At 48.1% G+C, this 138425-nt stretch overlaps 2 protein-coding genes across 17 annotated transcripts; both read right to left on the bottom strand.

Annotated features, from left to right (window-relative positions):
• Positions 1-29386: 29386 nt before the first annotated feature.
• KCNQ2 (potassium voltage-gated channel subfamily Q member 2) lies at positions 29387-107671 on the bottom strand. Of its 15 annotated transcripts, none has more exons than XM_030009246.1 (18): positions 107281-107671; positions 82610-82700; positions 81212-81338; positions 79868-80043; positions 78571-78696; positions 76121-76231; positions 75328-75423; positions 74519-74613; positions 71060-71089; positions 66472-66540; positions 64470-64499; positions 58751-58804; positions 51221-51444; positions 50671-50779; positions 50005-50136; positions 47046-47153; positions 41119-41242; positions 29387-40396 (listed from the first exon to the last, which is right to left on the bottom strand). In XM_030009246.1, exons 1-18 carry the CDS (start codon positions 107574-107576, stop codon positions 39677-39679), a joined length of 2718 nt encoding a protein of 905 aa, XP_029865106.1. In that variant the 5' UTR covers positions 107577-107671; the 3' UTR covers positions 29387-39676. The 15 variants fall into 15 exon arrangements, 13 of the variants coding, with proteins under 13 accessions (XP_029865106.1, XP_029865108.1, XP_029865113.1 ...); XM_030009248.1 differs by having other exon boundaries at positions 51221-51408; XM_030009253.1 differs by lacking the exon at positions 47046-47153.
• A 14410-nt stretch (positions 107672-122081) lies between these two features.
• On the bottom strand, positions 122082-136668 carry EEF1A2 (eukaryotic translation elongation factor 1 alpha 2). Of its 2 annotated transcripts, none has more exons than XM_030009128.2 (8): positions 136515-136668; positions 134837-135059; positions 130900-131079; positions 129520-129816; positions 125175-125325; positions 123476-123732; positions 123155-123389; positions 122082-122429 (listed from the first exon to the last, which is right to left on the bottom strand). In XM_030009128.2, exons 2-8 carry the CDS (start codon positions 134978-134980, stop codon positions 122302-122304), a joined length of 1392 nt encoding a protein of 463 aa, XP_029864988.1. In that variant the 5' UTR covers positions 134981-135059; positions 136515-136668; the 3' UTR covers positions 122082-122301. The 2 variants fall into 2 exon arrangements, with proteins under 2 accessions (XP_029864988.1, XP_040978479.1); XM_041122545.1 differs by lacking the exon at positions 136515-136668 and adding an exon at positions 135411-135429.
• Between the last annotated feature and the right edge of the window lie 1757 nt (positions 136669-138425).

Here is a 138425-nt window from a genome sequence, read left to right as displayed (position 1 = left end):
TGCATTGGCATAACATTTTCTGCAGGATAAGACTTGAAAGCCAGCACAGGAAATAGGTTAAATAAACATAACTTTACTGTCATAAGAAATTACAGGTTTGCATTTTCCCTAAAGATTTTTTTATTTTTAAGCAGGCAGTAGAAACTCTTTAAAGCCTCACTTTAAAACCCTGTATATTTATATACACACACACACACCATTTATATATATGTATATATATATATACACAAAATATATTTTATATATAAATATATAGACTAATAAATATAAACCCCACATATATACTTTATATATCTTTTTTTTATTATTATTTTCACTCACTGAGAGGAACACCAGAGCTTGAGCAGTGAGGAACAGTGAGAGGAAACTTCAAAAGGTACCAAATGGGATAGGGGACAAACAAAGTGGAACCAAGCTTCAAAGCCTAGTCCACCTCTTCCAAGGAGGTCTCTCAGCAGTTCAAGAAGACAACACAACTCCTGCTTTTGTTTGTGCGAATCAGCTTGCAGATACTTGCAAAGCCCAATCTGACTGGAACACTTTTGGATCATCCCAGACTGGTTTCCTGTTAGAAGTGAATGACATGAGGTCTTCAAGAGCTGTGTAAAATTTGTTTCTTGTACACTAGATGAATGATTCCTATTTAGTGCTGGTTATACATTCCTACAATGGCCATGGTAAAGCTGAGCTGCCCAGTACCAAGAGAACATCTGATGTCCAGAAACTGTCTTAGGAGATAAAAAATATGAACAGGCAATTACAAGTGATGCTTTGTTACAGTCTGAGTCAAGTGAAACCCAGCAAACAGCTATGTGTGCTTCCAGCCCACGGTGAAATATGTTATCCCGTATAATTAGCTCGTCTGTGGACTCAGTGCATGCATCTAGCCAGATGAAACAACTTCTCAGTTTAATCCAGTGCCACCGTTTGCGGTCATCTTACAGATGATCTACGTACCTTAGGGATGAGTTCTGCTGCACCCAACGGTTTGCTCCAAGGACTGCTCAAACTAGCAAGCCAGCCCTCCTCTACAGCATTTGCAGGCAGCGACCTGCTACGACCATGTGTAAGAGCACCATCTGGTGACTCTTCCCACAACAGGAGTATCTCTTCTTGCAACCTGTGTGCAGTGAGTGGAAGTGGAGCCTCCAGAACCAAATGCTGCTTGCAGTTCTGCACCATCCATCTGGCCAGGCAGGAACAGGGGATTCCCTGACTGATTCCTCCTGGTGCAGCTGAAAGCAGAGCCTTTTAAAAAGTGGAAAGTCCCGTACGTATAAAACTAACCAAACCACTGCTACTACCTGCCTCAGTTTGTATCAAGAGTCTTATCACATTCACCACCCCTCTTAGGTTCATCTCCTGGCTGCCGTGTCTTTTCCACAGCCATGAGTATCCAGGACAAAGTTCCCTCTCTAACAGTGCCAGCAATAGATGCTCCTTGCTGCATGAACTCTAGCACTTTCTTTTTCCCCCCTTTGTCCTTTCAGGTGTTTGTTGCATTATTTACTGGATGCCATGGCGAACACTGGGGTTTGTCATTTCCCTTCTGCTCCCTTCTCCAGGAGCTTGAAGATGCATTTTACTTATTTTGCCTGCTCTGAAAATATGGGCTTTTTTGGGTTCTGTCCATGAAGACCCTTGCAGGCTTCACTATTGCATGAAAAGAAAAATGAAGCGAGTTGGTTTTGAGCAGAACTCTGGGGCATTTTTATGTGCCTGTTCAGGAGCTTTGACTCCTACCAGCTCTGCATGAGCAGGACTATAAGCAGATGGTTTCAGCAGAGCTGATCTTGCCTTAGGGTAGGTGAATGGACTAAACAATCTTCCATGTCTGGAAGTTCATGTCTTCCTCTCCATTTGAGGATTGCAGCCCACACACCAAGTGCTTTCCAGGATTTTCTTTCAAATGTAGACAACATAAGCCCCCTCCTCCCTGAGCATCTTCCCACCCAACCACTCAGTCTGTCTCCACAGCCTCCTCTCCGGAGCGGGGAGGCTCCTCCATCCCTTTCAGTCACCATACATCCCATTGGATACAAGGTGGCACCATTTCAGCCCGATCACAGGGAAAAGGGCTTCGAACAAAACCTGTCAGTTACAGAGAATAAGCCCTGTTATCATGCCTAGCCTTTCTCTGCGGTGAATACACATCATTGCACACTAATTGAACCTCAGAGATAAAAAACCAGGCTTAACACTCAACAAGAAAGCATAAACACTTGCTAGGAAATCATGGCATCATGGTGGAGCAATTGCTTACTCACCTTGATGAATAAGTCAGCTATGAGCCATTGATCCAAGTGAAACCTTTGCCCCAAAACTGTGCTGACCAAAAGGGCAAACTCAGGATAAGAGTGCAGGAATTCTTGACTTCTAGCCTTATAGAGACATGCTTTGGAAAGCACCCCAGTGTAACACATATTTTGGGGGAAGAAAGACAAGGAAAAAGGTGACCTGTGCTGTGTTATGCTAACATTTCAGTTCTTTCCAGAAGCCTGGGATGCTCTGATAGCTTTAAGGAGACTTCTTGAAAATTGTTAAATCTGTCTGAGATCTGTCAGGGTTGCTTTTTTGGCACTGGAAGCCATTTTACCCACCCAGTTTATTTGGCACGGGTGCAAAATAGAGACAAACTCATTGCTTTGTTCTTTTCTTCCCTAACAGAAGTATCAACAATTTATTTAGATAAAGTTGGATGAGGTAACCCATGCCAGCCCTCACTTAGGAAATGTTATTGAACAAACCGATAGAAGTATAAGGGGCCATTCATCAGCCTCATGCTTGCTATGAGGCATTAGGTTTTATTTTTGCTGGAGTCTTGGCTTTAAATCATGCTTCCATTATCTGTTTGCTGTGATTTAGCAAGGAAAAAAAAACTTCAAAGACCAGTCCAAATACTCAGGAGGACCGGGGCAGCAATAGCTAAAACTAGGTCCTAAAACAAGCCAACCACACTTGTGGCTAATCTGCTTTGACATTCCAGCACAAACGGTACTTGGGAATTTGCAAAACATCGAACAGTTTAACCCACAGTTTGTCAGAGTCCAGGCCTTAAATTTCAATCAGTTACCAGCAATAGATTAAAACTGGCTCTGATGGATTGGTTGATCTGTTCCACAAGCTCAGCACTAAAAACAGCAGGTGATGGATGGAAACTGATTCATCTGCTCCCTTCCCCATGAAATTTAAAATTGTGACCAAGAACAGACTCCGAAAAGAACATTTTTCGGCTTTCAACAAAGGTCATCTGCTCTCTCCACATAGAAGAGAAAAATGTTTTATCCAGATACTTTTAAATACAACGTGCTCTGAGCTAGAAGTACTCAGACAGGACAGGGATGGTGGGATGCGCACATGGAGACCAGCAATGTGTGGTTTCTCACCTGACAGCTGTATGACCAACCTACTCGACTTTTGCAGCATAATGCAAATTTCAAATCTAACACTTAAACAAATAATAATGAAAATAATTAGCAGAAATACTTGACAGCCTCTGCCTGAATAAACCCATATCCACACTTAGTCTGGAGTGGATTTAAAGTCTTGAGAAATGTGGGACCTTCCTCATAAGAGGATCATCTCTGCACAGGATCTGCTTCAGAGCAGAGTTTGAGGGTAACTCTCCACCTCTTTAAAGAGGAAACAGGAGACTGGAAAGGCTTTAGCAAGAAGGAATTCATTGAACCTATGCAAACTGTGAGGTCTGTGTTAATAGTGTTAACAAAGCTTCATACTCTTATAGAGATGTGCATGGAGGAAATGAGTTTTTCAGGGTTATTAAGCATAATACCTGGTTGGTTGGGATTATTGTGCAGCAGCGAACTGCGATTCTGTACATTGTGAGTATTTGTGCAGAAAGCCTGGAGCATTTCAGAGGGAGGACCGCACTCAGATTTGAGCTGTTTGCTCAGGCTGAGCAGAAGAGGATTCCTAATTCCTCCTCCTGTCGTGTCCCAGTGAAGTGGTGCGTTGGCTCAGTCTGCAGCAGATGAACTTGCTGAGGCCGGAGGGTCAGCACAGCAGGGAGATAACGTTGCCCTGCAGGAATAGGCGATTTTACATAGTTCATCAGCCATTCCCTCACATGCAACAACAGTGTAGCAATGAGGTGCTTCCACCCTTTCCTCTCCTTTAAAATACTGTATTTTTATTCCAGGAACTGCCTCACTTCTAACCTCATAAAAGAAGTTTCAGCTCAAGCTGTGAGAAGAAGCATCTTCCCAGAAAGTATTGGGAACAATCACCCCAGGAGGGGACCATATATACTTTAAATCGACTGTTAGACTGGAGGACCTACTACTGACCATCCACATGACAATGCTGTTAGGTGAAATGTTTCAGGATGACTCTCAATATTAAGGCATGGCTTTCTAAGTAAGCACTGAAGTCTGGACAGGTCTTCTCATGTACGTGTTTTGACTGAAATTTAACTGGAATTTTGGTTTGCTTGATGTAAGCCTTCTGTACGTACACTACATTGCTGTGATTGCATCTTGTCACAGACACAGAGAAATCAGGAGCAGCTGTGCTGAGATCCTGAGGGTGCTCCTCCAGCCCTGCCCCAGGAGCTGCCAAGGCATTGCAGTGGGGTTTTTACTATCACTCCATGCAGCCATGCTGAGCATGGGGCTCAAGGAAGAGCACAGACAGGCAAATTGCAGTAACACACAGCCTACGGGCTAGGAGAAAGCCTCGCTTATAGCAGGGAGAGGTTTCCCCAGCACCCATACAGTTTCAGAGAACATCCATGAAATATCCAGGCTGCTAATTCCTCAATGGCTGCATCTCATCAGGGTGGCAAACATCAGCCTGCTTTTCAGCAGCACCATCAAAGGAATAAAGTTGGGAGCATCATTCAGCCCAGACAGCCTGCTGCACACTCTGAGTGTGTTTACTGCATGGATAATGACTCCTTGTCAGGACTAATTCTGTAATGGGAGTGACAACCATTTAGGGGCTGAGTGGTGTCATTAGACGTGGCTTGCATGCTCTCCAAACTACTTTTGCTTGCAATTTATGCCATGTTGTCTTTCAAGCCGTGCAGGAGTGGAGGAGGGAGTGCAGTGTGTTATCTATTTCCAAATCTTTCTAACAGTGTTTGGGCTGTGGCAAGTTACTGCAGGCTTAAGGATTCACTTGGGGAGGCATGGAGAAGAGAAGCATGTGCATGAGGAGTGAGGAAGCAACCCCAAATCTGCTCTTCGTTACAATGTGCAGGTCCCTGCTCTGCCCTATGTTCCTCTGAGCATCTGCACATGTCAATGAACAGGCAACTGCTCTCGGTGGGCAGTGAGCTCTTTTTCTGCACAGCAACACTTAACAATTTCTCGCACACCCAGAGGACTGCTGGATCCCTATTTTCATGTCACTCTTGTGTTACTTTTTTAGACCTAACAGTACAAATTTGTCCAGGGTTTCCCTCCTGGAATTGCAGAGGAGAGCACTGTTAAGCTCATTGCAAATATACTTCTTGACTGACAGCTTAAAAAAATTTATATTCTGAAGTACGTTGTCCCCTGGTCACCTATTCATCACTTTTATCATTATTCACCTTGGAAAATAAAGGTTGTGGTAGTTCTCAGATACTCAGGTCTTAGTGGTTGGCAAGATTTTTTCTTAACAAGAGCTTGACTTTGATCAAGGGCAAATAAAATAGGGAAGCAGAGCAAGCTACTGTTCTAGCTGGAACATTTGCAGTTTTAATTTTTTGGGGTCCGATCTCTGGCTCTCACCCTGAAGCAGCACACAAGCGTGGGGTTTGCTGGAACAACTGTCTTTCCATGTCATCTGGACCAGCACAAGCCTTGTACTTGTCATCTTGTCAGTAGGATAACAAGGTTTGCTCTTCCTTTGGACAGAAAGAAACCAGCTTAATGGGAGAAGTGGAAAGTGTAAAACCCAACGAAACCCTGAAGCAGCATGAGCAGGACCCCCTTGGCTTTGTTTCAAGCAATGCTCCCCACAGGTCAGCATCGCCTTCTCTAATGCTGCTGCATGACCAGCAAAAATCCACTTGGTCACAGCAGTCGGAAAGTTGGCTGTGTCCTGACCGCAGGTGTCAGACGGCATCAATGTCCGATTGAGTCTTTCCCATCTATTGGGCAGCTAATTTGTTATGACAACAAATGAAGATGTTTTCTGCTCTTCCCCATGGTTAGCCATTCCTTAAAATAACTTTTTTTTCAACCGTCATGCTGAAAAATGGCTAAAATTAGTTGAAATGACTGAATTGATTTGGGGAAGATGGTTAATCACATTTAATTGTATGACACATTTGAGCCTTGGTGCAGTGATATGGTCTTATGAATCATGTTCCCACGGGATATGAAGGAGGTGCACCAGTTTTATATAACAACATGCATTTGGACAAAAATTCCACCACGTACTTTACCTGGCTAGCTCTACAGATCCCTGCAAACACTGTACCTGCTGATTTTTGTATATTTTCAGGGGATATTTGGATTCATTTGAACATACAATTAGCAGGGCTGATGTCAACTGGAGCTATTCTTAGCAGAGGGCAGGCAGGCTAGGATTTTAAATAAATACACGTTAGACAGAATTCATGTCAATCAAATATTTCAACTCAAGTCTTGGAAAAAAACATAAAAGGCAGCAGCAGATTATTATTTTTTTTAGTTGTCAGATGAAAGTTAGAGTTGTACAGTGCTGAAGCTAAAGGGTGGAAGAGAGAGCTGCTAGGCTATCTCAGCAGCCCCACGATTTCTCTCAGCAGTAATAATTTATGGTGCTGACATGCTGTGGACTGAAACCTGAGGGCAAGTAAGCCCTGCAAGGGCAAGGATGTGTCTGAGGGATGTGAAGTGTGAGGTCCACATTACTGTGAGTGCCGACAAGTGTGATGGATGGGCAAGAAGTTCAAGTAAGTGCAGTGCTGGATCCCGAAAGCTGTCTCGACTGTGGGAAGAAGAATTGCCCAGGTGCTGAAAGAAGAAACACCCAGGGTGCCGCAGGGAGTGAAACCCTTTATTTGTGTTGCTGGAGCCATGCCAAAAGACTGTGTTTAGGATCTGCATGTCAGAGACACTGCGTTGTCCAATTTCTTTTCTGTCTCCTGGATGGTGATTGATTTACTGACCTTGAGTCTAACCCCTCGCCTTGTGAGCAGCGTGCAACCTTCCCTGTTCCCCCACTCTTCGTCCAGGCTCTTACCTTTAAGATATCTTTTCATACATAATCCAGGAATCTCATTTTAATTCAGTAGAAAATTACAGTTTTATGCTACTGCATAATGTAACAGGGGCTGAGGGAGGTGGTAAGTCTATTGCAGGGTACTTGGGAACATGCAGGTGAGGGAGAAACACCTCCATTTATTTATGTCTCAAGAGCTAAAAAACAGGGCTTACCTGTCCTAGACACTGTGAAAACACGTAGGGAAAAAGCCTCCTGTGTAAAATAAACCTCCTGCCACTTCTGGGGGCAGAGGGGGCTCAGCCAGCCCAAAGGGTTTTCTTCCAGCCCTGCCGTGAGCCCCGGGGAGGGATGGCATCTTGCTGCACCCCTGCTTTGGGCAGAGATGGTGTTTTGGAAAAGAGGGCTGTGGATTTCCCTAGGGAAAAGGGAAGCAGGTAGGAATAAAACTGGCCTCTGCATCTCAATGCAGAGCCCTGAAACAGCAGGTCATTAAAAATAGCTGTCGCCCTTGTTCTACCTATGGACCAGGATGGGCTGAGCATCAAAGGGAGGTTGGCCCCATCCAGATGTACTCTTTGGGCTCTCTCTGCTGAAAGGCTGGGTCCTCTTACCCCCCAGAACACAGCCTTTTGCCTGTTTGGTCTTAATCACTTTGCAAGCTCATTTTCTCTCGCCTGGCTGCCCTCCCCCCTCTTCCCTTCCCTTTCTTTTTTTTTCCATCTTTCTGGACATTTGCCCCCTTCTCTCATCTCCCCTTTCCTCTCCCCATCTCATATTGTCCTTCCTTTCATTTCCTGTTCACTCTAAATCCTTTCTGATGTCTGAGCTTTTGTTCTGCTCCCTCCTCACCCCTGCTGGGACCTACGCTGCCATTTCTGTTTACACGCATGTCTATACAAATTCTCTGTCTGACAAAGCGTAGAAAAATGCCCCTCCGAGACCCGTTTTCCTTTTGCAGAACAGACTGTCCTTTATGCCAAAATAATGACTCAGCACTGCCGGGGGAGAAGGGCCGTATTTACTCCTCAAGTGAAAGAGGGATGCAGATGAGCCACCCAGGCTTTGGACTGAATCCGTGCCTAGAAGATGATCTGATGCTAGCAAACAAAAACAACAGCAAGGCAGGGAGATGAGAAAGAGGAGAAATGAACCACAACATAAAATGAACTTTTAGCTTCATTTCCCTCTGCCTGGATGGACCAGAGGCCAGACAACAAGCAGCCCCTCTATTGCTCTTGCCCACCACGTGCATGCAGAGAAGTTCCTAGGGGTTGGCCCATTCCCTTTGTGTAACTGGAAGCATAATCCCATTATAAAAAGAAATTGGGGCATTTTGAGATTTCAGCCAAGTGTTCCTGAATGGTCACTTGTCACTTTCACTTTAGCATCCTTTATCAATCACTTTATGCCATGGCATTTTACCTTGAAGACAACCAAGCTGCATCTTTCAACATTGCCCACTTGAACTGGCTGCCAGTTTCTCTCTGACTCACAGCATTTTATTTTAAGCAAAAGGAGTCATGTAATATTTATCCTTTTTTTGGAAAATAGAAATTGAAGGCAAAATGTAACACTTTTGCATTTCTTTTCCACCCCCAAGGCTCTGAACTGCCCCCTTCACTCTCATTGGGATGAGAGAGCAGCTCAGGAGTGACCAGCAGTGGTAGGTGCAGCCTCACGTTTCAGAAATTGGGATTTCTTTGTGGGCGTGGGAGTCTCCCCCGATGATGCTTCTGGTGACACAAAAGCCCTCTCACCTTCTGCCTGTCCCCACGAATTCACACTGCACATCTCTGTGTCCCCACATGCCTTGCTGGCTCTGCTGGGCTTCCCCAGCATCAGTTCTGGAGACAGGTAATGGCACATTTTCTCCATGGATTTCTTCTCTTATGCTAAAAGAAGTAGCAGAACCCCCTGTTGTTGTGAATTTGAAAATCACAAAACCGTCTACTCATTATCTTTTGTGATGCTTCTGTGCTCTTGGCATCCTTTAAAGACAGATTGCCCTAATCTGTCACCAGTGGGAGAAGAGGAAAAGCCCTACTAGAGTTCTTGGTAGCCCTGTATGGGGATATACTGGGAACAAGCTGATTTTACCCACACAAGATAATAATAAGCCCGTGGGAGGAGGCGATTAGTGGAACAGATTCAAAAGGCACCCTGCTGAGTCTAATCTGTCTGTTGTCATTCTGCTGCTGCTGTTAGGTCTAAACAGCCAGGGAGTGAGCTGGCCACGAATTTCTGTGGGGTTTATGTCAATCTTCCGACTTTTCATTTTAGTAGTGTGTTTTTTTATTTATTTAAGGTATAGCGTTGGGCCTGGCTTGGGTTGTGGATAATCTCCTCTTAGAGCTTTTTGATCCATTTTCCAAAAAGATTATTTTAATCTCTTCCTCCCCCCCAGCCCGTCTCGCCACACCAAAAGATAATTATTTATCCTCTTGGCTCACCTCGCTTTCACGAGGCCACCGTTTAATACTGGCCAGATGCTAGGAGCAGAGAAGTCGGGGTCAGGTTTTGTGCAAGGGATGCAATATGGCACAATAGCAACGATTTGAGACAGCAGGACAAAAGGACTAAATCCCTACTTAAGTAAACTATTGCAAACCGCAGTTTTCTTGCTTGTCTGTACCCTGAGCCAGGCAGAGGCCAGGCTGACCCTGGCACGGTTCTGAGCAGTGCCTCGGGTGCTCTGGTTTGCTCTGACAAGTTGTTCTGCCAAGCAAGCAGAGAGCAAGCAAACGGGCGAAGCCTTCAGCCAGAGCCAGGCAGGTCCACAGCACCCAACATTGCCTCCACTCCCTGAATTTTGCCTGCAAAAAGAGGCAGCAGCTAAGACCTTCCCCCTCTTCAGCTGCTCAATTTTAACAGCACTGAGTTTGTTCTGGAAGGAATGATCATATTCATATTCAAAAGCCCTAAGCGGACCCAAAATGCGAGTCAGTGTTATTTCCTTCAAAGGCTGCTCTAAAGCCATGCACTGGAAGTGGCTGGGTTTGGTGTTCAAGATGATGATTAGGGTGAACGTCACCAATCTCAGGCCACGGAGACCCAGAAAGTATGTACAGGCTGATAAAGGGAATTGGAAATCCCATCAAAAATATGATTCAGAATATTTTCTTTTCCCTTTCTCCTCCTCCTGCTTTTGTCTTTAGCAATCCTCCTCTTCCTACTCACCCGGTCCCAGAGGGTAATTTGTCTCTTCATGGCTTGTGGAGGCTACATGAAAAGCTTCAATTAGAGAAGAAAGGTTCTGGCCCTGTATTTGCAGCACTTCCATTTCTTGGTTTTGCTGAACCTTCATGGAGATTACACACTAATCTTAATTAGGAAGTGGAAGAGGAAAAGAGGGGCTCTTTAGCCTGCATTATTCAACTTTGATCTGACTCATTCCCTTTCATTCTAGAAGAAAAACATTTCAAAGACATCCAGGAGCCTTAGTCTAATGGCATTGACCAGAGGAACTGTCAGTCTTGCTGGAGAAGAGAAAAATGCACCAATATTGGCAGTTTCTCATAGAGTGTATTAATGCCCTTCTTAGCAGCTACCGCTGATTAGACATATTTTTAAATTTATGGTCATATGCTTTTCCTTGGGTGGTTCTCATTTAAGAGTCTATAATGCATCTCATCTTATATTTTGGTTAGCTTTTTAGCCAGTGAAAGAGAAAGATGCATGGTCTCTTACTTTAGGTTTCAAAGGCAGTTATTAAACACACTTAAATATGCTGAATATTTTTAAGAAACCTCAGGCACTTTATCCTCAAAAAGGAGTAGGGACTCTACATCTAACCTTCCTTCCTTCCGGTGCAGCATTGACATATTGAGTGGATTTATTTACAAGGTGGTCTGAGCTAGACTGTCTCATCCTGCTCATTAATATTTGTTTAACAAGTATCACAAACACTACTAGCTTGTGAGGGTTTTTTTGGAAAGGGTTTTTTTTGCCATCTTTCCCGGAGGGTGATGTTTGCATTAGACACGTAAATGTCGTCATGGGAGATAGCAGCGCCTTGCTTGGTACCCCTGGAGATGTCACCTTCTGTAAAGGAAATGCACATAATAGAAGAGGTCATCACATCTACATTGAGTTAAGTTGTACTACATATCTTCACAGCCTGTCATTATTTTGGTTTTAAGAGTAAATGGTATGACGGAAACGTACTGGTGGATGTCTCTGGTTTTGGTGCTTACACTCATGCCTCACTGCTTTAGTTGTCATACTGATGCCCTCCTCTCCAGGCTGTGTAGAGCCTTCAGCAATAATACATTATTAACATCCTCTTTCTGGGCACCAGCAATCAAACATTCATAGACTCATACAAAGTTTTTCAGTTCAGATTACTTCTTTCTCCTTTTTTGCTAACGGGAGTTGTCAATACAAAGCGCACGCTGAGCTGGGAATTGCCTCAGCGTGGAATTTCACCATGAAGTTACTGTCAGAGAAGGGGGAGGTTTGGTGAAGTTTCGGTTCACTTAGTCAAAACTAAATACCTATTTACTGCAAAGTGGAAAATCCAGGTTTTGCTAATATGTGAAATACGGACCTTCCTCTGAGGTTTAATAATTAAAACAAACAAACAACCCCCACCCCCACAGAACACACTCTTGTTGTGTTCTTCTTGTTGAGCAGCCCAGATGATAGTTTCTCACTGGGATCTCCCACTACCTTGATTTAAAATAATAATTTAAAAAAAAAAAAGTGTACGGGATTTTCAAAAGCAGGCAAGCCTTCCCAGAAAAAGCTCCCATTCAGTGCAAACAATTCCTCTTGATTTCTATAGAGGAAGACCTGGGGCAACTCTAAGCATGTGTGAAATTCTTCATCCTGTCTCCAGGAAAGAAAAAAGTTTTACAGTTGGCTAAACTTCCCCAGTCCCTCAGCTGTCTTCCTCCTTTCACAGGAGATTCACAAACGTCTCCTCCCTTCAAATGTCCGAGCTGGTTTTTGGTAAATAGCCCAAGCTGTCGTGGCAACGATCTCTGTCTGCAGACTTCCCAGATTGTCCTTTGAAAGGGCCATGGGAAATGGGGCAGGGGAAGAGAAGCCACTTTGCCCCCTCGCTGCCCTTCTTAATTACAAGTAATTCAGCATTGTAATTATGATCACATGTAACAAGCAGATTAGAGTGAGGAAACCAGCTTCCCAGGCTGTCCAAAATGTGGAAGATCTCATAACTCCAACCCTAAATTTTCTATCCTGGCAAAAACGGCCCAACAACACCCTTCAGGGACAGGTTAGTACCAATTTCTGATCTAGAGTTGCTCGGGCAGTTACAGAGGCTGGGAAAGAGGCCAGCAACAGCCATCTGAAGGGTTAGCTGAGGCTCCTATTTATAGGACTGTTCTGGTAGCAAATGAAACGTGAACCCTGCCTGGTGGGGGCTGAGGGCAGAGAGTGCCCAGAAGGGGCTATGCAAAAGTCGGAGCCCCCCAGGACTTTGTCAGAGAGACCTAAGCTGAGCAGTGTCACCTCCCACCCCTTCAGCGCCTGCTGAGCGATGCTATATTATCAGCGCTGCGTCCGTGTGTATGAATAAAATATCACATGAATACATTCATTCTACCTGTAGAGCTTGATCTGATTTGTCTGACATCCCGAGAAACCAGTCAGCTATGTATAATAAAGAGCTTCCATTGGTGCTTCAAAGGACCTAGGTTACATGAATCCATTATCTCTTTCAAAAGTAGCCTGAGATTTGACTTTCTTTCTTTTTTTATTTTAACAAGACCCAACAAGAGGAGAGAGAGGGAGAATCCTCAGATTGTGCTGAATTTTAGATTAGTTCCTGTAATACAGGAAAATTAAATACATTTCTAACTATAGCAGGAGTGGTTTTATATTTAGAAAAGGGCAGCAGTGAGTGATTCTAAATGCAGCCCAGCTGAAGATGGACAATTTGGCAATAAATAGATTTCCCAGTTGTAACGAGGAGGAAATAATTGGTAAGGGGAAGTGTTTATCCTTACAGGGTTGCCTCCAGAAAGGAGAACCTGCGTGTTCCCACACACAGCACTGTCACGCTGGAGCCCACCAGTGGAGCAGCAGCGCCTGGGAAAAGTCCGCAGCACATTCAGGAACACGAACTGCTCCAAATTTAGGGTGGCGTGGGGAAGAGACAAACCCACGATGAAGAAAGAGGAATACTTTCTCTATTTCACTTCCCAACATACATATAGCTCAAGGCAGGTCGCTCCCATTTCTGGAAGGACTCTAGAGCTCACTCCTGAATTTAACTTCAATGCAACATTTGGGGGAAGGAGCCCTGCTCATCCTAACAGTGACAGACGCTGTGCATCCAGTGGTGCTCCTTGCTCCAAGAATTGAGCAAGTTTCTACCTTTTATTTTAATGAGATGTTTTTTTCCCCCTACTGAATGAGGCACATCCAAGCCAAGTTTGTATCTGACTCTGTAATTCAGCTCCTTCCTTCCTATCCCTTCAGGATAGGATGCTTTCCCTCTCCTCTGCCTCCCTAAATGCCTCATTAGCTTCTCATTCTATTTTGCTGTCTTAGCTGGTTTCCAGTTTTCTTGACATATCATTTTGATCACCTCAACTGCTCCAACCCCTCTCTGTCACGGCTGACATAGGTAGGGCCAGATCATCAAAGGGATACGAATCAGCATAATTCCAGTGAAAATGATGAAATTCAGGTGCTTTTTCACGATCTGTGGATGTGCCTGAAAGATCTTGCGAGAGCCAAATGAGGTTTTCATACACCTTTGTGCGTGTTAGAGTGACTCAGAGCCTGTGGAGGTGGGAATAGCGGTTGGGCACAAATAACATTTTACTTTTTCTTTGTTTTTTTTTCTTAAGATGAAAGAATGAACCCAAATCCTTTTTCATATTTTTTCCCCTCACATTATAACTCCCCTTCCCATAATGATTTTTCCTCCAAGGTGTCAACAGGGGCACCCTTCCCTACAAAATACCAATCAAGAGGATTCCAGTTAATTGTTTCATGCAAACCCTTATAAGCTAAATGAGGCAATCCACTGAATGTTTTTTTCCTTCCCTTTTGCTTTTTCTTCTTATGGGTTGGTCAGTACTTAGGGATGGTGTTGATAAGCTAATAGCCGATTAGGACTCTAATCACGTGCCATCTGGAATGAAAGGAAAATGCCAGGGAGAAGTGAAATCCAGATTTAATATTTCTGAAGGAGAAAGCTGCTGCAGTGCTCAAAGCGTGCGATGGCAGGGCTGTCCCAGCGATAGGGATGGGGACAAGGACGGGGACAGTCCCTTTGCTGTTTTCGGTCGAGGCAGATCCCGCTTCCCCTCCCGATGGGCTCCGGCTGCACGCACAGGGAAGGCAGAGCGGGTTTTGCTGCATGAAACTCTTGCCGCTTCTCTTTGAAGCGTTCAGTGAATATAATCTTGTTTTTCCAGACTCTTATCTACCTCGTATAAACTAAGGATTGGCAAACAGTTCAGCCGTGCTTGGGAAGGTGTGAGAAGAAGATTAATACGTCTGTCTTCCTTTCAGCCCTAAGATGGGTCCTGCCTCACTTTTCCGAGACAGGTTTGGGGTCTTTGTGCTACAAAACACTTCTTGACTCAGTGAATGACTCTAACCCGTGAGCATCTGAAAGTCTGACCTCCACCAGCTCATCACAGGCTTCCTTTGGGCCAACTTGAATGGTGAGGACTCAAGCGCCATGCCTTGAATGCAATTAGCACACCCCGTCCTCCTTCCCGTTGCTTGCAGTGACTGAGGTGTAAGCAGGCATCTCAGAAGTACGGCCCAAATCCAGAAAGTAACTTCTCAGCGAGGCTCTGCTGTCTCTGACCTGGGGCTCAACAGAAAACCTCTACTATTACAGCGTGTAACCCCAGGTTATAAAGATAGCATGCCAAAAAAAAGACATTGTCTGGACAAAGTCCTGTGAGCTCCTTTCTCAGGGCACAGAGCAAACCACAGTTCAGTGATTTGGTCCTCTTGGAGAAAAGCTGCAGCCTCCCCTCTCCCAGAGGGATGTGCCCAGCTAAAACACTGCAACCAGGTGGTCCTTACCTCTAAGAGGAGAGAAAGCTGCTCTGGGTCAGGGCAGAGTGCAACAAGGCAGGTACCTTGCCCTTGGACCTGTTTACAAGGTGGAGATGATCTTTACTTTTTCATGGTCTAAGACATTGTAAAAATGGCTGTGAATTTAAAAAAAAAAAAAAAAAATCTGCTTTTTTGGTTTTTTCAGCATGTGTTTAAGGAAAGATGTTCGAGGTGGTGGCAGCAGGCAGGTATCTGAAGTGGGGCACTGCAGGTGGGAGAGATGGAGATGCACCAACTGCAGCTGGAGCCTGGTGATAGTGGAGCCCAGTTTGGGGAGCTGCTGTTGATGGGAGCTGTCGGTGACCAGATGCTTGATCAGGGAGATCAGCATCGTTCCTCCAAATAGAGGGAGGAACGGGCACAAAGACCTGGGAGCCGTCGTGAGCTGCCTGCCTGCGACAGATAACTGTTCTGCTAGGTTGCTCCGCGTGACCAGACGAGGCTTAAAGGATAAGAATAGAGGCTTTTTATTCAGGTAACTTAATGCACATTCAGAAACAGAGAAAGCCGTGATCTCAGGTCTCAATGCAGGCAGGTTTTCCTTTCTGTAAACTTGAATTTTAATGGGTGAAGGAGGGAATTTGTGCTTTTTTTTTTCTCTTTTTTTTTTTTTTTTTTGGTGAGATTTCTGTATTTTCCACTCAAATAACTATTTGGTATTTGGACAGCTTATCCAAGCAACTCTGCTGCCTACTTCCTCTGTCTTCTCCCACCCAGAACATCTCAGCGTCTCACAGCCTGAAAGGTGGATGGAGAAAAGCTGCTGTTTTCATTTTACAGGGAACTGAGGGACAGAGAAGCAAAGTGATTGATCAAGATTAATCTGTGGCAGAGTTCCCAACCCCGAATCCTACCTCGTGGGTTTTTCCCGCTCTGTATGCCTTTAGTAAGAACAGATTTGGTCCTAGAAACCAGGCTACATTCATGCTCAATGCAGCATGAAATCCTCCAGTCTATACTACATCTCTGGAGATTTGGGTTGCTTGTATGCAAGATCTGGCTTTCAGTTCTGGCTCCTGATTTTAATTTCCTATCATCGCATACAGGTGCTTGGCTCGGGAGCCTGCATTGCTGCTGGTCCTGAATGCTAATTCCAACTAAGCTGTACAGAAGAGCTATTGTAAATGTGATAAGGAAGCACTGGAAGCTAGTGTCAGAGTCTCAGCTGATTGTACAATGATACTGCTCCCTTGTTTAAGTGGAAAATTAGCTGGAAAAAATAATTAAAATATGGTAGACATTTTCTTCAGGCTCTTCTGTGGGCTGATGTTTCTTGATGCATTCAAATAAGGTCTGTATTCCCTACGCCCTTGTAATACAGAGCAACTGTCTGTCAAAAAAATACGTGACTATCTGCTATCTATTCTCTGTTCTATTGTAATTAAGGCACCAGGAATGTTTACGGGATTTGGGCCCTTGCATTTAATGAGTGCTGGACTTGTGCCTCTGTTTTAATCAAGTGTGGGACTGGTTATTATTAACGTAGGACTTTGGATGCACATGGCTGCTTATGGAGTTAATGAAGATGGATTCCCTTCCCAGAATAGATTACAAGCCCAGGTCCTGCAACCACTGATTCTGAGGTGTTCTTGGTGAGTAAATTATTGCAGACAATCACGAAGTGCTGCAAGGTGACAGAACTCTGAAGACCAGCAAGAACTGCCCCTGCTGCAGAAGCTCTTATGGTGGGAAGTAGGAGACCAGTGGGATTTTCCTGCTTTGGATTAAAGTTGGTCTGGAGCCTAGAAGACAAAAGACAGCAAGAGATGAGTCCTGGGCAGCACAAATCATTTTGAACTCTGATGAGCCGATTTGTTCCAGGCAACAGGGTAGTGAGGTCTTGACACTTTACTGTGCACACTCCCCATCCATCACACCCACCAGCGTGTCTGTGTCCTGAGACACAAACACAGTCCCTCGTTTGTCACCGTCTTTCTTCTTGTGTCCCTTCTGCCCTTCATCTGCCCTAAGGCATAAAATGTATGGATCTGTACCTCCATGTGTCTCCAACTGCAAAATAAAGATAGTGCTAGTTCTTGCTTACTTAGACAGTTTTCAGGGAAATCACATCTATTATGTATCCATCCATCTTTTTGCACCGTGGTGCACGATGTCAGTTAGGGGTTCTTGGATGCAGAATAATACAAATACTAACCGAGTGAGAAAAATATGGGACAATAGGACAATGTGAAGGGCAGGGATAAAACCCACGAGGTCAGGGATTTAAGGCCATGGCTGGCATGATCAAGTGTTGGCAATAGTCCTGCTTCAAGCTGGACGTTGGATTAGAGACTTCCAGAAGCCCTTTCCAGCCAAGACTGCTATAATTCGGTGATTACTAATAAAATTAGCACACTCTGAATTTCACTAGTTTTAAAACAGAGCATTTAGGTGAATAGAACTATGTCTCCTGAGATTCATGCCTGAATTGCATTGGAAGAAATATCCTTGGTGTTTAATCTGTTGTAAGGCAGCTCTGCAGCCTGACACCTGAAGGTACTGTTTAAACTGTCTGAAAAGACTGGATAGATAGATGGATAGATGCATGGATGGATGTAAGGATGCACCAGAAAGCTCACAAGGGACGAGCTCATAGATGGAGGTTAGACAGCCTCCTCTCTTAATTTAAAAATTAAGTCTGGGATTCTGAGTTAACAGAAGGGGTTGCAATATTGCATTTTAGGCTGAGAAACCAGGATCTAAGACACCTGAGACATTTTCAGACTCTTTTGGTAAGCTGTACTGCTGTGGATACTGCGTCAATCCCAGTAGCCGGTGCCTGCAGAGCTGAAATGTCAGTGCATTGGTGACATTTGGACATTTTAGGGCTAGATATTATCAAGGTAATTTTTTTTGTTCATCAGAAGTTTTTCTCTTCTACCCACAGGGGATGAATTTTGGCTTTTGACTCACTTCCTTGGGATTCCCACTGAGACCAGATCTGTCAGCTGTAATGCTGCAAAAGGACTTGAATTCAATCACTCTTGGTGTGACAAAATAACAGTATGCTCATTATCGTAGTCTGAAATCACACCATATTGTGGTTCTCAGGATAGTAGAAGTATCTCCTTCCCTTAGCTGTCTGGCTGAATTACATTATTTGTGTCCAGATGCTATCATACTGGATTGAATCGTGCTGTTGCAAAAAGCGCTAAATTAAACCTCCCAAACCACTGCTGACTGCCCGCAGACTGTCTCCTACTGCCATATTCAATGCTTATCACCCTGTAAAAGGGAATAGCATCTTTTCCCACAATCCTGACACCTGACAAAACTGCATTCATTTTTGCATTATTTGCCTTATCTTATGTTGTGTAGAGAGGAAAAGGGAAGGACAGAGGGGAGACCGCTGATTTGTTTCCATAATCCTAGCCTCCACATCAGCACGGACTGGTCCAGGGTGCCAGCTAATATGATCACGTTAGATTGACTTAATGAGAGAAGCTTAAGCAAATACATTTCACCGTCCGAAGGGATAAAAGCATGTATAAGGTTTTCTACTCTGCTCATCTGGTGAGCTTAAACTTGTCATGCCATAACTTGATTTCATTTGATTATGTGCTTATGTGATTTGACAGAAAAACTGAAAAGGGAGAGCATATGTGTCTATGCAGTTTAGATAAAATAACCGAGTGCTGTCTCTATTTTGATAAGAACAGCCACCACTGGGTCATTAGCAGACAGTCGACTTTGTGTCTACCCTTCTGCTGCTCGGCTGCAGGTTTCCCCCGCCGACCCCTCAGGCTGCCCAGGGAGGCTGTGAAGTCTCCATCCTTGGAGATGTTCGAAAATTGATTGCAAATGGGTCTGAGGAACCTGGTCTGACTTCAAAGCTAGGTCAAACGTCGTAGTCCTCCCTGCTTGCGGAGCGGGGCTGGAGCAGGAGGCACCCAGAGGTTTCCTCCAGCTTCAGCGACTCCGCGTGGTGTCACATGGGGAAATGAGCTGTGTTTTCCTCGGGAAAAACACTCATTTCAGCATTTCAGTGGTTACACAGACAGGGCCCATATGAATTACTATGTCAGGAAAAGTTACCAAAGCATGAAATTCCTTCTTCACCCTGAGTAGATTGGAATTGATTCATTTTCATGAGAAATGTGCTCATGTGCTTGGCACTAAATCCTTTCACTTCTTTTTTACTCCGCACTGAACACCCACATGGCAAAATTTGGGGTTTTTTCCAGTTTTTTTTTTGATGTGAGTTTCTGTGCAGATTTGTAGTAACAGAGGGACCTGGTAGCTACAATGAGTTATTGCAGTAAACGCCCTTACAAAAGAGCGTGACGAAATACCCTTTAACTTCCAGCTTGCAAATCTGTCATCATACTATGAGCCATCATGGTAGGCTATGTGCAATCAAATCCTTATTTTCACTTATAAACTGGATTCTGCTTTCAAGCAAATGCTGATGTATATAAATCTGGAGATAGGCTGTCCCTTTGAAGACTTCACATTCCAGGATATTTCCACACTGAACTATGTGTGACGACTCATTTTTCTGGCTTTAACCTAAACTTCCAAAACTGATGAGAGTTTTCTGCATAAATGTATTTCTATTACCTGGTAGTAGCACCCACCCTCCCTAACATGTCACTAATTTGATTAGAATTCCAATTTTAAAAAAAATGTTGGAAGAACCTGATACGAAGAAGACCCAGTATGTCATCTTCCATTTCTGCTTTATTCTCATGTTGTTCTGTTTTCAGGCAAAGGAGGCTATGTCTCTTTGATCATCTACACTACATCTCATTCTTACTGCCGGATAGAATGCTTGGTAAAAGCTAATTCACGCTGAATGACTAGCTGTTCTTACATGCCTTTGAGAAAACAAAATGGTTTGATTACATCTCCCAAGCCACAAAACCAGGAAGAAAAAAAAAAAAAAGAGATTAGGAATACGGAGCGTGCCAGAAATGGTCCTTTTCCCCAGCCACTGGTTTATGAAGACTGGCTTTTTCTTGTTGGGATGAAACTTGGCAGCGCCGAAGAGGGCGGCATCATCCTTCCACTGAGGTGTTTTGAGAACTGCACATCCTGGGGATATGGGCAAAGCTCCCAGGGACCACCTGGTGTCTCAAATGCACCTGTAAAATTACAGACTATATAGCTGCAGAGGGGGCGGCAATAGAGTTAAGGAAATGCAAACTCATTTCAAATGCAAATACCAAGGCAACAGTTTGCATTAAAAATTAGCAGCTCTGAATGTCAGGGAAAGAGTTTTACAGGCTTCATCTGCCTCATTTCAGGCAAGGTGGCCAAATGTGGGCAGGCTGCTATTTCCAGAAATCTGGGCTGGGAAGGGAAAAGTTGTCTGGAAAGGGGCTGTGATCGTTTCCGCGGGAGCAGTGACCTGGGGGGAGCTCTGACCTCCCATGAGAGACCTTTGCGGGGAGCTGGGAGGACAGGGGGTCCCAAAGGAGGATTGCAACAGCAGAAGTGGATGAAGGATGGTTCAAGCTTATGGAGACAGTAAAAGGATGATTTGAGAACTGGCTTACAGGCTTGCTGAAAAGCAGTAGCAGAAGAGATGTCTGGCAGTGCCGGAAGGCTGTGGTTTGAAAAACAGGAGGATAAACACCAGGGATGGGCCAGGATTCACACTGCGTTGGAAGAGGAAGGTTCAAGGGTCTTGTCTCAGCTCGTGACCTGATACTTCTCCCTCATGTGCTGTAAAATCTCTTCTGCTCGCAATTTTTTTGCAATGGGATTTCAGGTTAAAAAGAAAAATAAATACAGCTTTCAAATGAAACAGAAGCTGATGTTATCTCAACAGTTTCAGCCATCACTTGCCAAGTTCTGCTCTGGCACAAACGGGTCTCTTCCATCTGGTGTGTATTTCCAGCTTCTAAATTGAAGTTCTATCCATGTGATCCATTTTCTGTAACAGAAAACTTCATGAGCCATTTCTAGCAGCTCCCTCTGTCTCTCTGTCTCTCTGTTTCTTGGCTGTGCAGGAGATAATGGGTTTTCTTCTGCCAGCATGGGCCATCACCATAGGCTGCTGCATAGCGGCTGCACTGAGCAAATGGGCTGGGACCCCCCCAGGAGGTCCCCAGGTGCCGCTTTAAGAAATACAACCCCAAGTGGAACAGCATCTCCAGCACACAGAGAAACTATGAGATGTAAGATGCTTGGTTCCTCCAAGACACCGTGCTCAGATCTGGAGAATGGGATTTAAACTTTTCAAAAATGCTACCTGATTTCTGTTTCTTTTAGTTTTGTACCTTGGCTACCATTACAGTTAATAATAGCTGTAACTGTGGTTATTGCATACATTTTTACCCACACACATTTCTTTACAGAAAGGCAAACTTTCACAGAGCTCTTCTTTAAAAAGACATTTTCTATTGAGGAAAGACTGGAGACACTGGATAACATTTTCTTTAAATTGTCCAATTAAAAACAAAGTGTCCAAGAGCTAATAACCAAAGCAGATGTTAGCTCAAAATCTAAACCAATTATTTTTAAAATCTGCTCTTGATGGACTTATGCTAATGCACTATTTTATTATCATGAGAAATTGTAGCTTGTGCTGTGGTTTAACAGTCTAATTACAGAGATAACACTTGTTTTGTGTGCCCACGATAAGCGCAGACTTTTAATTCACTCAGCAAATAGTAGCATGACAGAGATCAGGCAGGGCTCTGCATCGGCAGCTCTACAGAGGACACGAAACTGGAGCTCTCAACATCTGAAGAAGCTATCAGAGTTTCTCTGTGTCTCGCCTACATGGGGAATTAATGAGAGTGGCTCCAGCAAAGTATTTCTTTCAGTGGTTGTCCCTGTGTAGACCCCAAGGAAAGCTTGCTTGACTGTGCATACAGCTGGTGGCTGAGGGTGCTAGGACTAACAGATATTTAGGATATTAATTTATTTTCTATGCCCCCCTTTACGGCTTCAGAGAGGGAAATACACTGGAGGTGGTATCCTTCAGAGGTGAAGAGCAGGCTGTGAACAGCGATGCTGTTTTGTTGGCTTTTGATTTCTGAACAGGGAACTCATTAAATGCTTTTAAAAATCCTTGCAAGAAAGCAGCTTCTTGTAACAACCCCCAGCCAAGGGGAAAATCTCTGTGCCTAGGAGGGAGAGGTCATGAGTCAGTTTGGAGCTTTCTTCGCAAGCCCTCTGGCTGTCTGCCCACCTGTCCGTGAAAAAAAAAAAGCTTGTGTTTTTTTTTTTTTCTTCTATTTTGCTATCATTACTAAAGATACTTTAGCCAAAGGCAAGAGAACAGAACCTCTTTTTTCCTCTATAGACTTTTTTTTTTTTTTTGCTTAGCACAAATAAAGCCTTGCACAAAAATGAAAACTAGAGTGCAAAGACTCATGATAACAAGAATTTCCAGAAATCGGATACCAGTCTCATCAGCCACCACATCTATGAGATGCCTGGAAATTTCTCTGACTACACATTAATACAACATCCATAACCAGAAAGGTTTTAAGACTTTTTTTTCAAAACCGTGTGAACAAAAGTCTGTGCGTTGCCTTCAGTAGACGCTGGCTGTATCAGATGCCTTCATTGTAGGAGCCCACAAACTGTGTTTACGCTCAGTCGTGGTCACTAGATCACCAGCCCATGCACGTGTTTTGTGCTGCCCTCCATATACTGCTATCTATGAAGGATGTACCTGGTTTACTTGGTGGGATGTGAGCAGTGCTTGGGAGCATCTTTGTTGCTGTCCCACAGGCCACATCCAGCATTGGAGAGCGTGTCCCTGGGTAAAACCCAGCTGTGTGGCTCCTGAGAAGGGTGCTGGGCATCCCACACGATGTGGATTAGAGGAACGGATCTGGGCAGGGGCAATGGGGAACCTCGTCAGCTCTTATAAATGCGAGCAGCTCCAATGGTGGTGGACCCCAGCAGACAACTCAGAACCATGTTCAGACAAAACCAGTGACGTGAACTCTTTGTCCAAAGGGCTGAACAGGACGAAGAAAACACTGCATGCCCTCTGGAATAACTCTTCAGATTATGGAGGCAAGTTCTGCTGCTTGTGTTGCCCTCCTGCCTATATCAGCTGCCCTGTATTTCTTCCCCGGAGCACCCGGAGAAAATTGCCAGGCCATATTCAACATATTTTTCAAGTGACTCCAACCATTAAATAAATGTGAAGGTCATGGGGCTGTTTTCTCCCCTCCTTTTTTGAAAATCCATTTTTATATAAATCGATATCTGTGAAGATTGAAGGAGAAAACAGACTTGGGAAGCAAACCTTATCTGCTTGGAAGCAGGGCAAGAACATGCCGCTCCCCAGCAGTGTTTTATTAACAAGCAGGATTTATCATCGCAGGCCAAGGCTGGCTTCTCTTTCATTCTTCAGATGGCTCCTTCCTTTCAGTGCCTCTCATTTCTTCCCAGTACAGCAAGAGGGTGAGTGGTGAATAAAGCTCAGCACCTGGCACATCCATTCCCCTACATTTCAAAGGAATTTTCTCCTTGCATGGCACAAGACTGTGCTTTCATCCCACCAGCTTGAACAGGCAGTTTCTGGTTACTGGAAATCTTGGAAATGAAAGGAATGGGAAAGGTTCTTGCTTTCTTCCCCCCCCCCCCCCCCCCCCTTACCTGGTATGATTGAAGTGCCATTTTGAGATTCAGCCAGTTTGATCAAAATTCCCATTTTGCAGGCAATGTGGTGAAGAGCCTATTTAAGATTTACTCTTAACCCCCCCCCCCCCCCAACGTGGCAGATAAAATTCCCAAATGCCGCTGAACTTTGCGTTAGTGATCCAGTGCTTGGTTATTTTTCCTCCCTTCTCCAAGAAAAGCCTCAGGTGCTGGGCAGCAGTAGGAGCCTTCCCCATGTCCCTGTGCTTCGGTGTGAGTGCACAGGGTGCTCTGCCATCGGAGGAGGCAGTCTGAGATGCTGTGGGGAAATGGGATTGCTGAAGAGCTCATATTTCTGCAGAACCAGTGGTATTTAGTCCCACCTTCCAAAACTCCAATCCGTTAAAACAGCTCCTCTTGCGTTTCGGATAAAACCACCTTGCCCACTTCGTACCCTAGAAACCTGCAGAAATTTGATTTGCAAAAAACTACCTCTATTCCTCTCTCAGCCATCCCATTTCTATATCAAACATCCTATCAATATCCATCACATAGCATGTCCTTCAAAGACCAGCTTCAGCCTCCCAACCCTCTCTCCATTAGGAAGAGATGAAGTAAATCAGCTCTCCGACTGGTCCCGAAAGCCTCCACACTGTAGTGGAAGATGAATTGCACCATTGCCTTTTATGACTAATGCAGAGTAATCATACTAAGACTTTATGAAGTGCCATACATCTTCAAAGAGCTGTATGTCCATTAGCTAAATAGCACTGCTCAACACAGGAAAGCAAGCACTAATGCAAGATGGGGGAAAATAGTACGCATTTTCCTCCATCTGAAATACAAATGAATCTATGTGGGAGCTTCATTCCTTTTTCACAGGACAGTGTCACAGGTCTTTCGATACAGAGGAGATGAGCACAGCCCCTGTAACCTGCAGGACACAATGCAAGCGAGAGAAGGCAGGACCAGATTACCACCACTGCATTAATAAATATCCCAAATTAACCAAGGGATGCACTATCCACTCTGGAAATAAAGCTCCTGCACCCTCTGCTGGGGAGAGGGCCGTGGCTGCACAGCCTGGCACGTCGATGCTGTCCTGGTCAGACACTGCCCTTTCCCAGAAGATTCATCTCAAAATGCTTATTTTACCAGGGAAATACTAGCAGGGACGTGACTGAGCTTCCCTCGCAGAGTCTGCGTACCCCAGACCTGAGCCCTTGCTCAGGTACCCCCTCCCTGGAGGGGTGCACCCCCCAATTCACTGCTGGATGTGCCGCTGTACCTACGGGAGCTGCAGTGTGATCAAAGGCATCGAGGCACCCACAGCAAAACGAGGTGTGAAACTCAGCTGGGGGACATGAGACAGCATCTTCCCCCACCCCAACCTTTCCTGCCCTGCTGAATGAGAAAGCCTGCAGACCCCAGATGAGAAGGAAGCTTTGAATAATATATTCGATGCTATCAATAAATCATGGAGTAAAACCAAAATGTTTTTCTTCTCCTACCACCCTCAGCTTGAAGGGTAAGAGGCCAGGAGATATTAGTAATTGAGTCTTTGGTAGTTGCCCACCTGGCAGCTTTGCACGCTTCACAGAATACCCCATTCTTTACAAGAATACGTGTTTTGCCCCATTTAGGAAACCAGTCTCACTGAATCCCTTTATTTTTGCCACCAATGCTGTTTCCACTCTACAAACAGCAAGGGTGAGACATCCTAAGGGAGACCTAAAACCGGGGAAGACCCCAAACTTTGCCTGTGCTCTTCCCTTATGTAGGAGAAATGAAATCCAGATGCTTTGCACTGCTGGACGGGGTTTGTGGGCACAGCCCAGGCGTGTGCCTTATTCTGGGAGCGATCTCCTGCTTCTCCCCAGAGCAAACAGCTCAGAGGGAGACAGTTATAAGGGGTGCTTCCCTGGGGCTCCCCAGAAACTTCACTGTGATTGTCCAATTGGTGCTTAACTAAATTTACCGAGCAGGTAGGTGGTTTTCTGGACTCTGAAGGACCCAGAAGTTCAGCTGGAAAAGGGAACAAGCTGGTCTGCTCCCATGTAGGGGATGCTCTGCAGCAGCAGGCGGGTTTCCGACGTGTTCGCTCTGCCATCTAGGGTCCAGGCTCCATGGTGGGCTGCACGCCTCCGGTAAGCGTGTTTTCCTCGCGAAGAGGAGCTCTGACTTTTCTGCAGGATGGACCGGAGTGGAAATTTCAGCTCCGAGCCCTTCTGGAGGGAGTTCATGCAACGCACGCAATGCATACGTGCACCGATGTGCTGCTCGGGGATGAGTTAATGCAGGTGGTTTTGAAGCGGTGTCACTGCCTGGATCTTTGGGAGAGGGAGATCTGGAGGTATCGCCACCTCCTTCCGTCATGTCACTACTGAGCAGGAGCTGTTTTGTCTGAGATTACTTTTTTATTTACTATTTTGAACCCTTTCCACCCAAGGAAAATGTGCCTTCACGTGTTTGCTCCAGTGAAGCCCCATTTGTGCATAGCAGGGAGCTGGGATTACAGTGCGCACCAGCTCTCCCAGTTAATCTATCATGCCTCGGTGTGTGCTGCCGTTTGGTTTAACCACTTAATTAAAACTGTCTTAATTGACGTATATTCACTGGCTCCTTCATGCTCTGATTTCAGTAAAAGCTTCAGCTGAGTCAGGAGAAGGCAAAGAATAAAACCACATTTTAGCATTTGCCTTTTAAAGAAGAAATCGGGACCTGAAAAGGCATGGAGGCTGCGTTTGTATCTTAGTGCAGAGAACCAGCCCCAAACCTACGCACTGCTTTTGTGATTAAAAAGGGATTGAGCAGAAAGCTACAAAAATTAAAGAAATGCCAGATCAACAAAACCCCCACATCAGAGGTGACCAGTAGCAGAGGGAGAAAAAGAAACAGCAAGGATTTCTACTCATTTTTGGTACTAGAAAGTTGGAGTGATAAATTGTGTCAGTGCATCTAAAACATTTGTTCAATAAATCATCAGGAAATGTGTAATTGATAGGTCTGGTTGTGGGGGAGTACGTGGGACTGACTCAACTGAAAGCTGAAGTGGAAAGAGGAGCTCGGGGGCATTTGTTTGTTTTATTTAGCATCTAAGTTCAATGGTTTAAAGAGTAATCTTACTGGCTTTTCAGTTGTATCCAAAAAACTCCTCTCTCCATCACTGACTTGCCTCCTATTAACAGTCCTTCAAGGGCAAGGAGATAAAAACTTTGCTCATGAATTTCGTGTGAAAAATCTCATGTTCCCTTATTTACCAAATTCCTTATCCGTGCCAAATTACATAATCTTTTAAGGTGTGTCCCATGCCCTCTTCCTCTTCCTTCCACTTCATTTTATGTCTTTCTGTTTAGCTATGTATTATTAACTTCCTTGCATAAAAAGAGAGCGACCACCTTGCTGAAAAAAGTTTCTCTTTCCTGAAAGATACTTTATGCCCAAAACCACCATTAGGCTATTATTGATGGAAACAGGAGAAAGCTGCCAAGAACATAATAAGGGTAAATGATACCCAGAGCGGTGCTGGAGTAGCATTAAATGGATCGGAGAGATTCCATTCACAGTTCTGCCACTGAGTTATTGCACAGTTTCAGAAAGGAAAAAGGTTTCTGCCCACCCAGGGCTGGGAACCCAAATGCTGGAGTCAGATGTTAATGGGATCAAAAGCTGGAGCTGGCTTTTCACCTTGGACTGAGAAGCTCCAGGTGTCTTAAATGGGGTGCCCAAAAGTTGGACTGAGATTTTACAACCTGAGTCTTCCTCAGGTTGTTACAACCTACAAAGTTACAACCTTCCTTGTAACGACTCCTGCTTACCCCTCCAGTGAATAAGGAAGAAATGTTTCTTTAATTTTCAAGGATAGTATATGGTTTAATTAGCCAGCAAACAAGGCACAGAAATACCCAGACTGGGATTCTGCTTAGGAACAAAGCTTGGCAGAGTTTTTGGCAATGAGTTCACCCTGCAGAAGTTCATACCCTGTCGCTGCATATACAATCCCAAATAACCGTGCTTATTTGGGAAAACAACTTTTACTTAACTTCTTAAACCAGCTGCTTTTGCCTAGTTAGAGTCAGTGGGCTGTAAACTTGCATGGGGGTGTCCCTGAGTTACCGCACTGTCCTTGTGTTATCGCACCTCCTCAGGACCCAGTTCCCGGCATCCTCATAGACCATGCGGTAAAAAGCACGGAGGGTAAAATATCCCTGCCCAGCAAATTTTAATAAAAATCATTTTCCCTTGGGGAGCTTTAGCCGTGAGAAGACCAGGTAGATACGTTCCTATGATAGCCAGGGCAACTGCAATCCTAAGGAATTTGGATGCTTCGTATTCCTATGAATTTCTCCTACGGCTCCAGCGTTTACTTTAGCTCCACAAAAAGGGGCATTTACCACTGCAAAGAAAAGGGTCCTCCTGATTTTTCCTCTGGACCAGACTGTCAGGGCACTGGAGGCCAACTGCCAAGGAAAAAGCAATGCCTCCTCCTGCATGCTCTCCCCCGTTGGCTTGGTGAACGTGTGAGCAAGGACTCCAGGTCGGCTGGGCAGCTCGGCTCTGCTCTGGCACAGCAGGTACCACGTCTGGCCCCACCAGCATCCCTGTCTGGGGTGGGCTGGGGGGCAGCTGCAGGACAGCGTTTGGGTGCAGCACACACCAACGCACGAGCCTGTTCAGATGACGGGGGAACGTGATTTAGCAAGCTGAGAATTTTCCTGCTTATCCCACTGGTGTGAACCGTAATGAGATAAAATATAACGATGTTATTTAAGTACACCTTAATGTGCTGTATCCATTGGGAAATGCTCGCACCTGGCCGCCTTTAATAGCTTTGGGGAGGACGGGAGCTGCTGAAGGCTTGGAGCCAAATCATCTGGTACAACCAGGGGGCTGCTGTGCCTGAAGCAAACTGTTTATTCTGCCAAGCCTCTTTCACTGCCTTGTCCAAATGACTGGCAGGCTTTTTAAAATCCACGCACTGGTTCATCTAGATTCTTCTACTTCATCTTTCTGGAAAAAATAGCAGTGTGGAGGGAGGGATTTTACTTTTTCTTTTTCTCTTGCAAAATGGAACTGCTGTTCCATCAGCCAACCTCGCTATGGAAAATACTGTCAGTCCATCCACTTCGCTCCTAGAGAGCTCTCCAAAATCCAGCATGTGTTTTCTTAATTTAGGACTGATGCCTGGTAAGCCAGATAACTCATGGGACAGATAAAGGTCCCTTTCCAGTGCCATTCCTTGGCTCTGAGCCCACTTTGATGACATCAGCCTCAATTTTTAGCACGGTGATAAGGAGCTGGCACGGGGCACGAAGAGCTTCGGTAACCAGCCTTTATCTGTCAGGATGCGGCTGATGTCTAACCTTAAGAAAATCAATATTGTTAAAGGACTCTGAAGGGACAGTGTCCTCATAACTGAGGGCACTTGAGATTTCTGAGCTTGATTTTATACATCAGAAAGAAAAATGTTGTCTAACGTTAGAAATAAGAAAAAGGGAGGTGTGAAGATTTAATGCCAGGAAGGGTCAGGCCCTCAGTCACCATCTCGCTCCTTTTCATCAGCCATTAAATATGTCGCCAAAATACCAAGAAATCACCAGAAACAAACAAACGCAGTGAATAGAAGAAGTGCAAAGAAAAATAAATGTGTATTTCATCTCATGAAGGTTAAATCTCTGGTATTTTTACTGAATTTTACTGAAATTTACTGAATGCAAATTTTCCATTCTGATGCTTTGAGGCTTAAATTAATGATTGTGATTATTTAATTTTCCTCCATTTCCCTTCCGATTGCAACCGTCGCTGTTGTTTTTAATAGCACACATATACAGTTTTGCAGCTGCCACAGTCATTCATGTGAAGGTACACGCTGTATCACGCTCAACGCTTCGGTGTAAAAGTCTGGGCTATGTTGCTCTTCTGCAGTGCTAATGTAAAACCATCTGTGACTGTGTCGTTCAGCTTCTAGCTATTCCCTTAGAAAACTACAGGTCATTCCCTTGGCATCTGTCCCTATAAAATGTACATTGCACAAAGTCATGATTGAAATGTACAGAGGAAATCACACATTCACCAAAAAAAAAAAAAAAAAAAATTCCAATTGCTATTTTACAAGAGAAAGTGTGTACCGTTCAATACATACAAAATGTTTTAAAATTGTACATAAGTACCAAAGGCATTATGAGAGATTCTTTGGAGATGAAACGAAAGTGCAAAAAAGCCAAGGCAACAGAGCAAATTAAAGGAAGCAAAGCAGCAGCTGTCTTTCCTTTCCAAAGGACAACCAAACTTTCATGCTCAACTGAGCCCCAGATTTTTACGAGCGGGAGGCGAGGGCGTGCAGCACCTGCACTCGCGCCAAGAAAGAACGGCCTGTCCCAGTGTGAAATTCACCTCTTAGCTCACCGTCAGGACAAATGCGTGAACCATTTTTAGCCTAGTTAAGGCCTAATGAGCCAGATGCTGTTATAAACCGCGAGAGCTTCAAGGTATCTCAGGGAAATGGCAATATACTCCAGCAACGGATGTACCCTTTGCTTAGAAACATACTTGGGACTGAAGTGGCTCTTACAGCTCATAACTTTAGACCTAGAGATGAATTTCAGGCCAATGCAAAAATCTGATTGCTATTTTTTCAATGGCACCCAGCAGTATTTAACTGGAAAAGTTAGCTCTTCATGCCTTTATTTAGATTAAACACTAAAGGGTAAGTTCTACCCAATATAGATCCTATATGTGTGAAAATATGGGCAAAATTAAATCCTAGAGGATGATTCATTTGATGAGGTTGGTGAAATCCCTGTATAGGGGCAACTGGAGTCTGTGGGCTGACCTGCTTGGAGAATCGGATTTATTGATTATAACTTTGTCATTTCTTTCGTAACTCTAAGATCAAAAAATGGGCGTTTGATGACTCTTTTCTTAAATGTCTCTTAACTAGGGGCTTTTTTAAGTACATAGGCAAAGGCAAGAGCAGGACGCAGAGGGCAGCAGGCTCCTCTGCCCAGGCAGTAGCCCATACTGGGGCGATGCCAGGTTTGTGGGAGACCGTGGCACTGCCCATCAGCCAGCACCGCTGCCGTCACAGTCACCCTGTCACAGCACGTAACGCCTTTGCCCTTGGCTCTCCGATGGCGTAGGACAACTGTTTGGCCACACGTCCCAGGAATGGGCTTTTTGGTTTGGACTTGGAATACATTTTTTTGTTTGCTTGAAAGGAAGCCAAAGAAATTCTCATTTAAAGCAACTGCATCACTCTGCTGCATGGCCTGTGCTGCCTTCAGAAGTGGGATTTCTCCTTGGGATGGCAGTTACACATCAATCCCCTTTGCGAATCTTCCTTTTTGATAGAAATACATTATTTAAATAGTCTTTTGTTTTGGTTTTACCCACTCTCCCACCTCCAAAAAAAGAACATTTTTTTCCCCTGTGCATCTCAGATGCAGCTTTATCTGTTTTAATGTGTGTGCCTGTGTTTGTATACACATGCACATACAGCAATAAGTATATGCATGTACGCAAACAACATGCATATGATTTTGCAGCCAAAGTTGTGTTGTCCTTTTATCTTGCAGGTTATGACAAAGATAAACTGTGAACTTCATTCAATCTGTACAGAATTTACAGTTCCGATGAATAGCAATGAAGAATATATAGAAATAGAGTAGTAAAGTATTTTCGGGCTGTGTGTGTTTGGTTTGTTCAGGTAATTTTTAAGTAACATTGCAGAGGCAATCTCTTATTTTAGCTTCCTGGTAAAATCTGTTTAAAGAAGCATTCAAATGCAGTGTATTTCTTAACAAAACAGGATCTTCATTTTTCTCTTTTCCCAGTTCAGTCACATCCCAGTCTAGGCAGGTAACACTTCGTTTGGTGTCTGTTCAATGCACATACGCTTATTACATGTAGTGATACCTCTCAGCATTTGGCATGTAATGTGCAATCTGTGTGCAGTATATGTGGATAGTGTGCCAAAGTGACACTAAGCAAGATAAATTTCATAAATACGTCTATACTGGAGAAACAGGAATATAGTTTTAGTGTATGGAGCATTCCTGTATAAGAACAGTGGCACCCACCTATACGAATTACTGATAAAAGAATAAAACATTTATAAGAATAATTTATTGAATCTCCTAAAGCATTTGATATACCACACAGCAACTGCAACTATGGTTAAAATCTGCTCTTGATTTAAAATAACAAAATCTCTGTCATTTATCAGCTATATCTTGTTTTGCCTCAGTGTTCCTGAAAGTCTCATATTCTCTATCCCGTGTGTGAATTTTTTGAGAAAAAGTGAAGAAACTTCAAATTTTAGGGTTTGGGTTCGGGTGATGGGGAAGAGTAACCAACACAGAAGGGTCCGCAGCCTGCCTGCTGACAAAAGCACGGTGTATCTTCAGCTCCGGGGAAGATGCTGGACCAGTGTGAATAACCAGGCAGGATAGAAAAGACCTGTCACCAGCTTTGATGACTTCTCCTCGGGTCATCAGCAAGGCTGAACATGGTGTCTACAGAGATGCTAAAGGACTGAGCCTTCTATATCAACATCTGTAATAAATCCCTTTCATGAGCATCACTGCATATGTGAAACACTGGGTCATGGCCACTGTGTTGGTCAGGTTCAAGAGATTACCGTGAAACGCTGCTTCTACTTCTAATGGGAGGTGCCTATGGCATGCTAAAATAAGGAGGTATTTTCTCATCTTGGCTTGCAAGGCTTGTGCCGACCTTTTCTTGTGTGGAGTGGGAAGGAGAGAGCATCTCCCCAGGTCCACAGTCATCAGCATCAAATGGAGCTGAAATTCCAGGGGAGGCTTCACCAGCAGCATGACATTCAGCCTTGGTTTTGGGCCAGAACCATCCAAACTGGAGATTTTGGCATGGCTTCTACCTGAAACCATTAACCCTGCCCTAAAATTATAGGCATAGCTGCAGGTGAAATCTAGCCTGAGCTTGGGCACTGAGTTTTGGAAAACTTTGCAGTCAGCTCAAGTTTCTCAGGACTAGACAAAGAGATGCTGCTTGAACAATTCCTCTGCGGCTGTATTTACAGGAATTAGGGGAGGGCAAGATGCTTCCAGGTTCCCTGGCAGCTTTGGAAATAGCACAGCTTGGACCAGCTGCTTCCCGTTTCTCCCCATTACCGAGCTGGAGCCTGGCATGTAAAACCACATGTGTTGACCGCTGAAGGGGACTGGGGTCTTGAAAGCAGCTCTTGCTTCAGGGAGCAAAAGCATCAACGCTGTTAGAGTCTGTAAGCTCTTTTCTGAGATGTTCAGCTTGACAAGAAAATCTGAACTGAACCCTCATCCCTGTTTCACTGCAATCAGCTAAAGCCAAGGGGACAAACCCTTACAGGGTGCTGTACAGAGGGGCAAAACAGCCTCCATCCCTGCGCTGAAAGGCTCCGGCAGTACAAACCAGGGATGTGTTGAGGCCACAGTGGCTCAATGAGGAAGCAAATAAATTGCCAATAAAAAGGAAAACTGTCATGCTAACAAAACATGAAGGCTCCCTGATGCATCTAGTGATGCCAGGCCAAAAGGAAGTCTCAGAGCAGAGTTCTCGCATTACATCTTCACTTGTACATAGTCTGGACAAGGAAAGTGAGGGTGTGGGAGCAGGTCAAACTAGAGTATGGCAGCAGCGTGAAGAGACACAAGAGACTGCAAACACCAGCAAGGTGGGCAAACCTTGAAGTCCTCATGACAGTCTGGTATTACAGCAGGGAGAACTGTGGCAAAACGTTTATGGACATATGAAGGTAGCTCAGCACCTCTCCGTAAAGAGATTAAGAGATGCTTCCACAAGGAATGGATATGGCACAGCTGCAGGGTCCCCGGGACCCCTCAAGGGCTGTAGCAGGGTGGATGAAATTTCCAAAGAGGGGTTTCCAAAGTTTGGGAGTCACATTCCCCCCTGCCCCTCGGGCTGGGCTGCGGGCACAAACGCACATGCACACCAGAGCTGGATGCAGGCGAGAGAACCCTATGGGAATTAAAACAGATATATGGCAATTCCCACACATGTGGGTTCAAATGGCATCTCCTAAATGAAGACCCAGCCTCCATCCTTGGCACTGCCTGCCTTGATCTGCCTGCTCCTCCAAACCCTCAGAAAGGGGTATCTGGGATGCTCTTCTCCAGGGGCATCTGGATGGAAAGGAGGTTGTTACACACAGCCAACACAACTTGTATTTTTTCCTCCCCACGTATATGTTTCAAGGAACCACAGGTACAAACTTCATTTTTTTACCCCTTAGTTAAAGTGGAGTTTGTGCATGCTGTATCAGAGGGATGGAGCAATGATCAGTCACAGCATGAAAGACACTTGGTATATCAGTGTTACCTACAGAAGCACCGCAGCACCCTACGTGATGGGTCACTGGGAGGATGGCCTCTCCCCAAAATGATGCTTTTGGCAATGTTACCTTGTCAGGTACTACAGCAATCTGGGAGTGCAGATACAGCTGGAGCATATTGCTGTCTACTCATCTCAGGCTGCATGCAGTAGTAGGCAAAATTGAGAGTACAGTCAGTGAGATAGTCCGGAAAGCACATTCATACGTTAAAAAGGACCCGGCTGCTCCTCCTGCAGCAGCCGCTCCTTGCTGCTACCTAAATTATAAGCGTGATTAATACTGTATCAAAACGTGTGTAATCCCCCTCCCTCTAGACACTAATATAAGGCAAGCAGTATTGTGTCACTGGGGCATCAAACACTAAGACGTACTAAAGAAGATTCCTACGCATTATTATTATTATCCTTATCATTAAAAAAAACCCCTATTGTTATTGTTAAAAAAACCAACGAACCCACACCCGTGCTCTAAGCAGATTTTGCTCTGTGACGCAGAAAAGTCGGGGTGTTGGTGTGCTAAAAGCAAGAGTTTGCTTTTACACCGCCGAGCAGCAGTGACCCACGCGGGGCTCGGAGCGGGCTGCTGCCCTCACCCCTGTGCCACGGCCCTCCGCATCGCGGCCTCAATGTTACTTGCAGGTGAAGGAGCTTTTGTATCGCATTTCCTTGTTTTTGGTTCACGAAAAGGAAGCTGATGAAAACAGAAGATGCTGACCCGTGATGGAGAGCGGGCGAGAGAGGATGCGGGCATGTAGGCGTGGGTCGGAGGACCACAGGGGTGTTGGGAAGAAAGGGATGGAGACTCAGGGCTCGCTCAACCTGAGGGTTCACACGAGCGTGGATGGAGAAACAGAAATCCTTAGCCTGCTCCTGGGCTTTTTAACATTCCTAATAAAACACTCACTGCTAAGGGTCTTTATATGGGATAACTCTTGGGCAAATTCCTTAGGAATTTCAGTTTCTCTTTTAATACTTACATTTTGTTTTTAGCAATAATGTTGCTGTGACCACAGTGGTCTGAGGATATAAGGGGAATGAGGTTTGCAGTAGCTCCCCATTAACAAAAAAAAGAGTAAGTGTGTTTTTCTTTTCTCTTGGGTAACTGTTAGGAAGGGGAGCATTTGTATCTGAGGTGATGCTCTGGCTTCTCAGGTAGATTATACAAACTTGTTTTAAAAATTCACGTAATTTAAAGTCTTAAAAATCAATTAAAAATGTAAAAATATACCTATTTACCTGTAAATAGCAATGACCCTGTAGAATTTTTTTGGATCTATTAAGCAGCATTTGAAACAAAATACATTTTTAGAAAATCTGATCACATAATCTGTCTAAAGAAATATAATGGCTTTCTGAGCTGGACAAGAGGTTTGTTTTCAGTGAGTTCCTTGACATTTTTGTTTTAAAAATTATTAATACGAAAATGAGTCAACAAGGAAATTCACATACAAAATCTGCACTTGAGTAACATTAAAGTCCCTTCCCAAATATTGGGAAATTCGACTTATGGCTAGTGCTCTGTTCCTATATTTTGGGGTCACATTATGAAAGGCCACCTGCACAGAGATTGCAACATCTCCAGCCACGTCTCCTGTTCGAAGACATGAACTCCTCAGACAATTTGAACTCACGCTTGGACCCGAAGCTCCCAAAAACTGACTGTGGCTTCAGGTCCCAGTCTCGGGGATTGCTCCATCCTGCAGGTGGGGCCATTTGCAGTATTTCTCTCCAAACCTAGACCCAGATTCTGGAGGAAAAAAAAAAAAAAAAAAAAAAAAAAAAAAGTCCAAAAGTTTCCCGGAGACCAGATCTCAGGCTCTGGTCCAAGTCCATGGCTTCACATTCAGCACAGATGCACCTCGAAACCAGGCTCTGTGCACACAACCGCGCGTGGGCACAGGCACCCCCAGAGCAGTTCGAGATGGCCTGCCAGAAATTTGGCTTTCACATCTTCTTCAGCTCTCCTTGGCCTCCTCTGTCCACTCTTGGCATTGTCTAAAACTTGTTTCTGTCCTCCAAAAACTACAGAACCAGACTTGGGAGGAACAGGGGAGCAAAGACCAGCCCAAGAGAGGCTCAGCAGAGGGACAAAGTTTGCCTGTCCATCCTTTTAAAGGACTTTATCATTGGGACTGCCTTACTAGCCAAACAAAACTGATTTATTTTCTTGTATCTAGTGGTTAAGACTACTTGCGGGAGATTACCACCAGGAGTGTGTGATACAGGCATGGTGGAATTGAGGGATTGGAAGTGAAGACTTTGCAGGGAGTATTGGACTATGATTTAGGACAGGAATGAAATTATTTTTGTCAATAAGCAACGAGCAGGCTCTGTTATCATTTATGCAGGCATAAATCATTTCATGGAAATAAGCATATTTGGAGTTAATTATGGGGTACGTTAACCCAAAAATCCGTGTCTTTTTGCCTGGATGAATGAGAAGTGATGATTTATGGCATGGTTGTGGATGGAGGCATGTGTCAGAATTTCTTTGAAATGATGCCAGAGATAAAGGTGGAATATTTCTTACACATTCCAAAAAAAATTCTGTGTGAAATTCGTAGCAGCAAGATACAATCTGTGCTGCATGTATATAAAACCAGTTTTCTGTATCCAGTGATTGTGGGACAATTTCAACACCTTGTAAATCTATGAGTCAGAAGATCTTTAAAAAACTCTGGTGTAGTAACTTGAAGAGGGAAAACACAATTCTTCCTATGCAGCCTCTAAAGGAGGTAAAGACTGCCAGATTTCAGCCTGTGGAAAACTCAGAGGACACAGTGGAACTGCATCTCCTTGGGATACTCCTCAGGAAAGCAGAAAGTATCTGTTTTCAAGGGTGTAACATCATCTGGGCAGGAGAAAGGGATTTTGCAAAAAGAACTAGGAAATGGACATTCAAAATAGAGCCAACAGGGCTTCAAAATTAAGACATGATGAAAATTACATCCCACAAAAATTGTGCCTTGAAGTCCTGTTGACTTTGCCTCCCATATTAAGACCAGTCATGTACCTGTGCTGCAATAGGACCCCATGACATCATCCTCATCCTCATCTGGAGTTCCTACCTTTATAACATACCCTTCTGTGCCAAATTTCTAGCAGGCCTCGAAAAGTAATTGCAAACAAATAAGATAATAAATCTTCGTTATCTCTGACTTGGACAAAATTTGCAGTGAGCAGCTGGCTGGAGCAATGTTGAATTTTGCTTTGCCCAATGCAATTTCCATTCCTGTGGTCACTAGAAAACACATGCCACCAAGTCTGATTTGGAACCTGCTGACATTTCTTGCTCTACCAGAAGGCACCTCATTTTGCAACACATCAAGGGCAAATCTGCACAATTTGCAGCCATTTTGCATTCAAAGATTTCTCTGTACAGAAGCCAAGGGCATCACTGGGTTCATGTTGCACAAAGAAATCTGGAGCCAAAAGGAGTTTGGGAGCACAAGTGGAGAGGGAAAAATTGCAGGAGGTACCAAAAAAATGGATCAAATGGGAAAGAAATGAACTAGCATGACTGGAAGCCTGGGTTCCCTTTAAGAAAAAAATTTTCCCCTCCTGAATGGTGAAAAAATGGCAGGAAAAATTGTGCAGAGCCTTTCCCCACTCCTCAATCCCATGTGAAGACATGCGTGTTGGTCCTGAGCCCTAGCAAAAGGATGGTTTTATTTCCTGTCTGCCAGCTGTCAGACTGCACCCACATCCTTCCTAAGGCCAAAATAGCCCTGGGTCTCCCCTGGTTACTGCCTCTGGTCAAGCAATTAAGAGGAGAGAAAAAGGCTGTGATTCTCCCTTCATCCCAAGCAAGTCAACGTTCAACCTCTCCAAAGGCCACACAGAAATCAAGTTGTCACTTAAATATCCTTAACAGGCTCTTGATATGACACAGGGAAATTGTGGAGAGACGGGGTTTGCAGTCACAGACACAGCCCCAGCAGAAAACACACACGGGATTTGGGCTGTAGATGCATGGGAGGGTTCAGAGGCACAATGCCGGCCTTGGTGTCCCAGCCCTGGAGATGGATCCCAAACACAATTTCTCCTGATCCACCCCCTTGCAAAAAAACCCCACCAACCTATCCATGTAAAGGATCACTTTGTGACTTCGGTTTGGTCCCAAAAGAAACTCTGAGCATCACTTTTCCCCTCGCCTTCCCCCAGCTGAATGCGCTGCTGAGGTTCCCGGTAACAACACAACGATCTTTCCAAGAGAAAGTACTTTAACAACAACAAAACGGGGCAGACTTGGATTGGCACAACTTGCGGGCAAGCACAGGTAAGAGGCTTCTGAAAGACCATGAAGAAATGAAGAAGCACCTCTTAACTCAGCTTGAGGGATCCAAACAAAACCAAAGGATATCCCGAGAACATGGGTGTGAGATTCTTGGCAGGGCAGAAGAAGAAAGGGAAGATTTTCACAGGGCATAGTGTGTGCAAAAGTGTTCAGGCACAATGCAAACTGTAAGAAAAGTGCCCGCTCTGACCAACAGGGCTTCAAAAGGATGGAGCACAGCACTTAACTCGCAGCAACGCGGGGACCACGGCATCTTGCATATCCACCCTCTCCCTTTGGCCCGGTGGCTGTGCCTCCACAACAGCACTGTTGGCCACAAGAATGGCTTCACATGGTGGCAGCCCTCCAGAGGGGTTGCCTTTGGTTTGCCTCTGCTTCCAAAGCACCTCCAGGTCCGTTGTCAATGGGAGGAGAGATAATTAAATATAATACATGGTTTAAAACATAAAATTACAGCCCCATAGTCTCTTGTCCTCCTCCTCTAATTTCTCTGCCCTCTGGGTGGTCTCTCTTCTTGCACTCAAGCTCATATTTCTGAGTTTTTCAACTACCTAAGATGGGATAATTTCCAAACCATTATGGTTCAGAGCAGTATCCAAACCTGTCCCACTTTGAGGCCATGTCTTCCGTTCATTCAAATATTCCAGCCACCATCCCTCTCCTCCAGGGGCCTACGCAACATCTCCATGTATTATATTGGAATTATGCCACCTTCCTGACGGTTAATGAGGAACCACAGAGTAACAACCCCCCCAGTAATTACACGTGACCTGACATCTAAGCCAGAAACAGACGCGTGTTCATTCCATGACTCCAAAATACCTAAAGGTGTAATCACCAGTGCCATGATGTGGCAATTCCCACCCAACCCTTGTCAGCTGTCTGTTCCTGTGACCTCCAAAAGCCCCAGCCGGGTGATTTATTCCTGCCCTGCACTTCTGAAGGTTCCCAAGAAATGCAAATTGCCTACCCTGCACCATGAAATAATTTCACCTAATGATCTTAGAAAGAGACTATGAAAGAAATCTGGACTTCACGGCTCCAGTTCGCTCACCACCGTGACCTCTTCCACAAACGCAGGCTCCAACCTGCTCGTTCCCCCCCCCAGTGTAAGCTGCAAGAAAGTATCTGCCAGCTAAGGATGTCCTAGAAGGAGGAAAACCTTAGCTGTCGATCTCCTTGAGAAGTTCAACGCGTGGACAGCTGGAGCGGGCAGCTGCCAGCACTCGGACGTGGCTCGGCGGCTGCAAGAAGGCTTCACTGCCTGGGGGCTGACCAGCCCATGTCACTGAAGGGTCCCTCGCCCGTGGCCGACCTGGGAGGAGGACCGCAGGGCGTGCAGAGGTCAGAATCGGTGTCTGATTCCCCTTCTGCAATGTAGGGTCTGATTTTGGCCACGGCTGCATAGCAACCGTTGTTAAGGATGTCCAAATTCTCTTTGGACTGGGAGATGCTAAAGCCGCTGAAAGAGCGCTCCAGTTCCTCGTGGTCTACCGAGGGGATGGAGATGGACGTGTCGCTGTCTCTCATGGCACTCTCGTGGTGTTTGGTTGTAATGTCTTCGTTCCTCAGGTACTCTGCGCTCGCCCTGTGCCCACCACTGTACGCTGACAAGGAGCGCTCGTGGGAGGGCGGAGGTGGGATGCGGACCAGCGAGCCGGGGTCTCCGACGGGCGAGGAGCCATGGCTTTGCCGCTGGTAGACCTGCTGCTGGCATGATGTCGAGGGCGGGCACGTGTTGGTCGGGGCTGGCGGGGCGGAGAAGTTCTTCTGACCCATGGAGCTGGTGGACCTGATGATCTTGATGATGCAGCCGTTCTTGTCAATGTGCTCCCTGCTGTCTTCAGGGCTGTGGTAGGGAGGTGCTGGGTCTGGTTCTTTGGACCCAAAATAAGCCTCCGTCTCTGTTGGTGGGATGCCCATCCGCTGCATGTAAATGTTCACCAGGAAGTCCAGCTTCTTCTCCATTGACTGAACCTGCAAAACACCACAATTCCAGTGCTACATGCTGCACGCAGGTTGAAGCACGTTAACATCCTGAGTACAAGCAACTTCCAACCCATCTAGGCACAAGTGTGGGGCTGGGCTTCATAGATGACCTCTACCTACACCAAACTGAAACTTTTACTAAATATTTAATTGTCCTGTTCTGAAGTATTTAATTCTCCACCCTGTTTACAGGGTTTTTCTTAAGCTCCCATAATCTTTTTGATGGGCACCAAATTCCAGGAAAGCTGGAGCACGCTCGCACCCTTTCAGCTCCTTACTGCATTTGGCATTTGCCTGGGCTCAGACGGCCATGGGGATTTCTGAGCCTTATTCTCTAGGAAGATTTTCATCTTCTGCAAGGCCAGCAGCTACAGCGGCCAGGCTCGTGGACTCATTTGGAACATGTCTAGTATGGTGGCAAAGAAACCAATGTGCCATTTTCAAACATAACGTAGACTTTTGGTAAACTCACTAAAAAAGAAAAACTGTATGTCACAGACTCCAAAGTGCCTGTTTTGAAAGTAGTACTTGGGCTTCTAAGACATTTAGTGCCCTTTCATAACATCCCCCTTGTTTCTTTTTCAAAATATTCTTAGCTCGTACTTTTTTTTCTAAACGGTAGTGTCCCACTGGGGAAAAAGGCGGCAAGAAAAAAACAACCCAATGCATGCAACACCTTCTGATAATAGCCCCCTCCTGACTCAATATACCTGTTTTTCAACTTTTCCAAGCCTGCCCATCATGCTGGGGTCTTCAGGCAGCTCCCCCTCCGCTGGCCCTTTGGTCCGATCCTTGTCGGTCATGGAGGATCCTCTCCCAACGATCTGGTCAACTCTACCGGGATCAGAAAATCCCCCCGCCCCCGGAAAAGGACCTGGAGTCAGTTGGAGGCAGCAGGCGGGGAGGGCTCTGCTTGTCGCGCCTCCGTGGGACAAAGCAACAGCCTCTCTCCCAACTAACACTCCAAATTACTCACATACACGCAGTGGCACTGAAGTGTTAATTCAGATGCAGAATTCAGAGCAGTATTAGCAGAGTTTGAAATTATCCATTTCTGTTTATACAGATAAAACCTGGCACATTATGCACAGTAAATTTACCCACTGCAAAGAATTTCTTTAACTGGCTTTCTTCCAAGTCAATTACCTTCTTATTTGTACTGAGAAATTATTATTTTGGGGAAGATCAAGTTTTCTGTCTAGCATATGTCAAAGGGATTTTTTTTCAGTCTTTGCAGCCATTTCCTCTCCTCAATGCAAATGTAAGTGTGTAATTCTCATGTCCATGAAAATGAGCCTCTTGCCCTAAGATCCAGACAAACAGGTGTAGTGCTAAGTGTTTTAGTGGAATTGCATCAAGGCTAAATTTGGTCATAACTCACCAAACGTTACCAAATTGTCTTCATCTCAATGCTACTGCAATTCACACCTGTATCATTAGACGTTTTCTATTAGCAGGGCTCCAAGCCGGTAACAGCAGAGGACACTCCTGCCAAATCAGCAGCTAAAGCTACCGGGCATGTTGTTTGGCACTAACTTCTTTACACACGTTACATTTGCAACTCCTTGTTCCCAGTATAGAAACACCTGGGCTGATATACAGCTCTGTATGCAGAGGAAGAAGGAGGGCAGAGCCAGTCTGAAAGCTGCAAGGCAATTTTATTTGAGGCATCAAATATAAATTTTCTAGAGAGTAAACACCGGAGCTTCTTGATCCCTCGAAAGTCAGGGGAGCAACTCAGTTTTGGAATAGCTTTTTAATGGCAGCCCAGTTTACAACCTAATTCTACGCCAGGCAAACTTTACTCTTGCATAATGCACCAAACGTAAGGGTGGCGGGGGAAAAGAAGGGTTAATTAATCTGACTGAAACCAAGTTGAGGTATCTTGAGCAGAAAACTCAAAATGCTTCTTACGCAGTTCTGCCGTGTGGGCCATGGGTCCATGCACCAGGAGGAGGAAAAGGAAGGAGCTGAACGCAGACAGACAGGGGAAAATGAACAAACAAAAACCAAGGAAAGGAATGAGACGTGAGGCTGTTTCCAACACAAGAGCCATCTGTTTTCTTTACATTTGACAGGGACTTAATACGTATGTTGGCTGTTGACATTACGGGACAGATATCAGTTGGTACGGACCAGCGTGACTCCCTTGGCTTATATTAGACCAACAGCAGTTTACGGCACCAGAAGATCTGGCTCAGAGAGATTAAGTGGATGAGCACATCACACTAAAGACAGAAAATATAAGCCAACAATTATATTAGAGTTTATCTTTGATCCCAGAAGATACTTCATTTGGGCAGGGATGCGACAGAATACCGTTCTGTTCAAAAAGTCGTATCTGATCCTTTGCTTAGCAATATAAGCATAGGAATACAAGGAGCACCAAGTGCTATAATTACAAGTGTGAGGAATATGCATGCCTTATTTCTCTCTTGTAATGGGAAAAGGAAATCATTGACATGTAAAGGAACTCCCCACAAGGGATGCAATTACTGACATGACATACAGCACAAGAAATCCTATGACAATGTTGGTACCATGTAAGCAAAGAGGTATTAAATTGGATACCTCGGCTACCTCGGTTTGGAATCACAAGTCAAGGCGTAGTACAGCCACTGAACGAACTCCTCTCCTGTATGCACAAGCAAGTAGACTAGTAAAACAATGAACATGCGGTTAAAGAGGCCCAAAGTCTAAACGCTACTGAATATTGTGGAAGGCCAAGAACCATCAGGGCGCTCTGTCCTCGTGTACCATCTAGCACAGCACTAACACTGAAATGTGTCCACTAATGGAAATGAGATGTCCTTCAACAGCTGCTGAGCAGAGCAGGGAGGCAGAACAGACTGTAACACAGGGGAAAACTGAACATCGCCATGCTACGGTGTATTGTAATAGCAGAGATAGTCTTGTGCAACCCTATTTCTAATCTTGCAGAAATTGAGGAAGGACTTCTGCTCTCTTCCATGTCTTTAAAAGAAGAGCTATGCAGTAAGTGAACCTCACATGACCCATGTGAAGCACAGAAGGCCAGCTGGCACTTCACAGATGGAGTGATCACTAGTATCATATAGAAGAGCGCTGACTTCTTCCATCACCTTCAGGCTGGACACAACTTGCCTGTAGACCTGCTGTGATTTAAAAGCAGGACTGAAGCCCTTCACAGAGCTCACCCACAAAGCATTCAGAAGCCCTTGCCCATATACCATTGACACCAGAGCCCAGGAGAATTCCTGCTTGATTCATTCCTTTCATGTCTATACTTTAACATAGTCCTGACTCCTGAGGTGGTCATCTTCCACAGCTCTGAGAAGCCAGAGAGCCAGATCTCACCTTGGAGGCAGGGTCTGCACCGAGGACGGTGTAGTGGGCAGCTGTGGGCCACTGACTTCAGTGCAGAGAGAGGAGAAGAAGAAGAACCAAGTCCTTCTCTCTTGATGGGAGAAACCAGGCTTGAGGTCTCCCACCCCTTTGCTTCCCATGGCAGAAGTTACAACCAGAGGAGAGTGCTCCTGCCCTCAGCAAAGCACAGAGATTTCACTTGTGCCTTATCTGATACAAGAGAAGAGAGGAACTTCCTCGTGAGCTCCCAACCACCTGTACCTAGCTGAGCAACGCAAAGAACAGGAGGTCCTTTTAGCCATTACAAAAGAGTTTGAGGTTTTGTCCAAACTGGGCAGCAAAGCTCAAAAGATGAAGAAGAAAGAACATATTCCACCTTTGCAAGCAGAGGGGGATATAGTGTATGTTCCTACTGCGTGACAAAGGACCACGAATCTTCTGAGATGCCAAACCCCACTTCTGCACCACATCCCGTGGGGAGCCTTGTGTCTTCCCAATGCTTATTTTGGCTGTGTCAGATACACATGTGCAGAGGGAAGAATTCAGCCGGGCTTTGGAAGAGTCAGCCCCGTGTTTTTCCCTTCTGTGGCAGAAGAGGATTCAGAGATTTCTAACGCTGCGTGACAAACTGTGCCATCTGCTGTCCTTGATAGGCTCTGCTGGATCTTAGTTTGGGAGGGAGAGAGAAAGGGGGGGTGCTCTTTAAAGTGAACTTTGATATCTTTCCTTCTTTCTAATGATACAAAAAAAATGTAAAGTCTTGCATCAGCCACAGTGCAGGTTTTCTCATGCTTCATTATGCTTCATGCTAACAGTGCATGCAAAGAGGTGTAATATGTCACCCTCGGGCCAGAAGCAGACATCAAAAGGTCAAACGGCTCAAATGAGATAAAAATGAAGTGTTTGGGAATATATATTCAATTCTTTTCTTTTTTTCTTTATCTCTTATAATTTTTTGTACACAATCCAGGCATTGAAGCCAAACCCCCTTCATCCATGTCACAGGACTGGCTACTTACCTCCTCATTTGGCAATAAAGTTTGCTCTAGACATATTTTGACCAGTATCTGTTGTCTAAAAATTACAGCTGAGGTTGCACCTATTCTATGTTAAGTCGGCTGATCAAGGGAATTTAATCCAAATTGTCTGTGTGTACAGCATGGAGCAAACACCTTCAGCCAAATCACAGCTGTGGACATCCCCTAGTATCCAGCCACCTTTGCTGGGAGCTACTTGCAGAAACCTTTTGGCTGAACTGAGCCCTTGTCACCAGAGCACCACAATGCAATCCACGGGGTCGAGGTAGCTCATGGGACGTCACTCGGTTTTGTTCCTCTGGGCAGCATTTGGCTAAAACAGGGATGTGTAGGCTCAAAAGGAGAGGCTGGTGCAGCCCATGGGGACCCCACAGCACATGTCCCCACGGCATGGACCCATGCGGTGCTGAGATGATAAAAGCCACAGCAGCAGCAGAGCCTGACCCAGAGTTTTTGGATTTGGGCTTGGGGCGCTCAGAGCTCTGATTCCCATCCATTGGGCACCTTGAGCACCTCACAAGTCCCACCGGTGTCTGTGGGAGGATGCAGCTGCCGAAAATTAAGCACAGCAAAAGCCTTTTAATGGATGGGAACAGAGGTTTCGGCAGCCTTCTGTACTATGCTGCTTTCTGGAGCCTCTCAGCCACAGCTCAATAAAGAAGAAATGAGAAAATTCATTTAAAAAGGGAGCAATTCCTAAAAAAAAGGTTTAATGTCCCAGGACCCTAGTGGGCATGTGTGAACAGATTTTTAATCTGGCCATCAGTATTGGAAACTGTAAAAACAGGGTGGGGGAAGTCATTAACATTAAGCTGATATGGCAACAGACTTGGAATGAATAAAATAAATATCCCAGTTCGAGGCCTCCTCCCCTAGTATCCATCGATCACCTTTTCTGTGTGCAAGGCACAAGCTTTCACGTGAAAATCTTGCCTCTAGTGAAGGCTTGTGGCACACCTAATCTTATCGGTTAAATACAACAAAATCCACTTGAATATGTATTTTTATCTTAAAATCAAAATGTTTCTGCAGATAAGAAAGTTATTTCATTTTTAAAGACTAGTTTTGGGCCTCATCATTTGGCAGGGAGCAGATATGGGCAAAATGCTTTTCTGAGAGCATCTTTTTTCCAAGCATGAAGCTTGGGGCTTCTGGAAAATTATCTTATTTTTTTAATCTTTGCGCTAGCTGAGTGGGAAAAGGTAAGCTTTCAATATTCCTTTTACTCACATTCCTCTAGTGAAGATTACTCAGAGCAGCTTAAATAAAAATCAAGAGATTTGTCACGTATTAGCTCTTAGGGAGGGCAAGTATATTTAGAAAAAAACCTTGAGGCTAAGCTTGCTGCATTTAAAAATCACCTACTATTTGTGCATGGAAAATTACTTTCTGGCAAATATTTATACCAGCCTTGGGTTCCAGTGGTCTCAATACAGGGTGAAAATACAGCTCAGCTCATGGCCCTGCTGACCAGACCTCAGAATGCCCTAAAATGGGAACTTCAGTGAGAATATGTTCCTCATGGCATCAGCTTCAGGTACGGTTTTGCCTAAGGAGGGAACTCAATAAGGGCAATGAGAAAAATCTCGCTGTGTGACTGAGGGCTGGGTTTGACTCCTGCTCTTCTTTTTGCTTGCAAAATCAGGATCTTTTTTTTAATATGAGTCCCGTGGTTGTAATATTTTAACACAATTTTTTCCTCCATGGTCGGTAGAGTTGCATCAGCAAGAAAAAGAGACCACTGTGTTCATTGGATATGAAACACTTCATTCTTACTTTGCCCACTGAAGTAAACTCATTTCATAGTACACAGAGCTGCAGAGGCTCCTTTGCTCGTGTGTGGAGTGTTTCATCTTTTAGAAAGTAAATCGATCAGTTTATCTTGGCTTTGTGGGTAAATATTCCACCTTTTACATCTGAAGATAGCCTGACAAAATATGAGATTTTTAAAAGATATAATTTTGCTTTCTAAAACCTAGAAGAAGACTGAAAATAGAAAATACGCCAGCTGAAGAAACTGATGGTTATTGATGACTGTATGAATGTCCTTTTTTTTTCCCCCTTTGGTTTGCCTGGTATGAAAGCTCATTACTGAAAGTAAATCAGAGCATACCCAGAGTAGCAAGCCCTTCTGAGTCATGATTTAGCAAGCTGCACTGCTAAGTGATAAATGCCGTCATATAACTGGCATGAAAGGGGTTTGACATTAAGCAAATGAAAAATCCAGAGAAAGCGGCATTTTGGTGAATCCTAACCTAGGCGAGTATTGGGGAGATTCTTTGGAAGAATACATGGGTCCTTTGGTTGGATACTTCTTATGCCGGGGAGTTGAAGGGGGTGGGGGACCCACAATCATATCTATCCTGGCAAAGTAAATAAGAAAAAAGACACCAGCAAAATGCATAATGAAGCAACACGTAGAGAAAAGTTGGTCAGAAAAGTTGCAGAAAGAAACAACTGAAAAACAGAACGACAGAGAGAGAAAGAGAGAGAATTTGAAAATATATTCTGCTGGAAACAGAAGGCTCCCTCCTACTACCTGGTTGTCGGTGAAAGCCAGAGTCTCACCCACCCCGGGGTAAGATTTGGAGATTTAGGCACCACTGAAACATCGTTAGGAGATCCCCCCGCCCCAGATATAATAGGCAACATGCTTTACCCTCTGGAATATATTTGCATATGTGTAGCAATATCCCATTGAGGTGGTTGGGTATGAAACAACATATATTCATTCTCCTTTCAGTTCCAGTGCTAGATAACACATCCTCAGCTAGTTCAGAAAAGCATGAGCTGTTGGGAGTCGGCGAGATACGCCGCGGGATTGTATAACTCAATGAATGGGAGACATCCATGGTTGGCAAGGTGTCAGGATGAGACACGAGACAGTGTGAACACAACACTGAAAAGAGCACATTACAGACACAGTGACAGAGGCATTAATGATTAAAGAGGAAAGTGCATGTAAACACCCCAGAAATTTCCTCGAATGCAGCTTTAATCCACCAAAGCCCTGGCTACGGGAGGTCACAGCCAACCCTGCTGAGCTGAGCTGGCAGGGAGAACACAGTGCTTTGATTGCTGAAGGAAAGGGAAATAAAAATGTCTGTTCTCCAAGGTGCCCCGTGACAACCTCCCTGGGTTCCACCATATGGGTGCACCGTACTTCTAGCACCAGTTGGCCATGCCCCAACGTCGGCCACGGCCACCCCAGGCCCACAACTCGTCTACAGCTGGTGCCCCTTCCAGTTGTACTGCGCAGGTGACCAGCCATGGGACCTCTTGGTGCCCATCTGGCTATGATGATGAGGGCTTTGAAGGATGACCCCAAGGGGGTCTGCACCCATCACCATCACTGATCTCCTGCTCAGTGGGGATAGCTGAAAGCAGTGAAGCTGCCTGGTAGCCCTGGATCCCAAATCCAGGTACTTCACGCTTTTGAAGCGGCTCCTGGTCTTCCTGACTTCCCTGCAATGGGGTGGATGGCAGCCCTAGCCTAGTCCAGCCTCAGCAACCTCAGCCTTGCAGTCCCATAGGAACAGCTAAGAGGAGAATTCAGTTTGGTCTTTGAAAGCTGCAACTCCTTACCCCAACCACCCCAAAAAAACCAGCTAACCAAACTACTTTGTCTTTGCAGCACATCACCTTGAAGGATTGGCAATGGGAGACCTGGGTGGACGGTGAGGCAATCTACCACACCAGCTCGGGGTGTTGAAAACTCAGGCGTCCCGCCTGGAGCCAGTGGAGACGACAACCCCAATGGCTCATGACCCACTGCAGAGGCAGCCCGGAGGCCTCTCGTTTCAGGTTCTTAAAGTTAGGAAATATCGATCACCTCCTCCTCCTCTTCCCTCTCCAGATTCAGCTACACATCTTGGATCTATACTCATTGAATTCACACTGAACGGGGGTGAGAGGCTCAAAGAGAGGAAATTCTCCAGGATATTTTAGTCTCCATCGCAAGGGAGAATTTACCTTCTGGCTGCATATCTGGAAACGCACAGTGTGCAGCAACGCTGAGAAAGTTACCTCTGCTGCTTGAACATCAAAAAAAGCAGAGTTAAAATGGTCTCTAAGAGATTAATGGCAGAAGAGAGATTCCTCTTTTTCCTAAGACAATTTTCCTATTCCATTCCTGGGGTTCATATTAGCTGTTTGCATACGCAAACACATTTTTTTGCACATTTGCTGACTCTACCAGGGACCTAGATGGGTTTGAAATGAAAGGAAAAATTCCCCAATGGCTTCCAGAGGAAGCTGGGCTGCCACAGCCATCAAGAGAAATACTTTCATTCTCCAAGTGTAAACGTAAATGGTATATTATTTTGACTGGAAATAGCCTATGGCCAATCCCTGCCTCTGTTCTGGATGTCCTTCGAGCTCAGCAGAACTGGGGCTACTTGTGCTGAGCCGACACAGCCGGGGGGTGTTGGGGGTTTGGGGTCTCATTTTCAACGCGGGACATCAGGGCTGAGGGAGGAGTGGTCAGACAAAAAGGTTTAGCTGAGATCCTCTGTTCAGGGGACCAAATTCATCTGGGATTTTTTTGCAGGAGAAAATTAAATTTTAAATGCCCTTCTCGGTTCCATTTGTCCCTTTTTCACATTTCTTCCCCTATTAAAAGTAACTCATCTCCCCCTAAACCACACCTGTGTTGGGGGCTTGGATGAGAAATCCCCATCCGCACGTATTTTCAGCAGACTGTGACATTCAAGGAGGGATTTCTCCTAAAACAGCTTAGCATCCTAACTGCTTCCTCGCTGCCCCCTCTGCCCGTAGCAGCAGGGTCACAACCCGCACACCAGATTTTATTTCGTATCACTCCCAGAAAGGTACCAAATTAGCCTTAAGACTGGGGCACCAAACCTCTGTGATCCTGCCAGGAGGACCACAGAGATACACACCTGCCTTACCTATGGGATATACTATAATGACAGAAACTCCCAAAGTAAAGTAGGAGGATGAGCCGTGATTTTTGTGTGTATGTCCTGGGGTGGGCGCTAAGGCAGTTTTAGCGGCACAACACCACTGTTTGCAGTCCCTGTCCTGCTCATCCCTGTGGGTTCCAGCCACAAGCATTGATGTTTTCCTTGAGGCTTTCTGTTCGGAAGAAAAAGAATAAGCTGTAGCTGCAAAGAAAAGTGTCTCTCTCCTGGCAATACCTCCACAATGAACAAAAAACAGTGAAAAAATAAAGCAAAGAGAGGGGTCTCTTGCCTGGCCTGAAGGTTTTTAATCCGGGAGAGCATATCCAGGTGACCGGCTGAATACTGCTCGATGACATCCATCACGTCGTAAGGTCGAAGACTCTCCTTAAACTTGCGCTTGGAGACGAGAAATCTCATAATGCTGCAGGAGATGGAGAGGAAAGGCAAAATATAGTTCCTGGGCTGCAGCCTGACCTGCTTAGGGGCAGATAAAAAACACCGCAGGGAGCTGCTTTGGAAGGAAAACGGAATAAATCCCAACCCTGTGGGTTTGGGAGAGGATGCGGCAATAGGAGAGGGGAAGGAGATTGGGGGGGCTCATGGCTGAAGCTCTGCCTGTGACGGGGGGTCCCCGATGCCCCCTGGACTATCAACTGCGCGAGTGTCCTCTCTGCACCGCTTTTATAACTGTCAGCATTAAATCTCAAAGCTGGTGAAAACAATCATTTGGATGCATCCCTGCAGGGGATTTTCCTGTTTCTCTGTTTATTCCTTCCCTCAGCAAAAATTGCACTTTCTGGCAGAATTTTCTGTAAAGGAGGGCAGGCCACCCAGGGGAAAAACAGTCTGCAGCACAGACATTTCAGCATTTGCCACCTCTGCTTGGACTTTAAATTTCTTTTCTTTCCCCTATTACTTATTTTTCCGAACCGCTTCCCCCCTCTCCCTCTCTTACCACACTGCCCTGATGCTGACTTTCAGTCCTGGCGTCAAATCTTCCGTCACAAACTCGCAGTTGCAGCTTTTGTTCTCATCGGGAATGTCTTCTCCGGGGAGGCTTGCTTCTGGGTTTGGGAGAGGGAGGAATAAAGACAACGTGTTACTATTTCCCATGCTGGTGCCGCACAAGGAAAAGACGAGTCAGATCGCAAACAGCAACCCCGGGGGAAGCACCGGAGATAGTTTTGCTGAGCATCCAAATGAGAACATTTCCCAAGACGTGTTAAGGTGACATCCAGCAATGACGACTGCCGCTCTCATCCATCTCTAGAGGCCTGACTCTCCCTCCTTTCCCCGTCCCTATACACATAAATATATATGTTATCATGGGTGTCAGCAGGGGTTTTCTTATCTCTTATTATACCCCAAGCTAAAGGACTGGCAGGGGAAGGAGACCTACGTAAGCACCCTGGCTGGCAGCTCTGCCCTTCTTAGGTGGGGAGGGAGAGGACGTCGGGGCCAGCTGGGGATTTGGGGTCCGGCACGGAGCCCCAAGCCCCCCTCACCTTCTGAGTTTTGCCGCGAGGCTGCTCCCTTGATGCGGAAAGCTTGCCGGGCTCGGCTGCGGTCTCCGAAGCTCCAGCTCTTGGGCACTTTGCTCGGGCTGTCCTCGATGCTCTGGTCAGCGCTGGGGGACCTCCTGATGCCCTGAGCCTGTGGAGAGCCTTTCCCTTTGGTGCCAGCACCGCGGGGACTGGAGAAGACACGATCTTTCAAACTGACCTTCTGACTGTTCAGAGAAACACGTTGAAACAAAGACAAAAAGGAGACAGCAGGAGGAGTCATTCTGGAAACCACGCAGTCCTTCCCCACCAGCCATTAGAAACCAAGAGCACTTCCAAGCAGCAGTGAGATGTAGTTTTGCTGTTGGGTTGTTTTGGGTTTTTTAAATATATGTATTTATTTTCTTTTTTTTTTTTTTTTTTTTGGTTAAAGAAAGCATTGTAGAAATGTTTCCGCCATAATGAGTGAAATGGGAATGATTATTAAGAGAGAGAAAGTAATGAGGACTTAAACAGAAGCCCCTCGTGGGATGCCAGGGCTGGCGGGACAGAATGACGTTAAACAATGAGGTTATGATTCCTTAAATCACTGATCAGCTCCAATCACGAGCGAGGAAGCTTTTCTTTCACAACTGCCTTCCAAAACCCTACATCTAATAAAAAAAATACCAATAAAAAAGCACCTTTATCTTAAACTTTTAACTTGCTTGGAAACACTTCATTTCTGGTGTTCAGACCTGTCCTTTCCCTTTCTTCAGCTCCTGTATTTCCTCCCTCTTAAAACTGATCTGCCCCTTTTATATATTCCAAAGAGTTCCTCTTTTTCCAGTCTTATATTTAAAGACTTAAATACGAACACTTAAATGTGCAATTCCTTTGTATCCTATAAAGATTCAATCTAAAAACTAGCTAACATCTATCTGCAGGTCTGCTACAGGTCTCATAAACATGCAAAGCAAAATTTTACAACTTCAGGATATGGCATTTTATTGCTGTTTTCCTATTAGAATCCCATTTCTTTAAAACCCTGTAATTATGGTTTGAAAAGAAGATCTCTCCAGACACAGAGATGATCTCACTGAGAAATAGTCTGCTGACCACCCAGCTCTAACTATTTTCCAAAATCTGAAATTTGTAAATGAAAACTTTCACCCAAATGAAGATGATGAATTTCCACATGAAAACTGCCAAATAAAAAGATTTTGTGAATCTTTATGAAAGAGCAAACTTTATAGAGACAGCACTGGGGAAACCAAACTGCAAATAGTTTTGGATAATTTTCTGAACAGCAATTGATTATTAAAATACACTAATAGAAGTAAGACAACCAGTGCAAGGCACTTGCACGTACAGCCAATGTTTTATATATAGGTAAATCAAAACTCAGTAAAAATGCAGATTTAAATCCCAATACTCTGTACCATTGCAGTAGCCATTTATTGTTTTGCTGCAAATGCTCTGACTCAATTTGCAGGAGGAACATTGCAGGAATTTTGATATCCACATCAGATTTCCAGGTCACCAACCAAAGACCTGGTCATTTTCTGTCTCTCAGCAACACCACCTTAAAACTCAGAGCCAAACAGTCCTCCTTTGCCTTCAAAACTGGCACGGGGTTTCTTCAATCAGAACTTAACTGCTGCTATTTGAAGCAAAGCAAAATGCAGCTCCCTTTTCCCCAGCCGTATCAGCTGCACTGTGCTGACGGGAACAGACATTCGTTTTTGTCAGTAGAGGAAGAAGACGTGACTCGAAGACACACAGGGAGCAGATTTGTTGAGTAAGAAGGTGCTATTTTTAAGAAGTCACTTTACATTGCGAGACATTGAACATTTACAGGGAAAGAAAGGTGCTTAGGCAGCATTTTCCAGAGTTGCACAGCGTGATCCCGGGGAGGCACTGCTGCCCTGATGCAACGCCCAGGGAACGGGGCGAGCATCTCCTGGGCTGCAGGGCAGGGTTATCTGTGGCCATTGGAAGATACATTTGAAAGAAAATAAAATTTGTTCACGACTAAGTTAGAAAAGGCAGAATTATTCCAATTAATGATGCATTTTTAATTAAGATAAGTACTGGAGATCTCATTTCCAGTGCGCCGCCCACCTGCAGGGCCTGTCTGAAAGCCGTGGGACCAACAGATGTTCAGCATAGCTGAAAATCAGACCAGAGGTACAAATCCACACAGGAATCTAGGAATAAGCATGTGCCTAAATACCTTTCTGGATGTAAGCCTTAGTCACTAATGCTATCAAAATCATCGTACACAATGAGCCAAAGGTTTAAAAGCAATTCTCATTCTGTGTTTCTTGGATTAGAAACCAGATTGAAATATCATTTTTCATTCGATCCTAAATAGGCCAATTGGATTTTTTTTTCTTTATTTTAGTTGATTTTACAGAATAATATTCCTGGAATCTGCTGCATTTCAGTCGTACTAATACTTTGAACTACCCGGTCTTTTTTAAAAATAAGTCTTATAAAAATGAATCAGCAACACACCAATATTCAGAATTCAAAGCCATCTCTTTGTGCCTCATCCTCTGCTGAGTTGCTCCCATCTCCGATCTCAGCATAAAACCAGCTGCCTATCACTGAGTAAGCAGGGCCTTTTCTTTGGGGCCCCTTTTCCATTCCCACAATAAATGTGCTGCAAATGTTTACAAGAATCGCAAAAGGCAAAAAAGAAAGCGTTGAACTCAGTAAGGAATATGAGCGAAGAGTTTCAAGCCTGATAGCATGATGTGCAACGCTTTTACACCTTAAAAAATCTCATAGAAATCTGATGAACAATTAAGATCGGGGTGGGTTTTGTTCCCGAGTAGTCACTGCTCAGAAAAAAACCCAACACCTGATGTAATTTCTTTGTTTTAACATAGACGACATGAGACAACATGAACAATTAATTGAATTTGTCCTTCTGCCATGCAATTCTGTCATTGGAAATGACACCTGGAATCACACGCAAGTACAATCCCTGCAGAGGAGAATGCTGTTGGGGTCTGCAGGAGCTGGTAGGAAAGAGTCCAAAAGAAATATAGACATATATAGAGATATATGTTTTCAGCTAATCCAAGATCATGTTCTCATTCAACCAGAAAGTCATGCAGAGTGATGCAGAGTGTCTCGGAGAAATGGTATTTAGATGTCACTCAAGTAGATGGTAAATGAGCCTCAGTTCAGCGGAAAGTGTCTGTGTCAGTGACATGAAAATGAGGAAAGCAGTAATCCAGCCACACACGACAACATGAACTGAAGCTTGCAATCGTGAGAGCTAAGAGCGGTGTGAGCACGGGGCAGGCGTCCTGCTCGTGCCAGGGGAAGGGAAGGGAAAGAAAACTGTGGCTTTGCAACCGGAGACATAGATTATGGGAAGCCGTAACAGCGTAATAGGGCATGCATTAGTTCCTAGGTCTTCATAACCACTTTCAGTTGGCATCTATTAAAGACATATTCGATAACTAAACCATTATGTTTCCAGGCTGACTTTGGGGAAGTTTTACAAAACTTTCAGCTTTTTACTGGGATTTAACAAAGGATAGAAACTGAGTTGATTTTTCTCTGCTGCCAGTCAAAAAATGAGAGCCCATGCTGGAAGGACACATAAGGACCAGTGCATGGTCCCACAGCTGATAGAAAGATGCTCACTGCTTTAGTGGGCTTTGTATTTAGATTCGTTTAGGTCGAACAGCCCAGCGCTCAGCAGCAAAATGCATGAGAACTAACCTTCAAATGAGCTGCCATCAGCCTCCTTAGGATGCTGGGGGTTTGAGCTCTTGTTTGAAATCCTCTGGTCTGGGGTTCGTTCCACAGTCCTCTATAGTATTAAACCAGCACTTTTAAAAAACGCGGACTCATTACGTTAGCAGTGATTTTGGATCAATAAAAAGTACCACTCGTAACGTTTCATCATTGATTTTAAACCACGCTCGGGCAATTGTTTCATTTTCTCCTTTCATTTTGTAGGCAGCAAATGTTAGCCACACTGAGCTGGACTAGGATGGACTCAGATCCATCTCTGCACATGAACTCAACCAGTAACAGTGTTCATTCTTCCAAGAACCTATGGCCAGGAGAAAGAGGTTATCTCCTGTTGGGAAATGAGGCTGTTTCCTAATCCAGAGTTTGTGCTCAGCTCATGGCATATGAGAACAGCTTGTTAAAACCAAGCAGAAGTGCCAGGAGTGAATGACAGCCTTTGTGACTATCACTGGGCTCCAGTCTGGTCGCAGGTGTGAATAAGAGGCAGAAACCAATTAGTGGACACACGAAGGAAAGAAAAATACATCTGTGTGTGCAAAACTTGTCATAACTAGAGCAGAAATCAAGAGAGGACCAGGCTCGAGCCTGGTTTGCCTCCAGTGATTTCAGAAAAGCCATTGAAAAGGTGAATTCAGCCCAGAGAATGGAGTTTCTAGAAGCAGAGCAACCCCTGGCCATAAGGAAAATGAAAGGTCAGCCAACGATCAATGTCATGGCGAGTAATCCCTCTTCTCTTCCCCATCCACAACCACGGTGTTAGACTGGGGTTGAAGGGAGTCACTGAAATCATAACAGGGAAGACCAGAGTTGCACCATCCCTGCAGCCACCACGTAAGCCTGGCTGAGCACGGGGCCTCGGGTGAGTGAAGGGACACTGGAACCAGACACGTCTTTAACCTTGGCCTTTGGTATTTTGCAGCATTGCTGTTACAATCACCCCTCTCCTCCTAGCCCACAGCCTTTTTTTTTCCCAAACTGATGCTGAGCGCTGTCAAACACCACACCAGACATATCCTGCACCTTCTCACAACCTTTTGCTACTTGCCAGCTCAGCTGTTTTGCATTTCAGGAGCAAAGCAAAACAGCTAGATCGCATCTTTGGAGCTGGCTGATTATTCCTAAACAAGACTTGAAGAAACACGCTACACCCAGACCCACAGGCCAGTCAAGGGCTCTGCAAACACCTTTCCTTCACTGGTCTGTGTGCCATTTCTTCCCCCTGTCAGGTCTCTGTGGTGCCTTCCTCTCTCTGAGTAGATGCCAGTAAGTCTCTTACAAAGCAGAATATGATAGACCTGATAATCTGGCTTGGTATAGTTACATTACTGTCTAAAAACGCATGCATTATTGCATTTACTGACTAGAGATCTTTGGTTTAGTACATTAAGAAACCACGGCTTCTGAGGAGTTTTCTATTAATTTACCTACATTGAGTTTCCCATGATTGCCTCATCATTTACTGTTACTTCATTATATGCATCCTATATGCGCTCAGCCTTAGATGCATCAAAGTGCTGGCATCTGCCCCTAAGAGTTTGTGCAGTGAGGGACTGCAGGCAGGTAGCCCAAGGGTCCAGGAAAACAAGACATTGGACTTATTTTTATGTCCCTTCACGGTTAACCTATAGTTTTATTAAAGCACAGTGTAAACCACTACATTCAGGATGGATGCAGGTAACACAGCTCTTGTAGCTACTCCAAAGTTCAAGACTCCTTTTTGACTGGAAGAACCACAGTCTGTAATCCTCCTTCTCAGGGTTTCCAATGGATTAAGAAGATCTTGAGACAATAATTTGTTTCATCCTCCCTTTCCCTTGCAGAACTCAAGATGGGGGAGATGAAATGAGGACCACAGTGGGAAGGAGTTCAGTAGAAAATAGAAAAAATTATACTGGCTTTACCAATTAAAAATTCATGCCTAGGAAGACATGCAAGGAAGACGTTAAGATCAGAGTGGCTGATTTTCCAGAAAACAGAACTGGACATGGACAGGTGAGAGGACAGCACTACGAATATCACTGCTTGTTCTAATCTCTGCCAAAACCAACCTCAACATTAAGCAATTGAAAGGAGCTTTTCTCTGGGGAGAAGTCCCTGCTTGCACTATGCCTCTGCCTCCACGGATAAAACCACCTCACCTGGCAAATGGAAACACTACAGAAGTCACGATAACTTTCTTCAGCTAGACTATTGACCAAATCTTTGCCATTTGGAAATGTATTGAAATGCTGCCTGAGCAACTGATGATCACCCAATATTTAAAGCAGTCCTTTCGAGGATAAACTTCAAGGAAGGCCACAGTACCATCAAAACATATAGCAGGAGGCCAACTCAAAGATTCAGGCTATTTCTCCAGGTACAAGGGGTTTCCCACCATGGAGAACTGCTTATTATGAAACCTAGATCACGCCCCCTTCCTCTTTGTTACCCATTCAGAGATGGGATTTACCACGCTACTTCTGCGCTTCTGGTACACGCAAGTCTCAGGCATGAGTCCTAGCCTCTAGACTGACAGATAATAAAAATAGCCAGCAGGGAAAAAAATAGCAAGAAAAGAAAAGATACAAGTTGGAACAATTAATGGAGAAAATCAGAGATACATATACTTTTATACTTTTAAAACTGTAGTTTGTTGGCTTTCTGAGGGAGACAGCGACTGGTGATTTTGAGAATTAAAACGGACTCCAAAAAAGAGCATGCAAAAATCCAATTTCACAAACATGCGGCATCACTCAGTGCCCTGCCACTCCTGGGCTTTCCACCTGCCTGGCTGCGGGGGAAGAGCTGATGGGGTTCACCTGCCAGCATTCACAGCATGCAAACTCTGGGCATTGGTAATTCAAGAAGGTGCACGTTTGCTGCTGAGAAGCAGTGTCTGGGGCGGGGGAAAGAGACTCTTCCAGTGCAGGCATGGGAGTAGACATATTTATGCAGAAGTAAAATAAGATATATGTATCTGTGTACCCTTATGGCCATCAGATGGGTGCGCTAAGGGATGCTCACTGGGAATTCTCTGAAGCCGCCTAACAATTGTCAGCTCGATGAAAAAGATGAAAACACTGCTCGTACGAATCCCTGCTCGTACGAATCCCTCTGCTCTAGCTATCTGTTCCCCACGGGATCTAGAAACAGAACCATTCACAATGCCAATGTCAACGCTAAGGGGAACCCGTATCCCCTACGTCTGGTGGGACAGGCTGAGATTAGTCCTTCTCTAGCTGCGTAGTAGAGGTGCTAGATAGGCAAGCCGTGGCTTCCAAAGGCCACAAGACTAGGAAAGGTCAATTTGTAGTGTTGAGAGAGCCAAAGAAACGGTGGTTGAGCAGAGGTAGGAGGCTGGTATTTCTCGTGCTACTAACTCGATATTGCTGTACAGTGCAATTCAATTTGCAAGTGTTCCCCGGACCTTGAGGAGGGATGGAGCGATAGGGAGGAAGGGGTCGTTTTTTAAAAAAAATTTGGTGTTTTTTTTTTTAATTTTCCATCATTTGTTAAACTTCAGTTCCTGGCCTCCTTCATTGCTGAGCAGACACTGGCTTGCTAGCCCAGACCAAATTCCCCATCCTCGTCTCCTTGATTCACGTGTTCCGCACGATTAGCAGACAAGGAAAACTCTAATTTCTGAATGGACAATGGGGAGGCTCTTTCACCTTCTTTTACTCATCTAGTACCTCTATTAAGCAGAGAAGTGATCAGAACGGGTGGTAGCAGGGTAGAGGGAGAATGAGCCGTGCAGCTTTTGATTAGTTTCGTGCGACGCATTTCCCGTGGTACCTAGAGTTTCCTGAGCAGCATCCGCATAGTGACTCTCTGCACGGTTTGCTTTTACTGGAAATGAGGGGAGAGTAAAAATTAGACCTGGAAGCAAATGCCAGACAGGAAACTTTTGATTACTGACTCTAGGTTTAAAAGACAGGTGTTTTGAGGGCCGGGTTCATGACAGGATTTTTCTGTTTGAGTGTTAAGTGAAAAAAAAAAAAATTAAAAAAATCAAGAGGGTTTCTGAAATTTGTCTCACTGTGGTCAATAAATGTCATTATTAGACATATTGATAATGTCATTATTAGACATTATAATGACAAATTCTGCATTGAATTGGTGGCGTCAGTTCACCTACAATTGACTGAGTCCTGCAGGAAGACTTTTTTCATCTGCATTGGAAACACAAAGTACCCTCTTCTTCCTCCAAACAGACAAAAAAGATGATTTTTTTAATTCTCTAAGCCATGGAGAGCCAAAACTTTAACTTGTTTTGTCCAACAACATCCAAAAGGTTCAAATTTCTCCTTTTTCTTTCCAAAAAAACGCCCTCACAAAGAGAGCTAGTTGATCTGTGAATTATTTGCACTTGTCATACAGGAAATAGCATTATATTAAGCCTGGCATTTAAAAAAATACAAATAGATAAAAACAGGGTGTGGTGCACTCCGTTATGGGAAGGGATTTGAACATCTGTGTTCGCGCATGTGTTTTTCGTAATGCTTTTCAGACGGGCCCTACCGCTTCTGGGGAGTTACTGGCTTTGCTGAGGCACCACCACAGCTCCCGGGAGCCCATCCCAAATCACTGCTCAGGCATTGCCCTGCCAGGAGATCACCACCACGAGCAGGGTTCTCCACGCCATGGAGCAGCCCTCTACCTGCGGAAGGGTAATGACGTGGTCCCCATCCATCACCCCACCTGGCCACCAGCGGGCATCACTTGCCGAGTTCACGGACAGACTGAAAAGGCCGAAGGGCATAAAACCCCAATCTCGTTTTACACTTGAACTCAGCAATCGGAGGAGCTCACGGGCACACACAGAAGGAATTTGCACGAATTCGTTCTGCTTCGTGGCATCCCGTGCAAGCTCAGCCCACACCACTCTCTGCGTCCTGGGGACTCCTTAGGTACCCGCTATGGGACCCCGCATCCCCAGGGAGCCCCGGGGACCGGTGGTGCTACCGGTGGGGCTGCTCTGGAGCTGGGGTCGGAGCATCGCGGCGTGGGAGTGGGATATTCAGCATGCAGAGCCTCAGGGAGACACGTGGGTTACTCTCCTCTTAGTCTCCTCTGCAGTCCCTACAGAAAGATGCAGCCCCTTCTGTGCAAATAATCCGCTCCCCTAAAGGCAACTGATTATTTCCAGATTACTGTCAGTCCCAGCATGAGTCTCTGACACCAGTTTAATCGGTTAGAAGGTCAAACGCCAACCAAGGCCAACGTGGCCCATGGGGCTCCTGTGATTGACACCAGTTTCCACGGGCAGTAGCGGTTAGTGACACCTCAGACACCCTAGGCTGGATGAGCAGGGGCCCACTGAGTCAACCAAAGGCATCCTCCAGTGCGTACAACAGCCTTAATCACACCCCTGAACAGAGATATTAACGTTGTGTGTATCTCAGACAGACATATACATACATGGATATATAGAAAGATACACGCACAGATATACATACACATTACAAGGTGGCCCAGTCCAGCATTCACTCAATATAATGGCCAAGGTCTTGCTGAGTTCATTAGGGTCAAGAACAAACCACAGCTGAGGACAACCTTCCAAAGGGGTTCCTCTCATCACCTACAGGACTGAACTCATGCTGGACAAAGTAATCTGAGTTTTAGTTTCCCAGTTCCCTGGAATCCTTCTGTTTCTTTTTCTCTGATATTAATGTATCATTATGATCATTTGGTTCATTAATTTTTAGCTTTTCACCCAATCATATTTTGAAAAATACAAGAGGAAGAAATGTGGTCACGGATGCCTTCAGATGTTTATCAAACCATCCGTTAAAGAGCATCCGAAGCACACATTTCATATCGGAGCCTCGTAGTCCTGGCTAACCATACGTTTGTCTTTTTGACATTACAATCAGAAGACAAAATAAACAGAGACGAGATGCCACAGCGAATTTCCAGCCTGATTAACATGGGAGTAATCAAACCCCGTTACAGCTCTGATTTGCTGGCTTTCTGCAGCAGGAGGGGTGAGAAAAGCCCCACCACAGAGCAGCCCTCCTTCCCTGGGGTTATGAGGCAGAGAGGACTCATATTTGGACCCTGCACGAAAACAGCGCGGTTTTGGAGATGTGATCGGCGCTAACGGCTCCTGCAGCAGCAGCCAGCCCGGGGAAGGGCAAGGGACCACTTCTCCCGGCCGAGGCAGATGGGAAGGGTGGACACAGCACCCAAAGCGACGGGCGACAGAGGAGGCTCGGTAAGCAGTTTTTTTGAAAAGGGAGGAAAATAAAAAAGGGGGAAGAGGCAGCATGTAGAAAAAGGCCAGCATCTTTTCTGCTCATCACAGCCTGGGCTCCACGTCACCGGGGAGGGGTGACCTCCTGTCACCCCGAGCAGGTCAGCACATAGCTTTCCCGGCACTCGGTCATAGACAGAAGCAGACAAGCTCGCGGTGGAAAACAAAATGGAAACGATAGCGAAAGGACGTAACCTGTCTCTCAGATCGGCTGTCCCGCTTTACGCCAAGACCAAATCTAAAGCCACCCGAATAAGTCCAGGTGACCCCGAGCCTCCGCCACGCTAACCCCATCGCCTCCCCGCATCCCCCCACCCTGGGCAGCAGCTCTCCGAGTGCTGTCTGGGCAGAAATCAGGACGGTTACAGCAGCACCGGAGTCAGAGGGCAGCATCGCCGCCGGCGCGTGGGCAAAGACCCCGAGAGCTGCCCCGTGTGCTGGCGGGGCGTTTGGGATGCTCCCTGACCTTGTGAGGCAATGCTTGCCTTCCACGGCACGGTCCCACGAGCCGTGCCAGCATCCCTTCTCTAACTTAAAATATATTAAGGTGCAAAATAGTGAAAAAGCTGTCTCTGTTCTGTTTGCTGTAAGGACTTTGTGGTGTATCAGTTATGGAAAGAGGGATATAGGAAATCAGCCACTCCCTACACGTAACTACAGACATACGGGAGGAAGATCCAGCTATCTCCGGATGAGAGGCTGTATGTTTCCTTACATCGATGGAAATGGAAAGTGGCAAACCCTTTACCAGCTGAAGCAAAAAAAGTGTGGTGCTGGGGTCTGCTATGAGAGAAGATTCGTCCCGAGGAGTTTCCTAAGTGAAACAGTCATCAGCGACAGACCACGGCTGGATGATTAACTGTCGGGTGGGCTGAGAAACAGGATGAGTTTTCTTTTCTAAGGGCAGGATGACACACTGAGCATCACTGGGAGGTTGTTGGAAAGTAAAGTGGGTGGAAGATTTGGGATGTGAATGTAAAAGATCCAGAAACTTTTATTTGGAAAAAACAGGTGATGTGGGGTCCCCTAAATACAGGGACCACTGTGCAAAATTCCTTCCTGAGGTCTGAGACATTATCAGACCGAAAAGGGCAGAGGGAGCAGGTAGAATTGATATTGCCCTAACAAAACACAGAAGGAAAGAGCTTTGGTTCTGCTGTGGCAGCTGAACTGAACAATATGGCAAGTACTCTAATGCCATGTACACGGCAGCTGCAGACCCTCAGCTTAGGCACTCCTGGGTTCAGGTTTGGCATCTCACAACAGAAGGCAACAAAACCCATCAGTGTCACAAGAGACAGATACACTGCAGGAGCAGGAAAGCAGAATTTGGAAATGACCCTGATGAAGGAGCTATATATAGTAAAAAATACTCTGAAAAATACTTCTTTCTGTGACATAAGATTAAGAAAGCGATGTAGAAAATGAACAGGGAAAAACCTGCAACTTCTACGAAGAAACATATCCAACCTAGTGTTTTAACTGGCGAAAATGAACCCTGCAGGACAGGACTGAGACTCAAAAATAAGAAATAAGACTAGTGCCTGCAATTGCAGGGATGCTGGCTGGTGTGACCCTACAAGGGACCGTCGGTCCTCAGATTTCCTCGGCTATGGAGCTGATTGGGTTGAAAAAAGATTTCATCTCCTTGCACAGTCATACGCCTGTGAGAAATATGGATTTACCCTTTGACGCATCCAAAGTATGTCGCTGGCTGAGACAGGGCAGCGGAGCAGCCAGGCCCCTGGAATGAAATCCTGACCCTCCTGATGCCACGGGCGGGTGGCCAAGATCTCAGTTTTGGTCTGCTCCCAGAGAGCACCTCCCACGTAACGCTCCCTGCTTTCGTAAAGCTGGATGAAGGCTGCCTTTGCTCTAGCTACACAGGCTGAGACCCCACGTAGGGGGGGAAAAAAAAAAATCTGGATAGTTGAAACATGATCTTGGTGATTTGGATTATTTGGCAGGCAAGTGGATGGAGTGCTACGGAGGTTCTGCTTGCAAAGAAAAGCTCAAATGAAAGAAAAAAAGAGGGAGGGAGGAAAGGAAGGAAGGATGAAATTTTCCTCCATCTAGTCAGCACCATATCTACCCAGATATCTTTGGTTGGATTTTATGCCAGGGAAAAATTAGTTTCTGGCCTCATAAGATAAAAGGCACAGCAGAAAGTTACATCTGCAAAATGCCAGGCTCTAGTTATACTTCTGAAAAACATTTTCAGTGTTTACAATATTTAGGCTGTAAGCTATGTTCTGAGATATGAGATGGAAGATCTGAAAGCCAAGCAGATGATCTCCACAGATCATCAGTTCTGTCTCTTGCCTCCCAAGACAAGGAAAAAAAAAAAAAAAAAAAAAGAGATTCAGTCCCAGAATTACTTCTTAAAAGAACTGGGAAAATATAGGACAAAACATCCCAGAACTAAATACTTCTAAGGGGATGAAAAGTATCCCAAATACCAGCCCTGTTGCTTTCCCTGGGACACGTGAATAGAGAAAAGCTCTCCCGTAGGTGAGATTTAGAGCTGGCCTTGGAAGGTGCTCGCCACGTCTCAGAGGGCGCCCGGCTGAGCACGCTCTGCACCGTGGACTCGAGGCGTGGAGGGAAGACGGAGCAGGGACTTGCTTCATCCAGAGGTTGTGAGGCCAAAGGGAATGGGGTGGAGAAAGGGTGTCTCTGCCATGCAACGTCGTGCCGTGTCAGAGAGCCCTCCTGCGTCCCACGGAGCAGCAGGTCCACGCAGCCCCGTGCAGTGCCCTTCAGCGAGAGGAGCTCAGGAGAAGTTGCTAATTCGGTGAAATGGTGATGGCTTCGTGTTCCCAAGTCACCTCCGCCTGGCATGGCGTTGGGTGATGGAGACATAGGCAAAGCATCACCTACCCATCGGCACTCACTGAGCCTGCGTTATACCGTTTCAGCTACGACTCCAGCAACAAAAGGAAAAAAAAGCAGCATAAATCAAAGCCCTGCCGTCACCCCGGATAAGTGTCTGCCAGCTCTGCCCGTGCTGCCCACCACTCTCTCTAGCCCCCACAGCCTCGCTATCCTCGCAGCTACAGCCCGAGGCAGACTGGAAGGAAGATATGATTTAAGGTCCAGCATACACGTAGATACATTGGACTGCCACAGCACAGAAAAAGCACGTTAATACCTAGAATGCTTCCCTCGATGGCGCCACGACATGGTACACACACGCACACACGTACATAGAAATCTACAGGTAATGCATGGGAATGGCGTGTTGGCAGTGATACAGACCTTGGCGATGGTTCGGGCTGCTGCTCTTTCCTTTAAACAGAAGCAATAGTACATTAGCATGGTGTCAGGTGGCAAAAGATGTTGCTGCTTCACTGTTAAAACATAACAAAAGGACAATACCAAACAATACAACTAAGTGGAAGTTGTGGACAGAAGAGAGGGAAAGGAGCACTTAATTCCTGGAGCTTCTGGCCCGGACAGAAGATCACTGGAGACTCACACAACCTCAGAGAAGACACATACAACGCACAGGGTTGAAGAGTTTATCCCAACCCATCCTTGTGCCTACGCATGACTGAGACACCTGACGGTCGTGTGATTTGTGTGAGCACAGGAGGACTTCTGTGGGCTCAGAGAGCGGCCCCCTTCGTTTGGAAATGCACCGCCCTGAGCTGTTTCTGCACGTAGGGAAGGATTTGCACGGCTCCCGTGACCCTGGTGCATTTGCTTTTCCTTCCTGGCCATCGGGGCAGAGCTAATGTCAGATCTCTTGATGGATGGCTTCACGCCGCAGTGCTAGCGGGTGGTGTTGGGAGGGGGACAGTGGTGGGAAGGAGCACGGACCCCTGCCCTGACATCCTGACACCCCAGTTGGGGTTTCTGCCTTCAAAGCCTATGGCAGCTACTTTGCCAAAGTAGTTGGCAAAGGCTACGTGGAGGGAGTGGGACGCCACAGTTTTTGTATGCGGTTTCCTACTCAGATCCCAAAGCACTCGATTGCCCTGAAAAATCATTGATGTTGAGGACAAAGCGAGCTGAACACCTGCAGAAGTGTAGGCATAACACTGCAAGCCAAGCTAAGGCCACACTGAAAAAAAAAAATCTCACCTTCACTGACCAGGCATCTTGGTGGCATTTCCCTCCAGCAACGAGGAAAACCTGCTCTGCCTTCAACTACTCTGATTCACAGCTTCTTCACACTGGGAAATCGCATTTAATGTGGGGTCCCGAAGCAGCCTCGCCCCTGCGGCCCCACAAGAGAGGGAGCAGACTGTGTTTCTCGGCAGCTAAGGGTCTGCCTTCCCTAACACCAGACAGCCTAAGGGACAAACCGGACTGCGAGAAGACCTGGGCAGGAGGAGCTCGATTCCCTCTGAGCGTGATGCTGTACCAGACCTGGCCCTGCCTCTGCCCAGCAGTGACCACTGAGATCTGCACAGACACCGACCCTTCTCCCTTAGGCTGAAGGCAGCAGCCTGGAGAGACTAAAAAAAAATATCCCTCCACCCTATTCTCCTTGCTCAGACAAGCTTGGAAGCCCAGCCTCAGTCACTAGCTCAAATACTCACATTTTAAAGTTTGCAGTCCGACCCATGGGTCTACAGATCTCTAGTCTCTCCAGAGACACGCAGCCCAGGGCAGGTCCGTTCCCACGCCTCCCCGGCTGGCCCCAATGCCCACCAGCATGGCCAGCACCTCTCCATCCCTCCTGGGCTCTGCACATTCCCTATTCACCAAACAGGGTGAAAAAAACCAGGAATAACCCGTCCTGAGCATAGGTTTAAGCTGCAGGACTGCTGGCGTTCTGAGGCGATCACGTATATCTTGCCACAGCAAATTTTGCAAAAATTTCTCACCGCTACAACCTTGCCTGCTCTCGGGGGAGGTGAAGGAAGGCTGGAGGGAATGGGGAATTAACTAACACATCGTGGGCCTGAGTCTCCTCTGAGGGTGGTGAAGAGCAGAAAGGTCAGAGGAAAACTGGGAACACTACCTTGATCAGACCCTTTGAAAATACGACTTTGTATTTTCAGCCAAGCATCGTAACATTACTCCAGAGCCAAGTTAGGCTGAAGAAATTCATGTACAGCATGGGAGAGGCATAGGGAGGAGGTCACTGAATGACCCATGGGGGACCAGCTGCAAAAACCTCGCACATCTTCAAGGCTGTCCATATGCAAAAGGCAGGAAGGAAAAAAAAGAAAAGAAAAAAAAAAACAAAAACAAAGAAAAAAATAAAAAGGTTGCAAATTTTCCAAACTCTCTTAACTCTGCTGCTAACCTGAATGTCAGTCCCGATTTGCTCTTCAGGTTCCTCAGGAGCTCCAGCTGGTTCAGAGGAGGGATGAGTCTAGAGGGAGAAAATAAAGACCATTAATATTCAGGCAGAGCTGATTTCAGAGCCTCCTGTCATGGAAACTTCCCCTGCTGCCCCATCCTTTCAACTAGAACCAGCTTTGTGCCACCCACTGCAACTGGGGGACAGCTCGGGAAGGATGGAGAGGGCTTTGGCTGCTACTTCCAACAGTGTCCTAAGGCAGAGCGGTGGGGGAAGAGAGAGTGACAGCAAGAGAGAGAGAGAAACTTGTCTGCACCACCGGATTTTGAACCTCCCAAAAAACAAGCGGCTGCCAGGGATTCTGAGCAGTACGGCAGTGTTTTGGCAGGCGAGCTGTTTCACCACCTGTAGTCTAGCTGTTGGCATTGCTTTGTTTGGAGATCAGCGCTTCGGCTGTGTATTAAGTGGAGAGAAGCTCCAGTTGACGAGGCAAATGGGAAAACTCAACCCTGCTTGCTCTTGGGAATGTGGGGATGCATGGCAGCGAACAGCTTATAGGGCAGAGAAAACAGGGACCTGAGGTTGGGAGCATCCCAGGAGAAACAGCAGTGTGCGCCAGAGTCAAGTTTGACCAATCCTCTGCTGTCCGTGTCAGTTTTTGCCCCAAAATGAGGCAAAACCACGTATCATTGCTTTCTAGGAACCATGGGTTTCCTTCCTTTCTCAGAAAAAGAACCTGACAATAGGAATCCTGCCTGATAATTAAAAAAAACCCCAATGAATAAACACCCTGTTGCCTATCCTGCTTTTGTGCGAAAGACATTGAATTAACTCCCACATCCACTTTTGGTTTCTTCCCTCAGACCCTGGGAGACTGGGACTTGCTCCATAAATATTTAACGTTGATATTCACGGTCAGGTTCTCAACCAAGAGAGATGCGAGCTGGAGGTGTCGGGGGGAGGACGGAGAACGCTGCGCACGGTTGGGAAGAGCAGCATCTACTTAAGCGTGTACTTGGGGACTCAAGTTCGGGGTCAAGGCCAACGGGGCTCATCACATAGCTTGCTGCAAAATCCTTTCCGGGCCACCAGCGTGCCCTTGTCAAACTGTCGAAGTGCCACGTGCCATCGCTATGCCCAGAGGATGCGAAGTCGGCACAGCAGCCGCCTCCGGTGCCGTTCGCGACAAGCGGGCAGGAGGATGCATCATCGCGGGGATGAAGAGGAGGACAAGGGGCTGCTGGTGGGTTGGGAACCGGCCGCCTGCAGCTGCCCGCATCGCTGCGGTTGGGGCCACAGCCCAGCCACAACCCCAAGAGAGCATATACTTATGGCTTTGCTGGAAAATGAGCCACGTAGGTTTCAGAGAAAGCAAGAAGGACCTACTCAAACTGTCCCAAAACCGCAAGGACTAGAAGAAAAGGGGTGCAAGTGCTTGCACTCCCCTAACAGACTGATCTCGGCTGAGGTGCTGTAAGAAATAGGGCTGTTGCTTACTGTAAAATAAAGGCAGAGATGTTTATGCCCGTATTTTTTCAGCTATCATGAGACTAATAGTTTCAGTTTTCCTCTGACTGAAAAAAAAAAATCTAACTGAAAAAGCCTCTCCTCTGCATGCACAAGACTCATCCTCAAAACCACAGTTGTTCAGCAGAGCAGATTTGGTGTTCGCAAGATTGAGGCAATCAGAAAATTTTCCAATCCTAAGTACGGAGAAAAGAATAAAAATAGGCCTGAAAATTTTGGCTCGGCTCCCCAGCCCAGCTCTGTTCGCTTCCATCCAGAGAAGAGCACATCCTGATCTGATGAATTAATGATCCTCTTCACTCGAGACGTCAGGAAGAAGCTGACCTTGGTGCAGTGGAGCAGTGCACAAGTGCTGGGCTATCACCTCCCTTCAAACCCACCGTAGGGTTTGCAGTTTTGTTCCAAGATGGGAGAAGGCGGTGCATAAAATCAAGCACAAAGCGTACTTAGCAGTTAATGCAGGATGCACAACCGTTCTTTGGGGAGTTAGTTTCACAGGGAGGTCCATACCCAGCAGAACATAGGACAACAGCCTCACCTTCTCCAGCTGGGATCACAAATCCAGGGCTCCCACCGATGCAAGTCTCGGAGCTGAAGAGCTTATTAGCTCGCTAGATTGAAGGATTCAGGATCCTCAAAGGAGCTCTTGCCTTCATATTAGCCCATAACACAAGGTTTACACTGTGCTGAAGGTAGCAATCTCTTGGGCCACCACAGATGCTTCCAGGCAAAGGTAAAGCCACACAGGCAAACACAGAAAGGCACCGTTTCTGTGGTAGGGTGATGGGCCTGGTACACGTGTGATGGAAAAAAATTACGTTTTACTGAAACAATATAAATGATATAAAAAATGGGTGCAAACTCGTCCACGTACTTGACCTGAACTTTAATCTGAATTGAATGCCCAGCCTAACCTGCCATTACAAGAGCAGCTTGGGGGACAGCTACTGCATTGCACTATTTCACCAGAAGCTGAAAGAAAAGGCAGGGCTCTGCATAACGCTTTAACGAGCTTTCCTATAAAATGCTGGATGGAGGGCACCCTGCACTGCTGTGCATGCCCAGGGGACACAGGTGCCACTGTGTCCTCCGGAGACATGGAAAAAGGACCTCCGGCTGGGGTGTCTCATGTTTTCTCTCTCTCCTCCTGGTCCGTGTGTCACTTGTTAGCAAGGGAAGCATGTTTTGGTTAAAGGGGAGCTAGGTGAGAAGATCCGCACGCCACGGGAACGCACGCAGCTCATGCTACCCACCACAGCGACGCTTCCGAGCCGCCGGCTGCTGCAGGGGACCCAGCGGTACCTACAGCTGCTTCCCATCACCCCTCCCAGTACAGCACAGAGAAACACCACACTAACTCCAGGTGCCGGCTCCCCCCATCCAAAGGGAAGGTAAATTTGCTATTCCTGCTAGCACAGATAACATTCAAGCATCTGGGGACGGTAGGGATATCATGCCTCCAGCCAGGACATCATCAAAACCCCACAACACGAGGAGGGCAGCAGCACACAACAGTGGGTGGGAGCGTACACAGAACCGCGCGCACACCACGACACACACGCACACAGAGACGGTGATGATTTTTTTGAACAGCCCCAGTATGAACAATTAGGAAGAGGGTGACAAGGAGATGGATGCTGGAATGGGATGGGGACTTAAATGAGTCTCCATGCTGTGCTGGAGTTCCTATGAGGAGCCAATTTTTACCCTAACCGTGACTTTGTGTCTCCAGCCTAAGCTATTTTTCATAACTGAGAATATTTATGAAACTTATAAATTATTCTAATATAAGAAATGGAAGTGGCACATTATTATTTTACTCCCAGCAGTAGAAAAAAGCCTGATTCTCAAAACAGGCTGTTGTTCAGCACAACGGGAAAATGCATTCATAATAATACACTTGCAATTCATTGATGCAATTTGCTGTAAATTAACCACACAAAGTGGTAAGTGTGATTTACTAAGGCTGTAAAACTTGCATCTGTGAAAACTGGAACCAGGTTTGGAAATCAGGCACTAAATCACATCAGCTCCAACGGCATTAATGCATCTAGCGAGGATGGAAACTGCTCTGAGAACAGAGCTTGGCCCACAGTCTTGAAATGCAAGCCATTTATTCCCCATCTTAAAATATTGACTTGACTACACCTTCAGATACCCACCTCATATAAATTATGCCTGCAATTTGAAAATCTACTCTTTTCTGCAGAACCTGAGATAATGTTATTTATCATAAATTTTACACAGCCATATACAGGTCTTTGCATTTGGATTGATGCCGAAAGGTTAAGTCCCAGATTGAATAACTGGGGCTAATAACTGCTTGGCTCTAGGTCAGTCTTGGAAGCAAAAAGTGAAATGGAAAAGTCCTGCTGAGATGGGACATCCCTTTCCCAAAAATCAGACTGGATTACTAGGAGAAATGAATGATTATTTCAGTTTAGCATCCCCGATCAATCCCTGCTCCAGACATTGTCCTCAAAAGCAGGCACAGCTGCTACTGTGATTTCATTCTGTGCCACCACACCAGGAAATTCAGCAAACGTAGCATTACCTGGTGGGCACAGCTCCTACAGCATGAAGTGGGATAAATGACACCATGAAGGATGGGAAAAGAGGGCTGGAGAAAGGGGAACACGCAGGAGTGATGGCAGAGGGAAAATGGAAGCATGAACGGGGAAGTTTTCTTGTTAAGTGTTGTATGAATTGGAGGAGGTTGGTAAGACCATCAAGAAATCATCCTTAAAAAAAGCAAGCTTATCAAGTGCTCTCCCATTCTCCTTCCTTAAATTGTCATTTTGGCAGACAGTTTCCCAACACTTGTGTGTACCAATAGCTAAAATGTACATGGAGGTGCATGGAGTTAGTCTGTAGGCAGCAGGATGGGGAGTCTGGTTTGGGCTTTCACTCATTCCTTTGAAAAAACTGATCTTCAGAGGTTTCTTTTTTTTTTTTTCTCCTTTTTTTTTTTTTTTTTTTAATTAAAGGCTTTGCACGTTACAGTCCCAAACGAAGAACAAGGAGTGACATGACACACAGTTTCAGAGTCACATGCACTTCATACCTGGAGGCACCGTACGTTTGCGTTTGCGTGCTTTTCAAGTGTTTTCACCAAAGAAAACCAAAGGGATAAGAGAAAGAAAAACAGGGCAGGGGGAAAGGTGGGGTGAAGGAAAGGGGAAAAGAAACACAATAAAGAAAATTAGCATATGAACGAAGTGTACCCAGTGCACCGTGACCAGGCTTACAGGTGAGCACGGGAGCGTGGGCTGAGCTCGCTCCCGCTGCAGCCGGCTCCGAAACCAGCGCACCCCCACGTCACCCTCGGGGACAGGCAGCTGGCACCTTGCTCCGAAAGCAAATGGGCACCAAAGAGCAGGGAAAATATGGGGGCCTCCGAGAGACTTTTCGTGAGACATCCGCGGCCTCCGGTCCCATCAGCCAGGGACTCCTCGGGCTGGGCTGCTGACTTGGGCGTGATGCGCTGGTGGGGTTTTTTTAGTGAAGGCCAATACATGAATGTAGTTGAGATCAAGGCCCTGTTCTCACGAGTGACAATAAAAAGCAGAATTTTTTTTTTTTTTTTCCAGCAAATCCAGGTTACGAACTCTGGGCGCACGAAGCTACACATGCGTTACAAGTCCAAACCACACCTGTACGTACAGGAGCCTTGTGCATATTTCAGATTTGGTTCTACCACATTTTGAACTTAAAGATGAAATCTCAGATTCTCTCAGAGGCCACCATATTTTCCCCAAAAGAGTGAGACTAGGTCTACTGCAGTGATGTGAGTGATGTTCTGGAGACACGTGAGCTCCTCCAAGGCATGTGTAACAATTTTTCTCGTATCAAGCAGCCAGTCTTTTCAGAGATGCCTTGGGAAGACAGGTAAGCTCAAGTCCCAGGGCTCCCGCTATGAGAAATAAGCAGCCCAATGTTGAGCAGAAAAGGTGCCAAGGTAGCGGTGACTGCATTTCACCCCCAGGCACCCGGGAGGGAGACGGGGATATTGTGTTCCTCCAACCCACTTCCTAACCACGTTGTGCGCTGCAGCCGCATGTCAGCAGCCATCGCCTTAATGCGGCGCTGGGCTTGACGTGCTGCTAAGGCTGCACCAGCGCAGGGCTGCCAGCGCCTGCCAGCTGGCTTAGTGAAGTGGGTAGTCAAGGATAGATGGACAGTGCGAGTGATGGAAGCTGCAGCCAGAACATACAGTTACCCCCTTTTTCTTCTTTTCAAATTTTTTTTTTTCCTCAATTAATTTAGCTGACTGCACGCAAAATATATTCAAAAGTGGTTCACTGCTTTCTCCAGTTCTGGAGAAATCCAATTTGAAAATGAAAAAATGAAAATGAAAAAAATGAAAAAAATGAAAATGAAAAAAAATCCAATTTGACTAACAGCTGAATCCATCGGTGCGCCCATGGCTTGCTCTCCCAGGTGATGTTCACTTTGCCTGTGCACAGACAGGAGTTGGGATTTAAGGGTGAAGCTGGGAGAGCCGAGAAACCTGTGCCTAGTGAAGCCCAGGGCGACACTGCTGCCTGGGGCCGGCGTTGGGAGCAGCACCCGCAGCATCAGCCAGCAAAACTGCTACAGCCCCGCTGAAACTTTGTCCTGGCTTTTTACTCAAGATAGCTGGGTTCTTTCCCATACTACATTTTTTGCTCTTTCTCCTCCCCAAAGTTTTTATTTAGCCTCTTCTGGAGCTCTTTACCTTAGTTTTCCTCCTGCGTACTAACCCCATGGGAAAATACAGGTTTTAACAAGCAGATTAAGTAGCAGGTAATTACCCCAGTACATCCTCATGCAAAAGGGTGTCACTGTATGTCTGGCTGGGTGGTAAGTTCAGTCTTTCAAAGGAAAACCTGGCAAAGTCCACTGAAATCAGCCCCTGGCTTTCTGCATTTTGCAGTGGACTTCAGACCAGGCTCCTGTCCTCATCCTCCCCAGTAGCTGATCTCAGCCACCAGTGCTGCAAATGGACAGCGAGAAGGTCAAATACTGGGAAGGAGAGTTTCAATGGGTGGGTTTAATGCTATTGGAAAACAGTTTTGTTCTGTTTTGTTGGGTTGTTGGGTTTGGGGGTTTTTTTAGGCAAAATCTTGAAGTTGGTTCATAAATGTCTAGGGAAAAAGCAACCGATCAGACACACACTGGGAATGAATCCAATGAAAACTTACTGACCACAACATGACACCCAACAGGTTTTTAAGATGGATTAACAGGCTGGCCGCTGCATTTCAAATACAGGCTAATGCTTACCCTAGGAAATATATCCAGACAGTCTGCCCGAGGGCTAGAAGGCACCAGTAACATGGGAAAACAGAAAGGGACTCACACCTGCAGGGGCACAATACCTGGTGCTGGACCACAGCCCTGCTTGAGAGCAGGGAGATGGAGCACAGGGAGCCCCATCACTCCCAAAAAAACCCTGCAAAGCTACGGGAATATCTAACGAACACGTCCGACTCCTCTAAAAACTCAGAGAGATCTGGCTAGCCCCTAAAAAACACACCAGAAAGGGATGCGCGGCGCTGCCCGGGATGCAGCGCAGTGTGGAGTGGAAAATGAACGGCAATGTTTTGCATTTTAGCTTCTGGGGAAGCCTCCTCCTCGATGCCGCCAACCCCGAGAGTGACACGGGGGATGTGGTGCTTCCCCACATCCCGGAGGGCAGCGAGGCATGGCAGGGGACTCTGTCCCCATCTCCACGAAGCTCCAAATCCCAAGAGGCTGTGAATTCCCACAGTACTGCTCTAACCTGTGCTGTTTCAGGTGAAAAAAACTGCCTGGGTATGATGACGAGTTACCTCTCCTTAAAGCAAGCCAGGCGGATGCTGCTAAAACACAGCGGTGCTTTATCAGCATCATCCGTCACGGCTCCGCCGTGATCTGCGTCAACAGATCGTGATGGATAAATGAAATGCAAGAAATGGGAAAATGCTCACTGAATCCTGATTTGGTTTTCCTCCTCTTAAAGAGAAAAAAAAAAAAAAAGGGAAAGGAAAGAGGGACCCAGGGCAAATGCACCTGGGGAGAGTGCCGGGCCAGTTAAGGGAGGGACAGAATTTTGCTGAAAGGCAGAAGGATCATTAAAGACCGGCTAGAGCGGCAAGGAGAGCCTGAGTGGGCACGAAGACCTGCACGCAGGGCAAGGGCGGCATTTACCTACGATCCAGGGCAGCTCAGGAGGGAGGTCTTCACACCTGGGCACGGCAACTGTCACAACACAATGCAACTAGCAGCGAACGTGAAGAAATAAAGGTGAAAAGAAGAGCGTGCACACACACAGACACAAAAAAGAAAAAAAAAAAACCAAACAGAGAAATTAAAATCAAGTCAAAAAACAAAGTAAAAAAACTCCAGAAGAAAAAAAAGCATATACCAGCCCTTAAGAGCTGTGGAAATCAACTTTTTCAACGTAAAAGAAGTAAATAAATAAACAAAACTATATATCCAGAAAACAAAAAGAAATATGGAGACAGTGGCATCACGAGGAAGGCGGTGGAGGAGGAGGTACCTGTACATGGGGACGGTGACGGTGCGTTCGTAGTACTGCCAGGTGGAATGCAGGTCCGTCCGGGACAGGTTGGTGGCATAAAATCTCCAAGCCGCCTGCGGAGGAGACACAGTGGGATTGTGGACCCAGGCATGGCCAGCACTACCCTCGGTTTTATAAACCTCAGCCAACACCGAGTCCTCCCTCTGTTTTCTCTGGGACAGTTCTGACATTCTGCCTTTTGCTTGATTTGATAGATGACATATTTGGGGTGGGACCATGATATTCCTGACCACCTGAGCCCAGCTAAAGATGCTGTGGGTACCAGGAACTTGCTGTCAGGTTGAGGTCAGGTATCAAATGGTTGTTGCCCATTAGGGAGTTAAAAAATTAGGAGAGAGAAGCAGGGGAATGTAAAGTGACACTAATTTCAAATCTCCGAGACAAACACCAAGGCCAACCTTCTGCGCAGACATCTGTTATCGTGAAGAAAATGCTCCCAATTGTAACTTTATATCAGTATAAATATTCTCTTTGGGGAAAAAAAAAAAGTTTGGTGAAAACAGACTGTCCTAATGCATTTGTCTTGGTGTGCTGGGCTGGATTTTGTTCCTTTTCTCCCCCAGATTGCCTACCACATATGTTATTTTCCCATGGCTGATTTCCTGGCATTTATTCCCAGACATGACCAGTCACCAGCTGCTGTCTCACACCTTACACACACAGCCCCATTTTTCACCTGCCCATCTCCTCCCCAACTTCTCGAAGTCTATTAAGCCCCCCAAAATCAGGACGATGTAACCCCAAAGTTCCTTGGATGTGATCCTCACCTGAATCAGGCCCGCTGCTGGGTTTCGCCTCTTCTCAAAGTGTTTTTGTCGATGCTGCTCTTGAACCTTCAGAGCAAACCCCGAACCCAAGATGCCCTGGGCAAGAGAACAAAATTTTGCAGTTAGCAGGGCGTTAGCTAAGCTTTCACTTAAAAATTGCAGCCAACTTTCCCTCCAAAGGTTTGTTCTGGCTCATTTTTTGCTTCAAACATACAGAGGAAGGAAGGAGAAGCCTCCATCCAAGGCAGCCCTGGCAGACACACTCCCCGTGAAGGGGCAGCAGACTTTGCTGGCGCTCACTGGAATTGCTGTTTTTCCCAAACTACCTCCAGCCGGCTGATAAAATACAAAATAACCACACTGTGCTGGCATTCAGCAAATTATCCCCATAGGGTAAAATCAGATCCATGCAACACACTGAAATGCACCGCGAAAAGGACAGGGCTAATTTGCTGAAATAGCATAATCGCCCCTCAGAACAGCCTTTTGCAGGAAAAAAACATTTTTCACTTCAATAAACATTTGTGCAGTGCCAAATCTAGAGTTTCCATCCCGTTCGCTCATAAGCATTGTGTCTGAGCTGTGGATATTCAGATGGGTTGCCCTTCTTCCCCCCCCCCCCCCTTTTTTTTTTTTTTGACTCAACAGCCACGGAGCAGCGGCAGCGGGGTGGTCTCTGGGTGCATCACGCCGCTGGACGTAGCTGTTGCGTTGCCACCAGCTCCAGGGGCTGGGGACAAAGGACAGAATTGCTCAACCCCCCTCCCAGCAAAACGCCGCAGCCCCCGCTTACGGCAGGAAGAGCGAAGAAGGAGACGCCGATGAGCGTGAACGTAGCTGCCAGCAGCCGCCCGTTCCAGGTCTGTGGGTACTTATCCCCGTAGCCGATGGTGGTGAGAGTAATCTGCAGGGAGGAGAACACCGCGCAGCCCTGGGTCAGCCAGCCTAAAAATTAAAACGACACGGCCGAAACTCCCGCAACACCAGAGTGGGACATGGAGGGTCACCATGTGCCCCGAGCTGACCAAGTCAAGGTGAAGCTCGGGTACCCGGGATGAACCCCGGCTGCTCGGGATGAGCATCTCCATGGGAAGCAGCGATGCCCTGACACCCAGGACACCGCTGCCACCCTCCCTGCTCGGCACGCTGAGTTTTCACGCCAGTCGAGAGCGTTTTCGTGCCTTTGGCTGACACAGAGAGAGCTGCCATCTGGTGCAGAGGCTTGCGGCAGCTCGGAGCCTCCCCCGGGAGATGGGGTTGCGCCTTCGGCAGGGGAAGCGAACCGGCGCAGTTCCCCCTAACTCCCTTTCGGCATCTCACGAAAGAAGGCAGGGCTATTTGCACGCATACGGACCTGAGGCTGTTTATTCCTAATCTTCCCAGCACTGCCTATTAGGCAGTCTCCCTTCCTATTTAAAAACAGCGTATTAGCCCAACAGGATGAATTATGGCTGCTGCGTACAACCTAATTTAGGGATGTTTTTTCCCCTCCTCGGTATTATTGCAGTACTCCAAGAGAGTGCTGGCAAGCTGCTGTGTGCATTTTTGGGGAAGGAGCTGAGAGATTTGTTGGAGCCAAAGAATCCCCTGAACTCCAAACTGCAGGAAAAGACACATTTTCCTACTTCAGTCCACGGACATCGCTAGTGGGAAATACTGGGTATCCCCTAAGGCTTCCGAGAGGATTTGGAGAGCCTGGGATTGCCAGGGCAAGGCAGGGAGAGATGGTCTGATTAGGAACATCTTCTTTGAGACTTCTGCTCAATGGACCCCAACGGTCCCTGTGACAAGTGGAAAGTCGTCCCCGTCCCACAGCCTCCGCAGACAGAGCTGACCCCAGGGACGGGAGCTGACACCATGCTGATGTGGCTTTGGAAACCTCATGCATTCAACTTGGAATAAAATCACTTTTACACAAATGGAAGTACGATCCCAAAGCACTGTTTAATTGGACCCACTAAAAGCCCTATCAATTAGATGCTATTTTGACAAAGCGGTTAGAAAATGCATCTACGTGGCTATTCCTTACTGAAACACAAAGTTGAAGCAATGCTCTCTCCATAATGACTGTAAAGTTGGTTTACAAATTTTTTGTAATTTATATAGACAACTACAAGGATTGGATCCACTAAGATCAGACCAAGGGATGAGCTTCTGAACCTGAAATTTGATTTATTTTGCCCGTCTCTTAACAACCGTCTGTACTGGACCTGTGAGCTGGACAATTACAAAACCTGTTTATTTTAATAAAGCTCAGATTTCACTCGGAGCTTCTTAGTGGCAAAACAGCCTGGTGCACCCCCGTGTCCTGAAATGGGCAGGGGTGATCCTCTGCCAAAGGCTCACGCAGCCTGGGAAGCAGGAGGGATAAATCCGCACATGGGTCTCCCTACACTGAGCTCTAATCTGAGCTGTCACTTTTTCCTCATTGTTTATTTTCTAGTTATGTCAAATTGGGCTTTGTTTTTATTTTTCTGTCACAACCAAGGGGCTTGAAAAGCAATTTACTGCTTCTTTCCCTTTGTTGGAACAGAGGAGCTGCTTGATCAGCCGATTCCTCCCCAAGCCTGTTATTGGGATTTGATCAGATCTGGGATTTTCATTACATGCTTTGTAATCAAGGCCAAACCAGCACCACAGTGTCGGAGCAGAAGAACAATAACACAAGAAGATTAGAACGTCATTAATTCTCTCTTTGTTAATCGGGTAATCCAATAATTCACATGCACATGCACACCCAGAGCAAACTAAAAGTATTGCCCTTTCCTCCTCTGTCAGCAAAGATGTGAAAGGGGAGTGCTTTCAGCGCTGAAGTCTCTCTGGTACTTAGACCCTATTAATTTTATAAAATTTATTCCAGCGTGTTTAACAGCACGTTGCCCAAGTGCGATTATAAATAATTAAAGGACGGCAATACTTGTCAAAATGATGATCAAAGCACCCCGTAGTGTGGGGTCTTTATTTGACCTGCCTCTACTGTTGCAACAGAGCTAAATCCCACAATTGAGAGCGCACGAGTTCCCAGTTTCCTTGCAGCTCCAGCTAATTCAAGAAATGCGATCCCCCAAAATTTTCTACAAGGTTTTTTTAAGAAAAAGAGCTAAATGGAGTAACCTGAAGCCATTTAATAAAAATGTTAACTAAGCACTCCGTAAGTCGATTCCTCACATAAGTGATAGAAGATGGAGGGTTAATGGACATTTTATTTTAATAACCAGCAGCTGTTCTATGAAAATTACTTACCAGACCCCACCAGAGTGCATCTGCGTATGTATCAAAGTGCTCATTTTCTCCTTTCTCGGCCAAGTATACCAGGAAAGAGGCCAGAATGAGGCACAGGAAGCCAATATACCAGGCAGTAATCAGCTCCTGCAAGATCATTAAGGGATAGAAGAGAATAATTGCAATCCTGGTGTGCATCTCCAAAAGCCGAGTTACTTGCTTGAGGTTGGACCTGAACTTTCCCTGCATTTGTTTAGGCTTTGGGGCTTTGGTTGGAGATCAGTAGTGCCACTTTTTGAGATGGGACCACGTACTGGTGGTGGCCCTGCAATGCACACGGGTTGATCCCTGTCCTGAGGGCCCCATCATCTAAACACATATGACAAATGGAGAAGGAAAGGGAGTGTTAATAGCTCCATTATTTCAAGATGTGGAACCGAGACTAAAAAATAATAATAATAAAAGTATTTCCCCAGTTCACACAGGGAAGTGGGGTTAAAACTGAAATGGGAACTCCCAAATCCCTGGGGACTCAGCTTAGGGCAGGTCCCTTCCACTAACTGGGGAGGAGCTACAAAGCTGGGATCTGGATACAACATCCCCAGATTTCAGGGAAGTTTTAATTCAGAATTCACGGGAGTGATTGGTTTTGGATGAAGTTAATACAACGGTGGACAAGAGACCCATGAATTCCCTATGATTTTTACATAGTTCTGGACAAGGTGGCTAAGCTTTTCAATGGAAAAAGTGCAGGAAACAGCAGAAAATTTAAATTCATAATTCAGCAGCAAGAAACAAAAAAGTGATCAACAAACTCTTCCCAAACCAGAGAAAGGCCAAGATGCCTTACACCAGGGAGCAGTTCTGCAACCGGTTCATGATCTCATGCTGGGAGGAGGAACCTGGCACAAGAATCGTGTCTGCGAGAGGCTGCTGCTCGGAGGATGCGCTTTCAGAAACGCGTCCCCTTTGAAGCGTGCATCCCAGACAAAGAGCTCGCAACAACACCTGTGCTTAACGAGGCTGCTGGCTAATTGCTAACTCTTGGAAATGAGCTGTGTCAGCGTGCAGGTGGTCACGATGTTCAAAATATTCCCTGCAAGCATCCAAACATCCCTCATTTCTCTCCTCTACTGGCTGGAGGGCTCCATCGGACCTTGTCTCTCTGATTTTGCATTGCTGCCCATGTTACTCTACGGTGACTTTCCAATCTCCCCAAGCCTGGGAGGTGGTTGGGGTGGAGAACTGAACCAAAGCAGTGTTTCTGGTAGGGGGAAAGTGAAGAGCAACTCAACGTCCTTGCTTGGGACTTGCTCACCTTACTGTGTGCATAGACCACGGAGCCCAGGAGCTTCCAGGTGCCGCCCCGCCGGTCCATGCGGATCATGCGCAGGATCTGCAGGAACCTCAAACTCCTGAGCGCTGAGGTGGCAAAGACGTTCCCTTGGGACCCCGCCGCCAGCACAGCGATGGACGCGATCAGCACCATGATGTCTGCACGAACAGAGGGCATCGAAAGCTGAAGAAATGCTGCTGAACCCTTCCCAAATGGGATGGCACTCCTACCGCCGCTGGCAGCAGAAGGCTGTGCGCGAAAGGGAACTTGTATCAGTCGTATCTTGTGTGCAAGGATGTAGCATAAATCTTAACCTGGATGAAGGGAGCCACTATACACCTTATGGAAACATCCTAGTATCCTTCTCCAGACTCATCCTTCCTATAGGAAATGTGTCAAATACTGCAAAGCCTGAATTCTGATATGGTTCAGTGTTAACACTGCTAAACTGGATTAAATCCTTGCAAAACGCATGCCCTTTTTTAATCAGCTGCAGCTGCCTGTTACACAGTGCTGTCCAGAGGTGTGAATTCCCCCATCTAAATTAGGAATGAAAACCCAGAGTTCCACCATAGCAATCCTACGGTGCTCACGGACAAAGAAAGGCCAAGAAAAAACAGCCTTGCTCTATATATCCCAAATCTGAAGATCCTGAAAACCTCCCTCTTCCCTGGTTTTCTATGCAAATTTTATAGGAGTGCTTTTCTGTGGAATAAGCTAAAATCCTGCATATGACCATTGCCAGCTCCTGGACATTTGAAAGCAGGCTCTATAGCGAATGGCACAGCCTCTCTGCCCACTCCTTACCCCGTTAAAAATAACTGTAGCGCACAGATGGCCCCTTTCACGAGAGGACTGCTGAGTACTTTACAAACAAGAATTAATTAAGTCTCGTAACTCCCTTGTGAGGCAGCTCATCAGCACCAGGAAAGGCAAAGTGAGACACAGAGAGTTTCAATGACTTGTAAGCAATTCGGTGTCAAGGCTGGACACAGGATCGCAGGATCCCAGCTCCTACGCTCAGCTTCTCCTGGCTAAATCCCCATTCTGTGGCTGTGGGCAGCTGTCAGCGATGCCAGGGGTACCCAGGACAACGGGACGGCTCCCAGGGCTGCAGAAAACACGGTCGACCTCGTGCAGGATGAGGAGAAGGACAGCCATGCATTTAGGACTTTTGCCTTTGCTCTCTTTCCCTTCTCAAGGTGACCGTGAAGCAGCTGAGGATCAACCCTCAAAATGCACGCAAGAAACCGGAGCATCGTGCAAGCAAGCGCTTGCAATAGCCACTTTGGTTTGGGAAATCCCAAGCAGGGAGGCAGGTCTTACCGATGACGCAGAAAGGTTTGCGGGCAAATTTTAACCTTCCCCTCCAGCCCCGGTACCGGCAGCAGCAGCCGGCCGCCCAGATCCTCACAAAGTATTCGACCCCGAACACCACGATGGTGACGATTTCCTGCAAGGGAGACAATGCCATTAATAGAGAAAGAAGCGTAATGAAGAGCACGCTCCAGAATCAAATACAAACCCATAACTGAGACTCCATACACCTCAGAAAATATATCACAGAGCTGTCTGCACCAGGGCTGTTAATGGAGAGCCCAGGCTTGAAAGACTGTCAGATCTCTGCTGTTGTGTTTTCCCTTACCCTCCCCTGGGGTGGCGAGATGTACCGCACATCGTAGCCTGTGAAGTAGAGTTTTACACCTTCTCGTATTGTGTTTGTGTCCCCCGTCACAGGACTGACGAGTACCTGCTTATCTCCCCACCATCAGTCTCCAGGACTCGGCTAGGTTAACGCTGAGCAGCTCGGGGGAAGACCAGAGATGGGAATCACTGGCTACTCCATGCCAGGACTCTTCACAGGGGATTTGAGCTTTTTCCCCAGGAAATGGGGCTGGGTTGTCTCTGCGGGCTGGGCTATCTCGTGCAGAGGCAGCGGAGATGCTCTACCCCTCGATGCCAAGGGAGCACGCCGATGCTGTGCGTCGCAGCTCTTTCCATCGCCACCCAAACACCCTGCGCACACCCCCTTCCCTCTGATTTCTTTACTAGCGGCACTTGCCTCAGCTTTCTCATGTATCAAACCTGACAAAGCCCTAATTAGTCTGCAGCGCCTTTTGATGTCGACGTAAGGCAGGGACCGGGGAAGAGGAAGAAAGAGAAAAGGAAAGGAGACGGGCGAATCCGGCAGCCCCGCGACGTGGCGGTGCGTGCAGGATCTCTGCTGGCTCCTGACGGCAGAAGCCACACTGTCAGTGCGAGGGATGCCGGGCTATTTAGGGAACAAAACTCTGCAGCTCGATGACAGATCAAATAGTTGCAGGGATGTTATAGTGTGGGAGAGGAGGCAGCTACGCGGGCTGCTCCCAACGCAGAGCATCCGCAGCTTTAAATCTTGGGAGCTGTTGGACATCAAACTGCTTTTCAGTTGGGATCAGTCTTGCTACTGCATTTTGCAATTGAAGATAAATGCAGAAAAAAAGAAAAAGTTTAGAAAGAAGGTTTTTACAAGATCCTTAAAGATATTTTGTTTATTCCTGATACAGATTTCTCCTTTTCACATTTTTCCTACTTCTTACCTGCAGGTCCCAGTGGTCCCCTTCTCACAAGCCACAGTTTAAATTCTTGCCCCAGTTAGAAACCCCCAACCTCAGGTTTTTTGTGTGTTTTTTACTTTGTTTTGATGCCTCACCGATGACTTCATTTTCAATCCCCCCCACTTACCAGGATGTAAAGGGCCCCTTCTGAGCTGTTCTGGTACTCATCAATGGTCGAAAAGACAGACAGCACCAGGCAGGAGAAAACTAGTAGAAAACTATATAACACAAAAATAAAAAAAGAGAGAGGGAATGTCACTCTTCAGAGCAGGAATTTTTTACACTTCATCAAACTAGTCCAGAGAGCATTTTTGGACATATTTCTCTAGGAGTATTTACTGTGCTGCTGCTACAACACCACGTAAAAAGGGAAAGTAAAGTCCCTGGTTTTATTAACTGGAAGGGTTATGTGTGGATGGGCCCACTGGACTGTTCCCAGTTTGCCCAGTGCCAATCCAATTCCCCTCCCAGAGCTGGCGGCTCAGCTCACCTCTGACATTATTTCCCCAAGGAACTGTCAGCTCTTACTGCAACATGCTTTCAACAAGCATGCAAACAAGCAGGAAAATGTATTAATGTGATAACAGGTGACCAGGCTGGCTGATGAGCAGGAGCGCAGGCTGAACACAAACCCAGAGAAAACTCCACCGATGCTCTGCTTCTGCATTTGCACCCACAGGAGTGGCCCTGCATTTCCCATCCTTGCCAGGGCAGGACATTTTTGGGTGGATTTAATGTTCCTTTCTTAGGCAGGGGCTCCAGATTAACTCCTTACTGCCTGGAAAGGCTGGTGACTTTTTAGATTTGTTGTAGCATCACTGGGAAGCGGATGGTTGTTACTCTGTTCTTCTGTGGCCAGGCATGGGATGCAGCAGGGGTTTGATCCAGCCCAAGGGATGTGATCTTGGTACTGTTAGTACCTTCGTATGAAGCCAGAGCCCCTGCCACTGGGGAGGGAGCTGGGCTGGCCTCTCTGTCCCAGCCCTGCAGGGACACGGAGCCCCATCCTGCTGGGAGCTGGGGGGGGGAGGACACCCAGCTTTGATATCAGCTCTCTCAGTCTCTTCCATTTACCATGAAATAGGGGAGATTCTCAAAAGCCCCTTAGAGTGCACGTCCAGGTCTCATTGATGTCTACGTCCACAGACTGTCCCAAAAGCAGCCTCAGAAGTGCCACACCATCCCGTCATTCACGGGCTGTTCCCATCAAAACTGCCCGCTCCGTGCTTTTCGTAAACACTGGATGTACTAGTGCAAATCTAAAGGCACAAAATGAATGACAGGAGCTCGACTCTGTTCTGACACTCGACGCCTGAGTCTGCAGCTACAGAGGTGTCCTGGCATCTGCTCACGGATGGAGAAGGTTTCCACCAGCCCGCAATGCCCACTGCTTGCTCAAACAAAAGGAGGGAAATTAATTTACTGAAGATCAATTTACTGATACGATAAAGTAGGCCAGCGCAAGGAGAAACTAAAAGATGCATTCTTTAAAAGCATTAAATAATTCATCTGTCTGGCTTTGTCTCACATTCCTACAAAGTGCATTTTGAATACTTATAAGGTACGGTTCAGCTGGTAGGTGCTGTTCCTTTTTGCTGTATAAAGCAAAGGAGTTTCACACCACTGGGTCATGTTTGTGGCTTTTAAAGGACCATTAATGTCATAGTAACAAGTAAAAATAGGGGGATCTGCAGTATTTATTTGAACCACAGGCTGAAGCGTCCCTGCCTGCTGGAGGTAAAGGACCTTCAGAGCCATCTCAGCGAAGGCTGAGCTTTGTCAGCAACAAGATGAATTCAGCGCAGACCAGATAAGGACAATTGCCTGATTCCTCACTGCAAATTTCCTCTTCTCACAACAGGTCTGGTACACGGAGACTTGAAACAGCCTCAAGAGAGTAAGAAAATATCCCTTGCAAACCCACTCATGATGTCCCTTAATGTCTTCCCTGGGTGTCACTTAAAATGTTTTTTCTCCCCAAGCTGGTTTTTTAAAACCCTTGCCACAAACAAACCTACCACAACCTGTCCTGCAGCCAAATGGACTCCATCCATCCCTACATCCTCCAGGTTGCCTGGGCCACCTGGAGCTGGAGACGGGACCCCACTGGTGCCCACCCCATGGCAGGGGGGAGCAGAGCCCTGCACCGCTGGAGGGAAGGAGCTGCAACTGGGTCAGGCAGCCCCGCTCCCAGGGCGGCCCAGATTTTGCTGCAAACTTCTGCGCTGGAGTGAGAAACAAATGAATAATCAATGAAAGAAGAAAGAGAAGAAGAAAACAAAAAAAGATAATGGAAAGCGATCAGGGGGAGGAAAGAAAATCCTGCATTTTCTGATCAAAGAAGTAGAACGTGGGTTGTATTTTTGTAACCAAACGTCACAGTAAAATGCCCGAGGTGGTGCTGAAAGCAAAGCGCCAATATCAACACAGGTTGCACACCGTGTTTGCCAAGGCGACCACTTCGGACGGATCCAGAATGAAGCCACGCTCAAACGATGAGTCCTGGCAGGGACAAACACCACAAGAAAGAAGATTCCTGTACGTTAAGTTTGCCACTAGACATATATTGACGGGACAGAAAAATGAAAGGAATAGAAATCGCTTTATCACTTCGCATCCCAAGGGTGGATTGTGCAAGCAGTGGTTACGTGGGGAGAGCCGGGGCAGCGACACATCTGGGTGCTGCTTCTTCCCTTCCCCAGCACATCGCTGCAGCCTCGTCCCCGGCCTCTCCATTCCCCTCATCTCCCCAGGGCCAGCTCGGTGCTGCTGTAATTTCGGCTCTGCGCTCCTCAGGGCTCTCATTGCCCGGGAGACCTGACGCAGATCACACTTGCAGGGCCAGCATTAATTACAGCACTGCCGAGCATGGGAGGCAACGGGGAAGGCGCCAGCTTCTTCAATGAAGCGTGAGAGCTCCATGGCCAAATCCCACATGGACCAAAATCTCCCCTTGTCTCAGTCCCGATGGGAACATTCAGCCACCGGGTAAGGAACGGTCCTGCCTGTAAGGGATGCAGGCACTGGCTCATCACAGGGTGAGCTGCACAAGCATCCCAAAATAGCTCCACGGTGATGCCCGGCTGCTCCGTTTCACCCTGTGGTCCACGAACCTTTGGGAGGCTGTACAAAGAGACGAAGAGAATGAAACCTTTCTGCAAGGAAACTGAATTCAGGGGGTTGGGGTCTGTATGGCTCCTGGGAGGCTTTGAAGAATCTGCAGACCCCCTACGGCTGCGGGGGGGCGAAGAAGAAAGCCGAGAGGTTTGTCCACACTGAGATAGTGTGTATCCTCTGAGCTCCCACAGACGGAGGGCAGTGGGGAACAGGAAGGCTGACTCTGCTTTAATTTCACCTAATCTACCCAGACAGCACAGGAAAGGGCTCCAGATAATAATGGATAGCTAGGGAAAGAGAAACAGGCCAATAAATAGTGTAGAGGTTGGGATGAATCTAATTTTTAAAGCTACGTATCTAATCAAAGCAAATTATGTCTGCAGCCTGACTCTGGGTAATGTTAATGTGCAATAAGGAACATTAATTATGTCCCATCTAATGATTTTTACATTAAAGATGCCAATTCTGCTTAGAGCTCTGGAGAAGACAATATCCTCCTCCAGAGCAAACAGGAGCTGGGTCCTACATGATGTATGGCTGGAGCCGGCACCCAGCCTCCCCCAAACTCGGGCCAGGATGCAAAGGGCAGCGTGTGATTTTGGACCACTGCCTCCTCCGGAGAGTGATGGCATGGAGAAAGCTGGCTCCAGCCTCCTGGAGCCACTGGAGGAGGACACCTCATGTCACCGCATCTTGTCACCCGCCACCCATTCCTACAGGCACCCAGCACCTTCTGCTGCTCCAGCATCCCCCACGCCTGTTGCTTAGACCTTTAAGCTCAGCCAAGACTCAGCTGTGCAAATCTGACTGCTGCTAATACTAATAAATCCAAAGTCCTCCAAAGTCTGGCTTTACATCCAAAGGTTATGTTGACTTAAAACACCCATGCAAGCTTCTTACTACAATTTATAAATCCTAGCACAAAATCTGCATATCCAGATTTCTTATCCACCGTGCTTCAGGTTAGCAATAGAAAAAGAAATGACTGAACTCCCCCTCAAAAACAAACAAACAAAAACTTAAAATGACTTGAAACAGGAAAGATTGTCCTTTCCTTTTCTTCTTTTTCTCAGTAAAAGCGTATGACAGAATAATCATAAAGCTTTTCAGGTTAATCATCTAATTTGCCTTCCAACAGAAACCCCCTCGGAATCTACATGCCCATTTACATAAGAATTTTAAAAGACCTTTAAATTTATTCCTGAAATACTTGTATTCAAATAGCATTCGCTGACATGCAAAAACATTGGGCTTCCTCTAATGGAGCACCAATAATTAGCAACTGGATTCCTGGGTGTGACGAAGATGGATAGAACACAAGGAGATCGCACAAGCTTGTAACAAGCCACTGTGCTTGTTACACGCTTTGCTGGCTTTCCCAGGAATTGGGAAAGGGAATTAATGATTTGTTTAATTAGAAGGAGCAAAGCTGGAAAGGAAGGAGTATTTTACTACAGGCATTTGAGAGCTGCATGATGGAAAACAACTTAAAACATTTAAAACACTTAAAAATTACTTTGGGGATGTAAACAAGGCATTGATAATTGTGCTAAAATAAAAGCAAAATGCTTACAGGCAATCCATCTGTAACCTCAGCAACACATTTGCTGTGGTCTCTGTAAAATGCTGGTGTTCGAGTACCTAAAACTTCAGTGTAAATCAAAGACCATGAAAACACAGCAATGACAATAAACCAAGGTGAAAGTACATCCATACCAAGAGAAACAGAGATTGTCAAATGCCTTTGAACACTCACAGAGCCTCATAATCAGAATGGGAGAATTTACAGCTCAATTTAAACCTCCAGTGAATCAGAAGCAAAACTCTGATAATGCCGTGACTTTTCCAGGGGTAAAGACATCATCGTATTGCACCTAGCCTTAGCCAGAAGCATCTATCATCTTTATTCATGTAAGCAATCCTGCTGTGATTTGCAACGCTGCTGTTCATTTACAAAGCTAAACATGAGCCTAAATGCCTCACTCCAAGTTTCCACATCACTCAGTCTCAGCCAAAATCATCTCCCAAGGCAACTTCTGTCACTAGCGGAGGTGAAAATAGAAGCAGGGAGTCCTGCTTTTCGGTCCTGTGCCTTAATAAATACTCTCCTTTCCAAAAATAGCTCCTGATAGTGTCTCATTCCCGACAGGTTCGGCCATGCCCAGCTCCGTCCTCTCACCCAAGCCCAGCAGAGATCTTGCTCCTCGGAGGAGCCTGGAGGCTCCCGGGCACCCACGCGGGTAGAAAACATTGCTTATGGGCAACACACAGGCTGGCTCCGAGGCAGGGATTCTCATGGTTATATAAACTTTTTAATAAATCTTTAGCAAAGGCCTCTCTGGGACAACGGTAATAGCTCCCGTGCCTTCTCGGTGCACCGAGATGATGGCTGAACAGCCCCGATAAGAAGCACCCTGTTCGTACAAAGCCATAAAGCGTACTAAGGACGGTGGTGTAAATGGAGCAAGGGAGCATCTCCAGAGGAGCAAAGCAGCATCTCCGGAGGAGGTGGTGGTATGTACAACGAGGCTGCCTTAAATGGTGTTCCAAGAGGTGGGAATTAATCGGGCTACAGAGAAGCAGGTCTTAGAGACCCCAATCCATGTTCTAGAGGTGGCACTGGGGTGGGAAGGAAAAGAAGAGGATTTACTTTCCTCATCAGCCCTATTGCACCACCACCACCTGCAAGCCCCCAGGCCATGGCCCCTGGCCCCCGTGCATGGATGCAGCAAACCTGCTCTCCTTCTTGCATGACAGCAACGTAGCAAAAAACAGGAGGTGGTTTTCCAGCGGAACGGGTTTTCTGGGGTCTTCCCCGGACACGCGGGAACGCTGCTGGCTCAGCACAGCGTCCTGATTCTGTGCTTCAGCTCCCTTGCAGCTATTGAAACACACCTGAGACACGGGATTTACATCCCAGGGAAGCGTGTGTATGGGGGTGACATTCCCTTTACATCAGGGTTTTGGGGAAGGTCGTTTTCTGCTATATTATGGGCAGATAAGGAGCATTCGCAAATCCATCACAGCAAACTAAGGAAAAAAGAATAGCTGGTCACAGCTTTACTCTATAAGCATGGTAAAGTGGCACAACCAAGTCACAAAAATCCTCCTCTTCCCCTGCCTGCCTTCTATTTAGGCAGAGCATTTCTCAGTTAGAAAAAAAGAGCCGGATATGGGTTCACATAGATTTTTCTCCTTCAACATCCAACACTTTTGCAATCAGTTCCCATTCCAAGAGCTCCTCCAGCCTTTCCCTCTTGCTTATAACAGTGTCAGGGAGCAGAAACGGTGTCATCTGCCCTGAGTGCCCAGAACCAGAGTCCTGACCTGAACCCATGAACTGCAGGAATTTGAACAGAAACGGGTTTTGCATGACATATCTTGTCCCTAGCTCAGCAAAGGATTATGTATCTCCACACTTACAAGCAAGAGCGAGCTTAAGAGCTTTTCTGGATTGAAGCCTCAAAGAACAAAAGCCATCTGGAAATGACAGGGAATGGAGATCAAGATCTGAACACTTACAGCAGGAAAAGGGGTTAAATTTAAGGAATTGGTTGGGTTTTTTACAGGCTGGCTCTAATCATTTAACTTACTCAGAATAAAAGCCTTATTAATAATAATCACTGCATACAAAGTTCTAGCTCAGATGTTCCTCTTTGTCCTCATCTAACATGAATCACTGGGAAATGCTTGTCTGCGTATTCTCCTCGCCCTGCGCACGCAGCCTCAGAGGAGCCAGATGTCTGGAGGAAAACCCACAGTATTAATCAAGCCCATGCACCTGCCAGAAGAGTCTGTCTCTGCTGCGATTCAGCACTGCTGGGCTGAGGTTTTCTTTTAAAAACTTGGTGGGGAGAAATATATTCATGCAGCTGCAGAAACGGTTCACGGGAGAGAATCCTAAAGACCACAGTGCAATTACGGTGCATTGGGAGGTAAATTAAGAGTATAAAATATTGGACATTTAAGTAATTCTTAAAACGCCTGCGCAGGCATTTACTCAGAGCACATTTATTGATTTTAATGTGAGGGAAAGTTGCTGTCTCATGCAATACCGGTATTATTCAGATTGAAATCTGAGTACTGCCTCTGTTCCATCCCACAGGGTATTCCCCCAAAAGAGCCTCTGCTTCCTCGCTACCTCTGAGAAAAGATTACTCGTGAGTACAGGAATACAAGCCTTCCTAATCTAACCTTTACCTGTATATGAAGATCAAGTTATTTCTGCTTCTTAAGGGCAAAGCCCTGCTTTTCTGCAACACCTCAAGAAAAACAAATTAAATAAATTTAAGAAGGCAAGGGCTATGCTGCATGCTTGGAGCATGCAGGAGTAAAAAAATCCTCTTGCTGAGGTCAAGCTCCTTTGACTGACCTGGGCAAATCACTCAACTTGACTTAACTGAGCTCTAAAACCAGGTTAAAAGCAATATGTCCCTGTAAAATGTAATGCTGCTTCTCATCTAAACATTCCTTGAGGGAATGGGATATACAAAAATAGGCTCCGGTCTAATTGCAGATAGGAAGATTGTCTCAAAATGTGCAGGACTGGTTCCCGCTGCAGACAGGAATAGTAGCCGGTTTTTCAAAGGTCTGTCCCAGAATCAGCTGTTCAGCTGGAGCCCGAGGTTTCCTGCCCGCAAAGGACAAGCTCTGTCTCTCTGAGCTCCTTCAGCTTCGTTCTCCTGTCTCTGACTTTGCACTAGTTTTACGGCACCAAGAATTACAGCACCTCAAAAACGAGCATCCTCGCCGAGAGCATCCGCGGGGAGCTGCCGACACAGAGGCTCGGCACCGCTCAGCAGCCGCGTGAACCGTCTCGGACCCACGGCAGGCAACTAAATGGCTCAAAAGCCTTGTGTTGACTTTAAAAATCTCACTTTCCCCATGCCTCAGCCCACGGTTTATGCTTCTGTAAAGGCAGGGCCCCAGAGCTGTGCTCTCGGGCTCCCTCCCAGCTAACAGCGAAGAAGGAGGACCAAGATTTCGACGGGTGTCGAAGGCACACGGGTGCCCCAGCCACTTCCCAGGGCCCGTTCCCAGCTTTGTGCCTCGACAATTAGAAGACAAGAACGTGGCTTCTCGGAGCCAGAGGCTAACGGATAACACAAAAGTGTAAAACACAAGCACTACGAAAGTGCTGCTAATTTCATTTGCTCGTCAGTTTGTTTAATTAACTGAGTCTTGGGGAAAAGAAAGAAGTATTTGCAAACTGCCCATATAATATGTCTTCGAGTTGGTAATTTCACCATCTGTTTAATTTTACTTCTCTTCTCCCAGCTAGTGATTAGGAAGGAGCTCAGAGCCAAGAAGCAGGAGAGCTGGTTCACAGCCTTTTGATTTTAGTCCCCAGAAGATGATGACTCCCAAGCTGGGTAAAAAAAAAAATGTACCCAGGAGAATCACAGGAGTGCTGCAATCAGCAGGACCATGTTCCCTCTCTGCAACTCTCCCCCTCACACCAGTGCAAATCAGGAATAACCCCCCAAAAACCAAGGGGGCTGCACTGCCAAGAGAGAGGGTCTGGCTCACCCTGGTCCAAACCCTGCGATGCCTGAGGGACACCCACATTTGGCACACAGAAAAATGCAGGATTAGGTCCAACAACAAGAAATAAAAGGCCAGTGGCCAGTTTTGGAGCTCTGCATCCCTTCCCCACATCAGTAGGACGGCATGCTCCTCCACGGCAAAGGTGGCAGAATATGGCCCTGATGCTTTTCATGTCCGTGAAGCTGCTCCTGTTGGGATGGGAATGTTTCTGCTGGAAGTAACACCTTGGCCATGCGGACAGGCAGGCCCAGAGGAGCTGCTCGGGGTGAAGGGATGCAAAACAAACCCAGATCTCCAGAGAGCTCAGGCTTAAAAAGGCAGCTCTCTTTAGCCCTAAAAAATTGCTGAAACAGCCAGTTATGCCGCAGGGAGGGGAGAGCCTCACAACAGCTGCCAGTCAAGCTCAGTTTAACTTTGCCACTCATATAACTATTTTGGGTCTTCTAGGAGCTGCAACTCTGAATTCAAAGTCCTTTTCCACCAATCTCCCCTCTACAGCAGTAAAGTTTCCCTGAGCTGTAGCCAGATTCGCCCCAGCCGTGCTTCTCCCTAAGAGCAATGGGGAGATCCTCCTGCCACCACCCACCTCGGTGTCTCCTTTGCTCGCGGCAGAGAACGGCCAGCTCGTGACATGAGTCCCGACGGGAGCAGGGCAGCCCCACCTGCACAGACAGCATCGGGTCTGCCAGGGCGCAGCCTCTCCTTGCACCTGATTAATTAATCCCCAGCACCAGCAGGCAATTAATCACTTTATTATCTCTTGCTTCTTCTCTGGTGTAACTCGAATGCAGCAAGTGGGCAGCCAGGTGTGGATGGGAAAGCAGTCCTGAGTGCCGGGGGAAGCAGGGGGCCAGCCCCCCCATCATCGAGAGCCCTTTGCAAAGGGAGAGGCTGCCCGGAGAGCTAAACACCCCAGAGAGGAGGGGAAAGCCATCATCCTGCTGGAAGAAATAAAGGCAACCTCAGTTAAAAGGGAGCCTCATTTTTAAAGCCTTTCAGGTTGGGCAGCTTTGGGCGGGGGGGGGGGGGGGCTCGTTGCAATCAGGGCTGAGAGCCAGTGTGTGCAGACCAGGGCTTTTCGGCTCACCCGGAGACTTGCAAAAAAGGTGGCATTGCCTCATCTATAGCTCCCCAAAAACCTCCATCAGTGGAAGAGGGGAGGAACGATGCACGTCCCCCACCCCAGTCCCTGCAGTGCAGCAGTCTGCAGGTCAGCACGACCCTTTAATTTCATTTAAGGCCACCCTACCCAGCCGGTTCCCAGGCCCTGTGCCTGGTCCTCGCTGCTGCTGCTCGCAGCTACGAACCGGCTGGACATGGGCAGTTGGGAACCAGTCCCAGTCCCAGCACCACTCGGGTGCGTGAATGACCCTCTCCAGCCATTCTGGTCCCTAAGGCAATGAGGCTCATGCAGTCGCCCTGTCTGGCTGCCTCACTGTCTCTACCTAATATTTAGACCTGCTGGCGCATTTTCATCACATTTGCCAAAGAATGGAGAGCCAGCGATGGGCAGCAAGGAGAAGAGCACCCTGGTTTTGCCCCTCGGAGGCGGCTGCCATGCAAGCTTAGTGGGGCCAGCACACACCAGCGAGCCCGAGAGAGCCACGAGCTCGCAGAAACCAGCTCCCCCAAGTTCCCCCGCTCAGCAAATGACAGGTTTGTTCCCTCTCCTTATTTCCCTGTGCCAGTAAACACAACAATAAATAGCAAGCTGCAGGAGGCAGATGATTGTGTGGTGAAAGGTGGAAAACATCTAAAAATGATTTAAAGCAGGGAGGAGAATAGGAAGAGAGGGCTGCAGATTATATTCTCCAAGGAGGAGGAGCTGGTCGGCTGGTGAAAGGCAGCAGAAGCTGGCAAGGTTTTCCTGCCCACCCTGCAGCTCCTTGCTCCGGGCGATGCTCGGGTCCTCTGTGTGGGTCCCTCTTTGCGAAGGTCCCCAGATCCAGTCCCGACATGGGACCCCACCAGTTCCAGCCCCGGGATGGGAGCAAGGCCAGCGCCGCAGGGGCTGGACCCACGGTCTTTTTAAAGCTCATAAGTAACAGGGACACAGGGCATGGACACATTAAAGCTGAAGGGAGAATTATCTAGCTGCCATTTCAACACGCCGGTAAATCAAAGTCGATGGAAGCCATATGCTCTGCTGGGAAGCATCCATCTCGTTGCCAGGGAAACATCCTTCCCATTTAAAATGGCAGGCAAAGGCTTGCAAAAACCTGCTTTTAACCCCCTTTTCTCAGGCACGATCCAAGTCCCCCAGCAGCTCCCCCAGCCCTGCGGCATCGTGCCGTACTGCTGCCTGGGAGAGCTGTCGCAGCTTAACTCAGGAGCAGGAGAAGGGAACGGTGCCTCTCCCATGGGATCCAGAGGAAATCAGATCCAGCCTGACAGCAGGGAGACCCTGCTTCCAATTTCCAGCTCACTCTGAAGCCAGTTTCCATGGTTTATTCCCTGGGGAAAACAGGGGATCACCTGCCTGGGTCATATCAAGCAGCTCCGCTCAGGGATGCTGCAGGTGCGTGGTATAGACAGTGCCTGGCCAGGCACAGATGTGCCCAGCTGTGGGGCAAGGCACTTTTACAGCAAGGGAATAATCAACAGCAGGACCATGGCCTGGGTTACCGCTGCTCAAATCCAGTCTCTTGCAAAGCAGCAGGTACCACCCAATTTCTTACAAGTAGCAAGCAAGAATCTGACCTTGGAAATTACGGCAATCTGCAGCCAGGGCTTCAGGCTCATGGAAATAACGATAAACCCATCACGGAGCTCAGCAGCTGGCTGGAGTCTGCAGCTGGCCCCGGGTCTCCTTCTCTGCATCTGTACCTTCTTGTTACTCCCTCTAAGCCGAATGTATAGTCATTGCTCAGAAACATAGCCAGGTTGGTTCGCCGGGGTCTCTGCCAGCTGATGGAGGAGACAACGATGGGGGTGTGGGAAGGGGCATCCCCAGAGCACAGTCTGTAATCCGGCATTGTGGAAATCACGGCAGCAAATGCCCTCCAGCCTATTAATGCTAATGAATTTGCATGTGATTTTGTTTTAGACAGAAGATACAGACCAGTGACCACATGCGTACTGGGACAGAAAACTGGACCTCCTCTTGCAAAGATGTTACGTCTCTATATTTACTTCCAATCTCAGCCTCTCAGGACTTTTTTTTTTTTTTGCCTTTTTTTTAAACTCTTCTCATTTATTGTAAATCCCACAAGCAGATGAAGCCAACTGTTAAAGTACAGAAATGCAGTATTTTCTATTCTGATAAGTAGCTGTGCTCTAACAACCTTTATAATGGAGATCAGAGACAATATTTAATAATTCAAACCTAGGAAGGCCTGACGGGACAAGGATACATGCTGAAGTCTCCTTGTCTGTATGGGAAATGATTATTCCTGTTGGAGGAGGGAGAGGCTAGGGTTCCAGCATGGGGAACAGGGATGCTGGATTATGCCACAGGCATCCCATGTCACTGAATTCCTCCGTACCTCATCTCCCAGACTGGAAAACGGGCGTAACGATTCCCCCCAGCACACAGGGGGACAGCTGAGGTTAAGCCCACGCATAGCTCAAGGCATGCCCATGGCCCTCAGCAAGGAATAAATCCTTCTAGAGTAGAATAAAGCCTGGCACAAAAACACTGCAAAGCACACCAGTAACCAAGGCTCACATGGACCAGAGCCAACAACAGCATCTTAAATGACAGCACGAAGCCGCCCGGGAGCACACAGGAGCAATGTCCTCCAGCACATGACACCAGGGTATGCCCAACACCACAGCCAAGGTGTTAGTCCTCCCCCATATGACGCCTCAAGGCAGTTGCTACAGTCCTAAATCCCTTTTCTTGGCTGCTAACCTGGCTCTTAACCCAGGTGGCAGCAGCCGGTGCAAAACCGGCGAGTAGACGCCGCAGCACGAATTCTCCATCAGGGCATCCTGCTCCTGCCAGAGCTAGGAAGGAGTCACCTTCACTCGGTGGCATCGGAGCAAGATCTCCCCGGCGACTCATCAGCCGGCTCCGAGATATGCTCGGGCTGTCTGGGAATTATGTCACCAGGCACTGTAAATATCAAATGGCCCTTTTATGATCCTGAGCGCTCCTTCCCACCTCCTTCTTGGCTCGGAGCCTCGCGAGTGGTCTGTGCTGTACGTTGAGGACACCGACAGTGATAAAAAGCAATGAATGGATAATAGCCAGGTAGTATTTTGAGTTACAGCATCATCAGCCTGCTGCTAAACCAAAGGAGGAGCAGCTCTCCATCCTGGTTGTGTAACTCAGGCTCACAGGACGTTCCCCGTAATTACAGGGCCTTTCCCTGCAGTCCCATGGGGGCTGTATGCTGCATTCATGAAAGGATGCTCAGAATTTAGCTTCCTCTCTAGCACATTTTTTCGGTCTTCCCTAGAAACAGCAAGAGCAAGAGGAAGCGGGGGGGGGGGGGGGTTAATTAATCTTAATTTCTGCTGTGCTTTTAGCAAATGAAAAATAAGTAAGCTGCCCCATCAGGTCTGTGCTACCTTCCTGGGCTGCTCTAACAGCCCCTGTGTTTCACAGGTGGGGTGTACATCCCACCCACCCACTGCAGCCGGCAGGGAATGCTATCGCAGGGTCGGGCTTGGCTCCAGCTCTTCATCCCAACTCACACCCCACGGGGATATGGCTGCAGGGTAGGTGGGCCTCCCCAGCCACAGATGGGGGCTGGCAATCCATTAACTTAATGAATTTCTCTGGGATTTTTAATAGCCATCTGCTCCCATGTGGAGAAGGGCCAAAAGAGCAAGGCTAGGTAGGACTGGAACTCGTTTTGGAGGTTCAGCCCATTTCTCTGCAGGGAGCTGGGGCTTGGGCAGGTGCTCTACACGAAGCACACACCCACAGCAGGCTTATTTGCTCTGCAGAGTGTTTGCAAAAAGGGGAGGAAAACGGTAAATTTGATGGAGGTGCTCCCCAGGGGCCCAAGTTCTTGTGTATGGGTGGATGAAGCCCAGGCAACATCAAGCCCTGTCCTACTAGTAGGTGTCCCAGATGTGGCTGTTCCAAAGCACAGGGTGGAGACCTGAAGTTGGGATAGGTCTTGCCTACTTAGAGATGTAGACATCTCTGTCTCCTGGTAGAAACAGTGGGACAGAGACAACTTTAGAGTCCCATTCACTTGTCTTATTCATGCACTTTCATCAACTTTCCCTACACACAACCTCAATTCGCTTTCCCCATACTAAGGCACATTAATCCAACACCAACTTAAAACCAAGTTTCAGACCCACATGGTATTATTTTTCCTGGGCTCAGATGTGAGATCTACTGATTCACAGACTAAGCCTCAGCAGCTTGATCTGTGCCATTTAGCACGACTCGAGATGCTCCCATCACCCACAAACATGCATCGGGGGAGTTAAGGCTCAGGCCCTGGAGGGGCAGCTCAGAGGTGGTTTCAAATTATATCTGATTTCTGTTGCAGAAAAGAAAAACAGCAGCAGCAGCAAAAGGTCAATGCAGAAATTCTTCCTATTGCTCATTAGCTGGTATGATAAGAGAGAAGCCGCTAAATAAGAATAGCATTAAAAACATCTACATGTTAAAGGGAAAACATGGAAAAGAAGAAAAGTTCAGTGCAAAATTCCGTGACCGCATGTCATGCTTGACAAATTACAGAGAAAGAGCTCAGGAAATTCTCCTTTTCTCTAAGTCTTTTTCCTTCCTTACAGGAATAGCCATAACTAAGAAAAAGACAACCACAGTGATGTGCATCCAGTAGCCACAAGGACCTAACCACAAGGTCACATTAACAAAGTCTCTTTAGTGCTGATACGGATTAAATGCATCAGTCCCTCAGGCTGTGGAGACAGAGCCCCCATGAAGTGCCAGCAATTTAGTTCAAGACATAACGACATGAGGACTTGTCCCTCTGGCTCAGGGTGATGCTTAATTGGGTGTAAAGTCAGCTTTTGGATGAACATTGCCGTTAGCACGCTGGCTTCTTTGCAGCTCCCCAGAGAGCTGTTACGTGAGGGGCTCTCCTTGCACCCCCAAACTCATATGCAGCGAGGCAGCTCTCTGCAAGGCCACCAAGCAAGTATGGGATGTCTCTGAAAAGGGCCACCCCAGGAGAAACGACACAGTGAAATTCCTCCAAACCTGGCAGCTCCTGCACTGGCAACGTCTTAGAGGAGCCCATCTGCATTTGCCCATGGCACCTCCAGTCCCTGCTCTGATACCAACAAAGAATTACAGCCACTCAAATATCTCATCTCTCCTGAATAAGAAAAATCCCACCAACCAAAAACCCAACAGCATCAGCAAATCAACCTCAGGGGAGAAAAGAAGGTACAAATCACATTTCCCCCTTGATCATGAGCCGCTGTAGAGCAAGACTTGCTCCTGGACGTGGACACACAGTACACTGTGGCCCTACGAGCTGTCCTAGCAGCTATGCAACCCTGAGATGGACAAACATCCCATGCAAATTCCTACCCATGCTCCAAACGGCCATGCTCCTTCAGCCAGGAGAGATGGGATCAGCAGCACAAAGCTTCCAAACGATGGAGCCAGTTTGAGGGTTGGTTTTGCTGCTCATTCAAGCCTGGAGTCTTTATATAGAGTCAGGGCAGGATCCAAAAGCGGAAGAGAGACACCCACTCCCAGGGAGTGTAACACACACACACTGAAATAAATAGCTCCCTGCCTAAGAAGATGACTCAGGAATCTCACTAGTCCTTAAAGCACAAATCATTGCTAATAAACCCCAGGAAACTTGGAGGAAGGCCCAGCAAGAGGTTAACTAGACAAGACATGGTATTTCCAGCCTTGCCAGACACAGAAGAAGAGGAAGAATGAATAACCACGTTATTAAACCAATGTTCAACACTGAATCAATGGTCACACCAGCCTGAGCCCATCGTGCAGCCTACCTGCTTCAAGAGCAATGAGTAGTCCTTATTACTGGGGCGAGGTTTTGTTTTTCACTGCCCCTCCTGGAAGCGTTCAGGCTTAACCACTACACGGCTTGAAGCGGCAGGAGGCAACACGGCCTCACTCCCTGTTTGTCCAGCTATAATATACAGATATTTATATTTAACTCCTTTGCTCTCCTCTTGAGCGAAAGATGGAGTGCTCTTACATCCCTTATTACGTTCTTCAGATCAGGTAACGAACCTCTGAGCAAGCATAAACTCAATTAATGGCCAGTTCGAGACACTGAAGAGGGCAAAAGCCCATAAACATGCAGGAGAAAGTCTCCCAGTGCTGCCATTTTGCTGCCACATATAACACTCGAACAGTGAGAAAGCCGATAAGCCCAATTCACAGCCCTCTACGTGCTGCATTTGTAATAAACAGCAAGACCACAGCAAACTGCCCCAGCATGGGTGATCCATGTCCCGGGAAAGATGTGCCTTCATCCTCCCAGCCCAAAGTTAACTCCGCTGAGGTCCTCAGACTGGGGGATTTCCCACTAAAATAGACTGGCCCATGCCTCTGACTGTCTGCTCCAGCCAAAGCCAACCCCACTTTCTTTTGCAAACCCAAGGAGCATGAACGGAAACCAACCCACCAATTCAAAAGCAAATAAGAAGCTGGGAAAATACTGTTAAAAAGTGGAACAAAGATAACATTTACCAGCAGTCTCCCAACTACTACTTCATGCCTTTCATCTGTCTTGTCTGTTCAATACAATAAGTCCTTACAGCAGGGACTGGCTCTTTTTGGCTTGATGTACAGAACAGAAGCTTGTAGACTTCTATTTCCATTAGGGGTGCTTGCACACTGCTATAATATTAATGGAGTATTGTTTTCCCCTTGGTATTCATTTTAACTATTATTTGACTGAAGTTTTTCTTTTTCTTTCGCACCGCGAATTAGTTTTTCCAACCATATCAAACCAAAGTTGCAGCGAACACGCACAGCGGGTACCCAGACACAAGCTATTGCATTCACACAAGAGATGGAGAAGAGGTGTACGTGAGTCACCTTTGAGTCAGGATTTCTGCTAGCTTCTTTTTTTCCTGGGCATCATAATAACTTTATAGAGAGTGACAGCATATCTGTGGAAGCTGCTTTAGGATTGCCTGCCCTGCTGCGCTCATCCATTGCGGTGTGCGACAGCAGCTCAGCTATCGCCCCAGCCGTATTTTGCTTCGACACCCTCACCTCCCCGGGCTGGCAGAGCTCTAAACGAGAAAGCAGGACTTCCAGGCAGACCAGGGCTTGTTTACAAATGAGGCATTTGCGAATCCCTGGGAAATACCCTCCGGAAGGCAAAAATCTCTGCCTCTTTCAATCTTGCCCTGAAGAGACCAAGTGCCAGCCACGATAGACTCCTAGGATCCTCAGATGGAAAGCAGTCACCTCCTAACCCAAGCAGGGGCAGTCGTTCCCTCTGACCATGCCTGTCCTCTCGTTTCTTTGCCTGTCCCACCCTCCTGGGGAGGCATTAAAAGGAGGATCTCCGAATGAAGACGACTGACCACTGGGCACTCCCCTCTGAGAGCCTGAACACAACTGAAGCTGCTTAGGAACTATAATCAGTATTAATAAGGCTTGATTACCTTCTGATTTCCCCTGGGTCTTGGGTTGCAGGTCCACAAGATTTGATCAGGATTTGCTATAAAAGTTCCTTTCTCAAAACCGCTCCTCAAATACGGCTGAGTAAATATGGATCTCAGATCCTGGTCATCCCATTTCAATGTGGATCAGCCCCATCTCTCACCTTGACGTTACCTGGCAGGGTGTCCACAGGGTAAATTCTGGCTCTGAACATCCCAGTTCCTACAGGCTGTGGCAGGAGGTGGGAGATGCCTCAACTCACTCCAGTTTTCGGTTTGAAATTGTGCCAGGCTCTGTCTTCTCTCCTCATTGTCCAGACTCACCCCACCCAGCTTTCACCTAAGGTCTGCAAGGGAACTTACCCTCCTTCTGTCATCCACAGAGAGACATGGGCATCTCCAGACCTGCCCACTAAAGCCTACACTGAGGCTCCTATGGGATTTCTGCGAGGAACCCAGCAGGTATCTGGGCATCACCAGATTCAAGCTGAAAGCCCACTCCACCTACAATGTCTGGACATTGCACATTCTGAAACAAATCAAGTGACTGCTCAGTCACAAGGCTTGCAAAGCCAAGGCTGCTGCTGCACCCGGCAATCCAAGTGACTCTGATGGAGCTTTAAATCACCTCCCTACAGCAGCAAGCGCGAGAGGCGAGAAGATCTCGCAGGTCTTCTGCTCCCCACACCTTGGAAAAGGCTGCCCTTTGACATCCAATCCGCTCAAAAAAAGTCACTGGATGGATGCTTACAGACACCAAAGCTTTCCACACATCTAAAAAGCATGTTAAGAGTCTGGAGTGATGCCGAAGACAGGCCAGAGAGAGTTCTGGAGGAACGCTCCAGTTTCCCTCATTTATTGGGAGTTAGACAGTCAAGAAGCCCCGGGGCTGTAATAAAGCACCTCTCGCCATCCCAGCCAGTGACCTGTGTGAGATACTCCCCAAACAACACTATATGTAATTAATTCAGTGCTTTAGAATAAATGCACGACACCCCCAAAACACCTTCAATCTAAGTGTCATAGGAGGCTGCATTCGCAGTTTATCCAGGATAAGGCCAGGAGAACCGCATGGGGAGCTGAGGTGACTCGCAGCTTCAGTGAGCTGATCAAGTAAGATCAAGGATCACACAACTTGTTCTTACTGGGGAAAAAACCCAACATTTTTCTTTTAATCTGGGCGGATGGGCACATCCACCAAGGGACTACATTTAAAGACCTACTCCTCCGGTCCCGGTGGGGCCATCTTTTGCCATAGGTGAGTGTCAGAGTAGCCCAAGTGGTTTTGGCTTGCAACTCGATTAGGAGCCATTTAAACATCTGATGGTGAAGGACCCAGCTGCATCGGCCAAACCGCTGTGCCCAGTGTCCTTCTGCACTACCTGGTTTTGCCGCTGCATGCTCACTAGTCAAATCACCTTGCAACACAGCTCTCATCTAAATACATTCACGAAACTCAGTTTAGACCACCACGGTAACCTGGTTTTGCAATGTGGTTGCTTTTTGACCATTGGGGGCTAAAAACCATTGCATTATTCTGCAGCAATGCACATCTCTGTTGGAGACCTCCTCTCACTTTGATGCATTGGGAACCGGGGACATCACACCGACAGAGACAGGCTCAGGTTTGCCTGAGAAGCATGCCACAGACAAAGTTTAATCCTTTATAGGAACCACTCTCCATCTTTCTCAGCTCTCCTGTATCTACTCTACAGATTACATAGCACAAAAAGGGACTGGCATATCTCCCTGCCACCACAATTTAAAGAGGAATCTGTCCCTCAAGAACTAAGAAACCAGCTAAGCATTTGGACTACCTTAAAAGGGATTATGCAGGGCTAAGTGTTTGCTGCTTAAATCCCAGAAGCCAAATACCAAACTTAGGTGCTTTTTATCCTCATAAGCCTCACTGATGCCTGACAGGCAAACCTGCTCACCCTATCGCACCAAACAAATCGCAATGTGTCTCACCTCAAACATCCCCTCCTTCTGCTGTAACGCAAAAAAAAAAAAAAAAAAAAAAAAAAAAAAAAATCAAGAAATCTCATTTTTGCTAACTGCATCTCTTTAAGCAATGCCCATCTTCCCTTTAGTATAGGATTTGGGGCTTGCTTTTTGGGTTATTCCCTCTTATAATAAATAGAGCCATAGCAAGACTCATATGGTTGAGGTGTGCTGCAGCACAAAAAGGAGGTCATCCGGAGGATCAGCTTGTTTTTCATTTCCTTAATGTCAGTGTGGGGTGAATGTGACGACTGGAACGTGACACATTAAAGCGACTGAAATCAGGTTGCTCCCACCAAGCTCTGACTAAGCAGCTGGAGAGGAACTCGTGAGGCATCACACCGCGAAGGTCTCCCTGGTCCCCAGGGCCGACACAACCCTACGGCCGAGGGCATCAGAGCCGGAGGTCAAATCAGCAGGTCCCTTAAACTCGGCACATATGGGAGATCTGTATTGGCCCCTTTATCCCACATGTTTGACTAGGAGGTGGGGAGGAGAACCCAGGAGATCCCTGCACGTCACTGGTGGATGGGCTGAGTTTGGTGGCATCATACCTGTCAGCAATATCCCTGTCTAGGGGTGAGGGCTTGCCGTGAACCACCACCCCTCGGTGCTTGGGGGTGGATAAATGAGACTGTCAACCTGAATTTACCCCTAATTAGCAAATGCCGTAAAACAAGTATGAAAAAATGTAAGTGGAAAACAAAACAAAACAAGAGAGCTGCCTAAAAACCCAACCCAGGCAGCAGAAAAATGGCTGGGTGTTCCCAGAGTCATTCAATCTGATGAAAAAGATTATCTGGGAATGGATCTATATGAAATAACCATGTTTTCATCAGTCCCTGAGGAGCGAAGGGAGTCACAAAATTGGCCGCCTCTGCACTGAGAAAGCCCGGACCTTCAGGGAAGCAACTGCATCAACTCTCCATCCTCCCACCACGCCAGCTGTGGCCATGCCAGGATGCGGGCAGTGCAGAGAGGAGACTTTCTGGAGAGAGAGGTGGCTTCTGGCTGGGTTAAAAAGGGAAGAACAAATGGCATGGGGATGGCACAAAGAAATTTTAATAGAATTAGACAGGGAGGAAATGTTCTTCCTTATTATAATTTAAGTCCATGCACTTGCTTAATTAACTGAATGTATGGTGCACAGTATGCGGATAAAAAATGCACCCAAACTATTTTTAACGCAGTTAAAAAGACACATTAAGGTTGTAAATTCAAAGTAGGAAATGCAAGAATTGCATTGGTCCTGAGCACGCAGCTTTAAAAGTATCTGAATACAGGCTGTTTTCTTGCTACTGCCCCAAATCCAGCCCCCACCTCTTCGGCTCAGGGACCAAACATAAGCAGCTCACCCGGGGGATCGGGAAATGTGTCTCCAGACACATCAGCCTACGGGGATGCTCAGTGCAACTACCTTATGCTGGCACAGAACACAGCAATCCCTCCTGAAGTAAGATGGCAGGTAGGGATAAAAATCACTTTCAAGTATCACAGCCCCTCAAACCCAACACTACTGAGCACAGGACAGGTTACAATAACCAAGGTAAAAGGACTAGAGGAAAATAAAATATTTAAATTATTGAAAGAAATAAAGTGGAAAAATTTCAGAAGCAAAATGTCTCCCCGTGCAGAGAACTACCTCAAGATCTAAGTGCTGCTGCATCCCTCAAAAAGCCTGGCCTGCTATTTAGACATAGCTCAACTTTTCAAGATTCAGTTCAACCTTGAACAGAATGAGGCCACGTGCTGCACTGCTAAGGTTCTGTCAAAAAAAAAAAAAAGAGGAGGGGAGTGGGGGAAGAAAAGAAAGATGCTGAGAGAAATACTGGGAGAAGATGAGAGATAGGGGAGGTTCAGCCCTCCGGGAGCCAGAGTTCACCTCCAGCCACGCTCAAAAATGGGACCCACCAGGCTCAGCTGTCCATGGGGCTGTGCAAAATATATATATTATAGATAATCTGTATACACACAAAGCTCCCATGAGCAGGTCACCCAGTTGTGTCAGGGTAGGAAGAGCTATTAAGTATAAAAATGAATCACAACACAGAAATATAACATGGTGCATTTGCTCACAAAGGTAATAGCGCTTTTACAGAGGCAACATCTGAGATGAGACCACGTTAATGAGTTTGGGGCTGGGGGCTGCTCTGACTTTCCCTGGTTTCTTATGCATGAAATGGTGCAAAGAGGAATGAGCGACAAGAGTAAGAAGAGGTGGGAAAAGAAATCAGGTGGATTGGATCTAGGATGCAGCACTGGAAATAAATGCAACTTGCACGGGCATCTCAAGGCAGTGCATCAATCGCCCGGTGCAATACCAGCCTGGGAGATGGGCCTCTGCAGATAGGCATTTATCAGAGGTACTTACGCAGATGCGCCTCTTGTATTTATTAAAACATCTTCATGCTGGAAGAGTGTCTATAGTTTGTGTCTTGGCATTTGGGTGCAGGGAGGCTGCCTGAACAGCACAGCAGCCCCGAAGCAGCTCCACACCTAGAAATGCAGCTGGGTCTGTAAGCATCTCTACAAGCTAAAACCCAACCTTGCAGGGTCACAAACTCATTCACACTGGAAATAGGCCCTAAATCCTCATGCAAGAAAGTCCCTGTGAGTAGCAGGAGAAGAGAAATAGGGGTGCTGGCAGATGGGGTCAGGGGTGGAGGGGCTGAGTGGTGCACAGCCCGAGACAGCAGCAGGACAGGGCTCCCTCAGCCACAGCCTTCTTCAGGACTCCCACTCCTGCGGTATGAAGGCTAAAAAGGTGCTTTTGTGCTCAAGGCTTTGGCACAAAACGGGGGTTTGGGCAACAGGAGACAGCGTGACCCCAATAGCCCAGGTAGGGCACTGCGCCAGCCATCGGGACATCAGGGGTTGCTCCAGCAACCCCAGACAAACTTTATAACCTTGAGCCAGTCTCTTCAGCCTCCCATATCTTTGAATAAGCAGCCACTAAGCTTTTTATCTGTCCTGCCTCTCTGGATTACAGCCTTCTAGTTAGAAAAACCCAGGAAAGCCGCTCCCTGCCCCATTCAAACACAGACAGATCTAGCACAGGCCATGCCAGGCTCACCCAGGCAGCAAAGGGCTATAACTGGTGCATGGACTTCTTCTGGTGACTTTTTGTATGATGTTTACCATATCCTTCAGCTCTTTAAATAATATATTAGCAAACTGCCAAGGCTAAACCTATCATATGTATAGTTCGGAAAACTGGAGTCCATATAACTTCCCGATACACTGTAAAAAATTAATTATAGCCCTGATGCTTCACAGACACTGGTGCAATTACCACCTCAGCCCTGAATTCAGCCTCCATTTCCCGACGGGTGCACGGGTGGGGGTCAGAGGATGGTTTCGCAGTGGTTACATCTCCCAGCTGCTTGGGCATCCACCCCAAGGTGATCTAAGGGAGGCCACCCAGCTCCCAGCACATCCCAAACCAGTGGTTTCTAGTGGGAGGGCACAGCTCCATGTGGTGTCACGGCAGGTACAAGCGGAGTCACAAGCCCAGGAGAAATGCAGCTGCTTGGGCTGGGGGAGGAGACGCCGGGGGGGGGATGCAGCTATACATATACGCATATACATATACAGCTACACATATACAGCGAGACCCAAAGGGCACCCCAGCCTGGCACTGGGGACAGGGCATCCGCGGGGAAGTGAGCCCTGGCAGGAGGTCAGTTTAGGATGCCCTCGCTCCGGCTCCATGAGGATTACCGGCTGCCCAGGAAAATGCCACCGCAGAAAGCCAAACGGGTCAGAAGTTAAGACAAAGCAGCTGAAGAAGCCAAAGAAGCTTCTGAAGCCCTCACAGTCAGGGCTAGCCCTGCCGCTTGCCATTTGGTTTTCAGCCCCTTCCATCTCTGTCGTTGTCACCCCAGTGCCCCCAAGCTGGGGTCTCACCTGGATTTAACAGCACACAGCGCATGTTGCACACAACATCCCCCCGTCCTCGGCACACACACAGGCAAGCACCCAGCTCGCAACGTGAACGCTCGGCCCCTCCACACGATTCTGGAGGATTTTGCGACACAAACCACCCACAACTCCAGAGGATGGCCCTGAGCGTGGAAGATGCTCAGGACTCCCAGCGCCGGACTTCACACTCCTCATCGTCGCTGCAACTGAGCTCCAGAGATGCTCCCTCTTCTCCTCTCCCATTTCCCTGGGGGGATGAGCTCCCCGCAAGGACCCCAACTCGCTGCAGCGCACGACAAAGCTCCCGCTTCCACCCAGCCAGCATTTCACCTCTGACTGGACTCGCCAACATCTCCCTGGAAGGCCTCAATGTACAAAATGGCTGAGGACCAGAAAGCATATCCCAACACCTTTATCTGAGAATAGCGTAACAGCAAAAGGATGGGGGGGGGGGGGGGGGGGGGAACAACAACACAAAAGGCCCCAAAAAATCTTCTTGGCAGGGCTGCCAAAGGCCCTAACCATGCTGAAAAACACGCAAACAAAAAAACCCAAACACATCGGGACCAAGGGAACAAGCACCCCAGCCTGAGCCCAGGCCTGCAGAAGAGCCTGGTGGGACTGTGGAAAGTCCCAGAGGGAAGGGAGTTGCAGTAACACAGCAATTTATCTTGACCCTCCCTTTGCCATCCTCTGAACAACGGGAAGTCATCTGCTCTTCCCTATGCAGCAATGCCTTCAGATATGGCCATCTTTCTGCCAAACGGTGGGTCAGATGTGGCCATTTCTGGCTAAAAAACCGGGGTGGCAGAGGGGAAACGTGTACCCTGGGACTGCTCCTTTGTTTACCGCTCCATCGCTGTGCAGTCTGGAAGCCTCAGACACTGATTAGCATTTCTTTCTAGACACATCTCCAATACAGCCGCTTCCCAACCGGGGGACAAGAAATACCTCCAGAACCCAGCGCAGAGCCACAAAACCATCCCCCAGCCCCAAATCCTTTACAGCCACAAAGCAGCCAAAGATGGGGCTGGGGGAGAAGAAGCGCTGGGGGGGGAGGGGAGGGAAGGAGAGACAGTGCCTGAGCAGAGCTTTTTTGTTCCTTTGCTCTCAGCATTGCTATGGTGATTTCAAGCAAGACGGAGGAACAGTCCCTACCCATCACTCCCGCTGCTCCAGCCCCCTGCACCGACCGCAGGAGCGGGTGGGGATGGAGGGGGGGGACACAGGGGACCGGTGCATCGCACCTCTCCGGAGGAAGCCACCCCCCAGCTCTGCAGGGACAGCTTCTCCCCACCCACCCACCCACCCCCATCACCCCCCGCACCCCGGATTCCCTTCCCCACCGCCCCCCACCCGGCATCTCCACGCACACCCCATCCCCGGGCACCCACTGGGCCAGGGCGAGGGATGCAGCGGCGACCCGGCTGCTCCTGGAGGGGGGGACTGGTGGTGGTGGGGGGGGTCTCAGCCTCCCTCCGCTACCCCACAGCGTCCCCCCCCCGGGGCTCTCCAGGCAGCGCTGGTACCCGGCATCCCCTCCCTGCACCCGCTCTGCAGCTGGAGCATCCTTCCTCCTCGGCACGCATTTTGGGGGCTGGGGGTAGATCCGAACGGGGTGGTGGGGGGGTGTCTTTCCCGTCGGGTTTGCCCCCCACCCTTTATACTCACACGTATGCGTGGTAAATGAAAGCCCAGCCCCGCGGTCTCTCCAGCACATTGTAGAGGAAATTCTGCAGCTTGCGGTAAAAAGCATTCCTTTTAGGGGGCTTTCCACTGCCCGAGACCCCGGAGCGGGGCTTGCTGAGGATGCTGCCCCGTTTGGTGCTCTCGGAGCCGGCGATGAGGAGAGCTCCGTCCCGGCTAGAGTCCGGGGCTCCCGGATCCAACCCCACGAAGCCCACCTTAAGCTTCTTCTCAGCGGCGGGCCCCGGGTAAACGCCTCCGTTACGGGATTTTTGCACCATGGTGGCGACCGGGGGTAGAGGGGAGGGGGGTAAGGGGGAAAGGGTGAGGGGAAGGGGAAGGGGGGGGATGGCGGAGGGGCCGGGGCCGGCGGGGGGCTCCGCCCGCGCTCCCCGCCGCTGCTCCGCGCCCGGCGCAGGCGAAGCCGCAGGAACCGGCTGCAATCTGCTCCGCCAGCGCGGCCCCGCCCGCCGCCCTCCTCCCCCTTAACCCTTGGCCTTCCTCGGCATCCCCTTCTTAACAGCAAGTTCTCGCACTCCCCCCCCCCCCCCTCCACCCCAAAGGGAAAAAAAAAAAAAAAAAAAAAAAAAAAAAAGCAGGCTCTGGCTTCTCCACCCCCCCCCCCAAAAAAAAAAAAAAAAATCAGGATCTGGCATCGCCCCCCCCCCCCCCCCCAAAGCAGGCTCCGGCATCCCCCTCTCAAATCAAGGTCTGACATCTTTTCCCTATCCCCCCAAGCCAGGTTCCAGTGTCGCCTCCCAAAAATCAGGCTCTGGCATCCCCCGCAAAATCACCAAGCCCCATAGAAGGGCTGGGCACCAGCCGGCGATGGGATGCCCATCCCCGTGGCTTTCGACACGGTCCCGCTGGCAGCGGGCGCAGACATTGCTGCATGTTCACAGGAAGGACCCAAGTCCTCCGCATGCCCACTCAGCCACCAGAGCTGCCTAACCTCCCCGCACATCGCCTTGTGCAAAGCCATTCCCCTTGTCCACCCTTCCCCGAGGTCCAACCTGCCCTCTTAAGACTTGGAAGCCCAAATTCATCCTACTCCACACACTGAAACTCCACCGTTATGTGGTCACCAAGCTGCACAGAGACCAAGTTCCTAGGAAGTCCATCTCCAGGTGTGCTGACCCGAATCAGCTCTTTAACACACCCTGTTGGTTATGGTCCAGGATTACCATTTTCCCCCCATACACCATGGCTGGCTTCTGCCCCAAGGAATATTCCTCCTGACACACCTTCACAAGACTCAGGAGAAGACAGGTAGGCTGCAGAAGCCTGAGGTAAGGCAGAGGTACCTGCCCACACAATTATCCTCCCCAGAAAAGGGTCGTTGTAGTGCAATGGGAAGACCTGCAACCAAACAAAATAAAACCCAGGACCATCAACTCCTACTGCAGTGAATTTTCTACCCCTTGCAACCCAACAAGTCATGGATGATCTGCAAACTGCACACTTCTGCATGTTCTCTGTAAGTAAACAAGGCTTTAGGACAAGGGGTTTTTTATGTAAATAAAATTGCAAGCTCAGATGAGCTGCTTCTTTCAACACAAAGTACCTCTAGTAGGGAAGCAGAAAAATGGTTGCCCAAAGTTTCATGGCTGCAGAAACCAGCAGGGCTGTGTTTCAGTCTCCTCTCTAGCCAGGGGCAGCTGTTGGAAAACCAATCCTGCCACTCCATATTGTTGACGTGCTTTTCCTGAAGTCCATATTTAAACGAAAAAAATCGACATAACCTTCCAGAGTGCATTTCCCAAGTCCCAGCTTTTTGGTCCTCTCCTTATGCCTCAGGAGAATCCCAGCCACAACTAATGGACAAGAGGAGAATTGAGACTAAAACTGCTGCTGCTTACTCTCCAAATCCCACCATGTACATTAAGAGAAGAGCCAGTGTGGAGCAGCCCTACATTTTTATGAACAGTATGTTTCCTGTGACCCATATTCTCTCCAACACACGGCTAAACGACAAGTCATCTCTGCAAGGCAGGCAGAAAACTAAAGCTGCGTTAAATACTGGAAAAACAGATCTGCAAGTATGTCAGTGAATAAATTACTCAATTCAATGAGGGGCCATTCTATTCATTATTTGTGAACACTTGTAAGATCATTAGTGTTCTTTAATAGGGTAGCCAATTACAAATGTGCCTGGCACTAATGTACAAAGTGCATTATTATAGATCCAGCGACGCAGTCCAAAAGCAGGAAATATCCCCCTCCACAAAAAGGCCAACAACAAACAGAGGAAGCAATTTTCAATTAACAAATTCAAGATTACTAATGGTCTGTGAGCCCTAAAGAAGAATCTAAATTCATCACACTCCTCTTTGCCTAATTAGTTGGTCATTTGCAGTGTCACACTGCAGCACAGCTTTGGGTAGCATGTATCTCCGAGACCATCAAGTACAGGAGTGGGCCAAGGGAGGGGATGGCATTTCATCCCTCCCAAGCTGTGGATGGGCTGAGGAACGAGAAGGTGTGGTTGTACCAGCTGTCAGAGCTCGTTGCTTCCCTTGGGAGGGAGGTAAAACCTCAAAGACAAGCAAGGCCTTGTGAGCAAATGCCACCAAGGATGATCTCCTTACATGAACAGAGCAGTCCGTGGGAGGTGGAAAAGGCTTGAAACCATGGATGAAGACCCACTCTAGGCTCACCCTCCTTCTATTCTCTTCACCTTTGGCTCTTAGGGCATCTCTAACTCCTCCTCTACAGATAACATTTCATAGGTTGGCGCTGCGAGTTGTAGCTTTGCCTCAGGAGAGCGAGTCTGGGGTCCCTCCACCAAATCGCGCCGGGACCCCGAGCACATGGCTTCTCGCTTTCCTCGCCTGCGTGCCAGCCCGCCAGCTCCCGGGAGCTCTCCCTCGGTCCAGTTTGCGCAGCTGCAACCCTGAGAGGAGCAGCGGTCTCTTGGGAACAACTGGAATATAAACGCTAATCAAGCTGCGATGTCCTGCCACCGAGTCTGCAGCAGGTAATTTTGAAGATGAAGTCGGTTGTGTTGCTACTTCTGCTGAGGGGTGGAAGAAAAGACACAGCCACTAACAGCGTGCGAATTAATGAGGTGTATAAAAGCAGTACTGGGAAGGTGCTTTTATCTGATCCAAGGACATTATGTCTCCACAAACAAACAGAATTACTGAGTCAGTTCTTTGCTTTCAACACTACTGATGGCTTTAAAACACAAATACCGTGGCAGATAGCTTAGACCCTGAAGGTAAGATGAAATCTATCAAGCTGTGTTAAGATACAGAAAGTCCATGCTCTGTCCCTTGGCAATTTTTGAGACATAGTAAGAAATGACTGGTGTGAATTATGTAGAATGGCTCCAGGGTTAGATTTCTGTTTGAGACACTGAACCAGAGCCCTTTCTCCATGCCGACCCAGCTGGTGGTTTGTGTGAACCGTGCTACCCATAGCCTGGGCTTTGTCACTCACAGCTTTCTTCCAAAGCTATTTTCAAAGCCTAAAGCAGATGGCTTTATCTCCCCTTGTACAGGAGGCTACACCATCCCAGCAAAACTAACCTGCCAAGGGAAAAGGCGTGAACAGCTCGGTCTTTCTGCACCCAGCGTCCACCCATCTCCCTCCTCTGCTTCAGCTACCCCTCACCTCTCACCACCCCATCCTCTTCTCTGAGCAGCAAACAGTCCCCAAGAGCCCATGGTTATTGATTAGCCATGGGTCTTCACTGCTTGGCTAACAAGGACTCTTTCCAACACATGCCAAGCCATTTTTGGTTTTTAAACAGGAGCCCTGACCCGAGACAGAGGTTGGTTCAGGCAAGGAACTCAATGTGGAAGGTGATGCTTCTCCAGCATTAAGGTTTGAGCCCACAGGGGGAAATGCTGTAAGAATGAAATTCTTGTGCGTAAACAGAGAAACCTGCAGGTTTCCAAAGGAGAAAGGTGACCGTGACAAGGGGATACGTACTTCTGGCTAAAGCATAAGGCAATGCTCAGCAAAGGCTTCATCACTGGGTATGGGGAGATTTGGGCACAGCTGCAGAGAACTTGTAGGGTGGTGGAAAAGGAATTGTTTAGATAAGTGCATGATAAAATAAACTGAAAGGACCCTGCTTGCCACTGCTGTCATCTGAACCATAAAAAAAAATGGGGCTTTAGTGAGAGACAAATTGGCTGAATAAGCTTAAATTAGATTGAAGACCCATGCCGTCTTTATGGGATCGAGGAAGGGACTGAAAGCACATTATAAATCTAGAATTGCTCAGGACACTGCATTAACAGCAGGTGCAGTAGTATTATCTCACTGATCTGAAAAATCTCCTTCCTGGAGCTACCCATGACTTGGCCTGAGCCTTCTACTGTGGGCAACGCGGGGTCTGCAGCCTCCTGCTGCCACCCGAGGGGACGGTCACTCCAGCCCTTGGGGCCGCGGCAACCAAGACCGGAGAAGATGACACTGGTGCACAAGGACCACCTCGAGAGCACGAGGGTTTCAAACTGGGCACAGGGCAAAGAGCAAAGGCCTTTCTTGGCACGCAGTTTCAACCACAGTATCGCCACTGATTTTTTTTAAATTTTTTTTTTTTTAATAGCCTAAAATGAAGATGCACCAGATGGTTGTCCAGTTTCAATCAAATCTGACACTAATCAGCCTCAATGATAATTAAATTTGTGTCAATTTTCATGAAAACTAGAAGCCTAGTGAGAGGCAGAGGCTCCCTAATGAGTCTTCCTTCCCCCTCCAAAGGGGATCCTGAAGTGTAATCTCATCTTTATTAGACACCAGAGTAGTTGCCCATGAGAAGACCACCCCTCCCAGCCACTAACACCCTTCAATCAGAATTTGCAACCAACACACCAATAAGAAGCCAGGCTTCCTTCATCCTGGTGCTGACAGAGCTACTTATTTTATATTACATATTTACTAGATGCAAAATTTCTGCACCACCATCCATCTTTCTGTCCTGTTCTTAGACAGCACCTACCTCATTAGAGGCTGCTCCAGCAAAACCCAGGACAAATCGTGCTGTATCAGATCAGCTTGAGCTGCAGCTGGAAGTGTCTGACTGCACGAACAGAAATCTCCCCAAGTTGCACTGAATTAACCAGGAAGGGAGACACACGCACTCCCTTCTCAACTAGAAAGTTTATGTTTCTCCTTTCTAAGAGTGATTAAACTTGCCGAGGTCTAAATATTCATTTGTGCTGTAGAGGCGTGACTTAAAGAAAACCAGTTACTGGAGGGAACAGCTACTTGACTGGGCACATGGAAGGAGAAGCAATGGGAAAAAAGTAAAGCTCGGGTGAATTCTGTTGAGTTAAACTGGGTTACACTCAGAGCATCCATAAATCTAAAAATAAAGCCCCTTGATCACACAGGGACCAGCACCGTCCCCATTTCCCCTGGCACCTTGTGACCACTCTGCTTCTGACCCACTCAGCCCCCCACAGATCCTTCCCCTGGCAAATTTCCCACCGACCAGGTCTTCTTCCCCATCTCTACTCTACATGTTTCCTTCATTAGCCTCCAGCTCTGTCTCTTGCCCTAGCCTCCTTTGAGACCACGCGCAATTCCCTTTCTTCATTTATATTGTTACCTTGAAGGTATTTTTAGCCTGTGACCATGCTGCCCCTGAGCCTTCCTTTTCCTAGGGTGTAAATTTAGCGCTCTCAGTCATTCCTCACGTCTCCCAGCACTCACCTTCTTCCTCCTGACCTCCTTGGTTTTCTGCCTCCTCCTGTACCTGCAAGGACCAAAGCCACACGACTCAAATTGCTGTCACCTCTGTGCTCTCAGACCTCATTCCCTGTGACAAGGCTGCTCCAGGACCTCTCCCCCAACCCTAGGGCCACCACAAGCTCCTTGGGGCTGACCCCTCAGAGATGTGGATTGACTTAGAAGACTTCCCATCAGCAGCCCCCTTCCAGTTTCTCCCAACCAGTGTTTTGCTCTTTACAACATACAGCTTTAGAGCAATAAAACTAACCTGGTTATGCGTGGGAGCTCTTCCAGCCTTGCCAGGTCTCAGGAGTTTAGGATCCAGCTCAGAACCGACTCCGCTCCCAGTAAAGCGCCTCCCAGGACCATAACTGCATCCTGGCTGGGACCCAGTCCCACAAAGCCCATTAGGTGCTTTGTTCCCATTCAAGCACCTGCCTCCCACCAACTTCAAAGCTGAATTGAAACCTGCATGAATATTTAGGAACTGGAGGTTGTCACCAGAAAGAAAAAAAAAAAGCCCATACTGAAATAGCTAACAACTCTGACACATCTTATCTGAGAGAAGAACAGTACAGGAGCACAGCAGATTGCTCTGGGCTCTATTCTGTTGGAGGGGGTGAGGGGGAACGAACTAAAATAAATAGGCTCCAAATGGTCCCAGGTGTCCTGGGTTAGAAGGGGAGGGACCTTCCAGAGCTGGGCTCCATCCCACCTCAGTAGGCTGCTGTGCGGATAAAAGGGGGTTTAGGGAGTAGGGTGGGAGATGCTGGTGTGGCATTTCTGTTTTGTTGGTGTTACAGCACTTGGGGAGTTGTGCTGGGTCCGTGGGAGTCTTTGGAGGAGATGAGCCCATCCTGCCCCAGGGGTGGGTCAGCCCTTGGGGAAGAGCAGGGAAATGGGGGCAATGTCCTTGTTGGGAGGGTCCCTGCAAGCAAGAGGGGGCAGCGTGGGGAATGATGTTACCTCTGGCTTTAGAGATGCAACAGCTCCAAACCTGTATGGAGAAAAAAAATTATTTTCTTTGTTGCAAACTCTTTTTTCCTGGTTTTTGGGTTTGTTTTTTTTTTCTTCCTGAAATATCAAAATCTCTAGGTTTGGCAAGGAAGACAACCAAACCCAATCCCTAAAATACTGAAAATTTTTAATGCTGGTAATTTTATCTTTTCATTATTGGAAGAGAGATTAAAAAAACCCTTCCGAATGTAAAAATCTGCTTTTCAATTTTTTCTTTTTGAAAATGTTAAAGAGGGAAGATTAGGTTTTGGTTTTAAGAGGGTTGATTTTCATCTGTGTTTCAGGCTAAAAAATGCAAGTATTCCGCTGGGAAACTGCCAGGCAGACCTGGCTGTCTCCATGCTCCTGCCTCTGTCACAGCATACAATGTGGTATATGCAAAGAAAAACTCTTGAAGTAGCTAAGTTCATAGTTTTTCTGCACCATGAGCTTTTGCTGCAGGCGTGCTTCAGTCGTTCAGCCTGGACACCTGGGAAATCAAGAGAACATGAAGGGACAAGGGTTTATGATTTATTTATCTTTAACCTGAGGTCCTAAGGAAAGCTGGTGTATGTGCATCTGCCTCTCTCTTCCCTCCTTTAATAACTGCAGAGCTTATGGGCAATTTTTGCCTTAGTTCATTAAAGGTAGGGGGCAAATTCCAGATGATTGCTACAAGTGTAAATATGTGATCAGAGAGAGGACAGAAATTCTGAAATCTCCCCACTGAGGGAGATGGTGATGCACGCATACAACTTCTCAAAACGCAAATCCATGGGAAACTGGACCCCTCTGTTCTCCTGTTCATGAAACTGCTTCTTTGTGGGCTCCTTTTGGATCCCGTGTGGGGAGCACTGGAGAGGCAGCGAGACTCTGCTAAACATCTCAGTGCCTGGGTATTTGACAGGGCAGGCAGGACCGAGCCGGCGGGGCAGATTCCCGCGGGCAAAGCCGATGCTGTGTCTGTAGGATGACATTTCCTCACTTCCAGGCTTATTTTCATGCAGCCCCCGTTTTGTTTTTGCAGCTTTATCTTGCTCACGCTGGTCCAAAGGATGTTCCTGTCCTCTGGGCATCCGGATGCTCTGGCTGTACCCGCAAAACGTCTCATTCAGCATCTCTGCGTACTTGCCTGTGCGTGCAGAGAGCGGGCAGAGCAGGGGAGGGTGGTTTTAAAAATGAGCTGTGTTTGTAGCCTGACAGGGAGCTGTGGGCTGGCAATGGCTCAGCTGCCTAGGCCACCCTGCAAGAGGCACTTCACCTCCACCTGAGGATGCGGTCAGCCTCAGCCACCCCTCCCTGTCCCCCCTCTCCCGCACATTTCCCACGGTCCCCATGGAGATCTATGACCGGAGATATCCTGAGCATATTGACCTGCAATGGCACGCTTCCCTGCCAGCAATTGCTCTAATGGGAACTGCTCAGAGCATCCAAGGCACCGGTGCAGCTCCATTAATCACAGCCGCCTCCCGCCTGGCACGGGCTGCCCTCGCTCATCACCGCGGTCCTTCGGGTCGGTGTCGGGGAAGAAGTCCTTGGACACGTTGTGTCCTTGGAGCTGGAGCACATGGGAGAGCATCTTCCCGTCACGCTGATGGGTGAGCGGTGGCAGGGGCTCGCACAGGCAACAAACCCCCCCTGTACTCCCACTCCACACCAAAACACAGGCTCAGAAACCTGCAGCCTTTGCTAAGTAACTGCTGTCACACCCATCATCTCCCCGCAGACGTGATATTTGGGGATCATCCTCCCTTCTTTCCCCTTCTTGCAGCCCCACCCCAAAGGCTGGCTGCTTCCAGACTCATCACTCTTAAGTGCTCAGCGGGCAGGTACTCGCTGCAGCTGGCCGGGATTGCAAAAAGCATTTAGCGGATATAAGGCATGAAAATAGTGCCGGGCAAGGGGTGATCAGAAATCATTTAGACTAGGCAAAACCAGGCCATGCCAAATTTGCAGGCAGCCTGACACATGGAAGGAGCATTTGTGAACGGAACTGAAATGAATTATTTGAAGATGCTGCAGTATCTCTACGTAGCTGTGGCCAAATGATACCTGAGCACTCGGAGGCAGGCAGGCAGGAGGGGCTGTCTGGCCAGGATCTTAGTCCTGGGCTGTGTTACAGCTCAGGTTTCTCCTTCAGATCAGCAATATCTTTGCACGGGGGTGAAGACACAGGCCAAGAGGAGGATGGGGCATGGTGCATCGCCCTGGCCAGAGCAGCTGCTTCGTGCTCCCCCGGCTGCAAATGCACCTCAGGCTCACACCGAAAATACGGATCTCAAATGGGGGGACGCAGAGGGAGGTGGTTAAAGGCAATGAGTAAAAATGTCCCAGGTTTGGTCCTCGACATGTTACAAAATGCTGGGGGAGGGCTTGCCTTGCTATCCTCCTCCCTGAATTTGTACCTCTCTGGGGCAGGATTTGGCCAAGGGTGGCTGATGCACTTTGTGAAGGGGACACAGTGGAAGCAGGATGGAGAGACGAGAGCCACCCAGGCGTGGGAGGTTCTTCTCTGCCCTGCTCAGCCTTTTTTCCCCCCTTCTGATCTGGCCCATCATCTGTTTCCCAAGGAGGTTTACTCCAACTGTTTGGTGTTACCAGCTTGCTGTACAGAAAGCCAGTCCCAAGGATGAAAACCCCAGGGAGAACAAAGCTCCTGCCTGCAGCTCTCCTTCGTCCTGCTGGGCCAGGCGCTGCCCAGGCTGGCGTGGGAGCCCCAACCCCATCTGCTCAGACCTGGGTGCTCAGCACCGTGCAGATCTGCTCTGGGAAAGAGGACGAGCCCAGCAACATGGGCTGGGGAGCAGAGCAGCGGTGATTTATGTCCATGCTGGATGGAGCATGACCCATTGACAGTGCAGCTTTGCAAGGTGAAACGTGTTGCAAAACTGCCCGAGGAGAAGGTATCATGTCCCAGTTTCTCAGGACGATGACTCAGGTTTGCCGATTCCCAGGTCAGGATTAAGGTGAAATGACAACCAGGGATCCTTTGACTCACAAAACTCAATTTTTATTGGCTCGCAACAATTGGCATGCTCACCACCAAAACTGGTATGCTCACAACAAAAATTGGCATGAAACTATGTCAGTAAACTGTGTAACATGCTAACCCTACATCACCAAACATATACTACTGGCCTTGTTTATCTGGGAATCAGTTCAGGGAAGAGAATAAGGAGAGCCCTCCCGTTGAATCACAAGGTTCAGGGCAGACACCCTTGCTTTCTAGACTCCTTCTCAGTGAGGAGCCCAGGGGCGGCTGGATCCACTCCCAGTCCCAGACTTGGTCAACGGTTCATGTCTAAAGGGATGAGGTGTAGGGATTATGGAAAAGGAAAAGGGAGAGAGAGAAGAGAAAGATGTCACCAGTCCTGAGTCCAGCGTTGGTTCAGTCAGCTGAGGGGTCCAGACCCGGCGGGCTTGCACACATGGGGCTTCAGTTTTTGTCCTTTTATCATCCTTGCCTCTCCTTCGGGTGGACACTCGAACTCATTAGGCTAATTAGGGAGCCTTTGGGCCGTGGGCTTGGGGGGGTCGTTTGGGGAGTAGCTTCCCCTTCCCTGTAGACCTGATCTTTGGCCATCCATGGTGAGCTGCCCTGCTGAGCACATCAGAAGAGCACACCAGGGCAGGGAGCTGTGCCCCCTCCTGCACACCCTCCCCTCCTGTTGCTGATGGGCCCTGATGGGCTCTGATGGGCTTCTTTTCACCTGGGGTTCCTTGCTAGGAGTTCCTTGTTATGAAGAGTCAGTCATTATGCAGAACTCGCCCCACCACAATGTTTGAGACATTAACTCCTTCAGTCTCTCACAGAAGGCAAGCAGCTGCTTTTGGGACACAGCCCCCAGGCAAAGGTGCTGGTTAGTGACGAACTCACTTTCCGAGGTTGTATAGTCATGGACTTCGTGCTGCATCTGCATCATTCCCACCTCTGCTATAGATGATTCAGCATCTCCATCACCAGCAGGCAATGGCAGAACCCACTTGGGTGATGTCCTCTGGTGATGCTGGTGTTCAGGGGGCTGGAGTGTACCTTGACCTCCCTGGCAGTCAGTGGCATCAGCTTCCAAGGTAGCAGGAATGGGATGGAAGGTCAAGAGATCTCTGCTTGGTCTTCCCCCATAGTGGAGTGCGTTTTCAAATGCTGTTGAAATGCTTCAGATGTCATCAAGACTTTTAAGTCAACATGAGACAGGCAGGACCTCACTGCCCACGGGGGGTTAAGGTTCAGCAAAACATACTGGGAGACGGGTGACAGATGAAGGGAGCAATGGGAAAGGAGCTGCCTTAACCAGGGAGGCTTTCTTGTGTGTCCAAGCTGCCACGCAATGTTCCACACGTGTTGCCTGTGCTGGGTTTCTACAGGGATGTGCCCAGGCAGACCAGGGGTTGCAGCTGATGCTTTAACTTGCCTCCAAGCACGGAAGGGCAGCGGGCAGCTCGAATTCACCCAGCTCAGCATCTGCAGCATGGCTTGCACTTGCAGTCTTGCAAAAGCCTTATAAATTTTTTAGATCAGCCCAAAGTGCCTGCTGAGTCGGCCAATCAGCTCCGGTGGATTAAGGAAACTTACCTTAAATTATTAACAGCACACAACCAGACACGAGGCCCATGGGGTAGAGGTGGGAAAGGAGAAGTTACTCATTCATCCTTCTCCTTGCACCACCCTTCTCGTGGGTGCCACGAGAGCAGCCAGCACCAGGCTGGGGATGGGCAGAGGTGTCTGCTCACGCCTTGGAGGATGGTCCCGTCCGTGGGGTGTTCCCTCCTCCATCAGGAAACCCCAACAAGGCACCAGTGCTATACTGTGCGTGGGGCGTGCTTGCTTCGTGGAGATGACGTCCCTTTCAGAAACTGGATGTTGGTCCACGTCCAGCCCCCCTGCACCTCCCTCTCCTTCCCCCTTCTTCCAGGTCCATCGGTTTCTCAACCAACCTCTTGAAGAGCTGATCTGCAGCAGTACAGGAGAGCCAGCCTCGACGCTTTTTGACTTTCCTACCACCTCTAGTAATTTTCCCCCCACAAGCTTTAAATTTCAGGTAATACAATCACAGTTGCAAACTCTGGTCCCCGAAGAAATGGCAATAAGCAGTTTGCAGCTCCCCAGGCTGTACCCTTTGCTTTGCTATGGACATGCTGCCTGCCAGGGCCAGGCTTTGCAGAGGTGGGACGTGGGGCTGGATTTCTTTTCCTTGGCAGCTGCTCCAGCAGGACTTTGTCCCTGTTTCCACGAGATGGCATCGCTGAGACTGCTACGGAGGGGAAGCATCCACCGCGCCGTCTGCAGGGAGGACAGCGATGAAAAATGCCTCCAAATAAAAAAAGGTTGCTAGGAAAAAATGCCTCTGAGTTCTCGGTTGGGGGGTCCCAGTGCACCTGGCCGTGGCAGAGAGGAATTGGAGGAGAAGGCAGTGTTTTAAAATGCATCTCACCAGCACAGCCCTATATATCACCCGCCACAGGCCACGCGACACCCGCCTGCTTTCCCACGGTGCTGATGGTTCTCGAATCAACTTGAGTTCGCTACAGGGTTTGCCAAAAGCCATCTGTGGCCCACTTCAAGGTGATGTTGGGTTGCTTATAATTTTGGTAGAAACCCAAAATGGGTCACCCACCCCGAACAAAGCATTGTTCCCAGAGTGCCTCTGAGCCCTGCAGGGTCAGACAATGATTTGCATGTGGCAGGTCATTGATCTGGTCCCAAAACCCGGATCCACAATGAGTCTTCAAACCCAAGGTGTGGGTAGAGGCAGGTCATGACTTCATTTGATTTTGATTTGAGATCCCTAGAAATTCAGCGTACTAGATTTTCTTTTTCGAACCTCATGCTTTGAGGTGGGTCTAAATCAGAACATTTCTGTTTATTCTGGCTCTCTACAGAGCCAGAACCAAACCTCCCAAAATAGGGGATGCTGCAGCTGCAGACATCTCACTTCAGGCCCTGCCTCTTCCTTCTGATCCTGCAGATTACCTGGGGTACCAACAGCACTGAAATCAGGCTGAAAATTTGGACCTGTTGTGAGCCATGAACAAGTTTGAGTTAAATCCTCCGGGGTTTATATTTTTCCTTTTCTGCAGCTACACTGTTAATTACCTCACTACTTGTGCATCGCTCCCAGAGCATCTTTCACAGCTCCCCTGGCATATTTCTATGGAAACGTAGCTGTGGTTTTGTCAAACTTGTTTTTGCTTTTAAAATAGCTATAGAGGACCAGGTGCAGACTTTACGCCTACTCTTCTCTGTCCCTCTCCTGACCCCAAGGTTGTCCCCACTCCTGCTGTGCCAAGGTCCAGCTCTCATTGGGGACCAGAGAGCTGGAGGTACCTGCACAGTAGCAGGGGGATGTCCCCATGGAAGCTCCTGTTCTTGCTGCTTTTAGGGATGGAGGAAAAACATGCACATGGTGATGTTCTCCTGCCCTGCTTGGAAATACCCAGGAAGGGGCACAAGTCTGCCGTGCTGGCTCAAGGACAATGTGCCTCAGGAGCCGAGAAATACATGAGGAGCTGGAAGAAGAGATTAAACCATTAGTGGGAAAACAGCCTCCTCCCACAGTCGTGCTGTGCCTGGAGGGATCCCCAGGTCCCTTTCCAATTTGTGGCATGCCAAGGACACGGCACGTCGTAAAGCCCAAATGCTGCAGAGACCTTGGGCACCAAATCCATTTCTACGGATGACGCTGGTGGCTGCTCGGGGTGTGAAGAGGGGCGAGAAGCCTTGGTGGTCTGTGCTCACAGTTCTGGGGAACGTGGCTTAGTAAGCTGGTATGTGACCGGGATGTGGGATGGGGACGGTGTTGGGGGAGCAGGCGGTGATGGCTTCATGCAACACTTTGTAATTCAGCTTGGTGTCCGCTCCTTGAAGCTCTGCCTGGGGACATTTAGTGCTGCAGAGCATCACATGTTAATTAGGATCATTAAGGGCTCCTGCAACACAAACAGTAATGATGCTTGTGCCTCTGGAGCTCTCCTGGGAAGGACCTTGCATGATGCAATCCTTCACAAAGCCCATGCGTGGCGCCTGCTCCCGGCACTGTGGCTTCTCCTAAAAGCCAAGTCATGAGCACAGACAACCTCAGGATGCCCCAGCACACTGCTAACCCCACCTTTGAGAAGGAAATATCCCTTGGAAATGTCTCTGGACCATTGTGGTGGGGTGGGAGTAGCACCCTCACACCTCGTCCCTCCATCTCACTGCCCCACTGTACCACCTCCCGCTCCTCCCCACACTCGGTGCTCCCACCCTTTCTCCCTCAAAGCACCCGGCTGTTTCATTTCGGTCAGTCCTAAATACTTGGCAACCACAATCCTTTGGATTGGGGCAGCTGCCACTGGGTGGAGCGGGGAGAGGTGCAGACCTTGCCCCGGGCTGCAAGTTTGCAGTGGTGGCCAAGACACTGTCCTGGGTGAAGACCATGAGTTTGGGGGCTTCTTGGGAGACTCGAGTCACATCTGAGTTCCAGCACATGGCTTCAGTTGGGGAGAAATGTTCCTGTTGTGTTGTTTGGAAAGTGCTGGGGGATCCGCCATGTGTGAGGCAAAGAAAGGTGTAGAGAGAAGGCAGCCTTGGCCACTTCTCCCAAAATGATGGGGCATTATGAAGAATAAAAGCGATGCTGCCAGCCCTTCCAGGAGGCATGGGGTATGCTATTTTCTCTCTTTAAATGGTCTAACTTTAGGGGGTTAACTGAAGCTTATTTTGCATGGAAAAAATGATAACGAAGACCCTGATAACTGATATTAGAGAGTTGAGCAGGTTAAGGAGAATATAAAAACCCAGACTGTCGTAAAAGCAGCCCCTGCTTTAGGCTGAGGGAATCAGACCAGACACCTGCATCGGTTGAGGGGCGAGAGCTGGGTAAGGACTGGGCCTTGGTGACACCCTGAATATGGGTGCCAAGCTCTCCTCCTCCCCCCATATTTCCATCCCAGCCCTGCCTATGCCCATCCCCACCATCTGCTCTACGTGGGACTACACAAAACCCAGCAAAACCAGCCCCTCTCAATGACAGACACACACACAGAGCTCCACACTTTTGGGGTTGGTTGGTTTGTTTTGTTTTTTTGTTTTTTGTTTGTTTTTTTTTTTTTTTTCCACTGTGGATGTTGTACCAGTTTTATTGGTAAAATTAACATGAAGCCTCACAAACGCTGGAACATGCTTTTCCTTTTAAAGAATTTCCACTGGACCTTAATGGTGAGCATCCAGTCGTTGACATATAAACTCTTACAAGCTGATGTGCACACATGCGCCCGGGGGAGACGGTGGCAGCGTCCTGGTGTCAGGGATGGTTTCTGCGCGATGCACTGGGAGCCCACGATTCATTTGCCAGCCTTCTGGGCCTTCTGGGCAGACTTGGTGACTTTACCGGCCCCACCGCTTTTCTTCTCCACGTTCTTGATGACGCCCACAGCCACGGTCTGCCGCATGTCACGGACAGCGAAGCGGCCTGTGGGATGGAAAGCAGGGGGACGTGAGTGAAACGCGGCTGCCTTGCTTTCGCTAAGGATGAGCTCTTCTGGATGGGTGATGGTGGGATCTGCACCCACCACTCATGATGCCATGCATTACCCCTGTCCCTGGAGCAGGTTCCTGCAGGAATGAGCCCTGAACCATCAACCCTTGCTCTGAGCACCAAGCTAGCCCTGATGCTCCTCTCTGTTTAAATGACTATTTATTAAACTTAAATCACATCTGCTCTCTGCAAGCTCCCGGCATTGCTAAAGCTTCCAGATGTGCAACATCATCCAAGGAAAACACGGCACTTCCCTACTTTAAAAGGTGACCTCTGCTGAGCAAAATTCCCTCTTTCTTCTCCTGACCAGTTTTGTTTCAGGGCAGAGATGGGGAAGCTGAAAAATGTTTGTGTTCAGAAACTATCAGGGTTAGTAACCTTGAAGGAAAGGTCCTGTTGCTCCCAGAGGAAGAACCCAGCCCTGCCTTTGGAAACCCAGCTCAGCAGAGAGCCCGTCCCACCCCACCAGCCCTAACACAGTTCATGCATCAGTTTTGTAACCCCAGCACATCGGGGAGCAATGAAACGTCCTCAGCTCCCTCCTTCCCAGTCTAACTGGTGGGGGATACTGGGAGAGGCTCAGCACGTCTGGTGTGAGCTCTACACCATAGAGCCTTCATGCTCCTCCAGAGGAGACCTCCAAAGAGCTGTTCCCTTACCGAGGGGTGGGTACTGGGAGAAGCTCTCCACACACATCGGCTTGCCAGGGATCATCTCCACGATGGCCGCATCGCCCGATTTCAGGGACTTGGGGTTGTCCTCCAGCTTCTTGCCGGAGCGTCGGTCGATCTTCTCCTTCAGCTCAGCAAACTTGCAGGCGATGTGTGCGGTGTGGCAGTCGATGACGGGCGAGTAGCCGGCGCTGATCTGGCCGGGGTGGTTCAGGATGATCACCTGGGGGACAGAGCGGTGTCAGGGCAAGGATGGGAGCCGGAGGATGGTGGCAGACCATGCATGGTGGCACCACCAGCTCTGCTGACCTGAGATGTGAACTGCGCTGCCTCCTGCGGCGGGTCCGACTTGCTGTCCCCGCAGACGTTCCCGCGGCGGATGTCCTTGACGGAGACGTTCTTCACGTTGAAGCCAACGTTGTCCCCAGGCAGAGCCTCGCTCAGGGCCTCGTGGTGCATCTCCACGGACTTCACCTCAGTGGTGATGTTCACGGGTGCAAAGGTGACCACCATGCCGGGCCGCAGGATGCCAGTCTCTACGCGGCCCACGGGGACTGTGCCGATCCCTGCGGAGACAAGGACAAAACAGAGCGAAACGTAACTTGCTTGGCATATCCCTGGGCTAGAGCCTGGCTGCAGCAAAAGCAAGATATCTCCAGTGGTTTAACCAAAGACCATGTTTGCTTCTTGCCCAAACCCCCCCAGTTTTTAGCTGCAAGATCAACATTAGGGTCTTCAAAAATACCATGAGTCCATCCTTTCTACACAATGTTTTTTAAAAAAGGAGCAACATCATAACCAGAAGGCCCTGAGCAATCCACGTGCCCCGAAAGCTCTTTCTTTGTAGTAGCTGTGACATCTCCTGCATGGAGGACTGGGCACATCATGGCGTGTGTGCAACAACACTCTCCACATCCCTGATGGCCACACCATCCACGTGGGAGGAGGACCAGCTGTGCCAGGGAACGAGGGCGGCTAATGAAATGAAGGGGACCTTTTACACCCTGTGTCATCAGGAGACTTTGGGAAAACTCACCTCTGGAGTCAGGTGAAGAATCATTAAGAGAAACAGCCTTGAAAAAGAGGTTGGGGAGGTTGGCTGGACCCGTCAGCTCATCCACATCTACCCTGCTGCCTCCACCCCCCAGCTTCCCACGGTGTCCCTGCTCTCTAAGGGCCTGCCTCATGGTAAAACCATATCTCTTTGCCCCAGCTGAGCTAGGGGAGGACACAGACCTGCTCACCACTTTCCTCTCCACTGCAAACAAAAGACTGCATTAAAAAGCCTCCTAAAACCCATGTGCAATCCCTGCCTGGTTTCTGCAGCACATGTGTCCTTAGAAAAGTGTGGAAAAGGCTCTGCCTGCCTGATCCGGCGGCCGGGTGAGTCAGCAGGGCTGCCCACTGCTGCCAGCAGGTCAGAGAGCTCATGGGGTATTTATAGCTCAGAAAAGCATCCCCATCACTGCTCCAGAGGGAAAGGGAGACGCACCGGCCACCACGTTCCCTACATGGCTGGCGCCACGGTCCAGCTCAGCAGATGGAGGTGCCGGTGATGGACACCAGCATTTGGGAAGCACGGGCAGACTGTGGCCAAGCCGCCACGCACCAGTCTCACCGGTGGCCCTCCCTGCTGGTCTTGTCCCTCATCTGGGTCCCAACACGTTTTTTGCTGCCTCCAACTTGCCTTGCCAGCCATGACCTCTGGGACACCCAAATTTGCAGCCATTCTGGCATTGCATGTTCCCTGGGGAGAGCTCACAAACCTGCTGCTCCTCTCCGGTCCCTGGGCACCTTTAGGGATGTCTACCTCCACCCCAGACAGCCCAGTCTCAGACGGGGTCTTTGCCCTGGAGCTACCACCCTTCTCCTCCACATTATCTTGAGTTTGAAGAATCCAATCCCTCCAGTTTCCCAATACCTGGAAATGTCATTCCCAAATCTCCCATGGAACAAAGATTCCAGTTAAAGCAGAGGGAAGAGGGACAGTGGCAAGGTTTTTGCTCACCTCCAATCTTGTAGACGTCCTGGAGGGGCAGGCGCAGGGGTTTATCTGTGGGGCGGGTCGGGGGCAGGATGGTGTCCAGGGCCTCCAAGAGGGACACCCCACTGGCATTGCCTTCCTTGCGCTCCACCTTCCAGCCTTTGAACCAAGGCATCTGGAAACAGAGCAGCAACAAGATGCACTGAGTGTGCCTGTCCTCAGCACCCAGAAGCGATCCCAGAGAGACGTCCCACCAGGACAATCTTCACGGAGTCAGTCCAGCCATGTCCTGGCTTTACCTGGGGGCTGGGGAGCTCTTTCCACTCCACCATCCCTGCAGGCTTATTTGCACCCCTTTGCTCAATCTCCCCCCTTCTCTTGTAGAAACGTGCAAAACATCCATTAACAGGAGAAAAAGGATGGAAGTGGTTAAAACCAGCAAACTCACAGCCCCAACCCATGGGCGCTGCACCAGCTGCCTGGATCCTGCCCTCCAGTGATGATGCCTCCGGCACAGGGACCACAAAGTCTCCAGCCAAGTCCCAGCTACAAAACCCCCAAACTTCAGTCCTGGGGACCAAGTTTCTTCCAGGTGAGCCCCAGACAGACACTTCTCCCCCCTCACTCCTGCTATCAACCCTCCAGGATTTGGATTTTAAACCCTGGCTTGGAAGATCCTGGAAACGCAGTGCTTGCACTAGGGCTGCCGAGGGGCAGGATCATTTTTCACAGATGCTCTCTGCTCCTGCCCTAAATTAGACCCTTGAAGCTAAAATGGGCCAGAAAAGAGGCAGAGAGGTATGGAAATGTGCTCAGCAGAGGCCATGGTTTGATGCAGGGAACCACAGTGCTGTCTTGGGGTGATGCTGCACATCTGGAAGCTGTAGCAACGCCTGGGGCTTGCCAGCAAGAAAAATTCAGTCCTGGGTCTGAAACAACCCTGATACAACAAACAGAGATCAGAGTCTGCAAGGTCATTCCCCCTTCCTTTGCACAGAAAGGTGTAGATAATATTTTCCCACTCAGATGTAAAATGCTGCCCGTGTGCCCCGGCTCCATCACACACATTATGGACATGGCTTTTCCCTTAGGCACCAACACCAGTGGCACAGTGCAATGGGTATGGGGCTGGGGCTAGGGGTGAAATGGGACCCCCAAAGTGTCCCCAGTTTCACAGCCATCCCTGGAGGACACAACTATGTCAAGGCTGGTTTCTTATCCTGCAATCTGCACTGCTTTCGGGAAGGAGCAAGGCAGGGAAGAGCCAGGTCTAGCCAAGGAATTCAGCCTGCATCGAACAGATTCAGGTCAGCCTCCTTTGGAGGGTGACGTCTGACACCAATTGTCTTCCTTGGTGACAGCGGCAGGAGGACCCTGGGGACACTTTTGCAGAGGAATCCTTCCCAGGGCACTGCAGCTATTGCTACGCAGCCGGCCCCAGCACCAGGCTAACAGCTCGGCAAAATGATAAATCCATCCAGCCGGTGACGGAGCCGCATGTGATGCTCAGGATGACTCAGACCTTCCCTCCAGCCTGCTGTCGCACGGCCCAAAATGCCGGGCAGGTGCCCATGCGAGCAGCTGCCCCGACGGCTGCCTGCCCACGGGCTCTGCTCTCGAGGGTGACGGCCACCCACGTGCCCGCGGCTCCCGTCCCTCTGCCCCTGCACGGCTCGGGGACGTGGAGAAATGGCAACCTCTGCCCCGTGATGCGGGGCTGTCAGAGCCGTCCTTTTTCCTTTCGATGCTTTAGCCAGAAAACTTGACATCCCAAGAATCAGATAAAGATACACTTTGACACCTTCAGGGAGCAAATCCACTCTGCAAAACCTCAGCATGGCCCTAGGGTGAGAAGCATCCGCAAAACCTGGTTTGCGCTGCCTCCTAGGGCCACGCAAGTAAAACCTCTCTTATGTATTCCCCAAATCTGCTTCCCAAAGAGCAATTCCTATTCCACCACTCCTATGGCAAAAGCAGGATCTGACCAAAACCTGCAGCCAGACAGGGTAAACTACAGGCGCAAGCCCCCATAAATAACAGCTGAGCCCCAACTATTTTGCACCCCAAGTGCATTTTACAGACCAGTTGCCTTTCTCTGATTTTACCCAGCCCGTGAGCATCCCAGCACGCTCACCCCACACACCCCAGGCCACCACGCTCCCTTGCCCCACAGATTGGGTGCCTTTGGGTTGCAGCATCCCAACGGGGTGAAAGTCTCCCAAACCACATCAAATGGCCCAGTTCTGTTGGCTGCAGCAAGAGAAAGCTGGCTTCACATAAAAGCCCATTTGCCAAAAAGCTCTCAAATGTCAAATTTTGATGCAAGCGCAGCCCAGCCATCATTTTTTGCAGTTGGCCTTGGGCTGCTGTGCAACAGGGATGTGGGCTGGAGTCTCCCACGCAGATCTGGCTCCAGCCTGACGTACCACCACACCTCCCCTCGCCTGGAGGTGACAGGAGCTGCAGGGACGTCACGGCTCTAATCCCCACTTTCTGATGAGTCCCCTGACAAACAGACAAGTCAGTTGACTGCCTTGTGCTTTAGAGAAACCCTGCCAGAAATTGCGAGTGAAAAAGATCAGAGCTTTTTCAGGCAAGGAACGAGATGAGACATATCTACACCAGCTTCCTGCTCAAGCTTTCCTAGACGTGGTGCAATATGGGGAGGAGGAGTCTGTTCCAAGCTGGTGTCCTGGCAAAGGCAGGATGGGGACCTCCTGAGGACCACAGCATGGGGAGGACCCTGCACCCTCTCCAGCAAAACTCATGCTGATCCAGACCTCTGGACAGGCTCTTTTCCCACTTCACCAGCTCAGGCAGCTTCTGGCAACCCACCCTGGAGCCAGCTGCCTCCTTACAGCAGAGAACTGAGTTATTTTGGCCCCTGCCTTCTCTTGGACAGTGCATTACGTTGAGAACACGCTCTGAGACCCATCCGGAGGAAGGGGGCCAGCGAGCCCCGTCCTGCTCCGTGCCTCCCCTCTGCAGCCTATTAATAGGAGAATTGTTCGGGATCATCTTCCCAGCCCAGCAGCTGCTGACATTTGGAGCCCGTCTGATTTGAGGCACCCAGGAACTATGTGGGTGGGTTTGGCATGGCCGCAGCTGACCTTTATCCCAGCTCTGCTCCACAGGGGACGGGAATCTCGTAAGCACCCCAAAAATTCCTTCCTTCCAAGCCAGCCCCAACTGAGCTGCTTTTCCCGTGCAAGGCTGTGAGCTGCGTTTCATGATGGTGTGAATTTGCATTACAGCACTCCTCTAGCTCAGGCTCGTGATCCCTGACCTCCCTCAATTGCTGCTACACTCATACGTTGTCTCTCTCGTCATAGAGCCCTGACCCGTAATCCACAGGTGAAGTCCTGAAGTCCCCTTAAGCGTCAAATTTCCCATTGGTTTCACAAGAGATTGCTGGGGATTTCTGGTCTGAGCAACTTGCTCAAGGTCACCCAGAAGCCAGCAGGAGAGCAGGGACCTTCCTCTGGCCAGAACTTTCCAGCCCATCATTTCTTTAGAAGACTAAAGCTGGGGTAGCTTTTTCTCCAAAAAAACAGTGTCAGAGGAACAACTGTTACTGGCAGCCTGTCTGCCAAGAAGCCCCCATCCTTCTTCAAGCTCTTCTTTCTCCCCTGCTGTCATATGAAATAATGGCAAGGGCCCACCCAGAGCACCCTGCTTTTGTATCCCTACCATCCTCATCACCGATGGACAGAGGGAGGGCCTTGTAAAAATCAACTGGACAAGGAGCAGCCCCAAAATGGATGCTCTAGGAAACCATGGTTTTGGCATGGGAAACTTGGTACCTCCTCAAGAAAAAAGTCGCCTTAAGAAGTGAGATCCCAGCACTGGAACCGGAGGTGCGGCCACCACAATGGCATTCAGCACCAACGGGAAAGGGTACCTGATACCCAACACGCGGGAGCTGTGTGGTGGGAGCCGTTCCAAGCCTGAGACCAGATCATGTTATTTCGCTCAGAAAACAACACCCTAAAAACACACATGATGTTCCTGCTGAGAGTGACAATTTGTGCAGATGACTCTAACATCACCATGGGTCTGACGATATGAAACCTTCAAATCGCACCCCACAAGCAAAGCCATATAGATCATGTCCTGAAGATGCTCATGTTTAGCCACTGGGGTGTCTGGCCACGGTACAGCAACCAGCGTGCCCATGAACAGTCCTCCCATTCATCCTGGCTCGGTGCAAGCAGAGCTACGTGACAAACACATCTATGCTGGCAACACGGGTCATTACGCACAACGGGTGCCTGAAATGTGCCCGTGGTTTTCAGAGCGTGGTGGTCAGCTTCATCCTGGATCAGGACAGTCGGGGTGGGGGGAAAAGTCTAACACAACGCACACTTACATTGGGAGAAGGCTCCAGCATGTTGTCTCCATGCCAGCCCGAGATGGGCACGAAGGGAACTGTGGCTGGGTTATAGCCGATCTTCTTGATGTAGGCGCTGACCTCCTTGACGATCTCATCGTAGCGTTTCTCGCTGTACGGGGGCTCTGTGGAATCCATCTTGTTGATGCCCACGATGAGCTGCTTCACCCCCAGGGTGTAAGCCAGCAGGGCGTGCTCACGAGTCTGCCCGTTCTTGGAGATGCCGGCTTCAAATTCACCGACACCGGCAGCAACGATCAGGACAGCGCAGTCAGCCTGGGAGGAGAGAGCTAATGAATTGCTTCTGTCCCCAGAGAGCACTGCTCCTGGTGACACCCCTGAGAGTTTTGAGTAAGTCCCAGATGAACACCACTCATGGTTTGGACAGACTCCCTGCCAGCTGCTACCCATAACCCTGCTGATCTACCTCAAACCTGACCTAACTGTGTTATTTCAGACTTGCCAACTGTGCATGGTTTTGCAGTGTGGGTTGGAAACCAGGGTGGGTTCCTCCAGGTTGCGTGACTAACCAGGACCTCATCTTGATCATCCAGGGATGCACAGACAAGGCCTGATGTAAAACCCTACAGAAGTCTTGCAAATAATCTCCCTGGGTGATGGATGAGACTACAGCCATGCAAACTGTGTTCCCTGGCTTACCTCTGTACCCAGAGCCCACAGCAGAAGCTGCATGGGTTTGACAGAAAGCCATGCCCAGCCCAACTGGCATCGCGATGAGAATCTCACTGGGCATGCAGCGAGGCTCATCCAGCACCCGTCAACCACAGCGAGATGCAGGAATGTTCTGCAGTGTGATGAGGGGAAAGTGCCCTACCCTGGAAGGGTAGACCATGGAGTTTGGCAATGTGATGTGGTTTATGGGACAAAGACAGCTGTTTTGAGAAAAAGGAAGGAGAAAAGACCCACGGAGTCTCCTTTAGCCAATAAAGGCTAACGGATTCTTGGAGGTTTCTCGTATACCTCAGTTGGCTGAGGCTAAAATAATGTGGGAGACACCCTCACACAAAGGCCTGTAGGTCATAGCAACCCACCTCCCAGAGAGGCCATATTCATCCCCAGCTCCTCCAAGTAGGGGAAATGGGGTGGAGAAACCACCTCTCTGTGCCCAAGGAAGCCCTTTCTCCCCGACACCCAGGGATGTAAAGGACCATGGTGAACTGGGTCTCCTGGTGCTACTCAGATTCTTGCGTGGACCCTGCTCAACGTCACTTGATGTCTGCTGTGTCAACTACTCACCTCCAAAAGGGCTCCAACAGCACCTACGTGACCCTGGGCTCATCAGCAAGCCTCAGCCTCCCACCTCTGGCAGTTCCCCACTCCCTGGCCACCATTTCTCACCTGGGAGGTCCCGGTGATCATGTTCTTGATGAAGTCCCTGTGGCCAGGTGCGTCAATGATGGTGATGTAGTACTTGGTGGTCTCAAACTTCCACAGCGAGATGTCAATGGTGATGCCACGCTCACGCTCGGCCTTCAGCTTGTCGAGCACCCAGGCGTATTTGAAGGACCCCTTCCCCATCTGGCCAACACAAAGGCAAGAGCCGGTGAGAAACCCAAGCCCATAGCACTGGTACCAGCAACCTACCCTCTAGGGCACATCCCAGGCTCACATAGGCAGAGGGTCACGTTACAAACACTGAAGGCAAAAATCCCTAAATTCAATGGCAGCCATGATCTATTCTAATAAATACAGGTGAAAGGAGATATTGTTCTCAATGCGTTCCTCAACAGGATGGAGGAAGAACCATGAAGTGAATTTGTGAGTGGGGCTGGATGGGCAGGAGCTGGAACCAGTGATCCACGAGGTCTCCTCCATGAAACGCCACGGTCCTGCACTGCTGCTAGGAAATCATGCTGTTACAGAACTATACAGCAATGGTGAAAATCTTCTTATTGTTGCATTTCAATCTATTAACCAAACCTGTGAGACAGTTGGTTAGTGGGAAAGGGCATTGCTGCATGAGTGAACCCATAACTGACAGGGGTGGAGGAGGTGAATGGGTTAAAAGAAAATTAAATGCGAGATGGTTGCTATGAGCAGAAAAGAAATGTGATTGATTTTTGCCACAGAGTGTGCGAATTCACACAAAAAGCTACTGCGAGCTGCAGCCAGACCAACTGTTGTTGCCAAATGGCCAAAATCTCAGCCAACATTGTAATGCATAAAATCATGCTGGGTGAGATTAGTTACAGTAAATCTCTCTGTCCTGTGATAAAGCACATTCCTTGGTAAAACCACAATGTCACTTCTGAACTGCTTTCTCCTTTGGGTCAGTGTCCTTTGACATCATGCCATCAGGGAGAGCCGGAATTCCCCCCCACCCCAGCATGGAGGTGGTGCTCCCAGTCTGAGCTGGGATCCTGCCAACGCGGAGTTGGGGCAGGACAAGACCAGCCCTTGCCGACCACAGTGTGCCGGGGCAGTCTGGGGAGCCTGGCAAAAGCAAAGGGTTAATGGGCATCGATCATCTGGTCTTGGCCTCAGATGCGAGGGGTTTTTTAAGGTGGAAAACAGAATTTAGGTCATTTGTGGATGATTTAATGGGCTCCTACCACTGTGCAAGGACAGATCTGAGATACCCCGCTCCCATCCATCCATCCTGGTGTTCTCTGCGACCATGGTATCTTCTAGAGTATCAATGCGTAAAATTCATCCTGGCCAATCATAAATCACTGGTCCAGAGGGATGCGCTTCCTGATTGCAGGCAGCAAACGCTTCAGTGATGATCCTCCCCAAGAAGGCTAACACAGCATCACATCTAAACCTGTCCTGCCCACGCCGTGCCCGGGGGCTGGTCTGCCCCGGCTCCCGCGCTCCAGCCCCGTGCCCAGCCAGCACAAGGAAAGAACGGTGCCGGCCCGTTTATGTAAGAGCTGAGCGCTGCGATGACTTTGCAGCTTGCTCTGGAGGATTATGGGCAAAATCCTAAAGCCAGGGGCAAGCCTCCCCCTCCTCGGAGGGGATACTGGGTCGAGAGGGTGATGCCCCATCCCTGCTGGGCAGCTGCGAGCTCTCGTACCTGCAGGAAGGGCAGTCGGGGAGGGGGGGGGTGGAAAAATCCAGAATCAAATCTCTGCTCCTAAGCATCCTCCTGGCATCAGGCTTAGTGAGGGGGCAGAGCAGGAGCTCGGAGGTTAACCCTTTCCAGCATGCGCATTGAACCCCTCTCTTGCCAGGGAAAAGGAGTGGGGGGGATCGTTAGAGTGTGCTCATTTACTGCTGGAAACGGCGGAGATACACCGAGGAACGGTGCATTTTGTGCGATGCATTAATAATGGGTAGTTCTCGAGCAGGAGCTCGATCAGCACACCCTGCAGCCTTTCACCCTTCGGCAGCCTATTCCTTCACTTCTGGATGGGGAAACTGAGGCACAGAGCAGACCCCTGGCTCTCCCGCAGGAGCTAAGTGGGAATCAGCACCTTATTGCAGGCAATGCACACAAAAAGCCGGTCATCTCATGTGGCCCCCCCCCCGAACTCGGTATCATACGTAACGTCAAGACAAATGAGATCCTTTATTTAGCAAACAGTTTCCCTCCTTTCACGGGGTATATTCAGTTACCCAGAGCTGTTGTTGAAAAAAACCAGGGTATTATCTAGCTTTGCACAATACCTTCCCTGTTCAGTGCCAGAAACAGCCTGCTTTTCCTTGATCAAACCCCAGCGGAAGGACAGCTTTCTATTTGGAGACCACAAATACTGATATTTTTTTTTTAAAATAGAACAACTCTTCTTTCGGAGATACTGTTACCTCTGCCTCTGAGTGAAAAAGAAAAAAATAATCCTTTCTCTTTTCTCTTAAAAAAAAATATCAGACCCTGGGTTTTTTTGTTGGCTTTTTGGGTGCACACAGGCCTCCATTTCCTGCGAATGCCACCTAATGGAAGAAAACCCTTCCCCAGCCCTGCATCAGAAAATGGAGTCTGTAAGCTCAGTCAATAGGCTATTAATAGCAGCTTCCAGTCCCCGCGTATTCTGGCAAGTGAGTGAAAGTGTCTGGTCAATTAAAATAGCCGCAATCACATCTACGATCACCCAATCAACACCATACCCCATCTGTAGGTAAAGGGGGGAAATATATGGAGGGATATCAGCGACCATTTTAAAACAGGGGGAAGAGAGATCATTTTGTATGAAGGAAGAAGCTTTTCATTCAAGGGCTGGAAAAAAGGGCTGACAGTGAGGCAGGAAAATGGGTGGTTTAGCTGAGATGCTATCAGCAAATTCAAAGGGTTAAGACAGATAGACAGCAAAATGTCTAATCAAGAGTGGCAGCTCTGTAAACCTTTTTTTTTTTTTTTCATTGAAATGTGGGATCTTGTCCAGAAAAAAAAAAAAAAAAGAATCGAGGGATATCTGCATTAAAGATTCCTGGAACGATGACGACAAGCCATCTTCCGAGAGACCAGATCTGCCCTATCAATAACACAGCCAGGCTTTTCCTGGCTCACCCACCTCTCTAGAATTTACCATCATTAATTTCCGAGAGCTTCCAATTCACCTTTTTTTCTTCCTCTTTAATCTCTGTGTTTGCCACATTATAGATATTGGGTGGTGCTTTGCTGTGTGACAGCCTGCTGAATGCATGCACTATTAAATTGCTGTAAATGCCACCATTATAAGAGTTAAACAAAAGAATTTAACTTAAATGCTCATGCTTCGTGCCAGCTTTTCTGTATTAAAGGCTACCAATCGAGCTACACATCAGACCACCCTCCTGAGAAAAATGGGAATGGGGTTTTTAACGAACTGGATCAAACGAGTGGTCCAGCTGATGCTGCACCTTGTCCCCAGCAGGCACTGGAAGCAGATGCTTCAGAGTGAAATTCAGAGAGTCCTGCACTAGGCAATGAGGGATTATCAGATTTTCCTCCTCATGCACAATATTTAGAAGGAATTTCATGCCCTGAAGCACCACGGTTTGTGGCTCTTCCAGAATCCTGGTGATTACCGCCGGTTCCCTAACCCGTCTTGCAGACCTCGCTGTGCCCCTGCCCTCATTAACAGCCCGCAGCAGGGAGTCCCCCAGCTCCGGAGAAGAGGGTGGCGAGCGCCCAAATGGCCTATTTTCCCAAGGCCAGAGAAGTCAGGAAGACCCAGGGGCGCAGAGGGGAAAAAAATAGATGGGAACAAAGGGAGAAAGAGAAGGTACGAGAAGGGCAGCGCCAGGAAAAGGGGAATATCGCCCGTGGGACGTTTGTGGGCATCAGTGCGGAGCATCCCTGCGGGTGGGAGTGTGGGGTGGGGGGGGGCACGCTGAGGGACGGGCTCCTCACCTCGGCAGCCTCCTTCTCAAATTTCTCAATGGTCCTTTTGTCAATGCCCCCGCATTTGTAGATGAGGTGCCCGGTGGTGGTGGATTTCCCAGAGTCCACATGCCCAATGACGACGATGTTGATGTGCGTCTTCTCCTTCCCCATGCTGGTGGGCTACGCGGGGCTGGCCGGGGCTGGCGGCGGCGGGGAGGGCTGTGGGAACGCGGCTGCGTTTTTGGGGAGGCTGCGGGGGAAAAGGCAGACGCGTCAAAAGAACCCCCCGTGACAGCAACCTCCCAGCCCGTCGGGGATGGCTCTCCTCCCCTCGCCCCACCTTCCCGCTGGACCGCGCGCCCCATCCCGGCCGGAGGTGCCCGGCCTCGTCTGGCAGCTCTGCCCGTGCTGGGATGGAGCCAGCCCGCCCCCGGATGAGGCCAGCCGGGCTATTTCTGGCCGCCACGTACAGCCTCCGTGTTCTCCGCAAGATGCCCCGTTTTTTCAGCGTCTCGCCCTCCACCGCCCTCCCGGAGACCCCCAGTTCCCAGGGCTACGTCATCGGTGCCTCGAAGGTGCCCTTCCTCCCCAGAAAACCTTCCTCCAACTCAAGGCTGCTACTGCTGCCTTCTCGGTCTTTCCAAACCCCAGGGCATCTCCTCCATGTCGTGGGTGCCCTGGGAGGAGCCGTGGGTGCCCTCGCCACTCCCAAGCTCTGCGCGGTTCGGGTGACAACATGGTGTCCGCAAAATGGGACGCACAAAAATAGCCCTCGCCGGCTCCCCCAAGCAGGGCTGCAAATAGCGGGGTTGCCGAAAGCTCAGCGGCACGGGCTGAGCTTGCGGCGGGACCGGGGCGGGGGGTTATTATATTTTGCTGCCGTGAATCTGGATGAAACAGAGGGAAGAGGCTAAAAACGCCAATCAATATATCTGGGGAGCTGTTCTGGCATCTCCCAGCGTTACCATGGCTCTGCAGCTGCTACACAAACCCGGCACAATTAGGAGCTTTAATTTGACGTCTAATAAAATCCAATTTTACGAATCTGCCCATAAAAGTAAAGCAGGTCAGGAGGAGTTTGCTGCTCTAACAGCGATTCAGTCATGCGGGCAATAATATCCCCTGCGAGAAGCCTCCCAGGGCAGCAAAAGCCCTGGCTGTGCCCCCCCTCCATTCCCTCCATTCCCCCCCCCGTCCTTGAAGAGCTCCAGCCTGGATCTGGCCATTTTGCAGCTCCGCCGAGATGCCCGCTCCCCGGCAGCACCCAGCCCTGCCTGCGGGTCCCTCTCCCCCATGCGCACCCCCAGCACCCAGGGTGGGCGATGCGGGGTCGCTTTAGGAACTGGGGATTTATTTGATTTTATTTTTCTCCCCTCAAGGAGCTAAACGCTGCAGGGGCGGGGGGGGGGGGAAGAGGGTTATTTCCCACCTGCGGGACGAGGCACCTGCGGGATGAAGGAATGGTCCAGCTCCATCCTCTCCCTCCCCACCCAGGGGTACCCCCCCACCCCAGTGACCAGCAGCACCCCATGCACTTTAAGGGGGGGGGGATGCTTGTATATGCACTGAACCCCCGCTGAACCCCTGAGGCCAGGACATTCCCCTCCCTCTCCCGAAAAGCCCGGTCCCCCCCCTTGCTGCGGATCGGCTCCCATCCCGGCCCGGGGAGGGGGGGGGACACGACAGGGACCCCCGGAGCTCTTACCGGAGCGGCGGTCGGGGCGGCAGAGGCTGCCAGCTTGGGCTCCGGCGGCTTTATCTCCCCGGGAGGGGCCCACCTATTGACGGCGACAGCGCAATGCAGCGACCCCCCCGCACTACGGCAATGCGGTACCGGGCGGGGGAGGAGGAGGCGCGCCGGGGGGAGGAGGAGGAGGAGGAGGAGGAGGAGGAGGAGGAGGAGGAGGGAGGGAGGGAGCGGGGGGGAGGGTGGGGAGAAACGGGGGACGGGGCTAGGAGGGAGGGAAGGTGGAGGGATGGGAGAAATGGAGGGGGTGGGAGATGGAGGGATGGGAAGGAGGTGGAAGGATGGGTGGTAAAAGGGATGGGGGGGAAGAACGGAGGGATGGGGAGAAATGGAGGGCTGGGAGAAATGGAGAGGAGGGGGAGAGATGGTGGAGGGGGTGGGAGGTGGAGGGGTGGGAAGGTGGGAGGATGGAAGGTAGAGGTTGGAGGGAGACAAGGATGGAAGATAGAGGGGTGGGAGGAAGGTGGAAGGATAAAAGATGGAGAGATGCGAGAGGTGGAAGATGAAGGCAGGAGAGGGAGGTGGAGGGATGGCGGAGATGGAGAGATTGGGGGCAGAGGGATGGGAGGTAGATGGAGGGATAAGGGGAGATGGGAAAAAGGGCTTTTTGGAAGACAGGGGAAATGATGGCAGTGCTGGTCCAGGAGGGGTGGCGTAGATGGAGGCCAAGTGGGGCTTGGACCCCCTATGGCAGCCTGGGGGCGAAGGGATGGGGCTGGAATTGGAGGGGGGCCCAGGGCCACCAAGTACCACAGCCCTCGCTCTGCCCCCAGTGGGGCCAGTGATGCAGAAGGGTTGTTTTCCCACGTGTGCTGGGAGGAGAGGGGTCCCTGCACGGCACACGGGGCAAACGCGTCCCTGGGCAGAGCCCCGCAGGCGCTGACCCACATTTCTGCCTCGGTGGAAATGCATTAGCCCAGGAGCAAACAGCAAAGCAAGGGACAAATAGAGCAAAACAGGTTCCTGCACCTGCAACACATATGTTGGCTGCTCAGGAATCTGTGGTTTATTAACGTCATCCCATTTAATGGGAGATGGGGTTCAAGTCCCAGGGGAACAAGGAAACCGTACGTAATCTCCTTCGGTAATACCGTGAAAATTTCTTTGCATAAAAAAAATGAACATGTAGTGGTCAGAATATTTATACCTGTGTCAGCTGTGCAATTACAAGGCTAATGCAAATTTTTCTGTGTCCCAAAGCCAAATATAGGTCAAAAGAAAGCTAATTTTGAATTAAGCTATGTAATAGTCCAGGCCAATTTTATGGCCTAGACCATCCTTCCAGTGAATTTAACAGCTAAATCAGGTACCCTTAGGTACTCTTATGAAGGTACTCCTACCTTCATAGACTAAGGGTTAAAAACTTACACATCATCTAGATTAAAATGTTACTAACCTCTCATTAATGCTTAAAGGGAGACTTTATTTTTTTATTAATGTTATAGTCCATTGGTATTTTCTTAGAAATATGATAGGAAAGATATCTTTTACTTTTATGCAGCATTCCTTGCGCAACATAAACACTGAGTGCCAGAAAAAATAAAAAGAAATTTCCAAGAGGAAGGCTCTAAGAGAGCATTTCAAGGCATTGGTTTGGGATAGGAGCAGCAGACTTACCCCAGGTCTGGATGTGCTGGGGATGGACACCAAGTGCGATAACGCGTGGGAGGGATGGTTATATAAATACCTTATTCTTCCTACCCAGATTTTAGTGCTTTGCCAAGAAATAATATCCCCTTTTTATACAAGGGCTGCAGGCAGCCTAGGAACTGCCCTCAGCCAGGCAGAGGCTGCGTTTGCTAATGAAGACTTTAGCCTTTGTGGAGATGGAGTAAATCCCAGGTCCCTCTGCTGCTCGGGCCAGGTGAG

Source organism: Aquila chrysaetos, chromosome 3, assembly GCF_900496995.4.
Source record: "Aquila chrysaetos chrysaetos chromosome 3, bAquChr1.4, whole genome shotgun sequence".
Lineage (NCBI taxonomy): Eukaryota > Metazoa > Chordata > Aves > Accipitriformes > Accipitridae > Aquila > Aquila chrysaetos.
This window is presented reverse-complemented; position numbering and strand designations above follow the sequence as displayed.

Coding starts and splice junctions, on each gene's coding strand:
- EEF1A2 (XM_030009128.2), bottom strand. CDS start 134,980: ATGGGGAAGGAGAAGACGCACATCAACATCGTCGTCATTGGGCATGTG. Junction 125,326..129,519: donor TGCTGGAGCCTTCTCCCAAT/GTAAGTGTGCGT, acceptor CTCTGTTTCCAG/ATGCCTTGGTTCAAAGGCTG. Junction 123,733..125,174: donor GGACGTCTACAAGATTGGAG/GTGAGCAAAAAC, acceptor TTGTCTCCGCAG/GGATCGGCACAGTCCCCGTG.
- KCNQ2 (XM_030009246.1), bottom strand. CDS start 107,576: ATGGTGCAAAAATCCCGTAACGGAGGCGTTTACCCGGGGCCCGCCGCT. Junction 74,614..75,327: donor CAGCAGCGGGCCTGATTCAG/GTGAGGATCACA, acceptor TCTCCTCCGCAG/GCGGCTTGGAGATTTTATGC. Junction 71,090..74,518: donor GTCACCGTCCCCATGTACAG/GTACCTCCTCCT, acceptor ACACTTGAAAAG/CACGCAAACGCAAACGTACG.